Genomic DNA, 126,523 nt, shown 5'->3' with positions numbered 1-126,523 from the left:
CTGCAGGGGGCACAGGTTCAATCCCTGGTCAGGATCCTGCATGCCGCAAGGCATGGTCAAAAATTTTTTTAAAATAAATAGATACATGCGTAGAAATTTCATGCTTTGGGTTGGAACATTCAATATTGTTAAAATGGCAATTCTCCCCAGACTGCTCTATAGAGTCAATGTAATCCCTATCAATAGGCGCTTTTGTAGAAATTGAGAACAGATTTTTAAGATTTATATGGAAATTCAAAGGACCTAGAATAGCCAAAACAATTCTGAAAAGAATAATAAAGTTGGAGAATCTACACTACCAAATTTCAAAACTTACTACAAAGCTACAGCAATCAAGAGGTTGTGGCATATAGATTAAGGAACAGAACTGAGTCTATAAATAAACCCTTAAGTTTATGGTGAATAAAATTTCAACAAGGGCTTCCCTGGTGGCGCAGTGGTTAAGAGTCCGCCTGCCAGTGCGGGGGACACGGGTTCGAGCCCTGGTCTGGGGGGATCCCACATGCCGCGGAGCAACTAAGCCCGTGTGCCACAACTACTGAGCCTGCGCATCTGGAGCCTGTGCTCCGCAAGGGGAGAGGCCGTGACAGTGAGAGGCCCGCGCACCGTGATGAAGAGTGGCCCCCACTCGCCACAACTGGAGAAAGCCCTTGCACAGAAACGAAGACCCAACACAGCCAAAAAGAAATAATAAATAAATAAATGAATAAATTTATAAAAAAAAAAAAAAAAAAAAAAAAATTTCAACAAAAGTGCAAAGACAGTTCAGTGGGGAAAATTATTAGTCTTCTCAATTCTTGACTCGTGTTATACACAAAAATTAACTCAAAATGGAGTGCAGACCTAAATGGAAGCTGAAATTATACACATAACAGAAGAAAATATAGGAGAAAATCTTTACAACTTTGGCTTAGGCAAAGAGCTCTTAGACACAACATCAAAAGCATGAGCCATGAAAAAAAAAATTGATGTTAGAATTCACTTAAAAGGTTTTGCCCTTCAAAAGACATCATTAAGAAAAACAAAGTCACAGAAAATATATCTGGCAAAGGACTACCATCCAGGATCCATCAATAGTCTTACAACTGAATAGAACAACCAAACTTAAAAATGGACAAAAAACTTGAATACAGGCTTCCCTGGTGGCACAGTGGTTGGGAATCTGCCTGCCAATGCAGGGGACACGGGTTCGAGCCCTAGTCTGGGAGGATCCCACATGCCGCGGAGCAACTGGGCCCGTGAGCCACAATTACTGAGCCTGCGCTTCTGGAGCCTGTGCTCCGCAACAAGAGAGGCCACGATAATGAGAGGCCCGCGCACCGCGATGAAGAGTGGCCCCCACTTGCCGCAACTAGAGAAAGCCCTCGCACAGAAACGAAGACTCAACACAGCCATAAATATTTAAATAAATTAATAAATAATAAAAATTAAAAAAAAAAAACAAAAACTTGAATAGATGTTTTACCAAAGAAGACTCTTCAACAGGGAAATGCAAATCAAAGCCACAAAGAGACACCATGTCACATCCACTAGGACAGCTTTAATCAAAAAGACAGGGACTTCCCTGGTGGCGCAGTGGCTAAGAATCCGCCTGCCAATGCAGGGGACACAGGTTCGAGCCCTGGTCCGGGAAGATCCCACATGCCGCGGAGCAACTAAGCCCATGCACCACAACTACTGAGCCTATGCTCTAGAGCCCGTGAGCCACAACTACTGAGCCCATGTGCCACAACTACTGAAGTCTGCACGCCTAGAGCCCGTGCTCCGCAACAAGAGAGGCCACCGCAATGAAAAGCCCACCTGCCGCAACGAAGATTAGCCGCCGCTCACCGCAAATAGAGAAAGCCCGCGTGCAGCAATGAAGACTCAGTGTAGCCAAAAAAAAAAGACAGTGCCAAATGTTGGCAGGGTGTGCCCAACTGAAACCTTTTCACATTGCTGAAATGTGAAAAGGTACATCCCCACCTTGGAAAACATGGGGAATTTCACACTTGGCAATCTACCCAAGACAAATGAACAAACGTTCATGCAAAGACAGCAAATGTTCACAACAGACAAAAAGGAAACCAAAAGTGCATCAACTGACAAGTGAATACAAACAGAATATGCTATACTTATACAATAAACAGGACAAAATGTGCATTCTACGCTGTAGATGGACTGCAAAACATTAGGTGAAATCACAAGAAACCAGAAACTACATATTGTGTGATTCCACTTACAAGAAATGTCCAAGAAAGACAAATTTACAGATGCACAAAGCAGGACAGTGGTTGCCAGGGTCTGGGGGGGAAGGGGGGCTAGAGTGGGCATCAACTACAAATAGCTCAAGGGAAACTTTCTTGGCGTGAGGATTATGCACCTCTACAAATTTACTAAAAAATTATTGAATTGTAAACTTTCAATGGGTGGATTTTGTAAATTATACCTCAGTAAAGCTGCCTTTCTATGTCATTAAATATTTTTATTTGAATAATGTAAAAAGTTTTAATTACAGGGTTTTTAAGTTAATATATATTAATATTTACTACAGTGTAGATGTTCTGGGGCTGCTCAACGATCTGCTCTGCTTTTCAGATCCCTGTTATGAAAACGTTTGATATTGTAAAAGTGCCGAAATAAATGTCCTTGCAACTAAACCTTTGCACACAGCCATGGTTCTTTCCTCAGAACACTGTTAAGGTTCAAGGTGTACTTTCATAGCCCTCCCCAGCCCCGCTGGGCGTTCCGGGTGTGGCCATGCTTGTCACATCTCTTAGGTTCTTTGCTAATTTGATAAAAGGTTCAAAACAGTGTCATTCCTCCCTTGTGATGGTGCAGAAACACGTCACATTCCAAGGGGTCCAGCTCCTGCAGGTCCAACCTGCACCTATGGAAAGGATGAAGGGCAGGGACACAATGTCAGCACTGGGTATGGTGTTGCCAGCCAATCCCAGTTGTGGGAGACTCTAAGGACCAGTGATCCTGGTCCTTCAACAGGACACTGCACAGAGCAGAGAGGATGATCCTATTAAAGAAGACCCTAACACAACTAATGCAATGTATGAAGCTCTAACAAAAAGTAAAAGAACTCAGTACAATCAAGGAAAATATTGGTTAGATCTTGATATTTAAGAATTTATTATATTTTCTTGGTTGGTATTCCAGGTACCTACTACTCCTTAAATTACTCCAAAACGTGGTGTGAAACAAACACATTTTACTATGGTCACAGATTCTGAAGGTCAGGGAGTGAGACAATCTTTTCATCTGGTGCCACAAAGCAGGTCTTCTGGGTCTTCAGCCCCAATTTTCAGATTAAGAGAAGCCACACCCCCCAACCTCACCCTCACCAGAGTCTTGACCAGAAGCTACGATGGGATGAGACTTCTGGGGGTCCTGGGAGGCAGAGAGTGTGTTTTACACAAGAGGGTCACACATCCTTTGCTTCTATTCCCGTTGAGAGGTGGAATCTAACTCTGTTATGATGTGATTTCTTTTCTGTTATGATTCCTATTCATCTTGTGTGAAACTTGTAGGATTTGAGCTATGTTAAGACAAGTTATGTAGTTCAAAGTGGAGTCACACTGGCCAACGTGAACCTCCATGTTAGTTGTTTTGAAATGTCTGTTGTAGCACTGCGAGTATCTTAAGTGATAAACTAAGAGTGTTACTTTAGATAAGAAGTTTGATGGATGATGTATGTCACTGGAAGAGAAGGAACAACTGACAGAGTGAAGACCCCTCCCCCAGGGGGTGGGTAACTGTTGCTCCTTAAGAAGAGACCACTAAGCCCAGTGACTTGAAGACTCTTCCCTGAAGGACCCGACTCCACATTGTTGAGAGCTGTTCCAGCTTTTTGAACGTTGCCAGAGGCCCTGTCAGAGCAGAAGGCAACTTCCCACTCACACTTGTCTCAAGACCTGTGGCCAGACCAGAGATGCTGCTCGTGCTGAGACGCCTCCTTCTCAGACTTCTCCTTGGAGTGGTTCATTACCCCCTTTTCCCTACTTTGTAACTGTGTGTAATAAACTGAGTGATTTGTGAATTGAACGTTGGCTACTGTTCCCTACATCTCCATTCCTGATTCTCACCTGCCCTTACTGCTAGGTCGTGCCCTTCCTTCACAGTAGACAGGCCTCTTGGAACATTTGCTCTTGGAGTCCAGCGGCCAAAATCCCATGGGAGTTGTGTGGGCGGTCCTCGGGCCAACAGCCCAGGCTGTTGAAATGGGGCCATCTTGACGGCCAGTCTTCATGGCCAGTCTTTGTGGCTGCAGCACGACCGAGCTGATTACAGCTGCACGAAAGCCCAGCCCTCAGCCCACAGAATAGGAGAGAACCATAAACCGCTGCTCCAGGCCACTGCGTCTGGAGTGGTTTGTTTTTAGGCTGCGCCACGCGGCATGTAGAAATATGGGATCTTAGTTCCCCGACCAGGGATCGAACCCATGTCCCATGCAGTGGAAGTGCGAAGTCTTAACCACTGGACCTCCAGGGAAGTCCTGGAGTGGTTTGTGGGATGACTGTACTGCTATTATTTACTCCCAAAGGATCCTTTTCTTTTTTTAATTTTTTAAAATTTATTTATTTATTTATTTATTTTGGCTGCGTTGGGTCTTCGTTGCTGCGCGTGAGCTTTCTCTAGTTGCCGCGAGCAGGGGCTACTCTTCGTCGCGGTGTGCGGACTTCTCACCGCGTCATAGGCTTCTTTTGTTGCAGAGCATGGGCTCTAGGAGCACAGGCTCAGTAGTTGTGGCGCACGGGCTTAGTTGCTCTGCAGCATGTGGGATCTTCCCGGATCAGGGATCGAACCCGTGTTCCCTGCATTGGCAGGCAGATTCTTAACCACTGTGCCACCAGGGAAGTCTGGATCCTTTTCCTTAGAAATAAATACACGCTGAAATATTTATGACATTTGACGTTTGCTTCAAACTTGCTGCATGTGTTAAGGAAATGAGGGCACACACGACACAGGATTGGACACGAGCTGGTGGGTACCTGTTGAAGCTGGTGATAGGTCCACTGGCCTTCATAATCCCATTCTTTCTACCTTGGTCCATGTGGTGGGCCGCCTCCTTGTCCTCATGTTCCTGTGCTCTCCTCTGGTGCTGTACTGGGGAAGGTCCGTGTGACCAGCAGAAGAGAGCAGAAGCGATGGCACTTCTGACACTAGGCTGTGAGAGACACTGCAGCTTTGTTTTTGGCACTTGCTGTTTCCCTGGCTTGCGTTCTCTTGCTGCACGCAGGATCTTCATTGCTGCATGCGGACTCTTAGTTGTGGCATGCAGGATCTAGTTCCCCAACCAGGGATTGAACCCTGGCCCCCTGCATTGGGAGTGCAGTCTTGCCCACTGGACCACCAGGGAAGTCCCTCTGTTTCTGTTTCTGAGGCCTCACTTGGGGGACGCCAACTGCCTTATAGAGAGGCCAGAAGCTGTGGGCAGCGGGGAACTAAACCCTCCAGCCAACAGCCCGCTGCAGATCCTTGAGACCAGGTCCCAGGCTCACAGTTGACCACAACCTCACAAGACTGGAGACGAATCACCCCGCAGATAGTAAATGCTGGTCGTTTTAAGCTGCTAAATTCCAGGGTACGTTTTTACCCAGCAATAGGTGACTAACATAACAAGTTCGGTATTTTTCAAAAAGCACTTGGGTTATGGGAAAGCAAACTTTTGCTCAACCAGCGATTCAGCAGTGCAGCAGGACGGCTGGCTCTAGCATCGCGGTTTTCAGTGGCAGGAAGCCTCAGAAGCACACACCGAATAAATACCATACTGGAATGCTCTGTCTTTGGCCAACTCAACTTCCTACACATAAAGGGGACAGTGAGACTCTTAGATACAGAAAACTCGCAAACACCCCTCAAAAGTTAAGACATTTCTAAAAGATACCAAGGTCAGTATTTCGCATTAAGTTCTATGGCCTAAAAGGCCCTCCTACGCGCAATCTAGGGGTGTGTGTTTGTGATGATTCTGGTGTTGAGCATTTGGGGGCTCAGACCCCGCGAGGAGGAGGAGGAAGCGGGGTGCTCGGCGGGCACTGGCAGCACGGGCTCCGCCAGACCCGCCACATTGGTCACAAATCATGGGCCCCACCTGGAGCTGCAAAATGCTCCCGGGTTGAGCGCATGGGCAAGTGTCCGATACTCGCCACGCGGCTGAAGAACCCGGGTCGGCCGTGGCGTCTGGGCCAGGAGCTCCGGGCAGAGCGACCACATGCTGACTTGGTCTGGAAGGAGCAAAAGGTTCGGCAGGCGCACCAATCCCTCTCCTGGAAGGGAGCGCTAGGCCGACACCCGCGGATGAACGTCCGGCGGTAACTTCCGGGAGGCCAGAGAGCGGCGACTGGCGCGAAGGCCGCCTCGGGCTGGACGGCGGCCATCCGCTGACCCCGGCTCCTAGAGGGGACCGGCAGGGCCCGCTTGTCCTCGCAGAATGACGGCTGCGTACCCACAGAGGGAGGCGTGGCCGTGGAGGGAGACGCGCACGTTGACTGACAGACGCGCGTTCCAGCACCTCGCGGAAATGCCACGCCGCGCCCACGTTCTGCGTGGGGCTCAGCGAGACTGTGACACTGCCCCGCCCCTTCAGCTTGCGGGCTGACCCCTGGGGATGCCCGGGTCCAAAAAATGCCTGGGGCAAAGGGCGCAGAACCCCCAACGGGATAGGCCTCCGCAGACGTCCCCACCGTCGCACCACCCACACGGGACGCGCCCACGAGGCCGTGCTCGCAAGATGGCGGCGGCGCGGTGACGCCAGCCCCCGCGCGCATGCGCTCTCAGCAGCCCGCCCGTCGCGAGCGGAAGTCGCGTGACCCCGGAAGTGGCCGGCCGGGCGCGCGCGGGCGGGGCGGCAAGGTTCGTCATTCTGTGTGGGAGGGAGCGCGAGAGCGGCGAGGACGATCCTCCGGTGAGTGCGGGCAGCGGGGCTGGCGAGCGCGGTGGGCGCGGCAGGCGGGGCGGCGGCGGGGGAGGAGGCCGGGCCCGCGCCTTTGTTCTCGCCGCCCGCCCCGCCCGCCAGCCCCGCCGAGGGGTCGGCGCCGGGCGGGGGCGGCATTGACAGCGGGCGGTGGCCCGGGCGTAGGGCGGGCCCACGTGCGGGTCGGGGGCGCTGGGATCCGGAGGCGGGGGCTTGGGTGCTGGGGGCGGGATCCGGGGGCTGAGCAGGTCTCTTTTGTGGTCGCCGCTCGTGCCCAGGGCCCCCTCCCCGCTGGTGCGCGCGGGCCTGGGCCAGGCCGGACGCCCCTTCCCTTGGGCGGTTAGGTCCACGCGCCCCACCCCACGCGCCGGGCCGCGCCCGGCCCAGATTGCAGGCCCTGCGGAAGTGCGGGCTGCGCCATCGCACTTAAAGGATTTTGTCGCCTGCGGCCGCGATTGAGTCGCGTTAGGGCGTGAGTCTTCTAGAGGAATTCCAGAGGAAGCAGCAGGGAGGTCTGCAAAAGCGGGCCGGCCCCACCCCGCCTGCGGCGGCCGGGCGGTTCCGGGTCCCTAGCGGCCCTTTGTAAGATCTGATCCTCGCGCGGGTCCCGGTCTTGGCTATCTTTATTGGCAACTGGTGGCCCTGACCCACCTTCTGCACCGCCAGGTCAGATCTGAGCGGGTTTCAGATACTCCACAGGGATTCTAGGGGGTGCGACGGTCATCATTAGCGAAGGAAGCCCAGTGGCTGCCCCATCGCTGCTCCTCGCTTTGTCAGCACTGCTGCGGGCTCTTCTGGGGCAGGGTCCGGAAGGAGGGTCCTGAGACTACCACATGTTTGCAGCGGTTCGCAAATTCTAGGTCTCAGACCCTCACAATTGGAGATGTGGTTAGCAGATACTTAGGGTCTCTCATGCCATTTTAGGACTTACCTGTGAGACTGAGGTTGGCCCTGTCATGTGAACTTTAGGAGGGTCCTGTGTTTGAAGGGTGAGACAGAACTGACCCGTATCTTGCACAGAGGCTTTGGTTTGCAGCTAGGACGTGTCCGAAGGAACCCTCTGGTTAGAGAGGACCCAGCAGGAGGGGTCCCTTGAGGCAAGGGCCTGGGCAGTTCAGAATAAGCAGCAGGACTTCGTCCTGATGTTGCCTGGTGGGACCAGGGTGCTGCTGCTTCCTGGGCAGCAGGGGAGCTGTGCCTGGTCTCCCCTAGGAGCAGGCTGCAGGTTCCATTTAGCTCTGGGTGCTGGACCGGGGGTGGGGTCCCCTGAGGTGGGCAGGGCAAGGAGGTGAGTGTGGCCCCTCTGGGCCTCAGGAGCCAGTGTCTGGACCCTTTTCAAAGTTCTGGCTGTCGTTGCTTTCCTGTTACAGAAGGTGCACCTCTCCTTGGGCTCAGGTGGGGGCTTGGCCACCTGCAGAGATCTGACGCAGATCACTTGGGGGACCTGCAGAGGGGCAGGAGGGGAAACACTGTGGGTCCCTCGGAGATGCCACAGCCCATGTTACCCTGCCCACAGGTGTCCCAGACCTAGCTAGAGGTGAGGATGGCTGAGCAGGAGCCCACAGCCGAGCAGCTGGCGCAGATTGCGGCTGAGAACGAGGAGGATGAGCACTCGGTCAACTACAAGCCCCCGGCCCAGAAGAGCATCCAGGAGATCCAGGAGCTGGATAAGGACGACGAGAGTCTGCGCAAGTACAAGGAGGCCCTGCTGGGCCGTGTGGCCGTGTCCGCCGGTGAGTGGGCCCTGGTGGGTGTGTGTGGACACCTGTCGCTTTTCTGGGTGTTTGTTACTATTTCCCCCACTGGTGAAACTCCAACTTGCTGTTACTTTGCAGACCCCAACGTCCCCAATGTTGTGGTGACCCGACTGATCCTGGTTTGTAGCACCGCCCCGGGCCCCTTGGAGCTGGACCTGACAGGTGAGTGGCATCTCTGAGGTTCCTGGCTGGGGCTGCCTGGCAGCCTGCTGCTTCCCGTAAAAATAGTTTCTTGGGGTGCTGGCGCCCTCTTGTGGGGAGCACAAGAACTGTAGCCAAGTGGTCTTAAAAGGCTCTGGGTTTGGTGTGGTCTAGGTCTGGGTTGCCAAGGGTTATGTGGGGGGGGGCGGGTGGAAGGAGCACCCCACCAGGGCCAGAGGCTGCCCCTGGCTGAACCTCCTAGTGTGGCGTTCCTCTCAAATGCAGGTGATCTGGAGAGCTTTAAGAAGCAGTCCTTTGTGCTGAAGGAGGGTGTGGAATACAGGATAAAAATCTCCTTCCGGGTAAGGAGGAGGCTCAGGGAGGTGCCAGGGGCTGGGGCTGGGGATCCTGGCTGAGCCCTGCTTGGGGTGCCTCCTTGCAGGTGAACCGAGAGATCGTGTCCGGCATGAAGTACATCCAGCACACGTACAGGAAAGGCGTTAAGAGTGAGTGAGGGTGGGCGCCAGGCCCGAGCCCCCAGGAGGGAGGTGGCCACCCAGGGGCTCAGGGATCAGGAGGGAGAGAGGAAACGCCCAGCTCTGCTTCCTGACGGCCTTTTCTGCATCGCAGTTGACAAGACCGACTACATGGTGGGGAGCTATGGGCCTCGGGCAGAGGAATACGAGTTCCTGACCCCCATGGAGGAGGCCCCCAAGGGCATGCTGGCTCGAGGCAGCTACAACATCAAGTCCCGCTTCACAGATGACGACAGGACTGACCACCTGTCCTGGGAGTGGAACCTCACCATCAAGAAGGAGTGGAAGGACTGAGCTGTGGCTGGGAGGTGGGCAGGGCGGGCGGACGGAAGGACGAACATGCCCCTCCCCACCCCTCCCGACCCCAGACCAAAGTGCTGACAGGGCCCGCCCACGCTGCCGCCATTCCCCCTGGTCTGCCTCCTGGCCGGCCTGTCTGTCCCTCCTCCACCCTTCCAGCCTGCTGGCCCCAGCCTCCTCGGTGGTCTAGTGTTGTTGCTGCTTCCGCCTGTGCTGTGGGGAGGGAGGTCTACACCTCCCCTTCTGTATCCCTTGAGGTTCCCCCACCGTCCTAACCCGACCTGAGGTCCTGGCAAGGGAGCCAGGCATTGCAGAGGGGCTCACGTCCCCTGGGCCTTCTCTGTTGCCCCACCTCGTGTTCTAGCACGCCCTCCTGGTGGGGTGTACCACGTGGGGCCTCGTTGGGCCGGTCGTCCTCCAGCTTTCACTTCTCCCCGGTCAGTCTATCCATCGCTGTCAGTAACCGTCTAACCATGATGCCTTAACATGTGGAACGTGTGCTGAGGGGGCGTCACTAATCTCCTAACCCCGTGTCTGCATGAGCATGTGGTCTCCCCCAGTCCCTGCCCCGTCTGTGATCCCCGTGGCCCGAGAAGGTGTGTGGGATGTGCTGCTGCTGCTCCCCGGTCTGCCTGGGCCTGGCCAGTCCCCCTCCCCCTGGCCAGGGCTGCGGGGACGGCTCCAGGGGCTTGGGAAAGCCAAATGCCAAACCTTGAGCGGCCTCCAGTCCCATCTGGGAGGCTGGGTGTCCTCACACCTCTGCCTTCTCTGTCCCAGTGGGCAGTGCCTAGAGCCCACGGCCCCAAAAGAGAGCCCTCAGCAGACAAAACCAGTGGCCAAGCCTTACCTGTCCCGCCTGGGCCTGCCGGCCTGGAGTCATGTGCCTGGCCGGTCAGTATTTATTGCCTCCATATGTGCCGTCCTCTGGGCCCACTGGCCTGCTGCCTCTGCCCCCAGGCTCGGTGCCATCATCCCCAGCAGGCCAACCAGGACCCAGCCAGGACAACTGTGGGACCAAGCTTGCACAGCTGGAGCCGTCCCCTGTGCCCCCCACCCCACCCTGCCCCTCCCCGGTCAGGCCTGGGCCTAGAACGCACAAGAGCCTGTCCTGCTTCTCTTCTGACCGGGAAATAAACTCCCCCTAAGGAGCCAGGGTGTCTGCTGGTCGTCTCCTGGTGGGAAAGGGGAAGTGGGGCCCCATTCCTCTGCTACCCCAGGGCACCCAGAGGCCGGCCAGGGGCCAGGTGCAGTCGCCACTGCTCCTGTGGCTATTGAAGGAGAATGGGTTTAAAGCCCTTTCTTAGTCATGTCAGCCCGTGAGGCCAGTGCTACCCTTTCGGCTCTGTGGGTCCTGCAGGGAAAGGGCGGGGCACAGTCAGGCCCTGGGCCCGGTGGGGTGTCCAGAGTGGCTCCCACACCCCACTCATGGGCCCTGTGTGAGCCTCTGGGAGGGAACGCTTTCAGCCTCAGAGAAGAGGAATCTTGCTGAAGACTTGGGAACAAATGGGATGACTGGGTCGCAAGGGACCTGGGATAAGGACTCCAAGCTAGGTAGGAGGGTGGAGAAGTTGGCACCATGGGCAGCAGGGCCAATGGAGGGTGACATGGAAGGCTGGTCAAGCCGTTGTGCCCTGTAGGGCCAGGCAGGGCCAGAGGTCCAAAGGTGGGATTGGTGAGGTGGGGTGAACAGGAAGAGATGGGGATCCTCACTGCATGGAGGTACAAAAGAGCACCTAGGGAGCCCTGATGCACTGCCAAGGGCCATGCATACTCCACAGCCAGTCCCGCTGACCATCAGGGTCTCTTCAGGACCTTGGGGTAGCAGGGACTGCTGCCTCAGAGCATCACCCGCAAGGGCACCCAGTACCTAAGACGCCCTTTCCCAGCCCTGAGGCAGGAAAGGGCAGTTAGGAATCCCCAGCTCCAGAGTGTCAGTTCCAGAAACTTCTTTTTATGGCTCATTGCTGGTTGCAAAATCTCCCTTTGTGCTCTGAGCTGGTGAGAAAAGTGGTATGTGTCACACCTAAGCAGCCGCTTCCCTGAGCCCGCCTTGGCTGCACCTCCCAGAGCTTGCCGCTCTTCCCAGTGCTTATCAGTAGGGTGAGCCCTCCCAGGACCTTATCACCAGCTGGGGTGGACTCGGAGGTACTCTTTCACCCCCACCCGCAGGTCAGTGACCACATGTCATGGCAGGATGGCACCCACAGGGCTGGTTATCTCCTGGCCTTCCTTACCAGGGCCCTGGTGGGATTCTGGAGTCTGGGCGCTGGGCTGGGTAATGGGATAAAATGCCACTTCGTGCAGCAGCTGGCCCAGACGTAAATCCAAGAGCCATAGCCCCCAGCTCTGGAATCCACAGGGGTTAAGGACCCTAACCAGCCTCTTCCAGGACTGCCTGCCAGAGGCAGGGGGAGGCAGTGAAACTGCACAGCTCTGGGATCCGAGGCCCAAGGCCTTTCCCACTAAACTCAGACACAGCTACCTCTGAAACAGCTCTACCTTTGGAGGGGAAAGGCTCCCAGGTGGTGGCTACAAGTTTCAGTCTGCAGGAGCCCCGGGGCCAGCCACAGCTGCTCTAACTCTCCCTGTCCACCTCCTAAGTGGTCCAGTGAAAATCTTCAAACCTAGGGTCAGCCTGTGCTAGCAGCAGTTTGGTTTATTGGGCAAGGGCCTTCCGAGGCTCCAGCAAGCCAGAGGGCCTACTATTTTTGCTCTTGGATTTTCCAAGCTTTGGTTTGATGTGTGAACTCAGACCCCAAGTGCCAAGTAGTACAGACACGCTGCCAACAGCCAGGACTTTGTTCTGGTTCCTCTGGTGAAGGATTACATGAGGTGGCACCTGCAGGACCTGCATGACGTGTCTCTCAGGTCCCAAGTCTAACCTGATCCTTCTGGTTCCACCCCAAACCCAAACCTGTCTGTACAGCTCAGTGCTGCTGGGCCTGGGCTCCCCGCCCTAGTGAGCCAGTGCCTGTGACCCTTCCTCTCCACTCCCTCCCTCTGTCCATGGCCCTAGTCATCCCCAAGCTTCTGCCTCCTCAGCCATCCCCTAGATGGACCCTTCTTCCACTGAGGAGAGTGGCAGTGGACACCAGGTCAGCACCTTTATTGTGACTACTCACCAGTTATTGTAGTTTGCTAGAATCTTTTCCATGGCCAGCACTGTCATACTTTACTATCAGGGTCCACTTCAGTCCACCAGGGCCACGCTCACCACTGCACCTTCTTCCTATGTCCCAGCTCACCCATGTGTAGGGCTGTGTGGCCCATGGCACAGCCTTTGCCCCCCTGCTGCTGCTCCACAGTGGAAACCTGCAGTCAGGAGGACTTCCTGGGTGTCCACGAGCCTGCTGTCAACTCCCTCAATGCCTCCAGTCGGGTTGAAAGGGAGTTGTTTTATTCTGATAACTTTTTTTGTTTTGTTAATTTTTGGCCACACCAGGCGGGATGCAGGATCTTAATTCCCTGACCAGGGATCAAACCCGCGTCCCCTGCTGTGGAAGTGTGGAATCTTTTTTTTTTTTTTAATTTATTTAATTAATTTATTTTTTTGGCTGCATTGGGTCTTCGTTGCTGCAGCGCAGGCTTTGTTGAGTTGCTGCGAGCGGCAGCTACTCTTCATTGCAGTGCGCGGGCTTCTCATTGGGTGGCTCCTCTTGTTGCAGAGCACACGGGCTCTAGGCGCACGGGCTTCAGTAGTTGTGGCTCGCGGGCTGTAGAGCGCAGGCTCAGTAGTAGTGGCGCACGGGCTTAGTTGCTCCGCGGCATGTGGGGTCTTCCTGGACCAGGGCTCGAACCCGTGTTCCCTGCATTGGCAGGCGGATTCTTAACCACTGCACCACCAGGGAAGTCCCCAAGAACTCTATTTTTGAGAGTAGTCTTTATCAAAATGTTTTATCACTCGGTTGTTCAACCAGTGTTTAATGAGCACCTTCTCTGGGCGTGAGAGACCCCTGGAGGACATCCTGAAGCAGCTGTGCTGTGTTCATAGAGATGCCAGAGCCACAGCCACTGGGGCTCTGCCCTCCAAAGGTGCACTCCAGTTCAGGGCACTGGTATGAGAGTGAACACGGCTCCATCGCCTCTTCCTAGAATTGCTCATGAAAGGCATGTGAGTGGCCTTAGGAAAAAGACAGATGCTGGCCCTCCCCTCAGGGCCAAGGCCTGCAGAGGCGTACAGTGAACCTGGCCTGTGTCCTGGGGGAAGGATGCACCCCTGCACCTCACCCAACTACTGACCAACCCCAGAGACTGGAGACCTGGTGCATCCCCAAACCTGGCCTCCCTCCAGCTTTCTGGGAACCCCACTTCCCTGCGGACGTGCTTTGAGAAGGTGCATCAATGCAGGAAAGGCATGAAAATACCATGCCCTGCCCAGGCCAGAGCCCTGGTTTTCACAGAACAATGACTTGGCTGGGTCCACCTGGGCTGCAGAACAGTGGCCTGTCATCACCTGCATCAAGGTGTGTCCCAATTACCCTTGGCTTTGGCCATGGAGGCCCAGACTGAACCAGAGAGAGTCAACCACAGCCAGCAACTCAGATCCTTGCTGTTCTGCGTCTGGTCTGTTCTCTCCTTGGTCCCAGTATTCTCATCTTTTGTAACTACTTTACCGTATGCTGTGAGGCTAAGCTGCCTCCAAACCATCACAAACTAATCAACATCTTGGTATCTCTTCACTCTGTCCCTATCAGATGAAAAAACTAAAGTCCAAAAATTTAGGCATCTAAACTCTGATTTCAAGAGTGCCTCTGAAATCTAGACGCGGTACAAATGTCCCTTGTCTCAGACCCAAATTGTGGTCTGTAAATCGGGGTCATGGCAATCACGAAAATGTTGGGAGATAGGGCAGGAGATATGAGGCAATTCCCACCCCTTCCCAGAGAGCAGAGGGTGCCTGTGATGACTTATTTTGAAGCCCTGCTGCTCAGCGGGCCAGCACCCAGGCCAGGACCCCACTGAACTGGGGTGGAGGCCGCAGCTGCAGAGACACATGTTCATAGCCTTTCGTTGCCTGAGGCCCAGCTCCTGTACACTGCCTGCTGTGAGGTAGACAGGCATCCCAGGAGCTACAACCACCTCTCCCAGACTCTTGTTCTACTGGCCCTGGGGGAGGGGCACAGAGAACCTGGTCTTGACCTTCAGGAATTCATATTCTAGGTGAGGAACTACCACAAAAGAGATGAGAAGACAGGCCCTCAGGAGCTACGTGTCAATAAATGCAAACTCTCAGAAGTACAAAAACATCTTTTTTTCTCTGTTTTACCATTTCTGAAATCAGGATGTTATTATATAGCCAACGTGTACGTTTAACGTGGGAATGTCCTCCTTTTTCCTGTCAAGTTATTAAATCGATGATGAGTCAAAATCAGTGGGGTTGGCATTTCACAACCGAGGAAGTGAACACAAATGAAGAAGAGAGTGTAGAGACGGGGGTGGGGTGGGGTCAGGGTTAGGCTTTGAGCTGTGAAGGAAAAGGAGCTGCTCCGTCCAGAGCCGCGCCGCCCGACAGGAGCAACATTTGGGCCACGTACGTTATTTTAAATGTTCTAAAGCCACGTTAAAGAAAAAAACTGGAAAAAAAAAAGCTTTAATACTTTTACTTAAGTCATCGTATACAAAATATCCCAACATGTCAATATAAAAAGTCATCAAGGGAATATCGTACACTTCACACCCGTCCTCAGTCTTGACGTCCGGTGCGTGTTACGCTCACTCCCAGTCACGCTGCCCCGCCGCATTTTAAAGCTCGGTGGCCGCTAGCGACCCCCCTGGTGGACGGCGCGGGTCTACCCGGGCGCCTGAAAGCGACCCAGGGGCTGCTTCGTGGGACTGGCAGCCGGTGGGAGGAAGGGAAGGTGCCGCAGGAGACGGTGCCGGCCCTGACCCTCTCACCAGGCGGGCGGCCCCATTCCGGGCCCAGCCGAGTCTTGCCGTCCCCATCGCGTCCTGCCTCGGTCCTCCCCGCGCCCCCCGCGCGCTGCTCTTGCGCCTCGTTACGCCGCCACCGGGAGCGCCCTGACCGCCCGCCGAGGCCCCCAGGGCGACGCCCGTGCCGGAGCCCCGCCGCCACTGCAGGGGCCGCACGGGCCTCACGCGCGCCGGAAGCGCGTCAGCTCAGTTTCCAGCCTGCAGAGCTGGGGGGCGGTGTCAACTGGGGATACGCGGTCCAGTCAGAAAGCAACACGAGGGGTTTCGGAGGCGCAAGCGCGGCTCCGCCCCTCAGCTGGGAACTCCGCCCCACTGCCACGTTCGACGAAGGATCGCGCGTGGTGCGCGCATGTCTCGGCCAATCAGGAGTCGCAGAGCCCAGGCCCCCGAAGGTAGCAGCCATTCCAGACCCGCTGAAGGTGTAGGAGAAAGCCACCAGTCACAAGGCCAGGGAGAGAAAGTTCGCCGCCAGGAGCCAATGAGAGGCCGGGAAAGAGCGCGAGCGCGAGCTCCTCGGCCAATCCTGGGCGAGGGTGAGGGAGGTGCCCGTAGGGATTCCGAATCCGGGGCCGTGGCCTGTGTGGACGCCCAATGCAAGAGCGGCGGAGGCGGGCCCCGGAGCCCACCGGCCAATCGGAGGTGGGCGCGGGCGGGCGCGCGCTTGGCGGCCTGAGTTATAAGGGCGGGGCGGGCAGCGCGCGCTCTCGTGGCCTGCTGTCCTGGCGGCGCCAACAGGAGCGCCCAGTTCGTTCCGACATGCTACGCTGTGTTCTGCTCTGCCTGGCCCTGGCCGCGCTAGTTCGCGCGGGCGCCGGCGCCCCCGACGAGGAGGACCACGTCCTGGTGCTCCATAAGGGCAACTTCGACGAGGCGCTGGCGGCCCACAAGTACCTGCTGGTGGAGTTCTGTGAGTGCCGCCCGCTTGTCCGTCCGTCCGTCCGGGCCGGGCCTCGCCGTCACCGCGGCGTGGGGACGGAGCGGGGACAGAGGAGGGGCCAGGGGTGCAGGAGCACCGGGGGGACAGAGGGACGGAGGGGGGCTGGAGGGTGGGGGGGCGCGGCGGTCCTGGGCTCCCCTCCCCACCCTCCCTCTCCCGGCCCCGCCAGAGGTGGGCTGGGGTCTAAAGGGTTGTCAGCTTTCCGGCCACCCCATGGACGCGCTGACTCCTAGCCCCTGGAGAGGCGCATCCTTAAGCGGAAACAGCTCACAGACCTGCTGTCAGCGTCCCTGCACTGCCTGTGTTCTGGGGGCATCCCTTCTGCCCAGCTGGACCCTGAGGGTGACCAAGGGCAGACAGCTTGGATGTGCTTTTATGCCTGAGGGCCACATGGCATGGTGTCTCTGTTAGCCGAAGTAAAATAGCGTCGACTGTGTAAGCTTCTACAAATACGAAGGACCACGCAGGGTCCAGTCCCCTAATTGCTCACCTGGACCAGTTCCCAGAGAACACTGCCCCTGCCCACAGCACTTTCCACCAGGAACAGCTGTCTTCTGATTAACAGTGTTGCCAACCAGCATCCAAAACCTTTGTTTGTGTCCATAAGTGTCTGAGCCCTGACTATCTCAGGGGGAAATCTTAGGGCCAACACAGCTGCTAACCTGAGTTCAGAGAGAGTCTAAAGAACTCGTGTTAGATGTGAGTCTCACTCATGATTAGTCTCACTGAGTATACGGTTGCTGTGGCTTTAGCTGCCTAATTTCTTTGGTTCCTAAAGGGAAATTCCAGGGACTCAACTGCCCTGATCGCCTGCAGGTAGTAGGAAGTTACTAATCATTGAAGACAAAGCAGAGTGGGGCTGGTGGTTTGTCATTCATGGCCCTTATCCGATATTGCCCAAGAGAACCAAGCTATCAGCTCAACCTGTGCGTTCAGAGGGGTTATCTTGGTGCAAAGATAAGGATTTTATGGAGGGAAGTACCAAAGGAGAAGGGAAGGGAAGGGAGGCAGTGGAGTGGGTCGGTGCTGCCTTCTAGGTCTTGCTTTCTCTCCCAGATGCCCCATGGTGTGGCCACTGCAAGGCTCTGGCCCCAGAGTATGCCAAAGCAGCTGGGAAGCTGAAGGCAGAAGGTTCCGAGATAAGACTGGCCAAGGTGGATGCCACTGAAGAGTCTGACTTGGCCCAGCAGTATGGCGTCCGTGGCTACCCTACCATCAAGTTCTTCAAGAACGGAGACACGGCGTCTCCCAAAGAGTACACAGGTGTGACCGCGGCACTGTCCTTTCATTGCCTGCAGTTCTGGAAGATAACAGAGGTGTGGAGGAGAACCCATTCTTGGACTGGGTTCTAGGTCTAGTTCAGACTCTGAGGGTTGTGTGAGGAACATTCTCTCATTCCTGAACCTCTCAGGTGGAGAGGGTCATCCCAGGGGGTGGCTAGTAGGCTGAGGCTTGTGCTAAGGTTGACCAGTAAGGGGAGGGAGGCTGAGCAAATGGAGCAACACGTCAGCCTTTGCTGGCTCTCTGGTGTGCCTGCCACCAAGGCGGGCGCAAGGGCCTTTCACAGAGGAGGGGCAAGCGGAGATCAGGGGGTACCAGTCTGGGGCTCGTGCCGGTTGTGGCAGAGCTTGAATCCATGCCCACTTTGTCTGCTGCACAGGCCCTCAGTCGCTGCTCGGCCGCCTCCCCTGTGTAGCCTGGTCGGTACCAGTGACAGCGGAGAATCTTTGTCTGTAAAACAGGTTCCGTGGCTTATGTGCTAGAATCCTTTAGAGCAGCCCATCTTGTTAGTTCTGATGTCAGCAGCTCTGGTCTTCTCAGTAGGCTGCTGTTTTATTGCTCCCACTTTTACTTATGTTCCATTTTGGAATGGAAGTGCCTTATGCAGAGTTACCATGATCCCGTCACTAACACTAAGGCTTTGTAGATGAGACAACTCTTCCTGATTCCACCTGTAACTGATAGCACAGCTTTCACTAACTCTGCAGAATGCTTTTTTTTTTTAAAGCTATTTTTTAAAGATTTATCTTAAGTGTTTTATTTTTGTTTGTTTTTTTTTAATATTTATTTATTTGTGGCTGCATTGGGTCTTCGTTGCTGCGTGCGGGCCTTTTCTAGTTGCAGCAAGCGGGGGCTACTCTTCGTTGCGGTGCACAGGCTTCTCATTGTGGTGGCTTCTCTTGTTGCGGAGCACGGGCTCTAGGCACGCAGTCTTTAGTAGTTGTGGCTTGTGGGCTTAGTGGCTCCACGGCATGTGGGATCTTCCCGGACCAGGGATCAAGCCCGTGTCCCCTGCATTGGCAGGCAGATTCTTAACCACTGCGCCACCAGGGAAGTCCTAAAGCTATTTTTTACAAAATATTTATCTATTTTGGCCGTGCTGGGTCTTAGTTGCGGCACGCGGTATCTTCGTTGTGGCACGCGGGAACTAGTTCCCTGACCCGGGGTCAAACTCGGGCCCCCTGCGTTAGGAGCGTGGAGTCTTACCCATTGGACCACCAGAGAAGTCCCTAAGGCAGAGTCCTTTTAAACATGAGATTTGGCAGCCCTTTCCAGGTTGGACTAGGTAGTCGCACCCTATGAGGGGAAAAAGGGTAACTAGCCTCAGTCTCAGGAGGAGCAGTTTTCTTCCTTTTCGTTTTATCTGCTTGGGTGGCGTGCATGGGCTGATCTCTTCCTCTTGCCAGTCCAGGAGGCATGTAGGGCGAGGACACCTGACCAGCCTTGGCGCGCGAGGCGGTAGAGCCCAGCCTGCTTTCGCAGGGGAAAGCTGGCCTTGAGGCTGACTTGCTAACCAGCCCTTTCTTCCAATCCTGCCACATCTCTGATGAAGACGAAGCCTAGTGTGAGACCACTGGGGGGAAAGTGCGTGTGTGTTTAATGAATTTAAATGTCAAAGAAAATTTACAAGATGCAAAGGTATTAATGGGAAAAAAATGACTTGTAATTTATTACCCAGAGGTAATCACTGCCTTTTCCTCTTTTAAACACAACCACAGTCTCCCATATACCCAGAAAAGCCTTTTTAGCCCTGGAATTTGGGCAGGTATGTAGACAAGATGCCTTTTCTGTGGCAAGAGGATGTTTTGCTCTGGTTTTGGCAGAGAGGTCGGATAAAGATGGGCAGGGAGGGTGGGCGCATCCCTGGTTTCAAGTGGACCCTGCATGTGTTTGGGTGCAGCTGGCAGAGAAGCCGACGATATTGTGAACTGGCTGAAGAAGCGCACAGGTCCTGCCGCCAGCACGCTGCCTGACGGGGCTGCCGCGGAGGCCTTGATGGAGTCCAGCGAGGTGGCAGTCATCGGCTTCTTCAAGGTAGAGGCTTTGGAACTTCATCCCGGGTCTTCCTTCCTCCTGCCGTGGCCTGGGCACCACAGTCTGCCCTGCTGCTGACCAGGGCAGGGTTTCTCGGTGTTACACGGCGGCAGCCACCTCTGATTCTCCTCTCCAGGACGTGGAGTCGGACTCTGCCAAGCAGTTCTTGCTGGCGGCAGAGGACACTGATGACATCCCCTTCGGGATCACGTCCAACAGTGACATGTTCTCCAAATACCAGCTGGACAAGGACGGGGTTGTCCTCTTTAAGAAGGTGAGTGGCCCTTGGGCAGCCCCTCCCCCCCCACCGGGTGGGTAGTTGCGGTGCTGTGCCGCAGGACTGGTGTTGCCTTCGAGGACCTTGCCCGGGCGGCGCTGGCTGCTGGACTGAGGCCCACCTGTTATCAGGGCCCATTTTGCAACGTCAGGTTGTAGGAGCCTCTTAGACAGTGGCCTTCAGCCCTTCAGCTGTGGGCCCTTTGTTCCAGCTTCTGTGGTGGCCCCGGTGCAGTGTTCATTGGAAGCCAGGCGGCTTCAGTGTGTTAGCTTGTTAAAGGAAAGCTGTGGTGAGACATGTAACAAAGTTTGGCGTTTTAACCACTTTTAAGTATAGGATTCAGTGGCATTAATTACATTTGCGATGTTGTGCAGCTGTCACTCCTATTTGTTTCCACTCTGGAGTATTAGTGGCATGTGTTCCCACCCTGTTGGTAGAGCCTGGCCCCAGGGCTCCCTCGGGCTCCTCCAGGCTCCCCCAGCCCCGTGTCTGTTATTCCTTCCATGTGTCTTTTAACCACTCTGCGCTCTTGCTAGGACACAGCTGAGATTGGTGTGTGCATGGCATTACCCGAGTGGGCGATGGGGGTCTCTCTTTTATCTTAGCCACCAGACAGTGGGCCTGGGGCCGGCTGAGCACCCATGCTCTTGGGACCCAGCTGTCCCTGGATTGGGTGCTGAGTGGAGGAGGAGGGAAGGCTGTGGGGGAGGGGCTGGGACTGGAGGCATGTTTTCAGCGGGTGGGGCTGGGCCTTTGACTCCTGTCCTGTTTTGTCCCCAGGGTTAGGAGGTAGTTAGAAGTAGTGTTACGGCAAAGTTGTAAATTGAGTGGTCAGAAAGGACGCAGTGTTTGGGGGCCCGATCCCCCCACTGTGTGTGCACTCCCGGTGGGGCACTGCTGAGCCTCCAGCACCTGGGGGTGGGGAGCATGTGGCGAGGGTAGGCCTCCCAGCTGCACAGGGTTTTGGGGCAGCTTGCTTTCAGCTCTTTCTGAAGCCCCTTCTTCAAAAGAACTCAAGGCATTATATATGCTCTCTTTTCTCAGTAGACATCCTCATGATGTCCCCTAAAGGGAATAGAATTGGGAAATTAGCCAATTGTCTTCCCAAAAGTGCCCAGGAAACTGTAATTAACAGCTGATTAGGAAAAAACCCTGCCGAGTTGAATGGAATTGAGTGGAACGAAGGTCCTGGGCTCACCCTGCAGTTCTGGGTGAGGGACTGGGAGACTCAGGCCTGTGGAGCTTGCAAATCCCCTTTCATCAGCTTGGTCCACACCATTCTTTTCCATTATCCTTGAGATCTGGAGTGGCATTTGTCACACTGGATCGATGGTTTTGGTGATCATATGTCCTTGAAGGTTAGCACGATTGTTCCTTGTTCTGCAAAGACTGTAGTCACGGTAGCTCATCTGTTCTTGGCCTCAAGTCTTTGGTGTTCACGCAGGCTGGGCACAGCCGACCCCCTCAGGTCTGGTGCCAGTGGGCGGGGCCTCCCCTCTTCCACTCGTTTGCTTCCAGTGACTGTGCTGGAACGGCATGGCTTTCTTGGGCAGCTGTGAGCAAGAGCCTGGCAGAGCCCACAGGCTTTGTGTTGGGGGGTCACTAGGGGTCACAACTGCAGTCAGACAGACAGCTCCACGGATGAGAGGAAGAAGATGCAGATTCCTGCCCGGCCTGTGGTCCCCATTATCTGCCTTTACTTGTTCCCCTTCCTTCAGGCTGTTCGCTTAGTTCCTTAAAGTTAGCTGGGTCTTCCAGTGGGCAGCCTCGAGAGTGGGACGGGGCTCCCAGGAATGGCCAGCTGCCACTTGAGAGGGAGGATGGTGAGGGTGGGGCTCCAGCAGAACTTGAGCCCGAGAGTCCCAGCTTGGGTCCCAGGTCAGCTGGGTTCCAGGTCGTTGGAACTTGGACCACTGGTTTGAGAGCTGATCATCCTGTATCTTTGTTTGGTGTTTACTTTGTTTTTCATCTTTGAAGCTGGGGGCTTAAGAGTGGGTGTGGGACCTTTTTGTGACATTCTCATTGTGGTCTGGAGGGGTGGCCTTTGCCCAGGACCCCAGGCCTCCTGCAGCTGTCCCCACATAAACGAGGCTGGCTGTTTGGTTTTTACCAAAGCAGACACCGAACGTAGTGTAACATGGTAATATTACCTCGAAGACTGCATCCCAACAGAGGCACGGCAGTTTTGGAGGAGTGGGGATGGCGGCCTATTTGCCTCTAATGGGGGCTCCACTTTGTGCCTGATGGAGCCCAGCCATGGCCAGGCCAGCCTCTCGCCTCCATTTCCTTCCTGTTTCTCTGTACCTTCCCTTTGTGGGTGTGGGGAAGGCTGAGGAGGCTTCAGCTCCCTGGGCCTGGCCCTCCGTGTGGTCCTGCTTAGCAGCACGTGTTGTGGTCAAGCCACGTGTCAGGCTCTACATAAGTGCGGTGGGAGTGGGAAGTGGCCACCTGCTTTTCTGGAAGTTACTTTAGGAGAATGCAGAGGGAAATGACCAGGAAGGGAAGGTAAGTGGTTTTTCTCTCCCAGTCCCATTTGAGTTCACAGGGGTGATGGGAGGCTCCCTGACCTGCTGGACAGGCCAAGGCACAGCTCAGCCTTCCTCACGAGGAGCTGTGTCCGCCATCCCCATCCAGAGCAGGTCTGCACCTCTTGGCTCTGCGGCGGCAGCCCTCGCCCTTCGTGGCCCCAGGACTTTGAAACTCTTAACAGGTTACTGGAGTCCCAAAGAGCTTTTGTTTGTGTGGATTACACCTATCCATTTTTATTGTTAGAAGTTAGAACTGAGAAATTAAAAAAAAAAACAGATAACTTGTTTATTCTGAAATAACAATAATAAATGTTACATGTTATCAAAGATGACATTTTGGGGGAATTCTCTGGCGGTCTAGTGGTTAGGAATCCGCACTTTTACTGCAGAGGGCCTGGGTTCAATCTCTGGTTGGGGAACTAAGATCCCACAAGCTAGATGGTGCGCCCAAAAAAACAAAGATATTTTTGTGAAAATTAATTTTTCCCAGAAAACAACATTTTAGGGGTAAGAGTGGTATTTTAGATTTCTGCTGGTATCTAATGTCTGCCCAAACAGAAGACAGCTGGGTTCTCCTGGTTGCCTTTAGTCTGACATAATGTCACACCGTACTGCACACTCCGGGGGGAAAGGGTGACAAGGCACCTGCCGTCTGAGCATGATTGTGAAAATCACTCTGACCTTGCATCCACCCTGGGAGGGCCTTGGACCCACAGGGGTGAGGCCCGCACTTGGAGAGCTGCAGTTTTAGGGACTTGGCAATGAGGAAGTCCCTTGGCACCCAGGACGTGGGGTTCTCATGGCTTGTCAGGAACATGTCAGGGCAGGGTCTGGGTCAGCTGCTGCCATCCTGGCACGTGGGAGGCTGCCTGCCGGTGTTCGTGGGGAGCCTGCATGCGCTCCTAGTGACCTCACTGTTGCCTGGTGCCCAGAGGATATGTCCCTGCAGCCGTCACCTGGTTTTGCTTTGGACGGAGGCACGTGGGTCCTGCCCCCGACTGCGCACAAAACCCAGACAGGAAAATGCTGCAGACTGCGTTCCTGGCCAAGTCCGGCCGGCCAGGGCCATAGGGGGCTTTGTGGAGAACCTCGGCATCCACACCTTTCTCTCTCCACAGTTTGATGAAGGCCGGAACAACTTTGAGGGGGAGGTCACCAAGGAGAAACTTCTGGACTTCATCAAGCACAACCAGTTACCCCTGGTCATCGAGTTTACTGAGCAGGTGTGGCTCTGTGCTGCTGGTCCTGCCCCTGGTGGGGGGAGGTTCGGGGGGTCATGATGTTCGGTCGTGGGGACCCCCACTTGCAGAGCCCCTGCTGTTGTCCAGGCATGTGGTGGCATTGGGGCCATTGAGAGAGTAGCCTGTGTCAACAGTTTGGTTTGTGACTCAGACCAAGTAACTTGCGTTTCTAACACAGACAGCCCCGAAGATCTTCGGAGGGGAAATCAAGACTCACATCCTGCTGTTCCTGCCGAAGAGCGTGTCTGACTACGAGGGCAAGCTGAGCAACTTCAAAAAAGCTGCCGAGAGCTTCAAGGGCAAGGTGAGCGCTCCCGGTGGCCTGCGGGCAGCTCGGCCCCAGGTTGAAGGCTGGTCCAGAGTGTTCCTCCTGCCTCAGGACAGCCTGTTTAGTTTCGGGGTCCCAGCTGTTGGGAGTGGGCAGCAGGGAGGCAGAGGGAGCCCTTGTCCTGCAGTGCCGTCAACGTGCCTTTTCTCCCCCAAGATCCTGTTTATCTTCATCGACAGCGACCACGCCGACAACCAGCGCATCCTGGAGTTCTTCGGCCTGAAGAAGGAGGAGTGCCCGGCCGTGCGCCTCATCACGCTGGAGGAGGAGATGACCAAGTACAAGCCAGAGTCGGATGAGCTGACGGCAGAGAAGATCACCGAGTTCTGCCACCGCTTCTTGGAGGGCAAGATCAAGGTACAGGCCATGTCTGGGGGTGGGTTAGGAATACTGCTGAGGGTCCTGGTGGCGCACGGAGCAGCCCGGCCTCACACGCTCACCTCCTCCTGAGGCTCTGGAAGCAGCTAGGCAGCGGAGGGGTCCCTGGGTGACCGCGCATGCCTGACCCTGCTCTACCTGCCCTCTAGCCCCACCTGATGAGCCAGGAGCTGCCTGATGACTGGGACAAGCAGCCTGTCAAAGTGCTCGTCGGGAAGAACTTCGAAGAGGTCGCTTTTGATGAGAAAAAGAACGTCTTTGTGGAGTTCTGTAAGTGAGGCCCTCCAGCTCCTCAGGGCTCGGTGGGGCAGGGCACTTTCCGGCCGAGCAAGACTCAGAACGGCTCCCTTTACAGACGCCCCGTGGTGTGGTCACTGCAAGCAGCTGGCCCCCATCTGGGATAAGCTGGGAGAGACGTATAAGGACCACGAGAACGTCGTCATTGCCAAGATGGACTCCACAGCCAACGAGGTGGAGGCGGTGAAAGTGCACAGCTTCCCCACGCTCAAGTTCTTCCCCGCCAGCGCCGACAGGATGGTGCGCCCGCCATCGAGGGCTGGGGGGGGAGGGTGTGCAGGGGCAGCGGGGGGCTGTCAGGTAGGACCGCTTCCCGCATCTCATCCCCCTCCCCACAGGTCATCGATTACAATGGGGAGCGGACACTGGACGGTTTTAAGAAGTTCCTGGAGAGCGGCGGCCAGGACGGAGCCGGGGATGACGATGTAAGTGGTCACTGGACCCCGCGGCCCATGGGACATGCTTTCTCAGTGCTGCCGGGCAGCGCTACACGGGGGAGTTGGAAGGGTTTTTAGGTGCCGGTGTTTGCTCAGGAATCTTCTCAGGCTCGTCTGGCACATTCCCTGTCAAGCTGAGGTGCTCTGCTGGGTGTGAGCTCAGGCCTGTCCACGTCAGCTAGGGTCAGCTGGGGGTAGTGGAGGGGATGTCAGAAGTGCTGGGCCAAGAGGGTGTGGCAGGGTGGGGGTGGTGGAGGGAATGGTCAGCTGAGGCCGCAGTGCCCGCCCGGAAGCGCAGGGATGTGGGACAAGGGGGCAGACCTGCTGAGGCGGGGCAGGTGAGGAGTGCCAGGGCCGTTTGTGCTGCTGTGGTTGATGGGCTGTCACTGGCCTCTCAAACTCCAGGGCTACAGGGGTGGATGTTACACACCAGCAGTTCCCTGCTTGGTCTTCACACTGGGGCGGCCCCTGCGCTCACCTCCTGGATGGCGTGGGCTGGGCTCCCACAGCACCAGCTCTGCTTCCACCCTGTCTTGTGGGCAGAAGTCCCCATGCCTCACTCTCCTCGGGAAGCCCACCCCACATATACGCACATCTGCTCACAGAGACCGAAGTTGGCTGCTCGTGTCCGAGTGGCCAGCTGGTCCCTGGCGTGCTTGGCATGGGTGTGGGGGCCTCAGCATGCCAGCTTGGCCTGGACATCTCATTTCCCTTCCTTTTCATCCTCCGTCCCAGGATCTAGAAGATCTCGAAGAAGCAGAAGAGCCTGATCTGGAGGAAGACGATGATCAAAAAGCTGTGAAAGATGAACTGTAACACAGAAAACCAGACCTGGGCACCCAAACCTGGCACCTCCCAGTGGGCTGCACACCCAGCAGCACAGCCTACGGACGCCCGCAGACCCTCCCGGAGAGGGAGCGTCGATCGGAAATGCAGGGAACTTTTTTGAAGCCACACTTCACTCTAACACACGTGTAAATCCGAACCCGTCTTCCTTTGCTTTTCAACTTTTGGAAAGGGGTTTATTTCCAGGCCAGCCCAGCCCATCTTGGTGGGCCTTTTTTTTTAATTGTGATGTACTTTTTTGTACATGGTTCTGTCCAGAGTGCTCGCTAAAATGTTTTGGAATCTCACGCTGGCAATGTCTCATTCCTGTTAGGTTTATACTATCACTTTAAAAAAAAATTCCATCTGTGGGATTTTTAGATATTTTTGGAAGTCAGGGTGTCTGTTCCACCTTGGCCAGGCCTCCCTGGGACTCCTGTCCCCTGTGTGGGGCGGGACCAGGCCGGTCTGGACAGGTCCCTCACCTCATGTGGTGTTGCCATGGTGGAGCGTGGCTCCTGCATCGTTTGGTTAAATGGTGACTTCAGGTTTCTGTCACAGGGGCCCCCATGACTGGAGGGTGCAGCTGCGGCCCCCTCCTTCCCCAAGCCAGGGTCCTTGTTGCTCTGTGACATCCAGGGTGGCCTGAGGCCTGCACCAGGCAGAACCAGGACCCTCCGTTTCCAGGCTGGGAGACGGCCAAGGATGCTTGCTTGAGCCAAATCACATGTTGACAGTTCTTCAGGCATTTCTACCACAATATTGGAATTGGACACATTGGCCAAATAAAGTTGAAATTTTCTGCCTGTTGTTGCCTCTGCCTTACAGTCTCTAGGCACGGGGAGTGGGGCTGGAATTCCAAGTTTCTCGGGAGAGGAGGTGGGCTTGGTGGGGGCCGCTCTTGTTGAGACACCTCTTTCTTGGAACGCAGCAGAGACGCAGAAGCATGCACAAATCCTGTGGGCACAGTGTGCGGGGCTGTCACCATCGTGACTGGGGGTGAGGGGTGCCTCTTGGCCCTGTTCCTGTGCCGTCAGGCTGGCTTACCTGTGATGCGGTTTGGCAGCTTTACCCGCCGTGGGCATCCAGTGGTCACAACATGGATTCTGCCTATGTGCCATGTCAGGATATGATGGTCAGGGATGCGTGGCTCTAACCTTAACCCTAGGTTGGGGAGTGGCCCCTCCCCACCACTGCCTGGAACCACTGCAGCTTCTGATGAGAAATCAGGGGCGTTCAGATTTCAAGAATGCTGTGCTCATCACCAAACCTTCATGTAAAAAAGAATCTGGAGTTAAGGTAGAAAATCTCTAGTTTTTAAAATGTAATTTGACTTCTAGAACCTCTGCTTACTCATAGTTTACATAGGGAAGGGTATTTCGATTGATTTTTTTTTCCCCACAAACTCAAAGCTGCCAGTCTGGCTGCAGTGTTGGGCTGATGGCACCTGAGCCTGGATTGGTGACACCTCTTGGGCCTTGGGGAGAGCTCTGAGTGGGAGACCCACAGGGGGCCAGCCGGGCTCAGGTGGGTATCCGTCCCTGGCCAAGACAGCCCTGCCCAGCCCGGGGCTTCCCGTCTGTTGCTCTGTGCACACATCTGAAGCCACAGGTAGGACAGCAGGGCTGTTGATGACGTTATTGGAGGGAACAGGTGGAGATCCAGTCCACTTTGGGAGGTCAAAGCCAAACGTGGCTAGGTCTCCGAGGAGCCCGGCCTGTCACTCCACGTGCTCCCATCAGTCCCTCCGACTTGCTGCCTGGAGTAGGAAGTGTGCATGCATTACCTGATTCCCAGCCCCCAGCTCTGATGCTGCTGGGACCTTGGAGGTGGCAGGGGCAGGTCCAGCAGACGTGACCATGAAACTTGCTGTGAATGCGGTTCCCTTGGTGGTCTCGGCCCATGGGGAGCTGGGTGTGTCATTTCCCCCATGACCACAGCTATGCTCCAGCCAGAGGCCCAGGTGTCTCCTCTTGCCCTCACAAACCCCAGGACTGCTCCTGCCTCTCACCTGGGCGTGTGTTATACAGCTGGTGTCCGGGGAAAACCTGGTGTTAGCACCCTAGGCAGCACCAACCAAGCCCTGGCTTGTCCACATGCTCTGGCATCCAGGTACCGCTCCCCAGCTCAGCCCATGGCTGGACTCCCTTCCCTGGTTCTCAGGTGGTCTGTGCCAGGGTTGCTCCAGGGTCTGTGTGTGTTGTGCCTCGGCTGTGCTGACACAATGAGACATGTATCCATGAAAGAGTGAGCTCGGGCACTTGGAGGTTCTGTGGGAGATCGCTGGGGAGATGTTAGCTCTGCCCTCCTAAACGTGAGCGGGTTCCCCAGGGTATGCATGTGGTTTCCAGAGGAGGGAACCCAGGGTGGGCTGAGAGCAGGGCTGTCAGGAGTCACAGCTGCGAGGGGTGGGCTATGCCCCGTGACAGGCGTGGGTGACCCTGCAGACCAGCTGTGTGGAGCCTGGCCCTCTGCATAGAAAGCTTGGGACCAGGTGTCGCTGCCCGGAACAGGGCCGTCATGTGCTCCTGGGAGGGGGAGTGAGTCACCGATACCTTTCCCCTTTTGCCCAGGCAGCTGATTAGCACATTCCTGGGTCTGGGTTTGCTGGGACGTGGTGGTTGGAGTCCCAAACCCGGCAGCGCCGGTGGATTAGCGAAGTAACTTTGCAGGCTATGGGGTAGGCAGTCAAGGCTTAACAGCCTGGGGTGTCCCAATCTCTCTCTTCCTCTGTCCAGCTGGTAGGAAGCTATTGGCCTGGAACTAAAAAGCAACCGCTGGGCCTGTGTACCGGACCCTCGAGGTCTGGCTTCTGCACCTGCCAGGAGGCAGCTGAGTGGGCCCTGCACAGACTCCCCTCCAGGCCCCTGGCTTGTTTTCTGCTGGATGCAAAGCTTTGCTAGTTGAGTTTCCTTGGACTTTTCAAAGTAAGAGTTTTGCCCTGAATGTTTCATTTGCTTTAGTTCTCCAGAAGGCAGAATCTTAAAATTGTGCAAACCAGGTCACTTGACAAGTTCACACGGGCAGAGGCTCAGGGGCAAAGCTGTGTAAATACAGGTTTGGTGCTGGTGTGGTTGTGTGAAGAGCAGGTTAGACTGCTCACGGCTGGCTTCTGCCGAAAGGCTTCTGAGTGAGTTGCTGTAGGCCGTGTCCATGGCTTTGAGGACGTGCTGCCCGTGTCCTGAACAGAATGACTTTCAGGCATCTGTCCCTTCTTTGATCCAAATATCCAAACAGAAACCCCAAAGCCCAGATCCTGAGCTCTCTCAGCTTGCCTCTAGCAGGATAGAGCGGGAGGGTCGCTCTTGGGGTCACCAATAGACCCACCCTGACGGTTTGCCCCGCCTGGCCTGAGGCCTGTCACTGGTGGGAAAAACCATGCTGTTGGTGGCAGCTTCATCGGAGTTCTTTCATTTGATCCTCTGAGCAGGGCAGGCAGACAGAACTTTCCACAACATCAGAAAAGGCAATCTTCACATCAAAGGAAAGTTCTGTCTCTGTGTACAGCATAGGACTTTGTTTCTGGGCTTCGTGTAAACAAGCCGGAAGAAACTGTACCCAGTTCCTCCCAAGTGACCAAGAGTTAGGACCACCCAGCACCATACTCTGTGCCCGAAATGCAGGAGCACTGGGAACCACCCCTCCCTCGGGGCCCCTGCAGGGCCTGAGTCAGGTGGAGTTTCCCATGGAACATTAGTGGCAACAAGGCAGGCAGAGAAACCCTGTCAGGGCAGGGAGCCCACCGTGGACAGTGGCCTATCCTCTGCAGCATTTGGCCCAAGGCTTTGCACCTAGGGTGCTGATGCATTTGTTGATTTGATTTTGTTGGAGCAAGATCAGCCTGGTGATACAAGGACTTCTGGTGCCCAAGTTCCTGCCCCCCCTACAGAGCGCTGACTAACCGTGGTTCTGTCAGCATCCAGGCCTTCAGTGACTGCCCGGAGGATCTTGCCAACGTTAGGGGCTGAACCGCACCCCCCAATATTCATGTTTTGAAGTGTTAACCCCCAATACCCCAGCGTGTGACCTTACTTGGAAGTGGAGTTGTTGCAGATGTAACTGCTTAAGATGAGGTCATACTACAGTAGAGGGGGCCCTAATCCAATGGCTGATCTCCTTATTAAAAGGGGAAATTTGGACACAGACACCTACTCAGGGACAACACCATGTGAACACGAAGGTGGAGATGGGTGATACATCTACAGGCCAGTGAACATCAAGGACTTGCCACCAGAAGCCAGGAGATGGGCCTGGAGCAGATTCTCCCTGGGAAGGAAACAGCCCTGCCAGCACCTTGATCTTGATCTTCAGAACTGTTGTTTGAGACCCTCAGTCTGGTACTTCGTTACAGCAGCCCTGGAAGAGCAATACAGCCAGCTTCAGATGCTGCGGGGACTGTGTGGACCCCACAGGCCCAGCTCTGCTCCCAGGGCGTGTCCCCTGTGCGCGTCCATCCATTGGCTCTTGTCTCGCACTGAAGCCTAAGCCCCACCTCGGACCTTGGCCGCCGCACTGAAGGCAGCCAGTGCTGGCCCAGCCTGCTGGGATATCTCACAATTCCACTGGTTGTACTCCTACAGGTAAGTATGCTCTAGGTCAGGTGCAGAGGGCACACACCCCCCAGGAGGTGACAGCTATGGCGCCACAGTCCTTGGGTAGCAGACTAGATACCATGTTAAGTGTGAGCACATGTGTTCTTGGCAGGAAGCAGCAGGAACCTGGAACCAGGAGGAATGTAGGGGAATGGGAAGGAGGGGAATGAGGGCCTGGGGGTGGAGGGGGCTGGGGGGGGGTCCCAAAGTAAGGTCGGTTGGGTTGAGTGGGAGCTGAGGCATTTAGATTCTAACCTGGGAGGTTTCCAAGCAGAAGGGCAGTGCCACTGAAGCCCACGTTTTGGGAAAACTGCCCTGAGAGTGATACGAGCCATGATGGAAGGTGACAAGTGACAGGGAGATGAGTAGGGATGCGCCTTCTTCTCCACAGCAGGACCCTGTCCTGTGCTTCCTCAGGTGTGGGTGGCCCCCTTGCCTTCCCAGGAGGCAGAGGCAGCTGTGCTCACCACTCATCATGCCCTTCTCCCCAAGTTCCCGGGACTGTAGGAGACCCTGACCTTGGCACCTGTTTGCCTTCCCTGCCCTTCTAGCACCTCTCCTGCCCTCTGTCAGGCACCTTCGAGGTCCAGCTGAGGGGCAGGGAGCAGTGGCCAGGAAGGATCTGACCCCTTTGGCCAGGAACAGTGACAGGTGGGCTGAAAGATGAACCACTAAACATGATCCTGAGGGCACGGCTGGAGCGGCTCAGTTTCAGCCCCTCGGGTGTAAGCATGACTGCGCAGCTTTATATAGCTCTGCGGGCCCTATATAAGCAGGAGGTGCCCTGGCCAGCGGGAGCACGGAGAGCACTGAGGTGGCTGCGCTGGAGGTTATCATCAGCCAGAAGAGCCTGCAAGCCACTCTGGTCTGGGCACCTTCCTCCCCAAAGCAGTAGGGTCCCCACAGGGGTGGCCCACACCATAGCTGCCAGGATGCCCAGCAGAACAGCCCGCTATGCCCGCTACAGCCCGAGGCAGCGGCGCCGGAGGCTACTGGCTGATCGCAGTGTGCACTTCCCTAACGATGTCCTGTTCTTGGACCACATCCGCCAAGGCGACCTGGAGCAGGTGGGGCGCTTCATCCGGGCTCGGAAAGTCTCCCTGGACACCATCCACCCCTCAGGTGAGTGCCTGTGGGGCCAGTGAGGGTCTGTGGGGCGGCAGGGGAAGGCCTGAGCCTTGACCCCTCCTGTCCTGTCCAGGTCTGGCTGCCCTTCACGAAGCAGTGCTTTCTGGAAACCTGGAGTGCGTGAAGCTGCTAGTCAAATACGGCGCGGACATTCATCAGCGAGATGAGACAGGCTGGACACCCCTGCACATCGCTTGCAGCGATGGATACCCTGACATAGCCAGGTGAGAGGGTGGCCTCCAGGATGTGGTCCCTCAAAAGGTGGCTCTGCTGGTGTAGCTAAGAACCCTAAGGGCTTCTGGAATCTCCTTTCTGCCCTGTTGCCCTCCCAAGAGAAAACTGCAAAAGTCAGCCGTAGTTTCCAAAAGGTCTGGTTTCTTCCTCCTCACCTCACCTGGAAAAATAAAAAACAGGTGGACCTCGGAACCCCAGCCTGCTACCCTGGGGCAGGGGTGAGCATCCTGTAGGCCACCTCCCTTCCTCAACCAGGGCTGCCCTTTGCACCCCAGGTACCTCATTTCCCTGGGGGCAGACAGAGAAGCAGCCAACGACGATGGTGATCTGCCCTCGGACCTCATTGACCCTGACTTCAAGGACTTGGTGGAGTTATTCAAAGGGACTAAGATGGACTGAGCCCAGCCCCGCCCTCCTAGGGCTCTAGCCTTCCCTGGAGACGTCAGGTGCCCACCTCCCCCAGGTGCCAGGAGTGCCCCACCAGCCGGGCTGGGGGCCGCCCAGGCTGGCCAGGACCCCATACTTGGGCACAACCCTCGCCCCCCGACCCCGGCCTGGCTTTTCAACTCCAGGTGAATTTTTTATTGCGAAACTTTCTACTTTTTCAATAAACCTGATTCCCAAGCCCGTGGTGATGGCCTGATTACTGGGGACCGACCCGTCCCAGTCCTTCGGCTCCGGTGGTCAGCGGACCCCGCCCTCCACTCTGGTCTAGGGGTCCGGCAGCGCCGGAGCAAGGAGCCAGAGCCCCGCGGCTCCCGACCGCCAGTCCCTGCAGTTCGTCGACCCCGCTGCCCCCCGGCCCTGTCTGTCCCAGGACCCTGACCCCGCCGGCCTGGACCCCCAGAACCCCGCTGCCTCGAGAGCCCGTCCCCGCCATCCCCCGTTCCCCGGGGCCGCCAACTCCACAAACCTCACGGACACCAGACCCTCAGCCCCAGCCCTCGGTCTCCGCCCCTACCCTGCGCGCCGGCGGTCACGTGGCCGGCGCCCTCGTGCGTGCGCGTGCGCGGCGGCGCGCGTCACTTCCGGCCGGGCCCCTGGCAGCTGTGGCGGCGGCCGAGAGGGCGAGGTGAGGCGGCGGCGGCGGCGGCGGCGGCGGCGGCGGCGGCGGCGGGGGCGGGGCGGGCGCGGCCGGGACCCGCCCTGGCGCGGCGGCCGCGAGGGGAGGGCCCCGGGCGGGGTCGTGGGGCGCCCGGCCCGCCGCGGCGGAGGATAGGGAGGGGCGCGGCGGGGCAGGGAGGGCCTGCCGGGCACGGGGCTCAGAGAGGGCAGCGGGCCGCCCTTTCCGCCCCTGAAGCTGCAGCCGCCCCGTCGTCCGGGGAGCAGCCCTGATGATGCTTCCTGACCCCTGAGCGCGGCCGGCCGGGCTCCCGCGGTTCGCCTTCCGCCGCCGTCCAGCCTGTCCCAAGCTCCTGGCCTCTGAGCCAGGCGGGGCGGTGCCGGGTGCGGGGTGGTAAGGGGGTAAGAGGCTGCCCGCCGTCCGGGAGCTCACCGAGCCCCGGGGGCTGCCGGGGTGGGCGGGAGCCGCAGCGGGGAGGCCGCAGACATCAGATTTCCAATTACAGAAGCAGCCCAGGTTGTGAGAAACTTCAGGTAACGTGGAGGCGCTCAAGTCATGTCCCCGACCTGTCCCAGGGAGACTTCCCAGAGAAGGTGGTCGTTAGCCGGGCCCCTAGGGACCAGCGCGATAGTTTTGGGTAGACAGGACATTTTGAGCAAAGGCCCTGAGATGTCAGTGGGGAGTGTCTAGAGCTTTTAGAGAGGAGTGCAGGTGAGGAGGGAAGGGGGCAGGAGCTGAGTCCTGAAGGAGGAGGCTTGATTTGGGGTGAGTGGAAGGGCTAGTGAGATTTCCACATGAGGAGGGAGGGGGGTGCATACGCTGGGGTTTGTTGCTCGGGAGGGGAGCCGCTGTTGACACCCAGGAAAGTGGGGGAGGGGTGGTGCAATGCTTAGAGGCTTTGCCTGGGGGACTTCAAGAGACTGCCAGGCCCATTTGGCATTTCATATGACAGTATCCTGCTGGCACTTGCTTGGGTGGTAGATCGTTTTCTAGAAGTCTCATTGGTAGAAACTGGGCTGTTGAGAGCCCCAAAGACACAGAATATGAAGGGGAAGTGGAGTCTGAGAAAATTTGAGTACCTATCAAAAATTCTAAAGGAACACAGAGTGGCTGCAATTGCATCATTGATTCTAACTCCAGAATATCCACTGTCACTTTCCCAGACCACAGAGTGTCATCTTGCCCCGTCCTTAGGCAGATGGTTGTGTGTGGGGAAAGAGTTCAAGACTGGGGGCCTGGAGACTGGGCTTTGGCGCCCCCTCCCCCCATGCCTCCTCCCAGGAGGTCTCTGTAGCCCTTTGTTCCCATGGAAGAGCAAGGTGCTACATAGATCCATCCAGGAGGACTCCCTCCCTGTCTCTGAGCGGAACCACATCAGTGCCAGGGGTCAGGAACCTGCCAGGAGTACAGGCAGGGGTGGGGGCAGGCTCTCGGGTGCTCAAGCCAGCTGAGCTATCTTGACCTAGCCCTGACTGCTGTGGCCCTGGAGGCCCAGAGGTTGGGAGGCCCTTGGGGTCCAGACCCCATTCTGCTGGGTGGAAGGTTGCTTCACCTGTCAAGCCTCCAAAATGGGGGTTATCGGGGTCCTACCTGGCTCAGTGCAGTGGCCGCCCTACAATCGGCCCTTGGCAAATGTTTGCTGTGGCCGGCAGTGCTGCTGCCCCTTCACAGTGTGCTCTACGTTTGTGGGTCTCCACCACACCTGAGTGGGCTGTCTCTGCATTCGGTTTGCCCAGGGCTCTCCTGGCTCACGCTTCGTAATCAACAGCAGCCCTTTTACTCTCAGAAGTGCCCAGCTGGACGATACATTCCTTCTGTGATTGCCCTGTCCACCATCATATTGGATAAGCAGCCACGGAGATCTTGTTTGAGATGGTGACTTCATGTGGCTATACTTGGGTCCCTGTTGAGCAGGAAGGCCTGGTGAACATTCTTGGGGAATGTTTTGGCTCAGATGGGGATTCTGAGGCCCATAGAGGGAAGAGACTTGCCCAGGGGCAACAGAGCAGGGATGGACAACCGCCACTCACAGAGTGGTCTGGACCCTGCCAGGTGCTGAGCATGCAGCCCGCTGGCCACTATGGGCTAGTCAGCCGTGGACAACAGTCAAGGCCTGCAGAGCACACTGGGAGGCAGTGTATGGTTCTCCGTGGCGCCGGCAGCAGCAGAGGTGGCTCTGAGGCACAGACTGTGTTTGAGTGGGGGGCCCAGTAGCTGGTGACACCTGATGAGATAGACTGTGGCCAGACTGAGGGCTTGATGGCAGTAGAAGACCCTGGTAGTGTCTGGGTGGGCAGTGACTTGGCAGGGTGGGTCTTGGGAAGATCATGCTGGCATGACGTATACCGGTGATGGAGAAGGATAGTGCAAGATACTGTCCCGACACAGGGGTTGGAGGGTGAGCGGTGGATGTTGGACCAGGGGTGGGTGGGAATGGGAAGAAGTAACTGAAGAGCACATGGGTGGAGGCTTGGGATCTGTGGGCTGAGGGGAGACTCGTTGCATCATCAGATCTAAGATCTCAGTGGTGTGAGCTGGGCCTCCGTGGTCCACTGAGAATGGAAAAATGCTGCCAACTTTTGTGCTGGCGATTGCCAGATGCAGCCCAATTTCAAAGCTATTAAAATAGGAGAAAAGTTTCTCAGAGTTGATGGGATATAGGAAATGTGATGAGGATTTGAGCTCCAGTCTTGAGGAAATAATTGTGCCTGATAATCACTGTGAGCAAAAGTCAGAAAGAAAACAAAGGGAGGGAGATGTTTGCGGAAGTGGATGCTCCCTCGCTGCTGGCCAGATGGACTTGAGGCTCCAACCTCAGTGGGACTCTTGTGACCTGCTGGGCCTTTTTAGGTGTCCCTGGCACTTTTCCAGGCATGCCATTCTCCCCAGCCTGCTGGTCACCTGGCCCCTCCACACCGGCCTCTGTAGTGGCCCTGCTCAGCACTTTCCCTGGGCAGTAAATGTGCTTGGGTTTCCCTCCACTTCACCCCACACGCCACTGTCAGCCCAGGCCTCGCACCTCCCTTCACAGCCAGGGACAGGCAGTCTTGGCTGATGGTCCCGCTTCCTCCCCTCGCTCCACTGAGACCCTTTGTGCTAGGTCGATGGAGATTTTGTCTTGCTGGTCCAGCAGTCACCTCTTCGTCTAGGTCTTCCTTGAGTCCAGCTGCCCCCTTGGTCATCTCTTCACTGACCTTGTTCTCCCTCCCCCATGCATGCCTTTGCGGCTCGGCCCTCTCTGCTGGAGCAGCCGTGTGTCCCCAGGCTTCTGTCTTTAACATCAGTCGTATGATTTGCCCACTGTTGCTGTGGCTCGTGCCCGTGGCTGTCACCTTCTGTAGTGGAAACAGGCCCTGTGTATATGGGTTCCTTTCAGTGGCTCTTCCCTCTGGGCGCTGACAAGTACTGCTTCTCTGGTCACTCCGGTGCACCTCGCAGTGGCCACGTGGCCCTTTCCCTTGGATACACACCTAGGACTGGAATAGCTGTCATGGGGCGTGCATATTTGTTAGGTTTTTCATGGAAGTTTCTTTTGGGGTCAGCATGGGGGCCCGGCTCCCTGGAGGAGCCCCAGGAGGTGATGAAGGTGAGTGAGCGCAGCTCACTGTCCCTCTGTCTTCAGGGGAGCAGCAGGGACCTGGCTTCTCGGGAAGCTGCTGGTACACTCGGGAGAAGCCTTGGTGTCCTTGCGTCCCGCCAGGTGGCAGGATCTCAGCAGGGGCAGGGCAGGGCCAGCACAAGGTTCTGAGGAGGAAGGCCCCTGGAGGGAGGCTGAGCTGCTGGGAGAAGACGGAGGACTCAGGGGTTCCTCACATCTAGGAAGGCCAGCTGGTAGGACACAGGCCATTAAAGATGGACCTGGTTAGGTGTGACCTCCCGCATCGAGAGGAGGCAGACGGTGACTCCTTTTTAAAAAGTCATTTTACTCGCCCTTCAAGTCCCAAGGACGTGAGAGCCTGCGGGTGTCCAGCACCTGGCCAAGGTGCTTCCCGGCCACTCTGTCCAGGGCACCAGAAACCTTGTAACTCAAGTAGCAAATCTGTGTGGGCAGGCGCCCAGTGACAGGTGCACAGCTCCACGGTTTATGGGAGACACTAGCCTCTGGTCGGGAAGCGCAGCCGGTGAGGGCAGCGAGGGGTGGGTGCCCACTGTGGAGACTGAATGCTCCAGGGGTCCGGGGCACAGGCCTCGGGACTTCAGTGACCAAGGGGAGCAGGTAGGTGCCCAGAGAACCCCAGAGCCACGTGTGCACGTGCATGTGTGCAGGCAGGGCGATGGGAGCTGTGAGGGTCTGGCACCTGAGTTAGGCCTGAGACTGAGCAGGGGGCCCTAAGCCAAAGGCACGTGCCCATAAAGGCCAGGCAGCCCCCAGAAGCTGTGACCAGAAGAGGCCGAGGCTGCCCTGGAAGGAGAGGCCCCAGGGATGGGCAAGGCTGGGAAGGCAGGTACCCTGAAGAAGTGGCCACTCAGGTCCGAGAGGACAGACTGCAGGAGGGCTGAGGGGGCCTGGGCAGGAGGGGCCAGCCTAGAGTGGTCAGGGGCTGGCTCATCCTCCAGGCACCTCCCTCCTCTTGCATAATTGGAGCCTCCCACCTCATCCTGCTGCCGACAGCCCCTTGGGACTTGAGCGTTCTTGAGCCCTTTGAGTGTCCCCACGGCACCCTCAGGCCAGAGAGGGCTTTCCCTCTGTGCTTTGGTGTTCGTGGGGCTGGCGCCTGGGCAGGAGACCCATGGGCAGTGAGATCTCCCGAGTCTAGGAAAGAAGTCACTTTGTGAGGAGCTGGGCCTCTCCCCTGGGAGGGCACAGGGTTCCACGTGCCCCCCCAGGAAACTGGCTTTATGCTTTTTTGTTGTTGTTGCTGCCTCAACCTGTGGACTGTGTTTACCTGTGCAGGTTTTTTTTTTTTTTTTTTTTTTCCGGCCGCGCTGTGCAGCCTGTGTGATCTTAGTTCCCCGACCAGGAATTGAACCCGAGGCCCCTGCACGGTGTCTTAACCACTGGACTGCTAGGGAAGTCCCCCTGTGCGGGTGTTTAAAGGCCAAGGGAGCCAGAGAAGAGGTACCCACTGTGTCTCATCCTCCTGGCCCTTCAGGAGGGGCTGTGGCTACCTGCTCTAAGTATTCTGGGGCCCCTCGGCTCCAGGGGTGGGTGGGGGAGGCACTTGTGCTCAAAGGCCCTTCCCAGGCTTCCCCCCACACCCCCAGCACCTGGGGTTGCCCTGCTCTGGAGCAAGGCCAGGCCTAGGACTGGCCCTGTGCAACCAGCTTCCTCACCCTGCGGTGTGTGTCCTCAGCCAGAGAGAGCACATTGTCCAACTGGCCAGTTTGAGAGTGAGCCTAAAAATAGACCCCCATCCAGGGCTGTATAGTCCCTTGGGCTGAGAGAGAGGCTGTAAACAGCACACACCCCAGGGTCTCGGTCACTAGGTTGGGCCTGGGGATTTCCTCCGGGCTCACAGCCCTCCCCCAGCCCTTCCGTCACACCCCGGGGACCAGGAAGCTGGGCAGGCTCTGCTGGGCTTCTCACCATTGGGAAGCACATCCCCATTTTAGAGATGGGAAACTGAGGCTCAGGAGAAATGACACACTAGGCCCTGCAGGCAGTGAGGGCCCTGGGACGACCGCAGGCCTTCCCCACAGACCCACGCTCTGCCGGCATTGGTGTTCTGAGACTTGAACTGGGAATGTCAACAGAGCTGCCTGACTCTGGGGAAGGTGCTCCTAGGCAGCAGTGGTCCAAGTGCAGGGGCCACTCGGAGCTCATGTGGCTCTGACTCGTGCATGTCGCCGGCCCAGCCCCATCTGGCTGACCCTGCCGCACCCTTAGCCAGCTGGATTGTGGCTAGACCCTGTCTCCTGGAAGGCAGGGAGGCCACAGCTAAAGGGAGGAGGCAGATGCACCCTACGCCCTTCCCATCTCTGGAGCCCTTCTGGAGAGGGTGGTCTCCGTCCCATTCCTGTGTCGTGGGCTTCCCTTCCAGAGGCCGAGGGGATCCGGCAGCGGAGTGCGAGGACCAGACGCCCCAGCGATGACCAGGTGGGTCTTGGGCAGTGGAGTGGCCTCCAGGTGGGATGGGCCTGCCCCCAGCCCCTCCTCACTGGCTGGGCTCCCCCAGTTCCCCTGTCTCCAGAGTCGTCTACAACGGCAAGAGGAACAGTAGCCCCCGCTCTCCCCCCAACAGCAGCGAGATCTTCACCCCGGCCCACGAGGAGAATGTGCGCTTCATTTACGAAGGTACATGGGGTGCCCCCAGCCAGGCCCCTTGAGCCCCTCCTGCCCCTGTACCCTCACTCCGCCCCAGGCAGGTGGGGGGACCCAGCTCTAGTCACGGCAGGCGGTCAACGCTATGGTGTTCCTGACAGGCAGCACCCCAGAAGAGGCAGTATTTGGAGCCAGTGGTGTTTGCTCGGGGAGAGGGGGGCCGTGGAAGACAGTGCACCCTGGGGAACCTGGGGCATCCTGCAAGTGGTGTGGCTGGCGTGTGTGAGCATGTGTGCACAACATTTGTGCCAGGAGGTGGGGGATGGAGGAGGCGGGAAAGATGGGGGGCCTGCCTGGAGGAAGTGCTGTACCCCAGTGGGTCTCATATGCCTCTGTGACTGCAGCTCTGGTCATGGTACCATGAGGCTGAAAGGGGCATGGTCTGGGCAGGGCTCCCCGAGGGAATGGGGGTGTGTTGGGGACAACTTCAAGTCAAGAACGGGCTAGGCCAGGGGGCCAAAAGCTGTGAAGCGGGAGTTGGGGGCAGGGGGCTTGCGGGGCCACTCTGGTTGGGGGGGAAAGGTCAGGAGAGGGTGTCCTCCAGCTTGGACACTGACTGGGCCGGACTGCCTGATGCTGCAGGCCTGGGGGTCTAGAGCCCCTGACCACCCCTGCTTCCTGCAGCCTGGCAGGGCGTGGAGCGGGACCTGCGCAGCCAGATGTCGGGCAGCGAGCGGGGCCTGGTGGAGGAGTATGTGGAGAAGGTCCCTAACCCCAGCCTGAAGAGTGAGTGGGGCTGGCCTGGGAGGGAGGGGCCGGCCAGGGGGTTGAGCTGGGGGCAGGAAGGCCCACCTGCTTCCTGCTTCCAAGACAGCCTGGCAGGGTGGGCTGGGTCCCAGGGCTTTCAGAGGCAGGGGCAGGACGAGGGACAGACCCTGCCTCTCCACCTGCGCCCACCGCTGACCGCTCTGTCCCCTGGCAGCCTTCAAGCCCATCGACCTGAGCGACCTGAAACGCCGGAACACGCAGGACGCCAAGAAGTCCTAAGGCGCGCCGGTGCGCCTCCCCTGGCCTCTGGGAGATCTGGGTGCTGGCCTCCTCCTCTCCTGTGGGCCCACCTCCTGGGAGGGGGAGGGGGCCTTGCTCCCAGTGGGCTGAAAACCCCAGGAACAGGACATGATTGATGGCCGAGGCCTGCCCCTCCTCCCTGAGTCCCCTCCTTTCCTCTTGGGGGATCTCAAGCTACCCCCGACACTAGGGGGGCTTGGGCCCAGCCAGCCCCTGCCCTCCCGTGGGCCTAGGTGGCTCTTTTGAGCTGCCTGGCCCTGCCTGCCCCCCAGGGCCTTGACCCTGACTCCCTTCACCTTCCCCTGCCCCCACCCCCCTACCCCTGGCCACTTCCAGGATCAGGAGGGAAACGAGGGGGCCTTTGTTGTCTCCTGTGCTGGTGGGATTGGGCTGGATTAGCTCCTGAGGTGGCCAGGAGGCAGGACAAGGGTGATCCCACCCATGCCTAGCATGGGTCCCCCACCGACCCCTGCTGTGTCTCTGGCCTGGACACAGGGAGTGTCTGACCCCTCACCCCACTCTCCAACCTGGCCCCTTCCTTCTCTGTGTCAGCTTCAGGATGGCACCAGCTGTCTGGGCCTGGGACACTGCTGGGTGCCCCCTCCAAGGGTCTTGGGCAGCCAGGCCTGGCCCCCCCTGGGGAAGGGGCATGGGGCTGGCCTGAGCTGGTGAGGCTGCCCAGTGGGTCCTGCCCTGTGCGGTGAGTTGGGAGGGTCTTCAGGGCCATTTTTTCTTCCTGTGCCCTCCAAATCCAAGTGTCTGACTGGAACCTGAGGACGAGTGAATAAAGGCGGGGTGGCATTGGCTTGGCCACTTGGTCTGTGAGACCCCTGTCTCGGCTGCCCACACAGGGCTGGAAATCCAAGGTCATGATCCAGGCCCAGAAGTTCCGTCTGATCCCTGGGCTCCACCAGGGGGCTTGGGCCTCCTGAGGGGCAGTGGGAGGTGGAGGTGGGGGCCCTGGAAGGTAACACATCCCACATCCCTCTGCAGCACTGGGTCCTTGGGGAGTGGCTCCTCTGCTGTCCGGATGGAGGAGTGGCTGCTGGGCTCAGAGAGCCCCAAGTGCACTCAACCTTCAAACCTGGACATAGCCCTGGCAGACAAGCCAAACCGGAATTTATTTCGGGAACACCCTTTCCTGTTAGAGTATTCTGGGGCTCCAGCAGCCCCACAGGTGGCTCTGGGAGGTGTCTTTTCCTGGGGGGAATTCCCCAGGGATGGGGGTGCAGGAAGGATTGTTCATGGAATAAGCAGCAGCCATGGCTTGCTGCCAGTGGGTGCTGGCTGGTGCCAGGCCCTGAGCCAAGTTCCTGTAACCACACAGGCCTGTTTGCTCCCCAGGGACCTGTGGGGCATCCTGCCAAGGGTTTGAGTGCCTGCTGGGCTGGGTCACCCAAGCAGCCCCCCGTCTGTGGCTGGAAGGGGGTGGGCGTGGCCTGGCTGGGGTGCAGGGACCTGTGGCCAGAGGCTGAGTGGGCACACAGGCACACATGCCCTCCACCCAGCGTGTCCTAGACCACTAAGGATGGGGTGATGTCCAGCCAGGCCACTGCTGCACTTGTGGCATTGAGCAAGTTGCTGAGTCTCCAAGCATTGGTTTCCTCAAGGGGAGGTCAGCACCTGCCTCCTGGGTGGCTGCCCAGTGCTAGTGCCTGCTGCCACTGTTAGTCACCTTGTGGATGCCCTTGACAGGGCACTCAGCCACAAGGCTTCAGTGGGGCCTGGACATCTGCATTCTGGCGACCGCAGTCATGGCCTTGCTGTGAGCCCTGGGGCATGTCACTCTCCTGTCCCACCTCAGTTTCCCCATGTAAAGTGAGGGTATGGGCTGTGGTGGTTCAAAGGCCTCTCTCCGAAGGGGTGCTGGAGCCCCCTGGCAGCACACCGGGGAGTGTCTAATATCTTGCTGCGTTGGTTAAAAATTGACTTAACTTTGCTCCCAGCTCTCTCTAGGTCATTCCTCCCTCCTGTGGGGCTGGAAGGTGGGAATGGGGCCACACTGGGCCCCAGCATCTGGGTCTCCCCTGCCCAGAGCCACCCTCCCGCTAGCAGTGGTTCCTTGCCCCTGTGTGGGTGGGCCCATGGGACACCCCGCAAGGCATTTTCATTCCCGCTTTCCCTGCCAACTTAGATTTTCTGGAATAGAGGCCCTGGACCTGGAGTCTTTGCCGAGAACACCTTGGAGGTGGGAATGTGGTTAACAGGCTGTGCTGGAGTGGGGGGTGAGGAACTCGGATGGGGGCACTGGAGACGGAACCCTCACCAGCACAGTGGGCTGCCTGGCTGACCATGAGTGGCTGGAGACACCTCTCTCCCCCTCAGACAGTGAAGGTAGAGGAGACGAGGGGAGCGTCCTGGTGGAACAGGAGTGCCCAGTCCTCCATCATGTTCTACCCTTGGTGGCGCTCATATCACTGTCTGCTTTCATTCAGTGCTGACAACTCGGGGGGCGGGGGGAAGATTTTATTACCCTGATGTTACATATGAGGAAATGGTGACCTCTTGTAGGAGACTGGTCTTAATCTGATTTTTAAGCTTTTACTGTTAATCAAAATCTGAATTTAGTAAGTACTTCCTGAGCATGTATCCTGAGCATGTTCATGTATATTGAGCATGAACAACAATTCCCTAATGTCATCTAACACCCAGTCCATAGTCCCCTAGTGTCTAAAATAATATATTCCACATGGGTTATAGACTCAGAATAGGAAGGCCAAGTGCATCGGCTGAATCTGCTTGATGCGTCCCTTAAGTCTTTCTTAGTCACAGTACCTCCTCCCACATTTCCCCTCCATTTATGAGTGAAGGTCCGCTGGGTACTTGATGTTGGAGTTTCCCAAACTCTGGTTTTCACTGGTTGCATCTTTGTAGCATTAACAGACTCCTTTGTCCCCTGCATTTCTGTAAACTGAAGTGAGATATGGATGCTTGATGGGATTCATTGGAGAAAACTTTGGATGTAAAGGGATCGCTCTGGTTGCTGTGTTGAGAATAGGCTGCAGGGTTCAGGGTGGAAGCGGGGAGACCTGTCAGGAGGGCTACCTCAAGTGAATCGTGGGAGGAAGAAGCTGGGTGAGGGGGCAGGTAAGGAGCTTGATATGGACTGTGGAATTTAAGTTGCCATTGGATGTCTGAGTGGAGGTGCCAAGAGGGAAGCTGAGTCTCGAGTGGATTTGGGAGGGCCACAGAGGTTGGAGATATAGTTTGGGAGTAATTTGAATATTGGTGCTTTTTTTTAAGGTTGATAAAGAAGGGAGGAGGGTGGGACCTGATCCCGGGGCACTGCACTCAGGGAGAGGAGGAGGAAGCAGGACCAGGGACTGAGAGCAAGGTCAGAGAAAGGGCAGGTGGGGGAGTACCTGGGGCTGAAGGCTGCCATAGTGTCCAGGAGGAGGCCGAGGCAGTCAGAGTTCGGCTAGTTGCAGCCCTCAGACTTCTCCTCCCACCCTCTCACCTAGAGGCAACCATTTTCAACTTTTCTGCTGATTCTTTGGTTTGTTTTTCTATTTCTAAATAGCATACATGAACTGTTACTTATTGGTTTTCCCATTTCATTCTGTCCCCCACTCCCACTACACACGTGCTCTTACCATCCACTATCCTCCCTAGATCTTTTTTTTCTCTCATAACTTTGGTTACATCAGTGTTGAGTATTTACATGATGATGTCTGTGTATTTAGAGATGAGCCTTGTGGTAAATTGTGATCTTTTTTTCTGCCCAGCTTTTTGTTTTCCTTGAAGTTATTAATTGCCTTTTTTTTTCATTTGCTCAGTTTTCTATGTACTAACACTAAGTCCTGAACTCTCCACCAGGTCATCTAAATCTCCTCTCAATGTGTTCAGTCACTTTGATCCCCTTGAGGGTGTCTCTCCTGTACTTTTGCCCTGCTTGAGGCTCCCTCCCCCCAGTGACCCACTCTGCCTGGCACACAGCTGCCATCCTGGGGATGCCCCTCAACTCTCCTAGGTTTGATCAGTGTTTATTGTAGTCCATGTTTTCCTCTTTCTTGGTCTCCACACTCATTTTAGTAGCATGCATGTGGAGAGACACACACACACAAGTACGTGCTGGGTGGTTCCCATGCATTCTTTTAGGGGAAGGGCCTGAGATTTGGACTGGGGTCGAGGTGGGAAGGGAAGTAGAGATGGCGAAGGGGCAGAGGGCCTGGAGTGTTCGTCTTCCTGAATGGAGGGTGATGCTCTGTGGGTGCTGGGCCCTGTGTTAGAAAGTCAGGTTCCCCCACCATCCCACCTGCAGGACGGCCTGGTCGGAGCCAATGTTTATTGGCTGGATGAGCCCAGCCCCTTCCAGGCCTCCACCTCCACTCCTGACTCCACCGGCCTGCTCCAGTTCCCTTGGGGACAGGGACAGGGTGAAGGAGGACAAGGGCAGAGGGAGTCAGGATGGGGAGGGCTGTCAGGAGGCCCCTAGGTGAGCAGCACACCCGCAGGGCAGTCACCAACCCTGAGCTCAGCTGGCGTGAAGGAGAACTTGTGCCCTCCCTGTGCTAGGCTTCTGGGCATGGAGGGCTGGCAGGGGTGCCCCTGTGGGCAGGGGCTCAAAGGAGCACTAGGGCCTGGGGAGCCTGGGGGGCCTGGGATGAGAGGTGACCTGAAGCCTCAAGGTCAGGGGTCTCAGGTCCTCAAAGGTGCAGCCAGCCACACTGCCTCCCTGCCCCGCAGTCCCCACCGATCATAGTAACATCGCTTCCCACCTGGGCCGCAGGAGAGCCCAATCTACCTTAACTCACCTCCTGCCCCTCCGTCCCTGCCATATCCGGTGGCACGAGGTGAGGGCCCCCTCAGGAGGGCCCCAGTGCCTGGAAGGTGAGTAATTCTATTTACCTTTCCTGAGAGGCCTCCTGTCCTTTCATTTGCTGCAATTAGCTCAGCTCTGCCTGAGCAGCTTCAGCCCACGTGGCCGGGCAGGGACTGTGGACACCCCCTCCCCCAGGTCCCAGCAGTCACCCCCCACCAGGTCCTAGGAGCAGGGCCGCCTGGCTGGCCCGTTTGGCTTGTGCTCTTGGCTTTTGTGGCCCCTTCCTCTTTTGACAGCGCCCCTGCTCCTCCCCCCCTCCACGCACACCCCCAACCAGGCATCACGGCACCGGACACAAGGGGCGCTCTTGAGGGGTGACTACAGTCCCCACACTGCTCCTGCACTTGCCTCCACCCTCTGCATCAGATGCACCGCGCCCCGGGGGGCAGCGTGGACTCAGGGCGCACCACTTGGCTCTTCCTGCGTGAGCGCCAGCCCTCGCTGACTGCCAAGCAGGGTGCCCACCCGCCAGGCAATGGGCAGCACCCTCGCGCACAGCTGCCCTTCCGCATGCGCCTGGAGCAGCAAGGACTGCAGTGATTCTCTGTGAAGTGGCTGTGTTGGGCTGTGCCGCAGTCTTTGGAAAACTGTGCTGCGCCTGCACTTGGACGGTCTCGATTTTGGGGGTCCATCTCTCCCCGCTTCAGTCGGCTACATGGGCTGTGGATTGCTGGGGTGGCTAGAGTTGGGATGAAGCAGAGGCCAGTAGAGGACATCCAGTTCTGGATTATCTAGTTCTGGATTAGCCAGTAATGCCCTTGCTGGGCCTGAGTCCAGCCCCGGCTTCGGCTCTAGCAGGGAGCCAGGGGTGTTCATGTGGGGTTGGTAGAAGGACTGTGATGTCGGTGGCTTCCCTCGGCCATTGACGCCCTTCATGCCCCTCTGCAGGTGAATGGTGACACTCCGGGGGTTGAGGGGCCAAGACTGAGTGGGGCCCGTCCACTCTGGCCCGGGGTGGGGGTGAGCCCACCTGAACTGGGCTGGGGACAGCACGTGCTGGTGGGGCACCACCACCCACCACTCACACCCTCAGTGGTTCCAGCTCCAATTCACCTGTATGATGGGGCAACAAGGAGAAGTCTAGAAGGAGCAAGCCAGCACGGGCCGTCCACGGCTGCTCCCTTCTCACGGGGAGGGCCTGGGCCCAGCCGGCCCCTCTCCTCCAGCCCAGCTCTCCACCCAGGGTGAGCACAGAGCTCTTTATTGTTGGAGGACACATGTCTTCTCTAACTCAGACACACTGACACACACGGGGACACACGGGCATGCATTCACAGAACAGCTTCCCCGCCACACCCCTCCCCCACCCCTCGGCACAGAGCAGGTGCCCCTCAGACCACCACACTGGGGAACATGTGGACAGCGGGGCGCTGTCTGGCTCCCACGCTCTCGCCTCCATTGGGCATTGGTTCTGGATTGTCCAGTGATGCCCTCTCTGGGCACCTGAGTCCAGCGACAGCTGGCGTTCCAGGGGGCTTCAGAAGGGGTTCTCAGCCAATCCAGGGAGGCCGCCAGCCAAGTGGGTCTCCGCAGAGGGGTCCTGGCTAGTCCTGTTGCTGCCACCGCCCCTCGAGAGCAGCAGCTTCTCACTGGGGGGGCCACCAGTGGGCCTGGCCGTGTGGCTGCTGACATGGCGCTCCTCCTGCAGTGCTTTGCCCTCGCGCCAGCGGTGCCAGCGCCGCAGCAACTCCGACTGCACCTGGGGTGGGCAGGCGGGTCGGGCCAGTCCCAGGGCCTGCCCATGCCACCCTCTCAGGATTCCCCAACCCCTTGGCCCTGGGTGTGGAGCCAGGCAGGCTCTGTCACCACAGAACGCTGGGGTCTGGGAACACCTGGGGGCCCCCTCACCCTCAGGTGCACTCCCTGAGGACGGGCTGAGGCGGACCCATCTCAGCAGGCCTGACACTCAGTGTCCTGGAAACTGAGCCCAGTAAGTGCAGGTGGACACGAAGGGCTCACACCCCTGAGGGGTGGGGCCAGGGTGTCTACACTCCCCCTGACCCCAACCCCAGGGCTGGTTCCAGACCCACTCCCCCACCTACCTCCTTGTTGAGGAAACAGTAGAGAACAGCCACCAGCAGGCCCTGGAGAGATGTGGGAGGTCAGGGCTGCACCCAGGCTGGCCTGGGGGTTGGGCGGTTGCTTAAGGGGCGGGCAGGCACCTGGAAGGAGCTGAAGAAGAGGTCGAAGAAGAGCTTGGCGGAGCGCAGGGTGCCCTGGGCATGCTCGTCGGTCACAAAGGCAAACACCACCTCGTGGACCCCCAACAGGGGGATGAGGGTCAGCGTGGATTTGGCCAGCCTGCGGGGGCAGAGACTGAGCCACCGGCCCAGCATGCCCCCAGGGGCTCTGGTGCCCCCACCCCCACCTACACTCCCTCTGGCCCCCGGGGGTGTGCAGGTCCGCAAGCCGCCTGGCGCCCTCCCACTCCCAACGCCCACACCCACCGGAATTTGTAGTCAGTATAGCGCATCTGATGGGCTCGCAGCTTGGCCACCAGGAGGTGAAGGATGCGGATGAAGATGAAGAAGTTGATCTGTGTGTGTGTGGGACACAGCTCAGGGCAGCTCCTGGCCCCCACCTGTCCCTCCTGGAGGTGGGCCTGGCAGCCAGGCAGACCCTGGCTCCTGGGGCCCTGGGGCTGTGGGCACCTAGTCAAGGATGGACAGCCTGGCCCAAGGCCCAGGGCGCCAGCCAGTGTCCTGGGTGGGTGCCAGGCCTCCCTCCCTGTCCACCCAGGCAGGATGCTGTCCGTCTCCTCGGGCTGCTGCAGGCTGATGAGGAAGGAAGGGGCTGGGGGGCCAAGTTCAGCAGCCTCCCGGCCCTCCCTGCGGTGCCAGCAGGTGCCTCATTTCCTCACCAGGATGGCCAGGAAGACGGGGAAGCGCAGGATCCACCAGAAGCCCATGTTGTCATTGCTGGTCCAGCACCTGCAGGGTGGGGCCTGCTCATGTCCTGGCAGCCTCACAGACCCCCGCCCCCTGATTCCTTGGGATCTAATTAGTGCCTCAGGAAAAGAAGGGAGATAATTACCAATGACCTCCACCCCCGGGGAACCAGGTTTGCTTAGTGCCCCCCACTGCCTCTGGCCAGAGACCCCTGAGCCACTCCCACACTCTGAGCCACATGGCCATTCCCCACGGGGCCAGCCTAGCACCTCCCAGCCAGGAGAGGTGAACCCCCCTGCTGGCCCACCCTCCAGTCAGATACTCACTGGATGTTCTCAAACAGACACTTGACCACCACCCAGGGGGTGACGAACAGCATGGGGGCACCTGTGGGGGAGAACAGCTGTGGTCCCGTGGCCCCGGCCAGCCCGCCGGCCCCCCGCACACCGGCCCACTCACCCCAGCCGATGCCCAGGTAGAGGGGGAAGCAGCTCCTTTCAGGGATGGTGGCGAAGCCCAGCAGGCTGTGCAAGTACACGCCCTCCACCAGCAGCCAGCAGTAGTTGGCCACGACGCCGTACTGCATGAACACCGCGGCCACCCGGCAGCCGGCCACTGCCTGGCCGCGGGGGGCAGCATGAGTGTGGGCCTCCCAGTTGCCTGCCACCCAGGGCCCAGAGGCCAAGAGGCCGGATCTGGGAGCTCACCCCATCACTCAGCCAGATGCTCACGCTGAGGTCGTCCCCAATCCTCTGGCTGTAGCGGGTCTTGAGCAGCGTGTCGATGACCAGCACAGAGCTGGCCTTGAGCACAAAGGACGCGAACAGGTTCACGTGGATGTAGTTTCGGGTGCAGTGCAGCTTGCTGTGGGGACAGCGAGTCAGTCCCCGCCCACCCTGCCCACTGGGGCCCCCCATGAGCAGGGCGGTGGGCATACCTGAGGCCTAGCAGGATGGCCAGGGCTAGGAGCAGGGCCCCCAGGGACAGGGAGTAGCCCACGGTGTACATCACCTGGAAGCTGCTGTACATCTTGGCCACCTCCTTCTGCAAATCGCAGTGGCCAGTCAGGGCTGGAGAGGGCCATCTCGCCCCTCCCCACAAGCCCCCACTGCACCTGCCGTGGGCTGACCTGGACCTCAAGCTCCTTGTCGTCCATCTGGCACTGGGAGGCATTTCGCCATGGCTGCCCCCGCGGCCCACGTACCCACTGCCCATCAGGCCCACATCTCTTGAAGACGAGGCGGTGCTGCACTGCGGGGGCAGGCTCTGGTCAGCGCCCCGCCCCTGGGCTGAGCCCCCTCTGCCAACCCCCCACATCCCTGCTGTGGTTACCTTTGTGGTGCCAGGGCAGGTACCAGGGGCAGGAGATGTTGGCTGTGGTGTTGGGAGGGGTGTCCGGCCAGCAGGAATATTTGTCAAAGGTTCTATTACAGACCAGCTCTGCAGAGGCGGGGACAGGGTTGCTCCTCAGCAGGGCCTGGCCCGCATAGCCCCCTGTTGCACGCTCTCTGCGCCCCAGGAAGCAGCCTCCCAGGTCTCCCTGACCATCCTGCCTGTCCTGACGCCCCTGTCCAGCCTGGTCCTGAGCTCCAGCGCTGCCCGGCCACCTCCCCTCAGATACTCCACATCTCCACCCAGGGTCTTCCGTCTTCCTAGTGCCCTTCTAGCAGCACTTCCATCTCTAGAGGCTGAACCCCAATTCTTTTGGCATCCTTCTGGGCCCAGCACCAGCCCCCTCCCTCCCCCAAACAATGGCTTGGCCTCCCAGGCAGCTCCTCCTGCCCCAATCTCTCTCTTTGCACCTGAGTGATCTTCAGAACTTGTCCAGAACGCTGTACCCCAGTCTACCTGAGCCCTCCAAATAATGGCCCATCTCCTTCCCCCTCACCAGGCCTGGTGCCCTCTGTCTGGCCCTCTCGGTCCACCTCCCCCACACACTGTCTGCCTCCTGGGCCACGAGGCTTTGCTCCATGGGAGGAAAGACGGTGTCCAGGCCCTGGGCCTGCAGGGTGCCCAGCAGCAGGGGAGGGTCACGAAACACCCCAGTTCTGGGGCAGTTCTACCATTTCTTAAATGTCCTGGTCTGTGGCCCTGGGCTAGTCACCAGCTTCTCTATGGCTCAATTTCCTCACCTGTAAATGGTGGGTGGGGTTGGGGGGACAGGACTCAGGCCGAAGGCGGGGCTCACCAGTTGGGGGGGGCAGAAGGCTCAGGTTGTGGAGACACTGGTCGCCATAGAGCTTCCACTTCTCAAACAGGAAGTCCATCACCTGAGCGGAGGGGGCCTGCGGCTGGGGGTACAGATGGACGGACAGAGGGGACAGACTGGCGTCAGCATGAGGGGCAGGCAGGCTGGTGGGACGGGGGCACTGGCAGCAGCGCTCACCTGGCAGGCCAGCAGCAGAAGCAGGAGGAGGTGGGGGCAGCGTGGCAGGATGGGGGGCATGCCTCTGGGCAGCTGCCCCCCACATCTGGCTGGGGTTGCACAGCTGGGGCAAAGAGGTCCTCGTGGGTGCACTCTCCTCTGGGGGCTGCTGAGTATCAGAGCAGCAGGGTCTGTGCAGGGACACCCAGGAGTGAAGAGGCCCAGCTGGTCTCCGTTGTGATCAGCAGGGTGTCCTGCTCCCCTAAAACCATCCCTCTGAGTCTCTGAATCCTACTGACGAAGTGGGAGCTGGGAGGGAGGGGATGCCAGAAGTGGTCACTCTGCCAGTGGCAGGTTGGGGGTCTGGCCCTGCGCCTGGGGGTTCTTCCCAGGGTCCTGGGGGCTGCTCCATCTCACAGCCCGTGGCTGTCTGTGTGGAGGCTCAGACAGTCCCAGAGCCCCTCTCCTACATGTTGGTTAAGCGGCCCCAGTCCTGCCTGGTACCAAAGATGTCAGAGGAGGGAGCAGCCTCCCTAGCTGCCCAACTCCTCCCTTCGGCCCTTGCTATTTTTCCCACCTATTCTTAGCTCCTGGGAAAGTCAGCATGGCAGGCTGGGGCAGGGTACCAGGACCATCCATCACTTGGTCCCCAGGGGCATGGTTATCGAGGTGGCCCTGGGCCAGCTCCCAGACTTGGCAGGGGCCAGGAGTGCCAAGCATATGCTTAGGGTGGTCCCTGTCACACCCATGCCCCCTTGCCCAGGACTGGGGTGTCTAGGTGCTCCCCTGGGCCCCGCCCAAGACTCCAGCCGGGCTTCCTGGGTCCCATGGGCCACAGCACGCAGGCAGCTGCAGCACATTCCTTTGAGATTAGCACTGCCAGCTGCCGGGGGCTCAGACACAGGACCCCTGCCCTCATGGTGCCTGCAGGGGGGACCTGAGGTGCCTGGTCCTGTCCGGATCCTGCATTTGGGGCATCAGCAGCCCCGTAAGTCATCGTGTCACTGCTTCCAGAGTCCATCTTCTGATCCACTGATTCCACAAGGGCAGTAGGGAGGGGCTTCCCTTGGGGCCTAGGGGTGGGGCCCCTAGGAACTACTCATGCAAGCCCCCTTAGGGCTGTGGATGGCATCCCGCCACAGAGTGAGCATGTGATGGACCGATGGATGGACAGATGGACGAAACTGGCTGGCTTGAAGGCAGTGCCTGGGAGAAGCCAGGGAGATGGTGGGGTCCAGGAGGGATGCAGGCTGTGACTGAAGGTGGAGGGCTCCTGAACAACCCTGAATCTCAGCCTCCTCCCCTCAGAGTCCAGATGGGGCCTCATGGGGCCAACTCACGTGGGCTCCTCTGTAATTCACTCCTCACCCCTAACGGGACCCTGAGATGCCACCACATGGGGTGGGCACCTGGACCATAGCCTGCTGTGGGGCTCCTCACCCTGGCCCTTGGGCCACAGCGCGGGTCAGGCCTGGTGAGGCAGGGCCCAGTAGTCGCTGGTCCCCAGGCCCTGGTCCAGGTGAGGAGCCAAGGCTTAGGGCTGCGGTGGAGGAGCCAGAGCGGAGGGCCTTCTCAGGGGAGTAGCCCCCAGGCAGGTGGAGGACAAGGGGCAGTTCAGGTGTCCCCAGCCCAAGGGGCCTTATCTCCTGATTCTTATCAAACAGCCCGGTCTTCTGCCCTGCCCTTGCCCACCGAGGCCACGGAGCCAGGTGGGTGAGGAGCACCGTGACCAGCTGCTGGAGGAGGGGAGGTGGCTGGGAAGGCTCAGGGAGACAGAGGCAGCCTGAATGGCTAGAGGCTCTGGGGGCAGGGCAAGGGGAGAGTGACAAGGGATGGCTGGGGTGGAGTAGACAGTGGAGATGCAGGCAGGGAACATGGGGAGGAAGGATACTGCCCCCTGCCCAGAGGCCCTGCGGCCGGTGGTGAAGGGAGGATGAAGCTGCGGGGACAGTCCAGTGAGGAGCTCCAAGGCAAAACGTCAGCCCCTCAGAGTCCAGCTGGGGTGTGGTGGCCGGGCTGTGTCTCAACTTTCCCATCTGAAAAGTGGGAGTTCACCTTGCTGACCTCCTAGGGCTGTTAGGAGAACCCAGGGTAAGCGGGGCCACACCCAGGCAGCCTGCCTTCCAGCTAGGGGTCAGTTAGTCTGGGAACCACAGAGAGAAGCTGAGCCCCGGGGTAGAGAGGAGAGAGGGATGGGCTGCCCTGGGGCCCCTTCTTCACTGCCCCTCCAATGGCAGCCAGAGCAGAGGAATAGGGAGGCCTTTCCATAACACCTACTCCCATCCCTGGTCTGGTATGTGGGGTTGGGAATCCTTGAAGATTCACCCCACACAGTTCAGCACCTACAGATCACAGGCTGGTACCTCAGCTCAGAGCACCTGTGGCCCCACGTCCCTAGGGATCAGGGCCTCAGCACCCCCCCCCCCACCAATACAAGAGGCAGAGGATGATACCTCTCACTAAGTCTCTGATATAAACACAAGAAGGGGCAGAAGTGGATGAGGCTCCCATGCCTGTTGGGGGAGGACGGGCAAGATATCTAGACACTTCTCTGAATGAGGACTGGGCAGAGTCTGGGGCTGTGGAACGACTTTCAGCTGTGCAAGGCTGAGGTTCTGAGGTCCCTGCCCTGAGCACCCAGGTGTGAGGCTGCCGCCACAGGAGAGGGTGACATTGCAAGGCCCAGTTTTGGTCCCGGGACCAAGGGTAAATAATTTAACTTCTCAGAGCCTCAGTTTCCCTACTTGAAAAGTCGCTGCCTCCTCAACACCGTGGAGGACAATGAGATTTGCCACTTGAAGGGAAGGACAGATTATCACGTGCAGGCCCCGCCCTTCCGTGGGGGACACTGCAACCCCAGAGGCAGCCTGCCAGCCCCAGGGATAAATATTTGTTGAATGAATGAGGACTGAGACCGGGACGTGGAGGTGCCGCTCCAAGCCTCCCATTGGCCTTGGCGTCAGGGCTGCTGTTTTCCACCTTATTACCCTCCTGGAACGGCACGGGAGCCGGTGGAGGCGGGGGACTACCGGCCAGGGACCAAGCCTTCTCCCTTCATGGACCGGGAGGCTTCGCTTCCTCTCTGGCCCTGGACTGCACCTGCCCAGCACAGATAGCTCAGGATCAGAGACTCTGGCGGAGTGGGAAGGAGGGCCAGCTTTCCCCCGGCCCCAGCTCACCCACTCCTCTCTTTCCCAGCCCCCTCTTTCCACCACGGGCTGACTGGCCCGTGTTCTGTCTCCCCGCCTGGTAGAACGCACCACTCCTGGGTGCTCAAAGCTCAGCTGTTTCCCCAGTTTCCCCTGGGGATGCCCCAGGACTCCCAGACCTGCAGCTGGGGGAGGGGCCCCCAGGATGGGTGGATCTCCATGGAGGAGAGTGGGGCGCTTGTCACCCCAGCTCCTCCCAGGATCTGAATGGGTGTGGTTGAGGCCTGCCAGCCTCTGATGGGTATGGGGGTGGGGGGTGTTTGTGAAACCAGAGCAAGTAGCGGAAGGTCATGGCCCCACGGCGGGATCGGGGCCACAGGTTGTTGACAAAGCCTGATTCCTGCGTCCTCCTCCCACTCCGTGGGGGTAGGGCGGGCCTGGATGTGGGCCAGGGTGCTACTCCCCCACCAACCCTCATCCCCCAGCACAGAAGGGCCGAAAACAGCCCGGACAGGTCCTCGGAGGATGCGGGCGCCCAGACCTCAGGAGTCAGTCCGTTTCTGGTGGGGGCAGAAATCCTGCGGCCCAGACGTGTGAGTGGGGGCCGCCGGAGAGGAAGGAGCAGGCAGGGCAGTGACCTGCCCTCCCTGCGGATCAAAGTGACAAGTGTAGGCTCCGCGGATGACGCCCCTCGGCCCCTGCGGGGAAACCCGGGTAACCAAGATACTGCTGGGGAGCTTTGGGAAGCAGGGACCCGCTGGAGGGAAGCAGGGCTGCCCCCCGCGCCTCTGGGGGTCTCCGAGGTTCTGTGTATGCGCGGGGCGGGGGGGGGGGCGGGGAAGCGGGGGTGCTGGAGGGAGGAGTCGGGAGCGGAGAGGGGCAGCAGGACAGCGCGCCTGGCGCTCACAGACACCCCACCCTTTTCCCCCGAGACGCGCTCCCCAGGGAGGAGAGGACGGGGGAAGCGCTGAGACCCCCAACCCTCTCGATAGTGCGGAACCAGGTTGACCGTACGAGCTGGAAGGGCGCATCCTGGGGTTGGGAACGGGGTGTCCGACGGGGATGAGGACGGCGACACCCGGGGCCCGAGACCGCCCACCTAAGATAGGGGTCCGCGCCGGCCAGTCCCGCGCTCCCGCCTTCGGCCCCTGGCCGGGAACGTGTCCTCGAGCCTGGCCCAGGTGCTCACCGCGCGCCGCTCCGGCCGCTCCGCGATCCCCGCAGTCCTCCGCGCGCACGGGTCAGGGGCCGGCCGCCGCTCGTCTCCACGGCGCTGCCAGATCAGGGTCGGCGCCGGCTCCGCGCCCGCGCCCCGCGCCAGCCGCGAGCAAACTTTCCGGCGGCTACGCTCGGCGGCGGCGGCGGAGGGAGAGGAGGAGGGGGCGGGGGCGGAGGCGGGGGCGGGAGCTGCCCGAGGGTCCCCGCCCGCGCCTCCGCCCTCCTGCCGCGCCTCGGGGAGCGACTGCGGGCCCGGGAGCCCCTGCCCGCAGACCCCTCCCCGCGCACCTGTGCCCGACTCCTGCCTTGCGGACTCCTACCCCATGGGGCCCTCCCCGCGGACCCCGCCCCGCAGAACCCCCAACCCAGAGCTCACTCGGCAGACCCCCGCCCGGGCGACCCGGACCGGCAGACGGCAGCTCCCCGCGGGGACAGCAGCGGTGGATAGACAGGTGCGGTGGGTGGCGGGCGCGCGGCCGGGGGTGGGGGCTGTGACTCCACGCCCCTTCCTCTCGTCTCCTCCGCGTTCCCGGGCCCTCACAGCTTCTTTCCCGGGTACTGATTGCCGGAAGGACTGACCCCCGACTTGCCCCGCACCGTGGCTCCTAGGCGACCCTCCCACCGCGCCTAGAGCAGGCTGGACTGGAGTGGGGAAGGGCGGCCCCTGGGGTGCCTCTTTAAGCCCAAGGGTCCCGTGCCATCTCCCTTAAGCACCCTCCAGCACAGTTCATCCAACAGCACAACCCCTCCCTCCGGGCCCCCCCCACACACCCCAGCAGTCAGCCCCCAGTGACCGCAGGGTCACCAAACCCCATGGACACTTTGGGGCCTCATCTTTCCTGGCCTTTCAGTATCTGGGGACATTGATGGTCATGCCCTCCTTCTGGAAAGTTCTCCCATGGCTCTGGCTTCCAGGCTGGCGTTCCCACCTCCTTCTCTCTGCATTCCCCTCCACTTTCCCTTGGACAGTTCCTAATGTTCCCACTGCCAGATGCCCAGGACCCCACCAGGACCCCTCTCCCCTGACCCGCTCCCATCTCCTGAATGTACTTCCTCTGCCCACCCACCTGCTGGACTCCTGGCAGGGATCCTGAGGTCTCCAGTGCATCACCAAATCCTGATTCTCCCTCTCGCATTTCTCTGGAATCTGTCTGGGCTGCCTCTCCACTGTCAGCCACTGTCTGGCCACCATCACCCTGGGACGCCCTCCCTGGCCCACTGGGTCAGCTCTTTTGTTAGATGCTGTCCTTTGTCTTTGGGGCCCTTCTCCCTACTTCTGTTTTGGGGGACATTGGAACCCGTGGTTCTCCCCTACCCATGGCTCCCCCCTCCCTCCAGCCCCCAGAGCAGAGCTGAAGCTGGTCCCAGCACCCTGTGACGTACCCACAGGTAGCTGGTGCTTGGTAACCTGACCTCCACACACCTGCCCTGCCACTGTCTGAAGGCTCAGGAGGAGGGGCATTTCTGGGGGTGCCCTCCAGACCCCCATTCTTACCAGCCCACCTAGAACCCTGTCCCCAGAGCAGCCTGTTTTGATTCAGGCAGTGGCCAGAAGGCAAAGGTCAGAAACAAAGGTCAGAAAGTCTGGCTCTGCTTGCATAGGGCTGAATGTGCAAGTGCTGGATGCAGGTGCTGGGGGAGGGAAGCTTTCCGAGATCGGTGCCCCCAAACCCCAACCCCCCATCCTCCTCTCCCCTTCCCTTGCACCCCTCTTCCAGCTCTCCTCCCACTTCTCTTGGGGCAGGGCACTCGTACGGGCAACAGAGATCTGCGTAGGTGCCCCCTACTCTCCCTACAGCTGTGAACTTGGGATCTTGCTTGTGATCTTGGTGGGTTCCTGCCTGTGAGCAGGGTCACTGGCACCACTCTGGGTGGCTGTGAGGCTCAGGGGAGAAGCTACAGGTTCTTCCTGGAGGTGGGATAAATCTGAGGAGCTGGGAAGGTCATCCCTGCTGTGTGACCTTCAGAGAGGCCCTTCCCTCTCTGGAACTTATTTTCCTGAGGAAATTCTGGTTGGGTGGAGGCCCAGCAGTCTGGGGGAGGGGCTGGGTGGCCCGAGTTGGGTTCTAGCAGGAAGAGATGTGAAAGAATAAATGTAGAGTTTATTCATAAATGTATGAAATGGGGGGGGGCATACCTGAAATGTGTGGACACAGTGGGGAGCAGAAGAGGGAGGGAGAGGGAGGAGAAGGGGGAGGGTGTGCCTTCCTGGGCTGGGCCACCTTTATTTACATAACTGAATTCATAAGACATAAATAGAGCAGAAACTGGGAATGAAGGGGGCTGGGCCTTCCCACAGAGCATTGGAGGCCTGGGGAGTGAGGAAGGGGTCTGTCCATCACTGAGTCCCTGAGGGTCCCGATGGGGGTGGCACCCTGGAGGTGTGCTGGCTCCTGTGTGCCAGGGCAGGCTGGGTTTGGGGGCTGCCCTCCACAGCCACAGGAGTCCTGTTCCGTCTGTCTGCGCTGTGGGCTCTGGAGAGTACACCAGCAGACCTCAATTCAGGCATTTGGCTGAGTGTTGTGAACTGGTACTGCCCACAAAGCCTGGCAGGGAGAACAAGACACCCCAGCATCGAGTTCTGGGTGGGAGATGATGATAAGTGGCCAAGAAAGAGGTGGCCAGACTGGGTGGTGCTGGGCAGAAACCCAGCGCAGAGGGACCCCCCAGCGCATCAGGACCCAGAAAATGTGGAGCTGCAGGAAAGGATGCAGGGGGAAAAGAGATGGTGCCCCCAGACAGAGCTGCTGTTAATGTCGCAGGGTGGTTCCTTTCAGGTCTCTTTACTGTTGCTTTTTAAAATTAATTAAATTAATTAATTGGTTTTGGCTGCGTTGGGTCTTCGTTGCTTTTTTTAAATAATTAATTAATTAATTGTTTTTGGCTGCGTTGGGTCTTCGTTGCTGCGTGCAGGCTTTCTCAAGTTGCAGTGAGTGGGGGCTACTCTTCGTTGTGGTGCACGGGCTTCTTATTTCGGTGGCTTCTCTTGTTGTGGAGCACAGGCTCTAGGTGCGAGGGCTTCAGTAGTTGTGGCACACGGGCTCAGTAGTTGTGGCGCATGGGCTTATTTGCTCCTCGGCATGTGGGATCTTCCCGGACCAGGGCTCGAACCCGTGTGCCCTGCACTGGCAGGCAGATTCTTTTTTTTTTTTTTTTATTCATTTATTTAGTTTGTGGCTGCATTGGGTCTTCGCTGCTGCATACAGGTTTTCTCTAGTTGCTGAAAGCTGGGGCTACTCTTTGTTGCGGTGCACGGGCTTCTCATTGCGGTAGCTTCTCTTGTTGGGGAGCACGGGCTCTAGGCGCACGGGCTGCAGTAGTTGTGGCTTGCGGGCTCTAGAGCGCAGGCTCAGTAGTTGTGGCACACGGGCTTAGTTGCTCCGCAGCCTGTGGGATCTTCCCGGACCAAGGCTCGAACCTGTGTCCCCTGCGTTGGCAGGTGGATTCTTAACCACTGCGCCACCAGGGAAGCCCGGCAGGCAGATTCTTAACCACTGTGCCACCAGGGAAGTCCCCTACTGTTGCTTTTGATAGAGTTTTGTATCCAGCTTTCCCAGCATAGCTGGTAACATAAGCATTTCCTCATCTTAATAAGAGGTTTTCTCAACACCATGGTACTTGGGCACTTAGTATTCTATTGTGTGGGTCTATCAGACTTTACTCAACCATTCACAGGCTATAGGAATCAGAAAAGGGAACAACCCAAAGCCCCAGCGAATGGGCACTAAGCTGCATCCTGGTGCCTCGCTCAGACATTCTTGAGAGACTGAGAACCAATGGAAAAGAGGACACTGGATGAAACAGAGCTAATGCAGAGACCAGAAGAAAACTTTAGGTGATCATCCTCAGATAGGAAAAGACAAGGCACCCCTGCGACTAGGACAGGGCACTTTGGAAAACAGGCAGAGAACAAGAAAGAGTCCTTGTGAAATTAAAAAAAAAATCTAAAAACTTAAAAATTTAATAGAAGGATTGAAAGAATGAGTTGAGGAAATCTCACAGAAGAAAGAACAAAAATCTGAGAAACAGAAACTAGGAAAGAGAAGATAAGAGATGGTGGAGGATCTGTGCAGAAAGTCTAGCACTTGAGGGACAGAGTTTCCAAAATGAGATCAGAGGAGGAGGAGACAACTGTGAACAGATAATAAAAAGCTCTTCCCAGAACCTCTGAAGTGGAAAAGCCGCCAAGTGACCAGCACAATAAAAACAGCAAACCAGCTAACGGATTCAAAAACTCCACCACGTTGCATCATCATGAAGTTTCAAAGTCATCAGAATAAAGAGAAGATATTGAAAGTTTCTAGAGTGTGAACGTAGGTCTCCCGGAGAGGGCACTGCTCAGCGTGGCATAAGACCTGTCACCAGCAGCCAAGAGAGCCACGTTCCCAGGGACAGGACTTCTCACCTCACATCCTCTCTCTAGGCCCACCATCCTCCAGGTCGTGCTGCAGGTGCTAGGGCAGAATAGGACATTTCCAGACACCAGAGGACTCTTACTTCCCACGCAGCTCTTCTTAAGAAGCTCCGAGGTTGAGCCACCCAGCATGGAGCGGGGTGCCATGCCAGTCAAGAAGACACTGGATTTTGAAGGCTTAGTACAAAAACAGAACATAAAGTGTCATGAATTGTGTGTGCTGGTCACATGTTGAAGGGATCCTCTTCCTGACAAATTGGTTTAAATAAAAGGTATTACTAAAGTTAATTTCACCTGTTCCTTTCCCTTTTTTAAAAAAAATTATGTATTTTATTTATTTATTTTTGGCAGCATTGGGTCTTCATTGCTGCACGCGGGCTTTCTCTAGTTGTGGCGAGCAGGGGCTACTCTTTGTTGCGGTGCACGGGCTTCTCACTGCGGTGGCTTCTCTTGTTGTGGAGCACGGGCTCTAGGCACGAGGGCTTCAGTAGTTGTGGCACATGGGCTCAGTAGTTGTGGCTCGCGGGCTCTAGAGTGCAGCCTCAGTAGTTGTGGAGCCTGGGCCTAGTTGCTCCGCGGCATGTGGGATCTTCCCGGGCCAGGGCTCAAACTCGTGTCCCCTGCATTGGCAGGTGGATTCTTAACCACTGTTCCACCAGAGAAGTCCTCTCTTTCCTTTTTAAATGTGGATACAAAATATTTGAAATGACTCATTGGTTCACAGTTGTGCTGCGTAATATTTCTGTTGGGCGGCGCCCTCTAAAAAGCCAAGAGACTGTAAAAAGAAGGAAATGTAATAATAGCCCCCATCCCCCCTTCCCCAGGCTGCCCACCGACCTTTCCACCAACAAAATTTACACAATTACGGTGTGAATGCTGCAGATCATTATGCCTCTGGATTGAAGGGGGGCGGAAGGGGTCGGAAGCAGGTGGGAGGGCCCATCTCTGGTTGGGGTGCCAGGAAGTCGGGATAATGCTGAACAGTGCAAATCAAGACTGATTCAAACATCGACTGAGCCCCTTCAATGTGACAGGCACTGTTCTGGATGCTGGGAGACAGAGGGCAGCTGACATCTTAGCAGAAGGAGGCAGACGATACACAACCCAACAGATGGGTGTATTCCTACTGCAATGTGAGGTTCTGATAAGGGCTGTGAAGAAAATACAGCAGGTGAGGAGATAGAGTGAAGAATGTGGCTACTGTAGATATTTTCTTCTTAAAGTCCCGGGTGTTCCCAGACCTTGCCCAACCCTCCCCCCAAAACTCCCACTGCCCTGAATTGGGTATTTCTCTCTCAGTTTTTCATACTTCTGTTACACGAATATAGAAATGATTCATGATATCCATGGCATGTTCTTATTTTTTCTTTTTTTATTGAAGTATAGTTGATTTACAATTCCATGGCATGTTCTTAAAGCACCAGGTCTGATATATCTGCTCTTCTGCTCAGCAATATGCTTTCGGGCTGCGTTTATGCTGACCGAGGTGGCTCTGGTTTGTTGATTTAAAAAAAATATTTTTTTTGAGGTATAGTTGGTTTACAATGTTGTGCTAGTTTCAGGTGTACAGCAAAGTGATTCAGTTATATCTATATCTGTATTCTTTTTCAGATTCTTTTCCATTGTAGGTTATTACAAGATACTGAATATAGCTCCCTGTGCTATACAGTAGGTCCTCGTTGTTTATCTTTTTTATATATAGTATCTTTTCTATATGTAGTACTGTTGATCCCAAACTCCTAAATTTATCCCTTATCACCCTGATTCCTTGATTATTTAACTGCATGATATTCCAGCATCCAGGGAAAACCCACCTGCTTTGTTCATGTTTCTGTTGGAGGGCATTTGGCTTTCTTCCTCCCTGTCCCTCTTTTCCTTTCTTTTTTTGACCATGACAATAGAGCTGCAAGGAACATTGCGGGACAAGCCTTTGGTGCACGCAGGGGGCAGGGTCTCTCCCAGGGGTGGGGGGCTGTGAACTGCTGTGCTATCAGGGGGTGCACATCTTCACGTCTTCAGCCTCACTAGATATTGACCAATTGTTTTTGGAAATGATGAGCCCATTCACGGTCCCACCAGCAGGGTTTAAGAGTTCCCGTACATACACTCACTAACACCATATTTTATTTTCAAACACGCATATGTATTAATTTCATAGCATGTGTTAAAAGTCAGGTTTATTGAGGCATGATATACTCTTGAAAAATGTACAGTTGAATGAGTTTTGACAAATATATAGTCATGTAACCACCACAGTCAAGATATAGAACATTTTTGTTGCCCCCAAATTCCCTCAGGACCCCCTGTAGCCTGTTCTCCCCCCGCAGGCCCCTGGCCGTCACCCACCTGATTTCTCTGCCTATAGATCCGCCTTTCCAAGAATACATATAAATGGATTATGTAGACTTTTGTACCTGGCTTCTCACTTACTGCAAAGCTTCTGAGATCCATCCATGATGCAGCTTGTAATCATGGTTCCTTCTGTTTATTGCTGAGTCCTGCTCCACCGGATGGGTGGCCCGAGGTTTGGTTATTCGTCCAGTTGGTGGACATTTGGGTTGTTCCCAGTTTTTGGCATTGTGAATTCTGCTGCTCTGAATGGTTGTGTGCAGATCTTTGTGTGGACACGTGTTTTCCTTTCTCCTGAGGAAACACCTCGGAGTGGGACTGTGGTTCCCAGGCCCTTGACTAACTTTATAAGAAACTGCCAAGCTCTTGTTCTGAGAGGCTGCACCGTCCTGCGTCCCCCCTCCCCGCCCCGGCCCCTTGGCTGTCTCGGGATCTTCAGGATTTTGGGTTGTTGATTCTGATTTTTTAGCCATTCCACTGCGTATATAGTGGTATCTCATTGTGGTTTTGGTTTGCATTTCCCCAATAACTAATGATGGTCAACATCTCTTCATGTGATTCTTTGCTGTCTGTATGTCTTCTTTTATGAATCACCTGTTCAAATCTATTGCTGATTAAAAATTGGCTTTTTAAAAAATTACTTATACATTCGAATACAAGACCTTCACCAGATACATGTTTTGTAAATATTTTCTCCCGTTCAATGGCTTGCTCTCCTACTTTCTTTTTTGTTTTTATTTTATAAATGTATTTACTTATTTATATTTGGCTGCGGTGGGTCTTCGTTGCTGTGCGTGGGCTTTCTCTAGTTGCGGCGAGTGGGGGCTACTCATTGCAGTGCGCGGGCTTCTCACTGCGGTGGCTTCTCCTGTTGTGGAGTGCAGGCTCTAGGCACGCGGGCTCAGTAGTTGTGGCACGTGGGCTCAGTAGTTGTGGCTCATGGGCTCTAGAGCGCAGGCTCAGTAGTTGTGGTGCACGAGCTTAGTTGCTCCGTGGCATGTGGGATCTTCCTGGACCAGGACTCCAACCCGTGTGTCCCCTGCATTGGCAGCAGATTCTTAACCACTGCACCACCAGGGAAGTCACTCTCCTACTTTCTTATTAGTTTTTCAGAGATCAGAAGTTTTTAATTTTGATGAAATCCAAATATCACATTTTTGTTTCAGGACTTGTGCTTTTTGTGCCCCATCTGCGACATCTTTGCCTAATCCAAGGTGGCTAAGACTTTCTCCCAGGTTTTCTCTTCAAGTTTTGTCGTTTCAGCTCTTACACTTCGGTCTATGATTTACAAGGGGCTAATCTGGTGTGTGGCGCAATGTGAGTTTGTTTATTTGTTTGGCAGATACACCCAGTTGATCCAACACCATTTACTGAAAAGAGTATCCTTTCTTCACTGAGTTACCTCAGCATCTTTGTGGAGAATTTCTTGACCATTGTTGTGGGTCTCTTTCTGGACTCTCTTTTCTATTTCATTGATATGTATGTCCATGTTTATGTCAATACTACACTCTCTTCGTTTCCATAGCTTTGTAGCATGTCTTGAAACTGCGTACTGTGACTTCTCCAACTTTCTTTTTCAAAGATATTTTAGTAATACAGGTTCATTGCATTTTCATTTAATATTAAAATCAGGTTGTCGGGACTTCCCCGGTGGTCCCGTGGCTAAGACTCTGTGCTCCCAATGCAGGGGGCCCAGGTTCGATCCCTGGTCAGGGAACTAGATCCCACATGCCTCAACTAAGAGTTTGCGTGCTGCAACTAAAAGATCCTGCGTGCTGAAACTAAGACCCAGCATAGTCAAATAAATAAATAAATAAAAATAAGTATTAAAAAATAATAATAAATTAAAATCAGGTTGTCAGTTGCTACAAAAAAGCCTACTAAGATTTTGATTGAGATTCATTTGAATCTATACGTTAATTTGGGGAGAAAGGACATCTTAACACTGAATCTTCCCATCCATGAACAAGGTGTATCTCTTCATTTATTTGGGTCTTCTTTAACTTCTCTCAGCAATGTTTGGTCATTTCCAGTACACAGATCTTTTTTTTTTTTTTTTTTTTTTTTTTAATATTAATTAATTTATTTTATTTATTTTGGTTGTGTTGGGTCTTAATTTCTGTGCAAGGGCTTTCTCTAGTTGTGGCAAGTGGGGACCACTCTTCATCGCGGTGCACGGGCCTCTCACTATCGCGGCCTCTCTTGTTGCGGAGCACAGGCTCCAGACGCGCAGGCTCAGCAATTGTGGCTCACGGGCCCAGCCACTCCGCGGCATGTGGGATCTTCCCAGACCGGGGCACGAACCCGTGTCCTCCGCACTGGCAGGCAGACTCCCAACCACTGCGCCACCAGGGAAGCCCCACAGATCTTATATATATATTTTTTGTTAGGGAAGTATTTCATTATTTTTGATGCTATAGTCAATGGTGATTTTGTAAAATTTCCATTTCCAGTTGCTCATTGCTAGTATATAGAAATACAATTGATTTTTTGTGTGCTGATTTTGTATCCTGTGACCTTGCTAAACTCACTTATTAGTTCCACTGGTGTGTGTGGATTCCTTGGGTTTTTCTATGGAGATGACTGTGCAGTCTGTGAGAAAGGATGTTTTCTTCCTTTATAATCTGTGTGCCTTTCACTTATTTTTCGGTAACTTATTGTATGGGCCGTGACCTGTAGTACAACATTCAGTATAAGTGGCCAGACCTCATATTCTTGCCTTATTCCCAATCTTTGGGGGAAAAGCATTCAATTTCCCACCAGTAAGTATGATGTTATTCGCAGGTTTTTCAGAGTTGCTCTTTTTTTTTTTTTTTTAAATTTATTTATTTATTTATTTTTGGCTGTGTTGGGTCTTCGGTTCGTGCGAGGGCTTTCTCTAGTTGCGGCAAGCGGGGGCCACTCTTCATCGCGGTGCGGGGACCGCTCTTCATCGCGGTGCGCGGGCCTTTCACTATCACGGCCCCTCCCGTTGCGGGGCACAGGCTCCAGACGCGCAGGCTCAGTAGTTGTGGCTCACGGGCCCAGCTGCTCCGTGGCATGTGGGATCTTCCCAGACCAGGGCTCGAACCCGTGTCCCCTGCATTAGCAGGCAGATTCTCAACCACTGCGCCACCAGGGAAGCCCCAGAGTTGCTCTTTATCAATTTGAGAATGTTTCCATCCACTCCTAGTTTGCTGAGTCTTTATTTTTTTTTAATCGTGACTGGATGTTGAATTTTATCAGATATCTTTTCTTTTTTATGAGATTGTCTTTTGATTTGTCTTTCTTAGTCTATTGCTGTGCTGAATTATACTGATTTTCAAATGTTTACCAACCTTGCATTCCTGAGATATATTTCACTTGGTCAAAAATATTATCCTTTTTATATATTTCTGGGTTAGATTTGCTAACATTTTATTAAGGATTTTTTTTTTTTAATAGATAGCTATTTCTTTTAAAGTCAAACTACATCCAATTCATTTTTTTTTTTTTTTTAGAAATTCACGTTCTTTTATTTATTTATTTATTTATTTATGCTGTATTGGGTCTTCGTTTCTGTGCGAGGGCTTTCTCTAGTTGCGGCAAGTGGGGACCACTCTTCATCGCGGTGCGCGGGCCTCTCACCATCGCGGCCTCTCTTGTTGCAGAGCACAGACTCCAGACGCGCAGGCTCAGTAATTGTGGCTCACGGGCCCAGTTGCTCCGTGGCATGTGGGATCTTCCCAGACCAGGGCTCGAACCCGTGTCCCCTGCATTGGCAGGCAGATTCTCAACCACTGCGCCACCAGGGAAGCCCCAATTAAGGATTTTTGCATCTGTGTTTCTTAAGGATTTTAGTGTGTAATTTTATTTTCTTGTAATAAGAAAGTTGTCTGGCTTTGGTATCAGGATGATACTGGCCTCATAAAATGAGCTGGAAAGTACTCCTTCCTCTTCTGTTTTCTGGAAGTCTGTATAGAATTGGTGTCATTACTTCCTTAGATGTTGGTGGAATTCACTGGTGAAGCATCTGGGCCTGGAGCTGTCTTTTTGTAGGAAGGCTTTTAACTACACATTCAATTTTTAAAATAGACATAGTGCTATTTCCCTAGATATTGTCCCATTGCTATTTGAAATTATTATGCTGATTTTTTAGTACCACCAGCAGGATTTAAGGGTTTCTGCTGCGGGAATTCCCTGGTGGTCTAGTGGTTAGGACTCTACCCTTTCGGCATCTCAGTTCCCTGACCAGGGATTGAACCCAAGCCACAGCCATGAAAACCCGGTATCCGAACTACTAGGCCACCAGGGAACTCCCAGTATTTTCTTAAAGTAAAGCAAAAGGGTGCTGGGTCACAGCTGGTGGAAATGTGTCTGGGACCGGGTGGACCCTTCCTGCTGGGGCAGCTCAGAGCCGAGGTCCCTCCTCTTTGAGCCTCGTCCCAGGTGTTCATTGTCCTTCCTTCCTTCCTTCCTGACCTGCCTACTCCTCCTCCCCTGATCTTGATTTTTATTACAAAAGGAACTCCTGCAGGTGGCCTTCGCTAGCCCTGCTGCTCTCAGGCCTCAGCAGCCTTCCTGGGCTCCACTGCCACGGTCCTGGCTGGTCACTACTGAGCCCCCCTCCAAGCGCATCCGCTCCCACAACCATGAGCCCCCTATCCGGCTAAGACTGCCCGTCTTTGGCCTCCATGCGGGCCTCCTCTGCCTCTTGGACGCCATGGCCGCTCTCCTGCTGCCAGGGACCACCCCCCCCCCCACCGAACTCCCCTCCAGCCTCCATCTGTGTCTTCAAGATAAACTGAGGCTCTGGTGGCCACTGTGCATATGGGCCGTGCCCAGACCCCACCCCCAGAGGGCAGGTGGCATGCTCAAAGGTGTTGGGGAGCCGGGGACAGAGAGAGGCCAGGCCCCCATGACCAGCCACAGCCATCCCCAGGTCTAGACAGCCTCTGGGGCACCCAGGACCTGTCCCCACTCACTGCCCATCTCCTGGGAGCGTCAGCTCACCCGCCAGTGTGTACCTGGCTCCTCCGCAGATCAGGCTCCGGGCCAGCCCCACCCACACGCCCTCTGAATTCTCCCAACCAGTGGGTGGCGAGGGGGCATCTGGCCCCTTTCAGAGAAGGTAAATGGAAGAACTCAAGCCTGCCCAGGACCCTTAGCCGAGGGTGGGGGCGGTGGAAGCCCAGAGCCCACGTCTTGACCAAATGGGACACTGGGCCTGGAGACCAGTCTCTGTGGAGGGCTGGGGTCCCCACTTCCATTTTATAGATGGGGAGCCTGAGGCTCTGGAGGTGAAGTGGCCGGTCCAGGGCCTTCAGCCCCCTGGAGCCTGTCCTGGGGAGGGGCCCTGGTCCCGGCTCGCGCGAAGCAGGGCTGGACTGAGGGGCGCAGCCTCCTCCCCCTACGGCCATCGTTCTCTCCCCGAGTGACCCCCACCCTCTGAGTCCTGGCCTCTTGTCTCGCCAGCTGCCTCTCGCCCTGAGCCACCATCAATGTTGTTAGGCTGAGCAAAGTCACATTAGGTGGCATCCAGCATGGCTCAATCAAATCAAGCCGCTTAGAGGGATGGCAGCAGCAGGAAGGGGCCCTAGGGCCACCAGCTCTAGATGGGGCCAGGCTTGGGTCAGCGACAAAGCAGCGGGGTTGGGGGCCGGGCAGCATTGCCGGGGAGGCCAGGGGACAGGTGGACAGGTGGTGCTTGGGCACAGAGGGGCAGCATGGCAGGCAGCCCCTGACCCAGGAGCTCAGGATGATGGGGGCAGACAAGCCCAGACCCCCATCTGGGCCATCAGGGCGGGATGCGGAGCACAGGTGAGGTGGGAGCGGAAGAGGCACGGCCCCCGGGGCTCCTGCAGAATGAGCCAGGCCAGTTGGGACCAGGGGGTGGGGGTTTGTGACAAGGAGGCTGGGAAGGACGGGGAGGGGTCCCTCAAGGCTGGGGGCCAGGATGTAGGGAGTTAAGACTGGAATTTTGCTTGAGTCGGACTCGCCCAGAAGCACAAGCACATATGGGTTGTTCTCACTTCTTCCCACCATATCGTGTCCTTACAACCTTCGATGGCTCCCCTGTGCCCCCAGAACTGAGTCTTCTCCCAGTGATGCATAGATGGCCCACAGGCTGGCCTGGCTGACTTTCGTCAACTGGCTTGCCCTGTTCTTTGTTTTTTTTTTTTTCCCTGTTCTTGTGTCACCCACTCCTCCAGCCGGCCCCAGAGCTCACTTGCGCCTGCCCATCTGTGTCACGGACTTCCTGCAGAAAAATCTGATGGCTTCTCTGAGTGACGGATTCAACCCCTGAGAAGTGGGAATTGGTGGAACCCTGGGGCAAAGAAGCTGGGGTTTATCCACAATTCCCATCCCTCAAGGGCCGCTGGTGATAGGGTTGTGACAGCTGCTCGCCTGGAGTGGACTGGCCTAGGCAAGCTTTGTCTCCAGCGTTGGAGAGATACGGGGTCAATGGAAATTTTAAGGAGCAGACATTGACCAGCCTGAAGCCTTGAAGAAAGTTCAGGTCATCCAGTAGTAATTCAGGGCTGCAGTGAGATCCAGGGGCCCCTGTTACCAGCTGAACTGCATCCCTCCTAAAATGTGTATGTTGAAGTCCTAAACCCTAGCACCTTGGGATGAGACTGTATTTAGAGATAGGGCTTTTACAGAGGTAATTACGGTAAAATGAGGCCATCAGAGTGGGCGCTAATCCAATCTGACTGGTGTCCTTATAAGAAGAGGAGATTAGGACACAGACACACACAGAGGGACGACCGTGTAAGGACACAGGGAGAAGGCGGCGTCTACACACCCAGGAGAGTCCTCAGCAGGAACCAGCCTGCTGACGCTTTGATCTCAGGCATCCAGCGTCCGGACTGTGAGTTGATAAAACTCTGTAGTTTAAGCCACCCTGGCTGTGTACCCGCTGTGGCAGCCCCAAGACCCTCATACAGCCACCATGCAGCACGTAGAGTCACAGCCCCTAAAGCCGGAGGGCAGGTTTGCTGGAAGTTGGGCCAGAGACTTGATCCTGGGGTGGTGGGGAAAAGGAAAGGATGGTTGTGCTTCGCCATCTCCTGGGCCAATGTCAAGATCCACAGTAGAGGGCGGACCCCATGACCCAGACGGGGTATCAGGGTGGAAGCCCCCAGCCCCAGAACTCGGATCCCCCCGAAACTGCTGGCAGCAGAAGTGGCCACAAACCTGGTTGGAGGAGACCAGCCTCCCGCTGCCCGGGCTGTGCAGACCTCACCTGAGGCAGATGTCCTTTCCCAGCTGCCCGCCTCCCCTCCAGGCCCCTGACAAGTCATGACGGGTGACTCTCATGTGACCTGACTATGGGCAGAGATGGCTTATTCTCCAGGGAGCTGTGACCAAGCAGGCTTGCACCCGCAGGACCCCGGAGAAGGGAAAGTGGATATTGAGGATCTGGAGTGGGGGGTAGAACTGGGCTGGGGAAGGGGGAGTTATTGATATGGGGCGTTTTCCAAATCCTGGCAAGGATGCCTGAAATCTGTCCTCACATGCTGCTGGAATGGCTCCTGGGAGTTTGGGGATGACAGGGGCTGGGGAAACGAGGAGGGCTACGGGGTGTATTTGCAAGAGAACCTGCAGCTGATGGAGAAAGCACTGGGAGGGAGCTTCCAGGCCCCCGTGGCTGTCACATCCTTAGGTCCTTGCTGGCTGCTGAGTGGACACAGTGGCTCCTTCCTTGGGGCCTGAGCAAGATGGCAGCCACAGTCTTTAATCTCCAATCTCACAAGGGACGTTCTGTCACTTTGTCACCTTCTATTTGTCAGAGGCAAGTCACTGAGTCCAGTCTGCGCTCAGGGGAGAGGACTTCATGAGGGCGTGGATGCCGGGGGAGGGTCCTGGGGCAGCTTAGAGGAGCCCCCTCAGGGAGTGGGGGTGGGCAGCCGGTGATGACATTGCTTCACTTTTATCCCCTAAAAAGGTCAAGGGTGGGTGACCCCTCCCTGACACTCCAGACCGAGCCTGGACTCAGGAGAGAGGAGACCACTCAGATCTCTCCAGCGCTGCAGATGAGGGTCTGAGCTGACCCTGAGACCAAGACACCAAGGTACTATGAGGCCTCTCTGTTAGGTGGGGGATTCCAGAGTCTTAAAGACTTAAGACACAGGCGCCTCAAAAAGTTAGACATGGAATCACCATGTGATCCAGCAAGTCCACTCCTGGGTATATTCCCAAAAGAACTGAATACAGGGGCTCGAACAGATATTTGTACGTTCACGTTCATAGCATCTCTATTCACAACAGCCAAAAGGTGGAAACAACCCAAGTGTCCGTGGATGGATGAATGGATAAACAAAATGTGGTCCATCCAGGTAATGAAATATTATTCAGTCTTAAAAAGGAAGGCAATTCGGATACCTGCTTCAGCATGGATGAACCTTGAGGACATGATGTTCAGTGAAACCAGCCAGTCACTAAAGAACAATCCTGTAGGATCCACTAGTATGAGGGGCCCAGAGTAGTCGGATTCATAAAGACAGAAAGTGGAACGGAGGTTTCCAGGGGCTGGGGAAGGGGCTGATGGGGAGCTAGTGTTTAAGGGGGACAGAGTTTCACCTGAGGAAGATGAAAAGCGTCATCTGGAGATGGTGGTGATGGCTGCACAACCATATGAATATGCTTAATACCACTGAACTGTACACCTAAAGTGGTAAATTTTATTATACATAATTTATTACATTTACTATATATTTATATTATTTGTTATATCTTACTGTATTTTACCGCAATGAAAAATTTTTTAAGTCTTAAGATGCAGGGGGTGGTGCCCATCATACCACTGTTTAATTCCGGGGCACGACCGCTGCCAGCAGCAGCGGAATCACGGATGAACAGGAGCTCCACCAAGCGGGAGCCTGAGCACAGCAGCCGAGCAGGCTTGCTCCTTCCTCAGCCTCCGCTGCGTCTTGCAGACACCGCCTGGGGAGCACGCTCCCCTGTGTGTCCTCATCAGAGGGGAAGTGGCGCGTTGCCCTGAAGCAGGCTCACCGCTGCCCCACGGCCCTGTCTCTGCTCCTGCTGCTGCCGACTCTAATACTTGGAAACGGGGAAGATGTTTCTGGTTGTGAGTCGCTGGAAACTCAACTAACTGGCTGGAAGGATAAATGGATGGGAAGACAAAATGCTTTAGGGTCCAACCTGACCCTGACCCTGACCCTGACCGGGGCCTGGTGGACCCCCTGGAGGGGACGGCCTGCAGAGCCCACAGTGACCAGGCCTCCAGGGGTGACGGGTTCTGGGGCTGAGCCTGGACACCAGGACCTGTTGTGGGAAGTGGTCCCCCCCAGGGTCAGGGTGTCCCTAGAGAACTAATCACTGCTGCCAGGCGTGACCCCTGCAGTGGCCCTGGGTGGCAGTGTGGGCAATGATGGCTGGTCCTCCAATTCCCCTCACTGGGGGCTCTCAGTGTTGGGTGCTGGGAGAGAGGGAGCCCCACAGGGGTCCTGGGCTTCCTGGTCACCCTCATAGGGTCTGGAAAATAAAGCTGGGCCCAGTTGGCTTGTGTGAGGAAGGACCTGGTCACCCGCAGGGCAGGAGATGGGGGTTGGAGGCTGAAGGGCAGGGTGCAAAGACCTGGGGGGGCCACACTGGAAACTTGACCAGGCCCCTCTCAGCACCCTTCCACTGCACCCTGCGTCCAGTGCCCTCAGGGCCTGCGGTAACGGCTTCCCTCTGCAGCACCCTCTCCTTCCAGCCTTCCCATGTCCCACCTGAACCCCACCATCACACCCCCAAAATTATTCACCAAAGGCAGCCAGAACCTTCTTTCTACACTCTGCCCCACAACCAGCTGGGGTCCTGCCCCTGCTGCAGAATCCCTACTGTCCCTAGCAGGAATGAGAACAGACACTCCTGGTGGGACACACTGGCCACATGGTCTGGCCTCGCCCCCCTCCATCTTCCCCAGCGAGCTCTCAGAGCACACTGAACGGCTCTGCGCTCTCCCCGCAGTCACCCAGCTGGCCCTTCCAGGCCCGATCGCAGGTCCGATCACAGCATGCTGGGAGCCCTCCTGGGTTGCCCCTGCACCCTGCCTGCCCGCCACGCCCCCATCGTGGGTCAGGCTCTGGTGTCTGCATCCTCTCTCCCATCAGCCCAGTAGCCTGCACTGGGTGCTGGCGATGCTGGTGGACCGTCTGGCCCTGGACCTGGGTCACACCCCTTTCCCCAAGGCTGGCTGAGTTCCGGGAAGGCCACGGGTATGCAGGAAACGTTGCCCCGAAGCCTGAGTTCTCCTACCACCTGGGCCCAGCCGCCCTCTCTCTGAAGCCCCTGGGTTCCACCCTGTGCAAGTGGCTTAGATGGGATCTGGACCCTGGCATTTTGGAGTTTTGTACTTTCCAGACCATTCTTGTTCCTGGAAAACATTCCAGCCGACTTACCCTTTGGTTGCTCCCTTTCCCCCTGGAAGGCAGCCTGGCATAGGGGAGCCCCGCCTGGTGGCGGCCAGGCAGCCTCCCTGTCACTGGGCCACACCCGTTTCTGTCACCACCTCACCCAGCCCAGCCTGCCTGCACCTCTGGCTCCCAGCCCTCCTGGCTGTCAGTGTCACCAGGCTGCCAACCAGCGGCCACTTGGGGAATGTCCAGCTTTCCCTTTGGCAACTGGCCTACTTGGTGGACCCACCCAGGCCCAGCTGCTTCTCCCACCCCTTTCCTCTCTCACTCGCTCACTCATTTGTTCACTCATTCATTCATTTAGCAAACCACAGGGAGTTCAGCTGAGCCAGACTCAGACGGGCTTCATGGTTGGAGGGACGTGGCCAGAGAAAACACTCAGCCCTCCTCCCTTTGGGGCCGACTTTCTAGCAGGGACACAGACACAGTGCATATAATTTAAAACAACTGAGCAGGGCTTCCCTGGTGACGCAGTGGTTAAGAATCTGCCTGCCAATACAGGGGACACGGGTTCAAGCCCTGGTCTGGGAAGATCCCACATGCCGCGGAGCAACTAAGCCCACGCGCCACAACAACTGAGCCTGCGCTCTAGAACCCGTGAGCCACAACTACTGAAGCCTGAGTGCCACAACTACTGAACACCACGCGCCTAGAGCCCATGCTCCCAACAAGAGAAGCCACCGCAGTGAGAAGCCCGCGCACCGCAACGAAGAATAGCCCCCACTTGCCACAACTAGAGAAAGCCCGCACACAGCAACAAAGACCCAACGCAGCCAAAAAAAATAAATTAATAAATTAATTAATTAAAAAAAATAAAATCCAAAAAAAAATGTACAGTTCAGTGGTTTTTAGTATGTTCATAGCCATGCAATCATGACCACAGTTAATTTTTGGAACATTTCATCACTTCAAAAGGAAACCTCCTGGGACTTCCCTGGTGGTCCAGTGGTTAAGACTCTGCACTTCCACTGCAAGGGGCATGGGTTTGATCCCTGGTTGGGCAACTAAGATCCCACATGCCGCGAGGCGCAGCCAAAGACTTAAAAAAAAAAAAAAAAGAAAAAGAAAACCTCCTGGCTTCTAGCCCCCAGCCCTCCAGCCCTCCCTCCCCAGCCCTAAACAAGCGCTAATACACTTTCTGTCTCTATGAGTTTGCCTGTTCTAGAGAACCTCAGGTAGTGGAATCATGCATTATTTGTCCTTCTGTGTCTGGCTCTTTTCACTGAGCTTAATGTCTTCAAGGTGCATCCGTGTTGTAGCAGGTGTGAGGCCCTCATTCCTTTTAAAGGCTGAGTAGGAGACCATTGAATGGTGGATCACAATTTGTTTATCCCTTCATACACAGATGGACATTTGGGTTGTTTCCACCTTTTGGGGACTGAGTAAGGCTGCTGTGAACACCCGTGGACAGCTTTTCATGTGGACACATATTTTCATTTCTCTTGGGAATAAACCTAGGCGAAGAATTGCTAGGTCATATGGTAACTCTATGTTTAATTGTTTGATGAACTGCCAGCCCAAGGAATCCTTTAATATCCACACCTGACCCAGTCATTGCCTTGATCAAGGCCCTCTAACTGCTCCTGACCGCATAGCCCAGGCCCTGTCAGCCCGCCCTCCGCCCTCCGCCCTCCGCCCTCCGCCCTCCACCCACAGGCTTCCATCCTGGGACTCAGGCCCTGAGCTCCCGCCCACCGCAGGGGTTTGGCGAGCGGCCGGTTCTCCGCCTGGAGCTCTCCTGCCTCCCTCCTGCCTTTCTTCAGGTCTCAGACCCAGGCAGGCTCCCAGAACTCCTTTCTTGTTTTGCTTCCATGGTGTTTGTGCAATTAGTTAATTAGAATCCAGGTCTGGACGCTCCAGGAGGGCAAGTACTCTGTGTGTGTTTTTTTTTTGTTGTTGTTGTTTTTAATTTATTTGGCTACGCTGGGTCTTAGTTGTGGCATGCAGGATCTTCAGTTGCGACATGTGGGATCTAGTTCCTTGACCAGGGATCAAACCCGGGCCTCCTGCACTGGGAGCATGGGGTCTTAGCCACTGGACCACCAGGGAAGTCCCACTACTCTGTGTTTTAAAGCACGTAATAGATGTTCCAAATCATTTGGTGGAAGAAGAAATTCTCTGAGCAGAAGGGGATCCAGAGCTGTTTTAATTTCTAAACGGGGTTGCGATGGGCCCACTCTCTTTTGCCTACACAACAGTCTCTAGTCTCTCCCCACTTTTCTGGTAAGAGTATCTTGGTTTCCCTTTGGGGATTCTCTCCCCACTCAGTCTGGGGGAAGCTGGAAACCCAGGCTTGGCTGGCCAGCCTGTCCTTGGCAGCTGAGGTTGATTCGGGCAGGCAAATGGCTGAGGTGGGGGCAGTGAGAGGTCATCCGGGTCTTCGCTGTCCCCTTCTCCATGGGGAATCCAAGCTGGCAGAATGTGGACAGGATTTGAGGAGAGGCTGCCTGGGAATGAAGCCATGTGGAGGAAAGCAGGACTGAGACAGGAAAAGAGAAATGGATGAAGCACCTGGATTGAGCCACGCCGGAAGCCCAGGTGAGCCAATACATTCCCTCACGCGCAAGTCAGTTTGAACTGGGTTTCTGTACCATGTAATCAAAAGATTCCTGATTAATGCAGGGTCTACAGCCCAGAAAGGGTTTGCAATGTTAGCCCATTTTCCTATCAGGTGGTTTTTTCTTAGTACAGTAATTTGTAAGAGCAATTAGTATATTAGGAACTTTTTATTGTATACTTTGCAAATGTTTTCTCTGGTCTGTTGTGTGCATGTTTGTGTGTGTATTTCTTGTATATATATATATTTTTGGCCACACTACGTGGCCTGTGGGAACCCAGTTCCCCTACCAGGGATTGAACCCACGTCTGCACAGTGGAAGCATGAAGTCTCAACCACTGGACCGCCAGGGAAGTCCTGTGTGTGTGTGTTTCTTTATAGAATCTTTTGCCATGCATAATTCCAAAATTTGTTATATAATCAAATGTCTATCTCTCCTCCTATAATTGATGGGTCTTAATTTTACTATATCTTTTGAAGACAATGCCCTTTATCAGATCAAGAAGTTGTTCTTCTACTCCTAGGTTGCTAGGCGATTTTTTAAAAATCAAAAATGAGTATTAGATTGTCTCAGGTCCTCCTTCTGCAGCTATTGAGGTGATCATGGATTTTTTTTCTCCTTTAATCTGTATCGGGAAGTACATTCATCAGTTTCCTGACATTGAAATCCTGCTCTAAGCCCAGCATGATCAGAGGTCTAACATTTTTGATATACAGCTGACTTGAGTTTATTAACAGTTTCTTTAGGCTTGCTGCATTTATGGTCAGAAATTAGATTGGTCTTTTCATTTTCATTTTGGAGTTGAGATCATGCTAGCCATCTTTGAAGTTTTTAAGATAACGATTTTTCTGTTCCATGAACGCTTAGTAAAAATTCACCTGTGAAACCAGCTAGATCTGGTGTGCCTGTGTGAATTTTGGTAATACATATTGTGGTTATAACCAAAGACCACGCAAATGAGAACAAGCGGGGCTGTGTACTCAGCTTGCTCTAGCAGGGAGACAGCCCCGTCACTTGCATGTTGGCAGAGACTCAAAGGCAGGCAGAGGAGGGGACAGCTTCATAGTGAAAGGGGGGCTCAGGTGCGCCCCGAGTGGGCTTGGGGAAGCTGTGGGCAGCCAACTGGAGGTGCTGCAACCTGTGTGGTTGCTTAGGGGAGCCTACTTGGCTTTCTCTGGTTGGTCCTGAGCTGGAAGCGGAGGCAGAAATTAGGGAAGCTGGCAGGTGTTGGCCAAGTCCTGGCCGTTTGGGGCCGGCCAAGTTCTGTTGGCATATCTAGTAGCCATCGTCCCAGTGTACATTCAGCCTCTGTGTTTTTCTAGAGCCTTACCCATTTCTTCTTCCCTTTCAAATGTACTGGTATCAAGTTGTTTGTAGGATTCACTAATAATTTCAATCTCTAATATTTCTTTCGTATGTTTTCTCTCGTTGCAGATTTGTGTCTTTTCTCATTGTCCTTGTTGGACGTGTTAGTGATGTGATGATTTGACACATCTTTTTAAAGTACCAGTTTTGAGTTTTTGTTAGTCAATTTCTATTTCATTCGTTTCTGTTCTTATCTTTGGTACTTCCTTCTGCTCTCTCTGGGATTTACTCTGTTCTTTGTTTAATTGCTTAAGTTGAATGCTTAGATACTTTTTTTTTTTAACACAGTTTTGTGATAAATGCATTTAAGGCTATAAGCTTCCCTTTAGTGTTGCAACTTTCGATGTGTCATATTTTCGTTGTTGGGCAATTCTAAATTTTTCACAATTTCTGTTGTGATTGTCTCTTCAGCAGCTGTTATTTGGGAGTGCACATTTTAGTTTCTAAGAATATGGCATTCTTAAAAAAAACCAAAAAACAACTCTCTTTTTACACTAAAAAGAAAATTGTTCTAGGAGGTTTTTTGTTTTGTTTTGTTTTTTTCTTTTGTAGCATCCTTGGGATTTCCTACATAGATAGTCATATCATCTGAAATAGGGGCAGTTTTATTTCTTCCTTCTCATGTATGGATGCCTTTTATTTTATTTTCTTGCCTTCATGCACTGGCTAGAACCTCCGGTACTACACTGCATAAAGGTGGTGAGAGTGGACAACCTTGCCTTGTTCTGATTTACAGGGAAAGCATTCAGTCTTTCATTGTTAAGTATAATGTTAGCTGTAGGTTTTTTGCATCTATATCACGAGAAGTGTTTGTCTCTCGTTTTCTTATTTTGTATTGTCTTTGTTTAGTTATGGTATCTGGGTAATACTAGCTTCATAAAATGAATTTAGAGGTATCTCCTCTTCTATTTTCTGGACGAGATTGTGTAAAATTTTTCTTTAAATGTTTGGTAGAATTCTCCATGAAACCATCTGGGCTGGAGAGTTCTTTCTTTGGGATTTTTAAAATTATGAGTTCAATGTCCATAATAGTTATGGGGCTATTCCCATGATCCATTTCAAATTGGGTAAGTTGTGGTAGTTTATGCTTTTCTAGGATTTGTTCCATTTCATCTAAATTGTCAAATTATGTTTTATAGTTGTTTGTAATATTCCCTTACTTTCCTTTTGGTGTCTGCAAGATCTGTAGTGATGTCCCCATTTATCAGTCTTTCTAGAAGTTGTCAATTTGATTGATCTTGTCAAAGAAATGCTTTTTGTTTCATTGATTTTCTCTATTATTTGTCCATTTATATTTTAACTGATTTCTGCTGCCTTTAGAATTTCCTTTCCTTCTGCTTGCTTTCGGTTTATTTTTGCTCTTCTTTTTCTAGTTCATAAGGTGGAAGCTTACATTTTTTTCATATGAAAAATACATTCTTATATAGTCTTTTCTAATATAAACATTTAATGCTATGAATTTCCCTCTAAACCCTATTTGTTGCTGCCCACACATTTTTATATGTTGTATTTTCATTTTTATTCAGTTCAACTTATTTTGTAGTTTCCCCTGAGATGTCCTCTTTTGATCCACTAATGATTTTGAAGTGTGTTGTTTAGTTTCCAAGTGTTTGGATTTTCTTGTTATCTTTCTGTTGAAGACTCCTAGTTTGAGTCCACTGTGGTCAGAGACATAATTTGTGTGATTTCAACTCATTTAAATCTGTTGAGGCGTTTCAACAGGATGTGTGTCCAAGTGACTCCTGGTGGCTTGCCATGATCGTGATTGTAGGGTGGCTAGTACGCTGTGTTGTGAAAAGAAGTTGTGTCCTGCTGTTGTGGGTGGAATGTCCGAGCAATGCCGATTAGATCCTGTTGGTTGATGATGCCGAGGTCTTTTACATCCCGGGTGATTTTCTATCTAATTTTCTATCAACGACTGAGAGAGAGGTGGTGAAGTCTCCAGCTATAATTATGGATTTGTCTTATTTTAAAAAATAAGAGTCTTCAGATAACTAACTCTTGAGTAAAAGAGCAAATTAAAAATTTTAAATGACAAATAATGAGAGAACACTATTGGTCAAAAACTTGTGGAATAGAGCCCAAGTCAGTCTCAGAGGACAAACTTTATAGCCTTAAATGCATAACTTAGAAAACATGAATAATTAGTAATCAATAGTGATTAAAAGAATAATAAGGTAATATTATGAACAGCTCTATGCCAATACCTTTGACAAATTCCTTGAAAAACACAAACTACCAAAGCTCACCAATGAAGAAGATAACCTGAATAGCCCTATATCTATTAAAGAAATGGAACTGTTAGTTTAAAATCTTCCCTTGGGAATTCCCTGGTGGTCCAGTGGTTAGGACTCTGTGCTTTCACTGCCGAGGGCGAGCGTTGGATCCCTGGTTGGGGAACTAAGATTCCACGTGCCGTGTGGCCAAAAAAAAAAGGAACTAAAATAAAATAAAATAAAATCTTCCAACAAGGAAAATTGAAATAGCTTGGTGGGGTTATGTTTTTCAAAATTCAATAAAAAGAAAACAATTTAATTGTAAAAAAATGGTCAAAGCATTTGAACAGATACCTCACCAAAGAAGATACATAGATGACAAATAAGTGAGCCCGTGAAAGATACTCCACATCTTTAGTCATTAGGAAAATGTAAATTAGAACCGCAGTGAGACCCCACCACACACTATGAAAATGGCTAAAGTTAAAAAGACTGACTCTACCAAGTGCTGGTGGGAGTTGAAACTCCTCTGCTACCAGTGGATGAAAATGGTACAACCACTTTGGAAAACAATTTGTCACTTTCTTAGTGGTTTTTACCAAGGGAAACAAAAGTGCATATATGTCCATACAAACATTGTACACGAATTTTCATAGCTGCTTTATTTGTAATATCCCCAAACTGGAGACAGCCCTAATGTCCATCAGGGAGTGAGTGTACAAGCACACTGAGGTATCTCCATCCACACAATGGGATGGTACCCAGCGTAAAATGTCGTGAGCAACTTGGATGGACCTCAGAGTACTTATGCTGAGCCAGGAAGTCAGACAAAAAGAGAGAACGTTATGTGTTTCCATTATATGAAAGTATAGAGTATAGAAATCCATAAGAAATCCATAGGAATCTACAGCCTGTCAGTGATTGTCCGAGAATAGGGAGAATGAAGAGGGGCAGGAGGAAACTTTGCGGGGGTGATGTTTGCCATCTTGCCTGGGGTGATGCTTTCAGGGTGTATTGTCTGCACAAACTTCTAAAATTGTGCACTGTGATTGTGTGCAGTTCATCGTGTGTTAGGATGAATGACACCATCAGTGAAACTATTTTTTTTTTTTTGGTTGCGCTGGGTCTTAGTTGTGGCAGGTGGGCTCCTTAGTTGAGGCATGTAAACTTTTAGTTGTGGCATGCATGTGGGATCTAGTTCCCTGACCAGGGATCAAACCCAGGCCCCCTGCATTGGGAGCACGGAGTCTTTTAAAAAAATTTTTTTTATAGATCTTTATTGGAGTATAATTGCTTCACAATACTGTGTTAGTTTTTGTTGTACAACAAAGTGAATCAGCCATAAGCATACGTATATCCCCATATCCCCTCTCTCTTGAGCCTCCCTCCCACCCTCCCTACACCACCCCTCTAGGTTGTCGCAGAGCACCGAGCTGATCTCCCTGGGGAGGATGGGGTCTTAACCACTGCACCACCAGGGAAGTCCCCTCAGGGAAACTATTAGAACCTCTCAAGTGGTCTTCTGGAACACTGGCTCTGGGAAGGTCCCTCTGGAACCCAGTGGCCGTGCTGTGAGAGCCACAAGCCACAGGGAGGCCACTCGGCCTGTGGTCAGCGGCCGGCCTCCCTTCAGCCCCTTCGTGGGAGCCACGTCCCGGTTCTGTCACCGCAGGCCCTGACCCAGCAGCTAGAGCACCTTGGCCAGAGAGACCGGCGCACGGAGGGCGGGGAGGCCTCTGCTCCTGGTCGCCCTGAGCACCGGCCCTGGGACTGGGCGGCCAGGTAGCAACCCCTCTGGCTCCACCCTCTTGGGGCAGGTCCCCCGGGAGGCCCTGGGCCCTGGGCCAGGGTGGAGGGAGGGCAGCCGCCGAGGAGCCCGGGGACTGAACTGCTTCAGGGCAGGGGGGCCAGAAACGAGGCAGGCTCAGATAAGGGGCAGAGTGACCTGCAAGTGGGGTGCCAGAAACAGAGGAAGGAAAGGGGGGCAGAAAAAGAAAGTCCACAGCCTGCACGGAGACACGCCAAACACCCAATCAGGGAGAGTTAACCCAATCGGGGGCCAAGGGCATCAGAAAGAACTAGAGGAATCGCTCCAATTAACCGTCTGCTCTCAGAGAGGAGGGGACACGGCCATGGTGAGGGGGTGGCGGCTGAGGGAGCGAAGGGCTGGAGGGCGTGGGATGTGACAGCAGGACACAGGCTAGAAACGCCAGGACAGACACTCAGGAAGGTCGAGGGCAGAGAAGTGGTCAGAGGTGACCCTGCAACTCAGGCAGAAAATGTTCTCGAAGACACAGCAGAGGCCAAGCAGGGACGGGGAGGAGCTGACGTACAGACCAAGGGCAGCCCTGGCTCCGGGAGCTTTACCAAGACGACCCTGAGACAAATAGATCCTGGTTGTTACTGACATTAAGGGCTAGAGAGTCATTTAGGCCTCAACTCAGAACAAGCCTGTCACCCTGAGAGGGTGGGGAATCGGGTCAGTGTTTACAGGGGAGGTGGAATCTGGAAGCTTGCAGAAGCCAAGCTGTGGTTCAGGCCCAAAGGTGACAGGCAGACCCCAGACCTCCGACCCCGCCCAGCCTTTCTGGGAAAGACCACCCACAAATGAAACTCGGGCAGGCGAGAAGATTGCTGGAGAGGCCAGGGTGGGGGCAGGACCGCCAACCGCCTCCTCCCAGGAGGCCGGGACAGGCCCACTCGGTCCTGGACACTGGATGGCCCTCCAGGCCCCCAGGGAGGCCGGAGGTGGGGGGACTTGGGCGTCCTCGAGCAGAATCAAGACCAGAGCTCAGCTTTTACAAACGGGACGGAGGCAAAACCTCTGTGCAACAAAGATACACAAAACACAGCATTTAGTGTTTAGATTTCGATGATGTAAAGCTATGGCGTGTTACCAAGTCTAAGCTCATACTGCTTGCCGCATGACAGGCCAGTAATCGAGAGACAAATTGTTGGGGCAAGGAATAACGGCTTTATTTGGAAAGCCCGGAAACTGAGAAGATGGTGGGCTTGTGCTCCAAAGAACTACCTTACCTGAGTTAGAATTCAGGCTTCTTTTATACTAAAAAGGGAGGGAGTCAAAGTCAAGCATTTCCTGGTTCAGGTCAGCCTCTGGAGGGTATGTGTTAATTTCTTCCTCCCTGCAGTCATTCACAGGTGGGCCTGGTCAGGATGTTTCTTGTGAGCTAAACAAAGGTATTTTAGCTTAATGCTCATTACCTGGGAGGCAGGATTCCCAGAGATGGGCCATTATGTATAATTTAAGCTTATAGGCAACATCTCTTTAGTGATTAACTTGTAATAGAATACAAAAGTTCTTCCCTATTACAGTGTGGCTGTGAGGACAGACACAATGGGATGGGCGTCCTTAAGGGTCACAGGTGTGGGCAAGGAGAGGGCAGGATCCCCACTCCCATCAGCCCTGAGAAGGGGTCCTCCTGGCCACCGAGCATGGATCTGAGCTCCAGGGACAGACCCCCAGCTTGTAGCACCAGCAGGACAGCAACTTGGCCATGAGGACAAGCTGCACACCCCCCCAGCCCCTGCCACTGCCAGACAGTTGGATGGTCTGGGAAGGCCGCTGCCCAGCCCCCAGAGATGGGGAGGGCAGCTGTGGGAGCCGAGCTCAGAGCAACCTCCCAGAGGTGGTACTGGGCCCCTGGGTGCTGTGTTGGGTGCCCCTTCCACTGCCTTCTGGTCCCTCCAGCTTGTCAGCAGTTAGGAGGTGGGGGAGAGGGTGGTGTCAGAAGGAGGGGAGGGGAACAAAACCAAGTGACTCCTCTTTCCCGGTGTTTCCATCATCTTTTGGGAACTAATATCTCTTGTAAAAAATAAATACTTTCCAATGACTGGAGATTCTTCCACCTCACTTCTGTTTTTCTTTTTTTCTGTTAAATTTAAGCAACGTGGGGAAAATATCTGGTGGCCTGGTTGTTCTTCTGGGGAGGGGTCAGGGCCCCAGAAAACCCTGCTGTGTGTGCAAATTTGTATTGTGGTGAACCAACTTGAACCAAATATTTATAAACACCATAGACTGACCATTGGCAGTAACAAGGGAGCAAGGCAGGGAAGACCTGGATGGCCCAGCCATGTCCCTGGGTCGGCTGGTGGAGGCCAGCTCCCTTCCCAGGCTACCCGCCCTTACCTGCTCCATCTGGCCCTCTGTGCTCCTTTGGGCTGATTTCAAGATTCACACCTCGTCCCCAGCTGTCCCAAATGCCAGCGGCCTCATTCCAGGATCCAAAATTCTATGAAGGGCTGGTTCAAAGGGCTGGAGCAGGGACTTTCCTGGTGGCGCAGTGGATAAGACTCCGAGCTCCCAATGCAGGGGACCTGGGTTCTATCCCTGGTCAGGGAACCAGATCCCACATGCATGCCGCAACTAGGGAGCCCGCAAGCTGGAACTAAGACCCGGAGCAACCAAATAAATAAATATATTTTTAAAAAAGGGTGTGGGCTTGAGCAGGATAGGCACTTGTGAGGAGTGTGTACATCAAAAAGATGTCCTCACGTCCCCGCATGTCCCCAAAGTCCCCAGGGTCCATCACATCAGTGTGGCTCTCTGACCACCTCTGGCTCTGTGGGCACGGCACCTGCATCCCTCATTTAATGTGTTCCTTGCATCAACCCAATTCTTTTTTCCAAGTTAAATATACTCATCTCCCTTCTAAGCAAAACATGTAATGAATACGAGATTTAACATTTTTATGAAACATTATAAATGATGACATATGTTGTGATCCCATCTTTTTTTTAATAAATTGATTGATTGATGGATTGATTGATTGATTGATTGGCTGTGTTGGGTCTTCGTTGCTGTGTGTGGGCTTTCTCCAGTTGTGGAGACCGGGGCTACTCTTTTTTGCGGTGCGCGGGCTTCTCATTGCGGTGGCTTCTCTTTTTTGCAGAGCACAGGGTCTAGGTATGCGGGCTGCAGTAGTTGTGCCTCGCAGGCTGTAAAGCGCTGGCTTAGTAGTTGTGGCTCAAGGGCTTAGCTGCTCCGCGGCATGTGGGATCTTCCCAGACAAGGGCTCAAACCTGTGTCCTCTCCATTGGCAGGCGGATTCTTAACCACTGCACCACCAGGGAAGTCCCGGTATGATCCCATCTTAACGAGAAGTTTTCTTTCTGTGTCACCTACACCCACACCAGCTGACGAGGCATGGATAGATGTGGAAGGATATTTTTATTTGTTTTGCTCTCTTCTCTCCACCATTCTGTATTGCTTGAATTTTTTTTTAAATTGAAAAAATACGGACTGATTCACAAATCTGCGTGTCACCCTTGCACAGGGTCATGCTAATCTCTGTATCATTCCAATTTCGTATATGTGCTGCCAGAGGGAGCACCAGACAGCATCACTGAGACACAGTCTGATGTCAGAGATAAACACAGCTAGATGGGAACTGCAAAGGGCAGCTTCTAATCAGCACTATACTCGCAGTGGGGACAATTCCACGATGAATTGAACTCAATTTCGATTTGTGTGGCGGTGACGTGTTTTAAAGTGAGAATGTGGGAATTGGGAGGGGTAGCTTAGTGGAGTCAGGCAGCAGACAGTTAAAGCATGCAAGGGCCTGGACCATGAGACCCCCATCTGGTTCATTAACAGCGCTTGTCCAAGGTAAGCCTCTGTTTTCCCAGAGACCCGAGATGCCCGTCCTCAGGTAGCAGCTGGAGTCTTCTCAGGTGGGCACTTTAAGGGGGGCTGGAGTCATCCCGGGGATGCGGCTTGAGCTGTCGGAAACCAAGGCTTTCTAGGCCTGATGCCGAAGCAGGCTCAGAGGAACCTGGCTAGAATTTGGTCAAGGAGTGAAAACCTTGGTTACCACATACCATACAATCCCTCCATTCAAAGTGCACAATTTGGGCTTCCCTGGTGGTGCAGTGGTTAAGAATCTTCCTGCCAATGCAGGGGGCACGGGTTCAAGCCCTGGTCTGGGAAGATCCCACATGCCGCCGAGCAACTGAGCCCGTGAGCTACAACTACTGAGCCCGCGTGCCACAACTACTGAAGCCCATGTACCTAGAGCCCGTGCTCCGCAACAAGAGAAGCCACCACAATGAGAAGCCTGTGCACCACAACGAAGAGTAGCCCCTGCTCACTGCAACTAGAGAAAGCCCGCGCACAGCAACAAAGACCCAACGCAGCCAAAAATAAATAAATAAAATACATAAATTTATTTTAAAAAAATAAAGTGCACAATTCAATGATTTTTAGTATATTCATAGAATTGTGCAACCATCACTAAACTACATTTGGAACATTTTCATGACTCCAAAAAGAAACCAGCCTCCTTCAGTAGTCACTCCCCACTTCCTCACACCCCATCCCGGCTCCTGGCAACCACTGATCTACTTCCTGTCTCTGGATTTGCCTGATCTGGACACTTCATACAAATGGAATCACATAATAATATGTGGTCTTTAGTGACTGGCTTCTTCCACTCAGCGTAATGTTTTCAAGGTTTGTCTATGCTGTAGTGTGTCAGTGCTTCATTCCTTTTTATGACCAAATAGTATTGCATTGTACAAAATATACCACATTTTACTTATCTGTCAGGGAATGGACATTTGGGTTGTTTCCGCCTTTTTGGTGTTATGAGTAACGCTGTCCTGAAGATTCCTGTGCAAGTTTCTGTGTGGATGTGTGTTTCTAAGCCCCTGTAGCAACCGGCCCAAACTTGGCCAATAACTGCCAGCTTCCCTAATTTCTGCCTCTGCTTCCAGCTCAGGACCAACCAGAGAAAGCCAAGTAGGCTCCCCTAAGCAACCACACAGGTTGCAGCACCTCCAGTTGGCTGCCCACAGCTTCCCCAAGCCCACTCGGGGCGCACCTGAGCCCCCCTTTCACTATGAAGCTGTCCCCTCCTCTGCCTGCCTTTGAGTCTCTGCCAACATGCAAGTGACGGGGCTGTCTCCCTGCTAGAGCAAGCTGAGTACACAGCCCCGCTTGTTCTCATTTGTGTGGTCTTCGTTCATTTCTACAAGTTTTATAGTTTCAGCTCTGTGATCCATTTGCAGGCGGTTTGTGCATGTGTGTGGGAGGGTCCAAGCTCATTCTCCACGTGGATGTCCAAAACCATTTGTTGAAAAGACTGTCTTTCCCTGCTGCCTTGTCTTGGCACCCTTGTTGAAACTTCTTGACAACGGATGCTCATTGTGTAACTTTTTGTAAACGATCGTCTTTCTTTAAGGAAGAAAGGTGGAGATTGAGTCATGAAATGCTGAGCTTGCTTCCCTGCCAGAGTGTAAAATCCATCGCTTCCTTACCTGGGGTCAGGTGACCTGCAGGTGGGGCCGGCCCACTGCTTAGCTCACCTTCTCAGGCTGGTTCTGAGCCCACACAAGTGGAGAACTCCCCGGGGAAGGGCCTTGCCCCTGACCTGCCCCAACCTTCCTGCTGCCCCGGGTCTGCCTCGTTTTCCCTCCTCTGTGCCCCTGTCCAGGAAGCTGGGCCTCTGCAGGGCGGGTGGGCAGGCACTGTGCCCGAAGCCCACCCCAACAGCCCACCTGGAAACCTAGCGTCCCTTCACTACCCTCTGCACCCCGCCCTGCAGTGCCCCACCCCAAACCAGACGGGGCTCCTCCCCCCCCCCACACACACTGGTCCAGGGAGTGCCACGTAAACTGGTTGGGCTGGAAGGAGGCTGGTGAAATGCCAACTTCCCGGCTTGCCCGGGCACTTTCGCAGGCAAGGAAAGAGGATCCCAATGCTCCAAATCAAAGCAACTTTTAAGGACCGAGAATGTGGCCCTGCGTGGTCATTTCTGAAATATGCTGCCTTTTCAACTTGCCAGGCGTCCGAGAGAAGCAGCAGCCTGCCCCCCGCACAGTCACGTGCCCTCGCCCCTCCCGCTTTACAGCGTGGGCTCTGGGTTCCAACCGCTTCAGCGGGGCTCCAGCCTGAGCGCAGGGGCAGCATCAGGCCAGACCCAGGGCGAGGCTCCTTGTGGCCCCCCGCCCACCCACATGCCCAGGGCCCAGGAAGTCTGGGCCACACCCCAGCCCCCCACAGCGACCATGCATTTCCAGGCCAGTAGCTGCATCACGCCCAAATGCTGAGGCGGGACATGCACTCCATACCCTGTACAGTCGCCCAGAAATGTGACCCTAATCCAGATCTATCTGCCAGTTTTAGGAAATTCATAGATGGAGGAAGGAGCCAAATGTGACAGGAGAGGCAGCCGGATCAAGGACCTGGCTTATCCCGTGAAGAAAGGACGGGGAGGGGACGCCGGCAATAGAGAGATGTGAGTAGGAGACCTCAGCTGGACTGGATTCAAACAAAACCAACTTCTTAACATCATGCATGTGGCAACCGGGAAATCTGATGATGGTAACATGGGACACTTTGTTTCTTACCTATTAGTTACTATTGTAGTTACGTTAGATTTTCTTAAAGACCCTTTTCAGAGACTTGTGAAGTATTTATCTATAAATGACAGGACGTCTGGGATTTGCTTCCAAATAATCCGGGGTGGGGAAGGGTCTGTGGGGTGTGAACACCTCAATGTGAGCCTGGTGAGAGCTCACCGCTGAGGCTGGGGTGGGCATGTGGGTAGTTTGTTGTTTTTTAAAATAACAGCTTTGTTGAGATATAGTGCTTATCAGGTTACAGAGCTATGCAACTATCACCACGACCTAAAATTCTTTTTATCTGCTTGAAATGCTCCACAATTCTCCTTGCTTCACGGCTAGGGTGTCAGGGGCATTGATGTCTGAACGAACTGCCCAGGACATCTGTCCTGTCCCCTGGCTGGGGCAGCTTCCACCTGTCCTGGGACATCAAAAGGCCTCAGGATGGTACTCACACCAGCTCCTGCCCCAGCCTGTCTGAAGGTCTGCAGCCCACAGAACCAGGGTCTCCCAGGCCCATCTGGGTTTGCTGGACAATAGGCCAGTGTCCAAAAGCCCAGGGCTCTGACTCAAGGGGGCACCTCTAGGGAGACCAGCCAGTCCTACTGGGAACTCTCATCCCCAGGGGGCTTGTAGCACCAGGTGCTTGCTGGGAAGGGGCAGCCCTGTGGGATCCACAGTGACCTGGATCCAGGACCTCAACGCTGACCACCCCTAAATGTGCAGGCCCTGCTCTCCCCGCAGCCGTCTGTCCACAGGCGATCCAAGTGTATCCAGGCAGGGCTGCAGCTTCTCCCCTGCTCTGGGCCCTACTCCTCCGTAAACCCAAGAGCCCTCCTTCGAGGGTGCAGAGGATGGTCTTGTAGCCCGCGACAGCGAGGCAGACTAGTTAGTGGCCTGGACACAGAAACCAGACCCAGCACTTCACCGTCCTTTATTAACACCCCTGTGGGGCGACGTGGAAGCGCTGGCCACTTGCTGGGGGGCGGGGTGTGTGGCACAGTGGCCAGGTGACTGGGGGAGGCAGACAGATGCAGCTCCCAGCCCATCTGCAGGCTGCTGTGGCAGCGGAAACTGGGCGGTGGCGTTTTGGCTGACCAGCTGCTGGGGACCTTGCAAGTGACCGCTGTGTAGACAGGAGCCCCTGTGGACATGCCACTCCTGCCCAGGGAGCCAGGAGGGGACACTGCACGCTCCATGAAGACAGCAGCCGCCTGCTGGCACTGAGAGGTTTTGGTGAAACTGATTGTTAAAGCAACTGGGGATGGGCTGGACCGGGGGAGCAGGGGTGTGGGGCACCTGCGGGTCACACCCAGACCCTCCCTCCTGGGTACTCATTCTGCCCTGGCCTGGCAGCTGTGGGTGCGCAGCTACCTTTGAGAACATCATAAAAGCTATGGTCCCTCTCCTGGGATGAAAGTGCAGGTGCACGTGTCATTCGGTGAGTGATGCTGGGGGTCCACACCCCCACTCTATCACCCAGGTCCTCAGTGGAAGCTGCTGGAAGACAGTGCTGGGGGCCCTGGGCTTAGTGAAAGGAAGAGACTTCAGGGGCTGGAGACCCCAGACCCCAGAAAGCCTGGACAGCCTGCCCCTCCCAACTCCAGGGTTAACTGCCTACTTGGGGAGAGAGAAAACTGAACCTGGGGCCTAGGCACCTCCCTCCGAGGGAGTCACTGGTGTGCAGAGGAGGCCGCTGGACATCAGGTGGGGAGAGCCTGGGGTGGGCAGCAGGGGGTGGAGGTGTGGGCAGCAGCTCAGGAGGGGACGACGGTTACTGGGCTGGCCAGGCAGGCTGGGGCGGGGGTCCTGAGCCAGGGAGGAGGGGGCCGGAGCACGACGGGCAGGTGCTGGGCTCAGGGCAGCGCTCAGCTGCTGACCCTCCAGGACTCTGAAAAAAACTGAGGCAGGGGGCTGGGCATGACCCAGCTGCTCCCACGGCCACATCAGGACGGCACTTTGATGCCAAAGTGTTTGCGAAGCTGCTCCAGAAACACAAACGTGAGCACGGTGTGGGGCATGAGGCGGATGCCGGCAGGCACGAGGCCCTGAGGGAGAGAGGAGGGGGGATGTGAAGACAGCCCTGGAGGGAACCCCCCTGCCCTGACCCCTGCCCCAGCCACGCCCCTGCTTAACCTTGTAAAAGGCCAGCGGCCCAAGCTTCGCTGTCTCCATGGCACAGTGCAGAACACCCTGCAAAAAATGCAAGATAATGCAATAAGATGGAAAGCTGCTTCTCGAAAGGCACGCCAACGCCCCCCCCCCCCCCCCCCCCCCCCCCCCCCCCCCCCCCCGCACCGAGCATGAGTGTGCAAAACAGCCTGGAAGTTAAAAGGTAAACATGGGAGGTGGGGTCGGCAGGCACAAAGGTCAAGGGCTGCCCTGCCCACTAACCAGACAAAACTAGAATCTGAAAGCACACCCAGGGCCAGGCTGACCTGCCAGGCACCTACAGTGCTTGAGCGGCTGCCATAAAGACACAGAAGACACCGTGCGTGATGGAGGGAGCCTCGGACAGGTGCTAGGCCCCAGGCGCTGGACCTGCCGACATGCACCGTGCTGAGTTTCACTGACTGCAGTCACCCAACTGCCTCTGTTAACGTGTCAAAGAATCTGATTTAAAAACACACACGGGTGGCTTCCCTGGTGGCGCAGTGGTTAAGAATCCACCTGCCAATGTAGGGAACACGGGTTCGAGCCCTGGTCTGAGAAGATCCCACATGCCGTGGAGCAACTAAGTCCGTGCGCCACAACTACTGAGCCTGTGCTCTAGAGCCCATGTGCCACAACTACTGAAGCCCGCACGCCTAGAGCCCATGCTCTGCAACAAGAGAAGCCACGGCAATGAGAAGCCCGCGCACCGGAACGAAGAGTAGCCCCCGCTCGCCACAACTAGAGAAAGCCCGCGCTCAGCAACGAAGACCCAACGCAGCCAAAGATAAATATATAAATAAATAAATTTATTTTAAAAAACCAAAAACACACACAGGGCCCAGGCTGCTGCAGGCCTGACGGCAACTGGGAGGGATGCAGTCGTGGGTGGAGGAGCAGAGCCTCGTCCACACCCTGGCACAAGGACACAGGCTCACCCAGCAGCAGCAGCAGGGCGGGGCCCCCACTCACCTGATACTCGCCCTTGGCGTTCATCAGCCGGGTCTTCAGCACGTCCAGGGGCTGGCACAGGAATGTGGCGCATCCACCCTGGAAGGCAGGTCGTCACCAATGGGTCTGCCAGGCAGGGCGGGTGGGCACCCCTCACCCGCCTCACCACAGACCTATCCTGGACCCCCAGGAGTTGTCCCCAGGGCCATGGGGGACAACAGGAACAGTCTCGGCCTGGGCTCTGGGGGATCCATGGACTCCTCCCCAGGACCCTGACGCCTCCTAATGCAGCCTGAGAGGGGCAGCCACCAGACTTGCCAAAGCCTCCTGCCGTTCTGAGCCCTTGCTCATCCCAAGCGCCCTCAGCTCCCAAGGCTGGTCAGGGCCCCACCTCCGCCACTCACCGCAATGAAGCTGGCGATAAAGTGAGTGAAGATGCTGTCGGACAAGTACCCCGTGCTGAGAACCAGCTGCTTGGCTTGGTCATAGCAGGACAGCTGTCGGGGGAGGAGGGATGGTCAGGGCCCAAGGGACAGCCCACAGCTCGGGGGAAGACAGATGGGGCCCACAGTGACACCAGCTGGACTGACCAAGTACGTGCTCTGTGGGTCACCTACCGTCACCACACCTGGGTGGACAGATGAGGCCCAGACCGGCCTGAGCCCACTTCCCTGGCCCCATGTGTGTTCGTGCCCACTGCCTTCCTATGGGACCTCTCAGAGGGCTGAGGCCAGGCCCCCCAGATGCTGCCCGAGTCCCACCCCAAGCGGAAGCCCTACCTGGCCCACGGTGACCAACATCCCTCGACTGGACGCCATAGTTGCGCCCGAGAACAGCTTCTTCAGACCCTCTGTCGGGGAAAGGGAAGAGGTTGGGTGCCCGGCCCAAACCCCTCCGGCCTCCCCCCAAGTCCTTAACAGCGCTCTCCCTAGGCCCGCTCCTGGGTCCCAGACGGAGGCTGCCCCAGCCCCCACCGTGCAAAGGACCTCCCCTCTCACCTTCTCGGGCCACGCGGTACAGGCCGTCCAGGGCGTGGGCGTAGCTGCCGGGGGACAGAGAGTGGGCCCATGTGAAGCTCTCCCTGACCACTGGCTCCCTTGGGAAGGTCCTCCCCATCACAGGCCACGCCCCCATCACAGGCCAGGGGGAACTCAAAGTGCCATAGGGGCCAGAGAACAATGGCCTTTTCTGACAGCTCAGAGCAGTCTCCCTGCTCAGTGGACCTCAGGGCCTGAAGATCCCGAGTTCCACAGGAAAACACCCTCTCTGGGGGGCGATGCCAGCTCTGAAGCTAGTCCTGTCTGCAGGCCGTTACCAAGGGCAGGAGGATGGGACGCCCTGCCGGGCCCCCTTCCCAACCCCGTCACTTGGTCCACCTTCCCCACAGCCTATGCTCTGGCCAGTGAGTGGCCAATGGGATCACCTGGAGCCACACTTCTCCCTGAACTGGCTGATACCAACGCCCAGTGTTTGACTACAGCATCGGTCCATAAACAGGGCCTCAGAATCCCCCGTGTCTTAGGTTTCACGCAAAACGGTGTTTTTACCACGAAAACAACCACCCAGCTCCCAAACCCTTTTGAAGACCAAACCCACTTAAACTTCTAAACCACACTTCATGCAAACGTGCACAGGTGCAAGAGGGAGTAGAGAGTGACCAACCCCTGCCCACCTCCCAGTCCAGCCCCCAACCCCGGGGTCCTCCTACAGGGGAAGAAGAACCCAGAGGTCCTGGAAGTCCCCTCAGGATTCCAGAACAGACGCTCACAATGTATGTTTCCAAAGGCCGTCAGCCGCCCGACCTGCTCCATGTGACCCCACAGGAGCGGTGCCCTGCTGGAGTCCCCACCGGGTCCCGGCAGAGCTGCTCAGGGGTCTTCTCAGCCCCGTCCCCAAAACCCCCAGGGCACACCATGCTACTCACTTTCGGCGCTGATTCTGGGGCAGCTTCACGTCGTTCTGCATCCTGAAACAAGCAGAGGGTTCAGGGGGCGGCAGGGCCAGACGCCCCACAGACCCCAGCAGGCGGCAGGGGCTCCCTCTGGCAGTGAGCAGCCGGCCCCGCCCAGGGCTGCCCCGCCACAGGCTCAGCGCCATCCCCCAGCGTCCCAGACCCTGAGGTCTGAGTGGCTTGTTCCAGGCAGAACACACTGAGACCCCAGCGAGTGAGGCCAGCCCCACCAGGGGACAGCAAGACCCCAGCCTCGGGGACCGCACTGACCTGACGTTGACCATGTCCGCGGGGGTCCCCACGAAGCCGCCGATACAACCTGTCACAACAGCCAACATGTGACCATTGGCAAGGCCCCCCGCCCCACCTGCCCCGCCGCTGCCCACCCGGCTGCTCACCACTGATGGAGCCCAGCAGGACCTTCTTGTAGAAGGGCAGGGGGCCCTCGCTGCCCTTGGTTACGTGGTCCCGCACGGTCTCGTAGATGGCAAACCGAGTCAGGGAGTAGGTCATCTGGGGAGAAAGGGCCCAGCTCAGAGGGTGCGGGTGGAGGGACGGCACTGGGCACCCCCCACACCCCTGGCCCTCCAGGGCATGGTCATCACCACGTGGACCACAGGGACACCCAGGGACCTCTCGGCCAGCAAGCAGCTGAGCCAATTCGTGAACCCGGGGCTGGCTGAGTCCAGGCCCCGCACCCTCCTCTTCTCCCGCCTCGCCCCTGCCAGCGTCAGTATCCCCATCTGTAGGCGGCGGTCTTGGGCCGGCTGTGAGAGCATGGCCGACTCTGTGCAAGGCAGAAGCACATCTCACACTGCTACGCCCTGCACCCACCCGGGGGCTGCTGGCTCCCCAGGCCTTGCGGTTCCTTCCTCATAAGCAGCCTTGAAAAGGAGAAAGTAGCTTCCATGCCCATAGGGCATCCACGGTGGGCAAGAGGCGTGACTGGCCTGGGGGAGGCCAGCGAACCCTCTGCCTCCTTGGGCTGAGTGTGGGCTCTGGAATCAAGACCTAAGGGACCCCTGGCCGAGAGTCCCACCCACCCACTACCCCGGGAGGTGGGGAGCCCCCCAGAGGTACCTGTCTGCAGAGGGAGGCGCTCAGCCCGTTGTAGAGCGCCAGGACGCCGTCGGAGCGCACCACCTGCAGCGCCATACCCGTCATGCGCAGCTTCACCTCCTGCTGCGTCTGCAGATGCACCTGTGGGGAAGCGGGTCGCACCTGCTCAGAGCCGTGGCCCATCTGGAGCCCACCAGGGCCAGCTCTGCTCTAAGCCCTTTTCCACAATCTTCCACCTTTACATGCTGAGCCTGTGGGCCAAGTGCTACCAGCACCCGCATTTAAGAGACAGGAAACTGAAGCCTCCTAAGGGCACCAGCCGGGGAGTGGAGCCGGAACTCAGTGTCCACGTCTGGCGCCAACCTCTTTTTCACACTATCATCTCACAAGAGAAAATACCAGCCAACATGTGAGCCCAATTCCACCTGCCATGGGGTGGAGTCGTCAGCTCCACCCTTTAGATGAAGATACTGGGCAACTCCAGGGGCCCACTTTGTAGCCTCGCCTGCCTCTCGAGAGAGACAGAGTTAGGGGGGCTCAGAGTTGACCTGAAGAAACATGGGAGACTCGGAAGAGGTGGGTGAGAATCCAGGGGGCGCACAGGGGGAAGGGCGCCTCGGAGTCCATCCCTGCAGCACACTCTCCAGCCAAGTCAGGTCCTGGCTGGACCCGCTGAGGCAAGTTACTGATTCTTCTGCCTCAGTTTCTCTCAGTGTGCTGTGAGCCGGGAACAGAGGGCCCTGAGCCTGGGGGCAGGGTGGCCACACAGCAGCCTCCGTGAAGGCGAGAAGCCACTGTGAGGGTTCAGCCAAGACGTGGGGCAAACGGAGAGATCAAGGAGCTTTAAGATACTTTTTCCAAAGACGATGCCGAGAAGTAAAAACCCTGGCAGGGCCTCCCCTGCCGGAGGCCTCCATGGCTGCCGGCACTGCCCGCTTCACCCCATCACAGGACCGTGTGCTCCCTGGGCCAGAGGGCAGCCACATTCCTGTGTCTGCCGGCCTCCCAGGCTCCCACCCCCGCCCCAAGCGCTCTGCAGCAAAACAGCACCTGGGTGGAAGGGAGGGGGCAAGGGGCAGTGATGCCCCAAGGAGCCTTGGACAAGTGACTCTAGGCTGGCCCAGGGCCAGGGAGGGCTCCAAGAGCCCCTGGAGGCTGTGTCCACATCCAGGCAGAGACAGTGAGCTTGATCCTCCCGAGCCAGCGATGGGGGAGGGAGGAGGGCAAAGGGACCTGTACGGGCATCCAGAAAGTAAAACAAAACAGGCATGAGAAGGAGTTCCTCTCTCCACAAACCAAAAAGCACCTTCCTACCTGGCCCTGCTCTGCCAGGCCACGTCATGGGCCCTGGGGGCTACCAGGAGCCATGCAGGCCTCTCCCAGGTCTCTGAAATGCCAGAGGGGCTACCAGCTTCAGCCCCACCCCCAACATCTGCTAATCCTGCCTTTCCTGGTGGCCAGGCTTGAGGGATGGCTGGGTCAGCCCAGGACACAGGTGCCAATCCCTCCCAGGGGGCCAATGTGGGGTGCAGGCTGCTCTGGGTGGGGATAAGGAAGGGAGGAGGTGACCAGGAGGCTCTGCCCTTGCCAACAGGCCCCACAAGACCACAGCCCAGGTTCCCTGGCCCAGGGCCCACTGGCCAAAATATGCTTTGTGCCTCTGGCCCTTCTTTGTTGTTTGTGGTGACAAAAGGGCAGAAAATTGGCCTGCCTCAGGGACAAGGGAATCTCTGTCTTGTTCTGACCCATAAGGATTTTTTCAAAAAAACGTAGAAACAGTGTGATTGCTTCTTGCTGAGAGAAACAATCACCTTCACTGGGCAGCACCTGCATGCAGCCTTGGGATCATGGCTTCCAGGTGCCCACCTCCCAGGAAGAAGCAGCCCAAAGCAGGGTTGCCGGCCACATCCTTTCTCCGTCTCTGTGTGTGTGTGCTTGGCACCCAGTAGGCAGAGGGAGCGCGTGGTCCTGCCCGGGTGCCTCCAGCTGCGCTCAGAGAACCACTCCCTCAACATGTCAGCCGGGAGAACGAGTGTCCTCAAAAGTGCGGGGGAAAGTGCCTCAGAGAGGCCAAGGGACCAGTCCAAGGTCACACAGGTAGCAGAGTGGGGAGCGAGGGGCACCTCCGCCGCCCGCTCCACGCAGAGCTTCTCGGCGGGCCCTCCCAGCACCGCACTCACCTTGACCAGGTCCAGCGGGTGCGTGCAGCAGGCGGCCCCGCACGACGCCAGCCCACCGAAGTACCAGCGCGACACGCGCGCCTCGGCCGCCATGGCCCGGATGCCGCCACCACCGCCGTCGAGGAGCGCAGGTGTCCGGCCCCGACACGGCCCTTGAAGCCCGGACACAGGCCCCGCCCCAGCCCCGCCCCAGCCGCGACCCGGCCCGACCCGACCCGGTCCGCGCCGCCTTCCGTTCAAAGGGCCGCCGGCCACCCGCGCCCCGCACAGCCAATGCGCCCGCGCGGCCCGGGGAGGGGCCTGAAGGGCGTGGCCTGTAAGACCCCGCCCCGAGCCCGGGGGCGGGTCCCGCGCCTTAAAGCGGCCGCGGCCCGGCAGGTCAACCTAGTGGGCCCCACCGAGCCGCTTAGGGGACCCCCACTGGTGCGGGCCGCGCGAACCGCAGGGAGCTAGCGGGTGAACCTCCCTCACTCCCCCCAGGGACCTGCGTCCTCCCCCATCCTGCGCCGGCCAGCCCGCGGGGCCGCCCTGGAGCCTAGGGCACGTCTGCTAGGGTCAAGGCCCGAGTGGCCTGGGCGCTCTGCCAGCCCCCACCCCTCCTAGAGGCCTGCTTCCCGCAAGTGCCCGCCCCCTGCCGCGGCCCTGGACTTGCACCCAGTGTCCCACCCCGCGGCGCAGGCTCCGGGACGCGTAGAGCTGCTTAGAGGTTGCGGCAAACCTCCTTAGGACCAACCTGGGGATTACAGGAAAACTAGGGACAAAGGCAATTCGGAGAGACTAGCCGCCCCGCCTACCCACCCCTCCCAGAACGCCCAGCCGAGTCCAGCCTTAGGCCTGCTCTGACCACACGGCCCCAGGCAGCTACCCTGAGGCGGCTCAGGAGAGGGGTTCTGGGCATGGGGGCTCAGGCTCCTGGGAGGCGGCAATCAGCAAACTGCCTGCTCCGGCCGGCCTGGCCCCAGCAGGAGATGCACACCTCCCAGCAAACCGGAAGTGCAGGTGTGCAGCTAGCCCAAAGGCGCACCTGTCAGGCAGAGAAATCTGAGTCCCCAGGGCCGCTTTTGGGTGGGGCCACATGGATCTCGGGGGAGGCAGCGCCAGAGACCCCTGCACTAGTAAGGACCTATGTCCTGCTGTCCTAGCTTGGCCACTGCAGCCCCCACCCCAAGGGAGAAGGGTGACGGGCATCGGGGAAACAACTCCTGGCCCCCTGGGCCCACCGAGCACCCTGAATAACAAGTCCAGCCTGGTCTCTGAGCACCCAGGGATTCTCTGTGAGAGGCATTAGGTGCCTGAGCAAACCCTGCTGTCTATTTGCTTAAAGCAGCCACCTGGAGACTAAGGAAACTGTGTCTTCCAGAACCCCAGGAGGCCTCTGACCCCTGTCATCAGTTGGGAACATGAACAGCTGGCTCCAGGAGATTTCCAGCCCAGAAATGCCAAGGAGCCCGGGGTGGGGCAAGGGATAGTGCTATGCTGAAAGGGCAGTTGGAAATGTGGGAGGAATCCTGGAAAACGGGAAGTGCCCCAAGACTGGAGCACCCTTTTTAGAAAAAGGTGGATTGTGCAAACTATAGGTCAAGGAACTCAAAAAGATCCCAGTCTAATTTTCAAATGGATCCTAAAGACTTGTGCAGAAGTCTGAGAGAGTGATGGGGAGGTCAGGCAAGGGCTTAAGGACAGGGCTGCCAGGCCAGGCCTCTTTGGGATCTGGTGTCTGTGCTGCGGCATTTACACATTTCCTCTTGGTGCCTGGGCAGGGAGGATGGAGCTACGTGGGTGGCCTGGCAGACGCCAGGGTCCCTGGAATTGGCGGGGAGGGGGGTGGGGGTGTCTATGGGGGTGAGAAGCACGTGAGTCAGCTCTGGATCTCCCACTGCTGTGTCCTCTGTGACCATTTCATGAGCCTGGACGAAGGCCAAATCCTACCAGGCTTCAATGGAATCTTGTAAGGTCTTGCATGGGTGTCAGCAGGGCAACTCAGGATACCCAGCAGACCCACCTCCCAACGCCAAGCCTAAGGGCCAAGTGGGCTCCAGGGACCCAGGGCGATCCCCAGTGGCACACTCCACCTATTTCCAGGTCTGAGACACTTTAAGCCACCAACAGGCTGGAGCAGATCAGGGGGAGGTGGAAGGGCCAGGACCCCCAACAGGAGGCCTGGGCCAGGGAGCTGCCTGGGAAGGGAAGGCCCGGGATCTTCAAAGAGCCTTCAGGTAGGACTTCGAGGTCAGGTGGGAGCACCATGGCAGCATCCCATCTGTTGTATGCAAGGCAGGAGGAGTCGGGCCTGATGGTCCCAGAAGTGCAGTCACCCTCAGCATGGAACAGAGGGCCCCATCCTTGGGGGGGGGGGGTGAGGGGAGCCCCAGTCGTCACACCAGCTGCCCTGGAAAGATGGAGGAGCTCAGAGCACAAGCGGCCTTTCCAGGTCGCTGGCGGGGGTGGGGGAGGCCCCGTGACCACGCACGTCTGGGCTGGGGGGCGTCCCTGAGCCCGGAACCACTCCCTGCCCCTAGGAAAAGGCAGCAGGATCAGCAGGCCACACCCAGCCCCAGGTGACCAACAGTCCCCTCTGCTAAGCAAAGGCCCACCCAGAGATCTGCTGCTGGCCAATCAGTAACCTCATGGGCCACAGGCTTGGCCAGTGGGGCTCTCTGGTCAGGGGGCTGCCCACCCTGTCCCCGGACCCTTCCTACAATGAGGGCCAGCAGGGGGCACGTCCTCAGGGAGGACACCTAGGTGGCGTGGGGGATGCTGGGCACACCCACCTGGGAGCCTGGCAGCTCCCAGGCCTGTCCAGAGCCGTCCCGCCCAGAGGGTGGCATTCCCAGACCTAGTGTCCCCTTCTGGTCCCTCAGAGCCAAGGGAGGGGGATCCAGGTGGGACCTGGAGACCAAGGCCAGAAGGGGTGGGCCCCCGTGGGTCACAGGAACTATGTGCCTTCCCAGAGTGGACACTCAAAAAGCCCTGCAGCCACCCGCCCTCCCGCTCTGCCCAAAGCCCCAGGGGCCTCCTGCCATGGGCCAGTGAGGAAGGAATCTACCGCCCCCTCCCGGGCCCTGCTGAGATGGAGCTTCCCCAAGAGAAGGAAGACAAGGGTCCTTGGAGCAAGAGGGCACTAGGCAGGGCCTGCAAGCTCGGGCGGCCACTGCCATCTGTAAACGCCACTCTGGCACCAGGCCACCTCTCTCACCTCACCCCTGGCTCCATGACACAGCTCCCTGAGCCCCCTCTAAGGGAGCAGCTGACACCCCCAACTGCTGCAGGTTGCAAAACACATCCTCCTGCCTGCTGGGCAGCCTCTCACAGGGCTGCTATGCCCACTTACGGTACACACCTCACTCCCACCTGCCCAGGCCAGGGGCTGCATGTGCTGTTGAAGACCGCCGAAGTTTAAGGGCAAGGAGTTCCACAGGCGCCCCACACCAGCTCCTAGGTGAAGATCTGGTACCAGCCACGCAGCAGCTGCTGCCCCTGCAAGCAGGACAGGCAATGCCCAGAGCCCCCTGTGCTGCCTCTGGGCTGCTGTCTGCAGTGGGATCTCAGAGGACAGCCCCCTGCATATAGTGCCCACCTGACAAACACCTCCACACACAGGGCCTGGACAATGCATTTTTCCCAGCAGCCACAGCGGGGCATGTACACTTTCGGTAGTTTCTAGAGTCCTCCCTGGGGCTGCACGGGCAGTGGCTGCCCCTCCCTCCCCATCTCAGCAGGTCCATCCACATCTGTCCCAGAACGGAGCTGGCCATGTGGTGCGGGTGCCCAGTTCTGCTCTGAGGCCACTCTGTCCGCTGAGCCTGGGTGCTTCGCGAGGAGCAGGTAGAGCCCCACTCGGGGCCCGGGACCCCTGTCCACAGTCCTCGGGGCGGCTACTCCAGAACCACGGTACCGCCCACTGCCTCTAGGGCTGCCTTGATCTTCTCGGCCTCGGCCTTGGCCACGTTGGCTTTGATTTCCTGAGGCAGGGATTCCACCAGCTTCTTTGCCTGCCAGAGAGCAAAGTCAGAACCTGGCCTGGGCCTGGGCAGGCCTGAGAGCTGTCAGTGACGGCGGAAGAGGGCTGTGCATTGCACGGAGCCTCACCTGGACGAGGTTGATGCCCTGGATGAAGTTCTTGATTTCCTTGATCAGCTTCACCTTGTCCACGGGTTTTGCCTCTGTCAGGCGGACAGTGAAATGCGTCCGTTCTTTTTGTTTGGGGATGTCTTCTTCTGCTGCCTGGCGGGGGGAGGGAGGGAGGGAGAAAGCGGGTGGCAAGATGAGAAAGGACGGAGTGAAGCAAGCAGATTCACTCCCGGGCCACCCTGTTCTGTAACCCCAAAGGCAAGGCCCAGGCCGGCTGCCCAGAAAAGCCTACGATTCCAGTGGGAGGCCACAGCAGGCCAGGGAGACCCAGGCTGCCCAACTGGGTGCTCTTCCTCCCTCATCCACTCCGCTCCATCTCTCCAGAGGCTGTTCGAAAACTGCCTTCTGTCCCTACCACCCAGCTCTCTAGTTTCCTTATCCTTTAAAAATTGTAACTTACGGGCTTCCCTGGTGGCGCAGTGGTTGAGAATCTGCCTGCTAATGCAGGGGACACAGGTTCGAGCCCTGGTCTGGGAAGATCCCACATGCCGCGGAGCAACTAGGCCCGTGAGCCACAATTACTGAGCCTGTGCGTCTGGAGCCTGTGCTCCGCAACAAGAGAGGCCACGATAGTGAGAGGCCCGCACACCGCGATGAAGAGTGGCCCCCGCTTGCCGCAACTAGAGAAAGCCCTCGCACAGAAACGAAGACCCAACGCAGCCAAAAATAAATAAATAAATAAAATTAAAAAAAAAAAAATTGTAACATACGAGACAAGGAAGAGTGACACCAAAAGTGCTCTGCACATAAAATAACGCTACAGAAAAGCAGTGCTGGTGCAGTGGTCAGCCAAGCCCAAGGTTACATACTGATGACAAATGTACAGCCAGCTTCAGCTCCACCAAGTGACCAACAATGGGACGACTGGGCGTGACAGAGCTCCTACTGTCACGAGTGAAGACTGCAGCGCCCCTAGAGCAGGGACCACATGACCCAACAGCCTGGGGCAGTCCTGGTTTGGGTCTGCTGCCTAATTATTAACAGCACCCCTTTATTCTTAAAAGCGCTCCAGTTTAGACAAGTTACACAGTAATTCTCTCTCCTTGCTCCAAATGTTCAGACTGTAAAGCCACCTTCCAGTTCATGGTGGGGGGAGGAGCGTGGATGACGCTGGTGGAACCATCAGACACATCTGGGATGTGGGACGCTCCACAGGACCCCTGACCTGGTTTCCTTAGTAGGTGATGGCCGGGGGGAGGGGGTTGAGGGCAGCAACCCAGATTTAAGAGGCTTGAGAAACCCAACAACCAAATGCAACACACAGACCTTGTTTGGATTTGAGTAAACCGACTGTTTTAAAGAAAGTCTAGAACTATGAGCAAAACTTGAAAGGGCTGGGATAGAAAACCCTGCTAATTGCATTTGTTGTGCAAAAAAGCTCACGGCAACATAAGGAAACACCTGTGCTTTCAGCGATGGATGCTGGTCAGAATGGATGCTGCAGCACACGAGGCAAAACAGGTCCGAAATCTGCCTCAAGCTTCAAGAGACGGGAGAAGCGAATATGGCAAAACCTTTATGATTATTGAGGCTGGGAGATGGATATATGGGTAATTGTATTATTATTCCTCCTTTCGTATATAAGTTCGAGACTTGTAACAAAACAAGCAAAAAAACAAGCAAAAGCTAAGAGAATTCAGCACCACCAAACCAGCTCTACAACAAATGCTAAAGGAACTTCTCTAAGTGGGAAACACAAGAGAAGAAAAGGACCTACAAAAACAAACCCAAAACAATTAAGAAAATGGTCATAGGAACATACATATCAATAAATACCTTAAACGTGAATGGATTAAATGCTCCAACCAAAAGACACAGGCTTGCTGAATGGATACAAAAACAAGACCCATATATATGCTGTCGACAAGAGACCCACTTTAGACCTAGGGACACATACAGACTGAAAGTGAGGGGATGGAAAAAGATATTCCATGCAAATGGAAATCAAAAGAAAGCTGGAGTAGCTATACTCATATCAGATAAAATAGACTTTAAAATAAAGAATGTTACAAGAGACAAGGAAGGACACTACATAATGATCAAGGGATCAATCCAAGAAGAAGATATAACAATTATATATATGTACCCAACATAGGAGCACCTCAATACATAAGGCAACTGCTAAAAGCTATAAAAGAGGAAATTGACAGTAACACAATAATAGTGGGGGACTTTAACACCTCACTTACACCAATGGACAGATCATCCAAAATGAAAATAAATAAGGAAACAGAAGCTTTAAATGACACAATAGACCAGATAGATTTAATTGATATTTATAGGACATTCCATCCAAAAACAGCAGACTACACGTTCTTCTCAAGTGCGCACAGAACATTCTCCAGGATAGATCACATCTTGGGTCACAAATCAAGCCTCAGTAAATTTAAGAAAATTGAAATCATATCAAGCATCTTTTCGGACCACAACGCTATGAGATTAGAAATGAATTACAGGGGAAAAAACGTAAAAAACACAAACACATGGAGGCTAAACAATATGTTACTAAATAACCAAAAGATCACTGAAGAAATCAAAAAATACATAGAGACAAACGACAATGAAACACGACGACCCAAAACCTATGGGATGCAGCAAAAGCAGTTCTAAGAGGGAAGTTTATAGCTATACAAGCCTACCTAAAGAAACAAGAAAAATCTCAAGTAAACAATTTAACCTTACACCTAAAGAAACTAGAGAAAGAAGAACAAACAAAACCCAAAGTTAGCAGAAGGAAAGAAATCATAAAGATCAGAGCGGAAATAAATGAAATAGAAACAAAGAAAACAATAGCAAAGATCAATAAAACTAAAAGCTGGTTCTTTGAGAAGATAAACAAAATTGATAAGCCATTAGCCAGACTCATCAAGAAAAAGAGGGAGAGGACTCAAATCAATAAAATCAGAAATGAAAAAGGAGAAGTTACAACAGACACTGCAGAAATACAAAGCATCCTAAGAGACTACTACAAGCAACTTTATGCCAATAAAATGGACAACCTGGATGAAATGGACAAATTCTTAGAAAGGTATAACCTTCCAAGACTGAACCAGGAAGAAACAGAAAATATGAACAGACCAATCACAAGTAATGAAATTGAAACTGTGATTAAAAATCTTCCAACAAACAAAAGTCCAGGACCAGATGGCTTCACAGGTGAATTCTATCAAACATTTAGAGAAGAGCTAACACCTATCCTTCTCAAAATCTTCCAAAAAATTGCAGAGGAAGGAACACTCCCAAACTCATTCTATGAGGCCACCATCACCCTGATACCAAAACCAGACAAAGATACTACAAAAAAAGAAAATTACAGACCAATATCACTGATGAAAATAGATGCAAAAATCCTCAACAAAATACTAGCAAACAGAATCCAACAACACATTAAATACACCACGATCAAGTGGGATTTATCCCAGGGATGCAAGGATTCTTCAATATACGCAAATCAATCAATGTGATACACCATATTAACAAATTGAAAAAGAAAAACCATGTGATCATCTCAATAGATGCAGAAAAAGCTTTTGACAAAATTCAACACCCATTTATGATAAACACTCTCCAGAAAGTGGGCATAGAGGGAACCTACCTCAACATAATAAAGGCCATATATGACAAACCCACAGCAAACATCATTCTCAACAGTGAAAAACTGAAAGCATTTCCTCTAAGATCAGGAACAAGACAAGGATGTCCACTCTCACCACTATTATTCAACATAGTTCTGGAAGTCCTAGCCACGGCAATCAGAGAAGAAAAGGAAATAAAAGGAATACAAAGTGGAAAAGAAGAAGTAAAACTGTCACTGTTTGCAGATGACATGATACTATACATAGAGAATCCTAAAACTGCCACCAGAAAACTGCTAGAGCTAATTAATGAATATGGTAAAGTTGCAGGATACAAAATTAATGCACAGAAATCTCTTGCATTCCTATACACTAATGATAACAAATCTGAAAGAGAAATTATGGAAACACTCCCATTTACCATTGCAACAAAAAGAATAAAATACCTAGGAATAAACCTGCCTAGGGAGACAAAAGACCTGTATGCAGAAAACTGTAAGACACTGATGAAAGAAATTAAAGATGATACCAACAGATGGAGAGAGATACCATGTTCTTGGATTGGAAGAATCAACATTGTGAAAATGAGTATACTACCCAAAGCAATCTACAGATTCAATGCAATCCCTATCAAATTACCAATGGCATTTTTTACGGAGCTAGAACAAATCATCTTAAAATTTGTATGGAGACACAAAAGACCCCGAATAGCCAAAGCGGTCTTGAGGGAAAAAAACGGAGCTGGAGGAATCAGACTCCCTGACTTCAGACTATACTAAAAAGCTACAGTAATCAAGACAATATGGTACTGGCACAAAAACAGAAACATAGATCAATGGAACAAGATAGAAAGCTCAGAGATAAACCCACGCATCTATGGTCAACTAATCTATGACAAAGGAGGCAAAGATATACAATGGAGAAAAGACAGTCTCTTCAATAAGTGGTGCTGGGAAAACTGGACAGCTACATGTAAAAGAATGAAATTAGAATACTCCCTAACACCATACACAAAAATAAACTCAAAATGGATTAGAGACCTAAATGTAAGACTGGACACTATAAAACTCTTAGAGGAAAACATAGGAAGAACACTCTTTGACATAAATCACAGCAAGATCTTATTTGATCCACCTCCTAGAGTAATGGAAATAAAAACAAAAATAAACAAATGGGACCTAATGAAACTTCAAAGCTTTTGCACAGCAAAGGAAACCATAAACAAGACGAAAAGACAACCCTCAGAATGGGAGAAAATATTTGCAAACGAATCAACGGACAAAGGATTAATCTCCAAAATATATAAACAGCTCATTCAGCTCAATATTAAAGAAACAAACACCCCAATCCAAAAATGGGCAGAAGACCTAAATAGACATTTCTCCAAAGAAGACATACAGATGGCCACGAAGCACATGAAAAGATGCTCAACATCACTAATTATTAGAGAAATGCAAATCAAAACTACAATGAGGTATCACCTCACACCAGTTAGAATGGGCATCATCAGAAAATCTACAAACAACAAATGCTGGAGAGGGTGTGGAGGAAAGGGAACCCTCTTGCACTGTTGGTGGGAATGTAAATTGATACAGCCACTATGGAGAACAATATGGAGGTTCCTTAAAAAACTAAAAATAGAATTACCATATGACCCAGCAATCCCACTACTGGGCATATACCCAGAGAAAACCGTAATTCAAAAAGACACATGCACCCGAATGTTCATTGCAGCACTATTTACAATAGCCAGGTCATGGAAGCAACCTAAATGCCCATCAACAGACGAAGGGATAAAGAAGTTGTGGTACATATATACAATGGAATATTACTCGGCCATAAAAAGGAACGAAATTGAGTCATTTGTTGAGACGTGGATGGATCTAGAGACTGTCATACAGAGTGAAGTAAGTCAGAAAGAGAAAAACAAATATCGTATATTAACACATGTATGTGGAACCTAGAAAAATGGTACAGATGAGCCAGTTTGCAGGGCAGAAGTTGAGACACAGATGTAGATAACAGGCATATGGACACCAAAGGGGGAAAACTGCGGTGGGGGGGGGGGGATGGTGGTGTGCTGAATTGGGCAATTGGGATTGACATGTATACACTGATGTGTATAAAATTGATGACTAATAAGAACCTGCAGTATATAAAAAAAGAAACAAACAAAACAACTAATACTAAACTTTCATTGGGTTATTTGTATGGAAATATGTTAATATAAATGTTTCAGACATTACATGACATTAAAAAAAAAAAAACAAAAAAAAACCAAAAAACCCAAACCAAACCATACCCAAAATTAGTTTGTGGACTCAAGTCTTCTGGTTTCCACAAAGAGACCCAAACTTGCCCCAGCTATCCAGAGGATGGGGCTGCCCCTCACCTCCCCCACTCTCTGCTCCAGACCGACATGCTCCATGGCCCACGTGCCTGCCATCCCTCTGCCTCACTGTCGTCCTCAATTCCTCAAGTTTTCCCTCAGGGTCACCTCCTCATTGCAGCCTTCTTTGAAACTGTAACCCTCCCCGTCTCTTAAGTTTCTTCCTTTTTCTTTTCCCCATTCTGTTTGATACAATTTCTTTTTTTTTTCGTTTCCTCTCCTTTGGCTGTTCCCCTTCTACTAGGAACATGGTCTTCATGTGGGCAGGGACCTGCACATCCTTGGCAAGGAGGAGGTCCCAGGGAGGCTGCAGGGGCACCCACAGCCAGAAAGCGCACACAGACCCGCAGGGTGTGTTTGGTTGACACAGGAGCCAGATTAGGGACGAGGAGAGAAACCTGGCTACGTGAGGTGAGGCAAGATGGCAGCTGGACACCAGAGAAACACCTCTTTGTGCATGGGACACCAGCCTGATCTCACCTCGGGGGCTGCTGCGGCAGGGGCAGCACCAGGCACCATGCCACCCATCGGCATGAACCCCACATCCTGGATCTTCAACGTTTTCTGCAGGAACAGAGAAAGGCAGTTTCAGGAGCTGGCCATCACACCCAGACACGCTCAGGGACACGCCTGGCAAGGTCCTTGCATTCATGGAGCACGCTTTGGACAATTTACCAAACTCCCAAATACCCCAGGAAAGGGCCCCAGACCTCCCTACCCGGCCTGAGCCATGATACCTTCAGGAGCTCGTTGAGGTCTGAGATCTCCAGCAGCGTGAGGCTGGCAATGTCCTGGACCAGCTGCTGGATCTTGGGGGGGTACTCCTTGGGGGTGTTATCCAAGGGGGCACCAGCAAGGGCCTCCCCCCCTCGCTGGCTGCTGCATCTCATCAGGCGCACGGAGCAGACACGAGGTACCTGTTGCCTAACCCCCATTCAAACAGTCATCAGCCTGGCACAAGCAGGTGACACGGACCAGGCAGGTAGGTGCCATGAGCTCAGAAGACCTAGCTCCTTAGTCCTGACTCAGGTTCTCAGACTCCAGGGTCCACGTGGATAACAAAGGGATTTCCCAGCTACTTTATGTCCTTCAAAGGGCCTTAGAAACCCACATAACTGTATGCAGACACGCTACCCACGACGTTGTTTCCGGCTTGGATGAACTACACCAACCCACAAAGGTAAGGCAATTACTTGAATGCATTTTGCGGCACAAAGCCTTTCAGAACCTAGGGCCCCTGGCGATAGAACGCCAGATCCACTCATGGAAGTCCTACCACGTCACTGTGCTGCCGGGGAAACTGAGGCTCGGAAAAAATCAGGGACCGGTCCAAGGTCATCCAGGGCCACCCCGGAACTATCGGCGGCCCCCGCGGTTAGGGGATCGTCAGGAGGGAGCCCCGCGCCCACCACCCCCGTAGGGACCCACCGAGTCCGGGGTGGTCCCCCGCCCGCGGACGCCGCCCCGACCTGCACCCTCAGTGCCCGCCTGCCCGGCCAGCGGCGGCCTGCGGTACCTGGCGAGGCGGAGGGCGGCGGCTCGAATCCTAAGACACGGCCCCCATAGGAGGCTTGCGGCCGCCGGCAGCATCGCTCCGTAAGCGAGAAGGTCACACGCGGCTCCCAGTAGGAGGGACGCTCTAGCTGCCCGGACCGCCGAGCATACGCACTGGGGGAGGACGCTCTAGCCGCCAGGGCCGTCGAGCATACGCTGTGGGGAGGGCGCTCTAGCCGCCAGGACCGCCGAGCATACGAGCTGGGTGTTGGGGGAGGACGCTCTAGCCGTCCGGGCCATTGGGCTTAGGACCTGGGGGATGACGCTCTAGCCGCCCGGGCCATCGGGCATAGGAGCTTGGGGAGGACGCTCTAGCCGCCCGGGCCATCGGGCACAGGAGCTGGGGAGGACGCCCTAGCCGCCAGGGGCGCGGAGCAGACGAGCTGGAGGAGGACGCTCTCACCTCGACTTGCCTCCTCTCGCTCCCAGATTACCCCGAAGGCGGCGGACGGGACAGGCGCAGAGCCTCGTTGGCGGCGGCCGGACAGCGGCTGGCTTGGGCTCTCCGCCCCGCGGGGCGAATGAAGCCCAGAGAAGACTGAGCCCCGGCGTGGGGTCCGTCCGAGTCGGGGAGGCGGGCTGGACCCCCCGGGCAGTCCCACTAGGGACGACCGGCCGGGACCGAGCCCTGTTGGACGGCGCAGTGATGCCTGCACCCGAGCCCGGGTTCGTGAAGTTTGCGCTGCCGCAGGGCGGGGTCGAGGGTCCCCAGTTCCCTTTCTGGGTAGCTCCGCCCCGGGGGCCCGGCCGTTCGTGGCCTGTGGTCACCTGGCGGCAGGAGCGCCCCTGCTCTCTGGGCCGCCTTCTCCTCGGTTTCCTCCTGTACCTAAACGGCTGCCTTTCCGGCCAGCACGGGAGCACGTTTTGTCCTTCCGTCTTGGCCGCCCTGGGAGCGAGGCCGCCGCCCTCCGCCTGGACCAGACCCGCAGGGAGCTCGGGACTCGGCTTACAGCGTCTGCTAAGGGTTGTGATTGAGCCCGGAAGGGGTCAAAGATGGGGTCCTGGGAGAAGAGAATTTGTAAGCCTGGGCTCTGTCTCCACCTGCCAGAATCCTCTGCACTCCTTAGTCCAGCTCCTAAACATCTAGCATATGGGGTATCCCCAGCCCTTCGGGTCCTGAGGCCTTTGCTCTTTAGATGCAACAGAGAGCATTCCCCCTCGCTGCTGTCCCAGACGCCACAGATGATTTCCTAAGAGCCCAGGCAGAACAGCCCTGACTTTAGGTCAGAGCAAGGAGGCAGGGCTGCCCTCTGCCCAGCACCTCTGTGATTCTGGCCATTCCTTGGACCTGAGCTCTGTGCCTATTAAACTAGTCCATTCCTTCACAGACAAGCTAACACGGGGGTCACCCAAGAGGTTTGCCCAAAGTCTGTGAAATGTTCTGAATCCTGAATGCAAGAGGCTGTGAGTCTGCGTTGTCTTAAATGTTTTCTTCTAGGCTACAACTCTTAACTGGCATCCCAGACTCAGACTGGAGTCAGGGCAGCACAGGGCTGGGTGGAGAGAGGACAGCTCCTCAGTGCTCAGTCTCAGGGAGGAGGACAGCAGATCTCAAGGCCGAGCAGCATCCACCAGCTGAGACTCCTGTGGAGCTGGGCCTGGGGCGAGGGGCAGCTGGCCTGTGGGGAGGCACCTTATACACCCCTGTCCACAGCTGTACCAGCTGCCCAGCACCTTCTCTCTGTGCAGACACCCGAATACTTGTTGAAAGACATTTTATTATCACTGTTCCATTCTGTCTACTCAGGGCACTGGATGAGATGACGGCTCAGAAGCAGAAAAGCTGGAGACAGGCCCCACCCTTCCTGTGAGGGCCAGAAGCACCCCTGCTGACAGCCTGCAGGGGAGGACTCTGGGGAGCACTCACGCTAGTCACAGGCCACAGGCCCTAAGGTCTCCTGGGTGGGAACGGGAAGGCATGAGCTGTGTGGGGCAGAGACCCCACTCCACCTGGCCCTCTCGGGACCCGACGTGCTGGGCTGGGGGCTTCCTCTCAGAGAAAGTCCTTCCCTTCCACCCTCCCCCCTGAGGCCCAGCCCTGGGGAGAGGAGTCAGACACCAACTCAAGAAGACAGGGACAAGGATGGGGCCTGGGGGGACAAGGAGCCAGCAGGCGAGGACAAAGACAGAGAAGGGCCAGGGTGAAGGGCCACCCCGCCCGCGCAGAGCAGGGACACTACACGCAGAGGGAAGAGAGCGAGGCAGGAGGATGACGCTAGTTAGAGACGGAGGCGGTGGTTTTGGAGAACCGTAGTGTTACTCTGGATGGGGAGCTCCCAGCCGGGGTCAGTCAAACGAGATGAGCTGGGTTTCACTGCCCTGTGGCGGCGGCCCCTGTGGCGGCGGCTGCTGGGCCACTGGGGGCTGCTGCTGGGGAGGGCCGCTAGAGGGTGCCATCTGTGGGGGGGGACACACATGGACCATGGGTCTGTCCTCCCTCCCCAGGCCCCAGCCTCCCCACCCTATACTGGCTCCTCTCCAGAACACGCCACATCCCAGCCTTGCCCTGGTACTCAGGCCCCTCGAGCCCACCCTCCCGACTCCCTGCCCTCTTCCTGTCCCCAGCAGAGCCCAGACCCCAGGTGTTCCCGATTCATGTCTGTGGACCTGAGATGACGTGACCTTGGGCTTTTAAGTAAATGCGTGGTTTGGCACCCGTAGGTGTTGCTAAGTGTCTGTCCTGGTCCTGCCCGCAGAGCAGCCATCCTGCCCCGCACTGGCTGCACTTCCCAGGGCAGCCCCGCTGCCGAGGGGGGTCCAGAGCAAAACCTGTCCCCTGTCATGACCCACGGTGGTGGCCCCGGGAGAGGCTCACCTGCGGGTACACGGGCTGCTGCCCTGAGATGTAGGGCTGCTGCGGGGGCGGCAGAGGTGCGTCTTGGCCGGGGAGGGTGGGCATGAGATTCTGTGGAGGATAAAACAACCCCACACTGAGAAAGGAGCTCTGTAACCAGATAAACGCCAACCAGCGAGGAGAGCGCAGTGGAGGGGACGTGGGGCGGTGAGCGGAGGGTGGAGCCTGCCCAGCACTGCCCCCCCCCGCCCCTCCTATCCGAAGCCCCCACGGCCTCTCACCTGCATGCCGTAAGGCTGGTAGCCCATGGACACTGACTGGCTCCCCATGTAGCCCATGGTGCTGGACTGCGGAGGCTGGGAGATGGCCGGGAGGCTCTGTGGGGCCTGGGAAGCCACGTTCTGTGGAGGGGAGGAGGCAATGGGAGAAGGCTGAGCCCAGGTGCCCCAGCGGCCTTGTGGGGGAGGGGGTGGCCTCCCCTCCTACCTGATAGCCCTGCGTGGGAGTGGGCTGGTAGGATGAGTAGGCCGGGCTGGTAGTGGGCCCGGCGGGGCCCTGAGGGGCTGCCTGCGTGCCAGCGGCCCCTGCTGGGTACATGTAAGCGCTCACCATGCTGGGATCTGGAGGAAAAGAGGAAAGAGCTCACCACCCCGATGCGGGGAGGACAGCGGGGGCCCTCCTCTGACTTTTCCTTCTCTTTATGACTTTTGGAGCCATGTCTGTGTTTCACATTCTCACAAAACGACAGTAAGTGAAATCAACAAAGATAGGAAAGGACCCCCGGAATGTCACGCTCTCCGAAGACCAGTCACACATAAACTGAGGGATTTTCTGCAAGACGACGGGCCAGTGCTCTTTGGGAAGTCAGTGTTACAGAATGCCAGGGCAGACCAAGGAACATTCTAGATTAAAGGAGGTGAGAGAAGCAGGACAGCTAAACACATGATGGGTTTCCTGTTGGCACAAACGGGATACTGGGACTGTGTGGGAGCTGAGCCGGCTATGGACACAGTCACAACACGGCCTCAGAGCCCTTGGTCCGACATCTGTACCCAGGCCGTGGGGAGCATCCTGGTTTAGCAAATGCACCGAGGCCTCTAGGAGTAAAGGGCGTCATGCCTGCCATGCACCCTAAATCGGGTCAGAAGAGAGTGTGTGGAGAGAGGGCAAGTGCTGACAAGGAAATGTCTGGACATCTGAAAAATTCTTTGTACCATTCTGCCAACTGTTTTGTAACTCTGAAATCACACTAAAATAATAAAAGAAGAAAGAGGTAGTGGTCTGGGGCTCATCCGGGCTGTTGGCCCTCCGCCCGCCCCCCTGCCCCCGTTACCTGCTGCGGCCCCGGGCATGCTGGGGTAGGGGCCGCTGGTGGCTGGGGCCGGCTGGCTCATGTACATGGTGTGCATGGGAGAGCCCTCCACTGAGCCTGCCGGGCTGAAGGTCCCCGCAAAGCTTGCCGGGCCAGAGGGCTGGTACAGCACGCCCCCTGCTGCGGGCATGGCCTGGAGCTGGGGATAGAGACGGCTTTCAGGGCAGTTCTCGGTCACCAGGGTGCCCGGAGGGAGTGGGACGTATGGTGGGCACATGCCTGGGCGTAGGGCAGGGAGAAGGCTGGCATCTGGGCCCGCATCTGGATGGTCTGCTTCTGCTGCTCCAGGCGCATCTGCCGCTCCTTCTCCTGCTCCTGCAGGCGCTGGATGGCCAGCTGCCGCTGCACCTCCAGGTACTCCTGTGGGCCGTGAGGCAGCCGTCAGGGCTGGCTTTGCCCCCCACACCCGCAGGGCTGGGCCGCCGCTACCGCACCTGCTTCTTCTGCCGCATGATCTCCAGCTTCTGGGCCAGCTGGATCTGGCGCTGGCGCTCGGCCTCCTCAGCTGCGCGGCGCAGCTTCTCCCGGTGCTCCTCCCGCAGGGCACTGAGTGCCCCCCGGGCATCACGGATCTGCGCCAGCTTGTCCTGCAGCCCCTCGTAGTACACTGTGGGGAGGGGGCAGAGCGGGGGCCTTGGCAATGGCTCCCCAGCTGAGCGCTTGTCAACAGGGCGCAGCTGGCATAAGGGCTCCAGGGTGGGAGGGCGCGCACGCACACGCGCATGCACGCATGCACACACTTCCTCCACCTGACTGTCCGGCGCTCAGTGGGACGTTTCCTGCCACTGGGACTATGTCTTGTAGAACCCAAGGTCCCTCAGGGCAGCCTTGCCCACACGACCCCAGGCCTGATGACGCCTGGCAGAGGGCACCCACTGCCCCGAGGGGATGTGGCCAGCCCCTGACGGGAGCCCCCGTGGCCCCGGAGGGACGCCCGGGAGGGTGTGTGCGGCACCTACGCCTGCGCTCATCCAGCTGGTTGAGCAGCTCGAGCAGCTGGGGGTGCATGCTGTTGATTGACTGGAAAAGGGACAGCACGGCCGAGTCGTTGGTGATGCTGCGGCCCCGCACGTGGTTGCTCTTCATGCGGTTGACAAAGGTGGTGACGGCATTCTGCAGGGCTTTCAGGAACTGCGTGTGGCTCTCCTCCGACTCCCCATTCTGGTATTGCTGCCGGGGCACAGGGGGTCTGGCTGAGTGCCTCCTTCGCCCCCAGGCCCCCGAGCAGGGGCAGGGACCCACCATCTGGCTATGCTGGCCGCTGAGCTCCGAGACTGCTGCACATCTGACTTGGTCCTCCCGGTGGGTCTGCAAGGGGCACCCTCAGCACCCGGTTCACACGTGAGGAAACTAAGGCCCAGGGAGACTTGGGTTTTGCCCAGAGGTGCAGTGTGGCCGAGACCAGGCTGTCCTGGCCCTAGCCTCTTACTCCACTGGGCACCAAAGTGCAGAGCCCCAGAATATTCCAATCCATTCAGGGTAGGCCGCGAGTAGCCAGCGGGTAGCCGAGCTCTGGCCCACAGCCAGCCCAGGGAGGTTCAACGGAGAGCCATGAGCCGCAATGGCCTGCCTCCAGGAAGTCACTGCGGGCACAGCTCGGCCCTCCTGACAGGTGCCTGGGCGGGGCCTAGCACACTGCGCTCCGGGAGGCCAAGTATGCCCCCAGCCTGAGGAGGGAGCCATGGCTTACCTCACTAAACGGGCCTCCGGCCGGATTTACAGGCTGAGGGTCTGTCTCCGGGAGGGAAGTCTGGAAGACACCAGAGAGTGACTGGGACTCCACCCCTGGCCTGTCCTGGCGGCCCCCTCCCAAGGGACCATGGCCAGGAGCCTGAGAGCAGCCCCCTTACCTCCACACTGGCAGGGACTGTGTGTCCCTCCCCGGGCTGGGCGGCGGGCTCCGTCAGAGGCACCGGTGCAGATGGCGTGGGGCTCTTCCGAGCCTCCTCCTGCTTCTTCTCCCAGTAGTTCCGGTTGAGGTACCGGGCGAGCTGCACAGGCAAGAGGCGGTCACTCCCGAGGGCCAGGAGGCAGCAAGGGGAAAGCGCCACACACAGGGTGTCCTCACCTCAGGGTCAATGTCTTCAGCCAGAGGCGCCGATGAGTTCTGGGGAGACGTGGGGGGTGTGAGGCGTCATAGGCCGGAGCAGCATCAACCCTAGCCATCGCTCAGGAGGCCTGGATGACGCAGCCATGACAGTGGACCCTAAAGGCTGGCCAAACCCAGTCCGAGCCCCAAGGGGCTCCAAAACCGTAGACAGGGTGCAGCGTGGTGCCCCACCAGCCCTCCCACAAACCACAGGAACAGGTGGGCAGGTGGCATGGCTGCTCTCAGCCCCACCCACAGAGCCCTGCGGAGTTTGCAAGTGACTTTCTAAACCTTTTCTCCCACCTGCCACCCACCCTCTTTTTACAAAGAGAACTGAGGCCAAAGAGAGGCTGGGTCCATCCCCAAAAAGCAGACCTGTGACGGCCCCACTGAAAGCTAGAAAAACGCAGAGCACCTTTGATCCCAGGGGTTCTCACCTCCTCCTGCTCTGGGGGGCATGGAAGAGACCAGGGTCTAGACAGTGAGAACTCCAGCCTTTACAGTGCCCTCTATCCCACAGGGGTCCCGACCAGGGAGCTGAGACCCGCGGGCGCCAGGCCACACCCTGCCCCTGCCCATGAGACATGTGCCTCCGGGTTGGGGCACCACCCCCCCCGCCTCCCCACCCCACCATGGGAAGGGGGTCTAAGCCAGTGGGGCCAAGCCGGAGGGCGGGCTCACCACGGGCGAAGAGTACAGGCTGCTGGCGGGGGGCGCTGACGAGGCCACAGGTGTGGGCTCCGCTTTGGGGTACGCGGCATAGGCCGACTTCTGTCTCTGCAGGAGAACCAGGAGGAGAGTGTTGCGAGGGTGCCCCTGGACTCCCCTGGCACCCCCAGACTCAGCAAGGCCACCCCCGGCTCACCATCCTCTCCTTCTCCTCGGCCTCGGACTGTGACAGGGCCAGGGCCAGCTGCAGCTCCTCCTCCTCCTGCAGGGCCGTCTCATCCCTCTTGGGGGGCAGCTGAGGATGACAGGGCAGGGTGAGCCGGGCCCACGGGCGAGGCGCCCCCACAGGCCCGGGCAGTACCTGGGACTGCTGCGACAAGGGGCTGGTCAGGTACTCCGGGGGCAGCTCCGTCGTCGAGGCAGCCTTTCCCTCCGCTTTCCTGGAGGAGACAGGATGCTGTACGTCATCGGGCACTGTGCCCCTGGCCCCCCACAAGTTCTCAGGACACAGCCTGGGGCTTCCCTCCGACATCCCCACAGAAGGAAGACGGGGGTTCCACAGACCATGTTCCAGAGAAAAGCTGGACCCTCAAACCAGCTGTCACCTCTGGGCTATGGAGCCCTGGGCAGGTCACCGGCCTAAGCTACAGCTCCCCCTCCTGCAAATGGGGCTCAAACACCCACCAGCCTGTGGCTTTCCACAGAAAAGGACCTCCCGGTGGAGCAGCCTGCAGACACCACTTCACCAAGGGATCAGATTCCGTCACTGATGCTGGGACAGACGGACAGCACAGGCTCCCAGGCCAGCCGCACAGAACCTGTCTCTAACCACGAGGAAACCTTGGACCCAAACCCAGAGACGTGCCACAACAGCCTAGACCCCTTAGCGACGTCCTCGTCACAAAAAATGAAGCAGCTGAAACATGCCGGGTTAGGGAGCTGATGGGGTGGCCGGGTCCTGACAGGACAAAACCGCCACAGGACGTTACTGGGACACGGGAACCCTGGACAGGGACTGGGGAGTAGGTGTCAGAACCACACCGATGCCAAATGCCCCAACTCGACCCGGCAGCAGTCACACGGGGCAAGTTCCTCCCGGGAAGCGCACGTAGGAGGTCGAGGCGAGGAGGACAGGGTGCCTGCAGCTCGGTCTCAACTGGTCCAGGACACAACGTGCATGCATGTGGACACGCAGGCAGATGCGGGGAGGGCAGGTGTGATGGAGTCAATGGGGCCGAAGGACCCAGGCTGTGGGAGGGGCAGGGTGTGTGGTCTCCAGACTGTTCCTGCATCTCCTCTCTAAGTGTCACTCCCAAACTAAGACGTTACAAAAACAAACCTGAGCAATTGGCCAGCAGGTCTCAGAGCCGGGGGCCCTGCCGGGCTCTGTCCAAGTCTGCCGCTCCCCCACCACCCCCCTGCCCCCTGATTACCAAGGTAGAAGCTGGCTCCGCTCAGTGTCCGAGGGGACTTACTTGTTGAGCTGCTCGTAGCAGGGCTCGCACACACGCACCTCCTTCTCGATGCCAAACTTGGGGATGGTGGAATACTTGGAGGAGCATTTGCCGCAGAAGATCTGGCCGCATGCCCGGCAGTGGTGCTGCGACACGGGACAGGTCAGGGCAGCCTGGCCGGCCACCCCTCACGCCCACCCCCCGCCCAGCACCGCCCACTGCAGGACGCGCCAGACCGGGTCTCCCAGGCCAGGGTGGGCAGAAGGCGAGCCCAGGAGGCCACAAAGGCCCTGGGGGAACAGGGTGCACTTGCAAGCTCTCAACTGTAGCCTCCACTTTGAGGAAAAGAAGTCAAATTAAGAAGAAAAATTCACAAAAAACATGCATGAATTGTCCTGATAAACGAGTTTTGCTGGACGGTGAGTCCGGTGAGTCTGCTCAGATGCCCCAGGCCCCAGCCTTTGCCACGGCCAGCCTGGGCTTCGGTGGGAAGAGGGAGGGTCCAAGCTGCACAGGCCAAGTCAGCTGAAGAGACTCGGCCAAGGGGCTATTGGCCGAGGCAATGCAGACCGAAACCCCCAGCCCCGGGCGTGGGGTATACTCCTGTTCCCAGAGGGGTGCAGCCTCGCCCGAACTTCACCTGACAGCACTGACCATCAGATACCAACCCTAGGTGACCACACTCCCCACACCGCCCAGGTCCCAGCCAAGAGAGAAAGGCCCGTGCGTGGGTGCAGTGGCCTTGTGATGACAGCAGGTGGCCTGGGGTCTGCCCCGGCCAGGCGTGGAGCCAGGTCCCTCCCCAAGGCGGGCGCACTCACCTTGCGGGTCATGACTCCGAACTGCACCCGGCACCGGTGGCACTCCTCAGCATCCACCCAGTCAGGGGCCTGGGGACAGGCAGAGTCGGATCACATAGTCCCTGCCCTCCCTGCCGATCCCCGCTTCCCACAGGTGTGCGCAGGGGACTGGGGCCAACTCACTGCAGACACGACTCGAGGAAGGATCCCCCTCCAAAACAGTCTTTCTTTCTTTCTAAAAACCTGACAGCAAGACTTCCCACAGCTTTGGGGATATATAAGTATTTGTCTTCATGGCTGTGGGAACCACAGCCCTAAGGCACCTTGAACTGGGTTCCTGTCTCAACCTGCAGACACAGCTGCATATTCTACTGAAAAAAGTCAAGCTTTCTCGTTTTCCAGACAGATCAGCAGCTCACCTGCTGCCAACAAGCCCAGATCCCAGGGCTTCCCTGCTGCCTTCTCAAAGCAGCCTAACTCCTAGACCTCCAGCACCCCGTGAACTCACTCTCTCCGCTGCAAACATGGCATCGCTCTCCTTGAACTCTGGGAAGACGTGTCCTGGAGAAAGAAGGCCGCTGTTACTGCCAAGTGCTGCCCTAGTGGGCAAGGCCCACAGCCTCACCTGCCCGAACCCATCTGCCCTGAGGCCTCCAGAGCCACATCCTAGCTCTTGGCATCTGCCTCCCCAAACAGACAGAAGAGGCCCAGAGCCCCCGGGCAGCAGGCACGGTGACCCCACACTGGGCAAGGGCGCCTTGGGGCACAGCTCAGCCGGCCCGCCCCCCAGCTGGGGTGGCTCCCCACAGGCCGCTCTGTCCTGGGGACCACACACAGAGCCAGGCGTTGCTCCCACCTCATCAAGGCCTCACAGACACTCCCCAGTCCATCTGGCTCCTGGTCCTGCACCCCAGCCAAGCATGCTTCCCAGAGCTCTTAAAGTTGGAGTTCCTAAGCTGTTTTTTGAGACATGGACCCCTTGGGAATCCCATAAAAGCTTTGTTTTTTTGTTTTTGGCCATGCCGTGTGGCTTATGGGGATCTTAGTTCCCCAACCAGGAATCTACCCAGGCCCCCAGCAGTGAAAGCCTGGAATCTTAACCACTGAATCGGCAGGGAATTCCCCCCCGTAAAGCTTTGGACATTCTCTCCCGTGTATAACGTCCAGGGATTGAGAGCTTGAGGCCAGCTCACCAACCTCATCACAGTGTCTGCACGGTCCTGCCCACCCCGCGGCCAGCAGGCCCTGCCTCTGCTCCCACTCCATGCCTCATCTTCAGGGCCAGAGGACCTGCCCTCCTCCCCCTCAGCACAGGTGAGAGAGGCCCCAGCCCAGCCCTCTCATTCCATGCCTGGCGAGAGCACCAGCAAATCCTCCAAACAAGGCCTGAATCCACCGCCCTCCTTGCCAAAGCCCACCACCTCTCCACTGGCACCGCAACAGCCAGGAGGAACGCACAGTGGGCCTTAAGAAGCACACCTCGGCTGCCAGACCCTCACTTACAACTCTCCAGGGGTTTCCACTGTGCCCAGAGCACAGTGCTACCCCCACCGCGCAAGGGGTGGGCACAGCCGCCCTTGGGCCCCCCTTGTGCAGGGCAGCCCCTCAACTCCTGGTGGCATGTCCCAAGCCTGGCACTGGACCCTCCTGCTCCCCACTACCCTGACTCACCTTCCACCTTCATGATCTGGTACGTGTCCTGAACGACCTTGTATTTGGGCTCGTTCCGGAACGCATGTGCCCAGGCCTGAATCAGGTATAGGATCTTGTTTCGGACGTTTACTTCCACCTGCCTCTGTGGAGAAGGGAGGAAAGAAGATAAGAACCTTGGGAGAGGCAGCTGCCAAAGAGACATCTCAGCATGAAAAAGCAGCTGGCAAGACCCCAACACTCCGAGCAACTGGGACTGGCAGAGGTGGGGCGGGTCCCCCAAGTGGGGCACCAGGGCCATGTAGTGACCCAGGCCTCCTTTAGGGAGCGCTACCCCCAAGGACAAATCCATTGCACCTGTCTGCCCACTCAGGACCTGGACTTATCTTTAACCGCCTAGGTGAAGCTGTGCATCCCTCAGGTGGAGGCTCTCCAACCCCTACTGCCCCATAACTACCTGTCTCTCCCCACCCCATCCCCGTGCCCTACAGGACCCTGACCGCCTAGCGAGCTCCTCAGCCTGTAACCCACTCTGGTGCCGGCTAAGGCCAGCCTCTAACAGGCAAAGCCAATCAGGCCTGGGCTGAGGAAGTAGATGCACGGTCGGCTGGCCCCCTCCTTCCAGTCATAGGCAGCGCGGGCAGGCAGGGGAGTGGCTCCAGAAAGTTCCCCACATACAGAGCCACCACCACCACCAAGCTAAAGCACAGACAATCACATTTCTAGAGCTCTCTCAGGATCCTATCCACACACAATGCTCAGGACGGTGGGTCAAGAAAGCTGCTTCAAGACACCAAGCACAGCTCACGTGCCAGGGTTCCCGCTCTTCCCTGTAATGGGGGTCCAGTCAGTGGACCCCTTTCCAAGTAGCCCTGCCCCTGTGAGGACTCAGACCATGTGCAGTGTGAACAGGACACAACTGTGCCAGGACAAGGAGGGCGGGTTCTAACTCCTCTGCCGCCACCCAGGCCAGAGCAGAGGCTGGACAAGTCACCAGTCAGGGCTTTGGAGAAGCCCCACCGTCAGCTCAGCCCCAGACGGGCTCCTGGCTGTGAGGCCCACAGGCGCCCAAAGGGCCCAGGCCACAGTGGCGGCGGAGTCAGTGCTGGGGCTTCACTCCTTGGTTGCCACCCAGGGCAGCCTCAGCTCCGTGGGATGCCCCTCACCCATGGGGGGGCCGGGGGCCGTAAAACCCATGGCCCTGGCGTCCCTGCTCTGCTGTTGCTGTTCCCCAACTCTCCCTCCACACTCATGTGCCTCCCTGCTCAGAATTCTACCCAAGCCCTTTGGGGACCCCAGGCCTCCACTTACATCCTCTGCCCATGGCACACAGCTCCCTCCCCACCTTCTCTACTGCTTAGTGAGCATCCCCTGCCCTTCAAGACTCAGCTCCTGCCCCCCAGGAAGCCTTCCCAACTTTGCAGGAGGAGTGGGGTCTCCTCCACACCCCCAGACGCAGCCCCGCTGACTTCTGGGAAGGCCTGACCTCACCAGGCAGGGACCACGAACACTCGCCTTCCAGCCCTCCAGCACCTGGCACTGTTCCCACCAGCAAAGCCCCAAGAAGCCCGTGGGGTGGCACACCCCAGTCTGGGCCTCTCTGCTCCCCGCAGAGTACCCACCTTCAGCAGCTCCTTCAGCTCCTCCATGGTCTGCTTGTTCGCCACCTCATCATGAACTGTCTGGCCACAGTTCTTCACCACGGACTCCATGACCTGCAGACCCCAAGGAGGGGTAGACTTGAGTCTCAGGTCAGGGCAGGAACTCCCCGTCCTGGACGGGCCCACCTCCCCATAAGAAGGCGGGCCTCAACAGGGCCCTCAGGCCACCTAGCCGGACAAGAAAGCCCGCGTTCCAGCCTCTGAGGCAGGAAGCAGCCAGGGCTACAGCTGCTTCTTCTAACTCTGTGTTTTATCACCAAGGACAGATACTGGAGTCAACCTCAGGGCCCACACGTGTCAACCTCAGGTGGAACAGCTGAGGCATTGCTCCCAGCCCTGCCCCACGGCCCCAGTGCCTCCACTTCTGGCGGTACGCCCATCCCTGCCATCCCCACCAGTGCCACCTGGAGTACAGGGTCTGATTACCTCTAGGGCATACAAGGCCACGTGGGGATTCTTGTCGTTGACTTTCTTCTTGATGGAGCTCACTGCATATTTTGCTCTAACAGAAAAAGGCATTGATAAAAGCAGAAAGAGAAGATGAGAAAGAAAACAGCCTCTAAAACTGAGAAAAGCCCAGCCACCATCTGGTCCCTGAGATACCCCCCAGGCAAATGTCCAGGTAACTGTGCCCTCCCAAGCTGTACACAGAAAGTCCTTTAATCGTCCCAAGATCTCAAAAACCCCAGCACACAGACCACACAGTCCTTCACCAGGGCCTAACATGGCCAGCTTCCAACCGGGCAGGATCTTGGAAGATGAGCGGGCACCAAGCAACCCTAGTCCACTGGGTGGCCACCCCATTGCTTTTGAGGGAGCACTTACTGTGTGTCCCCCTGGCGGATCAGGTCACAGATCTGGAGGATGGACTCCCAGTCGGTCTCCAGAAGAAGCTGGCTGGTCGCTTTGTCTAAGGCAGAAACGCAGGGGCTCATCCTGCTCTGTGATTCCCCAGGTGGCCCCCCAGCTCAGCAACAGGCAGGAGGGACTGCCCCCTTCCCATTTTAGACATTTGGACCAAACAGAAAACTACTGAAAATGCTCCTGACACCTGACAATAACCATGAAAGCACTGTCCTTCCTGAAAGACAGACAAACAGCTCGGAAAATAACAATGGAGAACGCTGTTGTGAGCTTTTTACATGCCAAGTGCTGTTCCAAACACTTTACGTGAACTCACTCAATTCTCACACAACCTTAAGAGTTAGGCGGTATTTCCACCCCCTCTGCAGAGAAACTGAAACAGAGAGGTGAAGTCACTGCCTGAAGTCACACAGCTTGTTGGCGCAGAGCCAGAATTCAACACTATGCTCAGCTGCTTCTCAACAAAGAGAAATCTGCTGCCTCATCCCTCAGAGTCCCTAGTTTTTCAGCTTAACCTATTTGATTAGCTCTCAGCTGAGGCATGGCTGGAGAGACATGCAGCAGAGACCCCAGTCCTCTGTTTCAAGTGTTTTGTGGGGCGCAGACAGGATTCACCCGCCAAGGATTCTCCAACTACCACCTCTAGTCTATGTTGCTGTGGCCTCAGACAGATGTGCTGCTCAGGGGCTGCTCTCCAGCCCAGCCAGCACCATCTTCCTTGGAGTTGTACAAATGGTCAACATGGATCTGGGAGTAACTTCTGGACTGACCACTGAAGGGCTGAACAACCTCATAAGCTGAGTTCCTCGGCCTGTATGTTCAATGAGCAAGGAAGGCACCTCATCTGAGGTCCCTCCGAAACCATATTCAAGGAATAAGGAGGGCAGGCTCCGGCTGACCATTCCAGTACCCAGAGCACCGATCCCAAACACAGAGCACACATGGTTTCATGGAGGGGTGGGGGCTCGCCCATAAAAATCGATTTTCCTTTCTAAAATCTGTGACCTCCAGGAGGCTCAGAAGGATCAGCTATCCACCCCAGAAAACAGAGTAAACGCCTTCCTACCCCTGGGCGCTTCCGGGAGCCCAGTGGGGACACAGGGCGCAGGTCTGGGTCCCTGGGGAAGCAGCGCTCCAAAGAGCTTGGCAGGTCCTACAGAGGACATTGCTGGCTCCACCCTCTGGGGCCCATGTATGGGTCAGAACTCCCAAATCCCACGCAACCTAGGTTTTGGTGGGGAGAGTCTACTGAGATTTTACTATTTCACTGAGTCACCCGTTTTCGTGACTCAGGACGTGAGGCCTGCTCGGCCAGACGCTGGTGGTCGTTTCCCCAAGGCTCCTGGCCCGTCTCCTGCGCGGACCCTCATTCACTCGGCCGGCTCCGGGCCCGCGCCCCGGACCGCCGGCCCTGCGTCGCCTGCGCGCCCGCCCAGGGCCCGGGTGGCGCGGCGGTCGCCCCGGAGCGCTGGGGCCGGGGGGCTTTCGCTCCGGGGGGCGGGGGCCGCGTTACCTAGGAGACGCTCGAAGGTGCCGCTGCCGCGCCCCATGGCGACCCAGGAACCCGACCTGACGCCGCGGCTCTCTCCACTGCGAGCCGGCGCGCCCCCGACTTCCGCTTCCGCCTGCCGCCTCGGGTGCGCGCACGCGCACGTTCGCTGGCCTGCCCGCGAGCCGCGGGGAGGCGGGCCTTTCCGCTTGCCCCAGACGCTGGGCGCAGACTGGGCCGCGCCCACTGAGACGGTAAGCGCCGAGAACCAATGAGCAGCCCGGGGGTGAGGCCTGGCGTCGCCAGGACGCCGAGCCACGGGTGTAGAGTGGAGCGGGGAGTGGGATGTGTCTCCTGCTCGGGGCCACGGGTGTGGGGAAGACGCTGTTGGTGAAACGCTTGCAGACTATCCTTCCGCGCCGGGTGGAGGGGATGGGGGTCCGGAGGGGCCTGGGGGTCCGGGGTGCGCTGGTGGCGAGCGGGGTGGGGGGCGCCCGGGCGGGGGGCGGGGTGCCCGGGGCGGGGTCTGGCCTGCGCTCCCTCCTCGGCCCCGCTCGGAGACCTTGACTACCTCGCACAGCTGAGCTCCCGGGATGGGAAGGGCGACCTGGGCGATCTTCCCCCTACGCGGCCCACGGTAGGCGTCCGGCCTCTTGCAGGTTTAGGAGAGGCGGGTCTCCTTGTGGTTAGCAGAGCAATTTGGGTTCCTTTTTTTTTTTTTTTTTTTTTTTGGGTAATATTTATTTATTTGGTTGCGGCAGGCGGGCTCCTTAGTTGCGGCATGCATGTGGGATCTAGTTCCCTGACCAGGGATTGAACCCAGGCCTCCTGCATTGGGAGCCCGGAGTCTTCACCACTGTGCCCCCAGGGAAGTCCCTGGGTTCCTTTAAATGGAGGCTGGGGTCTGGCGGGTCAGTGTGTTCAGTACAGACTTCAGGAGGTGGTGTCGCCGTGGGGAGCCCCCGGACAGAGTCCCAGGGGATCCGGAGCCTCCCGCCCCTCACCACTGGTCGGACTGCATTTGCTGCTCTCTGCACAGGGCGAATCCCTCTGGTGGGCATTGGTGCCCTGGCCACAGCCAGCCCTGAGGGTTCTGGACGCCTGGGAGCATCTTCAGGCCTTCTCCCTTACGGGTTCCGCCTTAGGGCCTAAACACTTGAGAAGACCTATGCTGGGGGTTAGGTTGCAGTGTAAAGGGCTGGGCACGTTGCTATCCAGGAGTTCCGTGTGGGAAAGCACTTGTGGTGGTCTCTGTGCATCCTGGTTTTTTCCACAGGTGGGTACCAACCTAACGGACATCGTGGCTCAGAGAAGGATCACCATCCGGGAGCTGGGGGGGTGCATGGGCCCCATCTGGTCCAGTTACTATGGAAACTGTCATTCTCTCCTGGTAGGTCGTAGTCTTTTGAACTTCCTTTGGGGAAGTATGTCCCTATTCCAGTGTTGTCTAGTCCCCAGTTTCACTTTGTGTGGGATAGAGTTTGGTTTCCTGGGCAACTGTGCGAGTCAAGGAAACAGGGTCCAGACTAGAGTTGCTTCCTTCTGGGACCCCAGCCTGATCCCTAGGGCTCCTGAGCCCAGGCTAATGTGAAAACTCACAGAAGGCTTGCTGAGGGCAGTGTTCCTTTTCTGCAGGTAACTATGCCATCCACTCACTGCCTTATTGCCCTGGGTGTGTTTTTACGTTTTATGTTTGAATTCTATATCCCCTGGTTCGTCCCATCCTGGCAAGGCCTGTGCCCCAAATTCTAGGACCCGTCCTTGGAAAAGTAATGGCCACACAAGTAGAGACTTCTGCGTAGGTGGAAACAGATAACACCGGTCCTTCTTGCACAGCTCGCTCCCCTCTGCTCCTGTCTTTCTGGAAACTTTTCTTGCTCTTCCTGAGCCAGGCGCGTGATGCGAGGAGAGGAGGTTTGGCAGGGATGGTGTTCCATCGCAGGGGGGTCCTAATTTCCATTTACTTCTTTCTAGTTCATGGTGGATGCCTCTAACCCCACCCAGCTCTCTGCATCCTGTGTGCAGCTCCTGGGTCTCCTTTCGGCAGAACAACTTGCAGAAGCATCGGTTCTGATTCTCTTCAATAAAATGTACGTGTCCGTGAGCTGAGAGGGAACGTGGGGGTGCCCCAGGGCGGAGCTCCTGTGGAGTGTAGCCAGGAGGGTGGCTCGTTGGGGTGGGGGTGGGGGGCGGTGCAGCAATGGCAGCCCAGTCTGACAGGTATTGCTTTCACTCCAGTGACCTGCCCTGTTACATGACCATAGAAGAGATAAAGTCGTTAATCAGGCTCCCGGACCTCATTGCTTGTGCCAAGCAGAACATCACCACGGTAGAAATCAGTGCCTGGAAAGGCACTGGCTTGTCAGAAGTGCTGCGCTGGCTCGAGGACACCCACAGAACGAATGGTTGACTGCAGGGCGGAGAAGCATGGCTGGCCCGCTCTGTGGCAAGAAGGCAGAAGCAGCACTGCTTGGCCTCTGGCCATCTGCTGCTTTTATAAGGGCAGGATAAGCCCTAGAAGATGGGGTTCTGTGCTGAGTTGCAGTGATGGGTAAACTGAGGCACCCAGGTTATAGAATTCCTGACATCTGCCCTCTGGCTCCAGCACTGGGAGAGGAGGACAGGCCTGCCAGGTGGCTTGTGTCCTACGCCATCCTGAGATGGTTCTAGGGGATTTGTTCCCCTCCCCCCAGGAGAGCTGCTCTCTCAACTCTGACACAAGCTCCAACCTGTTGAGTTTCTGATACCTTGACAATATAAGGAAGCTTGTGGGAAAACACCTATTGCTTGGTGCATTTGTTTCCTAGGGCCTCTGTAACAAATCGCCACAAATGGCTTGCAGCAGCATAAACTTACGTTCACGGTGCTGGAAGCCAGAAGTGTGGAGGCTCTGAGGGAGAATCCGTTCCCTGCTTCTAGTGGCTGCTGGTGCCGCTTGGTGTTGTTGGCTTGTGTCTCGCAGAACTTGAATCTCTGCCTCTGTCTTCACGTGGTGTTCTCTCCTCTTTTTATAAGGAGGATGTAGGGCCCACCCTAAATCCAAGGTGATTTCATCTCAAGATCCACAGTTACATGTGCAAAGATCCTTTTTCCAGAGGTCACCTTTGCACGTTCCGGGGGTTACAACTTGGACGTATCTTTTGGGGCCACTATTAAACCTACTGCAGTCTGGTAAGAAACCCTCTGCTTCTGCGTGTGGTTGTGAATTTCCTACAACAGCTTCCTCTGTCTCAGCTGGTGGTCTAGCTCATTGGGCCATCAGCCCAGGCCCTCAGCCTCCTCGCGGTTTCCAGTTGGTCACTCTGCAGGGGTGAGGGGAGCTCTGTTCTACAGAGGCTGTAAATGGCGCCCCGAGAAAGCTCTGTATGGCCTGCAGGGCAGTGCGGTCTCAAGTCTTCCTTTCCCTGCTGAAACGATAGGCCTCCCAGTTCAGTGCTGCCGCTCCCTGGGAAGGTTCTCAATTGGCTCTTGGATGTACAGGGCCAGTACCACCTTCTTAGGCAGACCACGTAGATGCCAGTGGTCCCCCTCCGTGGTGGGCCTGTGGAGATTTCACAGGACCCACAGTGACTGGCTGGCAGATGTCCCCCAATCTCAGGGTACCGAGGAGAGCGTCGCCAGACCTTGAAGTGTCAACCATTCATGGGCCACGTGCCTAGTTCACCTTTTGGCTTGATGCAGGTGTGTTTTAACAAAGCATTTTAGTATTTTCCAAATGAGGCTGGTACAGGTGGCACTGTTGATGCCCTCCGAGGGCTTTTGGAAGGCCAGCATGGCCCCCATTGGTCTCATGGGGACCCAGGGCCCCAGCACCCCTGGGTCTCTCTAGGGCGGGAACAGTTCACTCCAGCCTGCGTCGGCCACCCCTGTGGTTGTGGCTTTTCCCCAGCCACTCTGACCCCAGGGCCAGACATCCAGGCCCAGAGGGGACAGGCAGGGCCACATCTGTACTCCAGGAGATTGGCCTGAGGGGTCTGGGCTCCCGTTGCCCTGTGTCCTCGACCCGCTCCTATTTCCCTAATTGCTCTGAGAAGCGACTCTCGGTTGGAGTAAATGTCCTCCGTGAAGAGATCCTGGAGCTGGGCAGGTGATCCTGAAGAGCCCTGAAAACAGTTTTCCCAAGACCTGCAGGACAGAGCAGCCGGTTTTTGGAGGGGGTGACTGGCTGGACGGCTCAGTCTGAGGCCATGGAATGGTGCTCTGCGGTGCCCATAACAGCTGAACATGGGTGCAGCGGTGGTTTGGAGCCCCGGTGGGGACCGCTCTGTGACTGTGACCCTGGAGGGGGTGCTGGCCACCTGGAACCTGTCTTTTCCCTTCTGGGATGAAGCGAGGTTCTGAGCAGAGGCTGTCTGGGACCTGAGAATCTGGTGAGGGGTGGGGCACTCTCCCTGGAGAACGTGCCACCTGCACACACTCCCCATTCGCCCAGGTTACAGGGTGAGCTTCTGAATGCTGGGGTCCTGCTAGGCCCCCCAACACCACCCCCAAGGTGGCTATCGGAGGGGCCCATCCATCCTCAGTGTCCCCGTTCTCATAATTGCCTACAGAGCTTGGCAACATGGTGGCTGGACAGCCCCAGAGCTGCTGACGTGGCCTAGGTGCTGCTGGGGCCTTGCCACCCGCCCTGGTGGCTCCTGGACTCGGCCATGCTCTGGCTGCCCCCAGCCCTCCTTTCCTTCTGCCAAGCCTCCCACAGGGCCTCCTCTCCTCCCCTTCCGTGCCCTCCTGTCCCCACAAGCCCCTGCTCAGTGTTTCCATCAGGTTTTCCCCCACCCCCACTCTGGTCAGCTGTGGGTAGAGAGCTCCAGGTCAGCCAGGGCTTCAGTTCCCACCAAGCCTTGCTTCAAACTGCTAACGTGCCAGAAATGACACGTAAATTCCACCTTCCATGTCCTCCACTGAGGGTCCTGGGGATTGTGCCAGAGAGCAGGAAAAAACCAAAACGGCTCAGGAAGAGACACAGGTCGGGGGAGAGACGGACCTGGGATTTCCAGGTCCCTGCTACGAGCAAAGGCCACAAATTTCAGGAGAGACAGTTCTGAACGGCCCCATCCAGTGATGGAAATGCCCACTGGCGCTTGGAAAAGCCATTGAGCCTGCATCTCCGAGTTTCCAAGTGTGGACTCAAGCCACGGAGTGAGTGACACCTGGGAATAATGTGCTGCTCAGATCTGCTGGGTTTTATTACCAAGAAAAAAGGGTGTTTCAACTAGGGGAGGAGACTGCCTTGC

The 126,523-nt window shown here is 56.0% G+C and overlaps 9 protein-coding genes and 1 non-coding gene across 24 annotated transcripts; 5 read left to right on the top strand and 5 right to left on the bottom strand.

The window, feature by feature from the left end:
- The first annotated feature begins 6,780 nt into the window (after positions 1-6,780).
- ARHGDIA (Rho GDP dissociation inhibitor alpha) lies at positions 6,781-10,784 on the top strand. Of its 3 annotated transcripts, none has more exons than XM_036837374.1 (6): positions 6,781-6,892; positions 8,418-8,634; positions 8,737-8,820; positions 9,085-9,161; positions 9,242-9,305; positions 9,430-10,784. In XM_036837374.1, the coding sequence occupies exons 2-6, from the start codon at positions 8,445-8,447 to the stop codon at positions 9,627-9,629; spliced, it is 615 nt and encodes a 204-aa protein (XP_036693269.1). In that variant the 5' UTR covers positions 6,781-6,892; positions 8,418-8,444; the 3' UTR covers positions 9,630-10,784. The 3 variants fall into 3 exon arrangements, with proteins under 3 accessions (XP_036693269.1, XP_036693270.1, XP_036693271.1); XM_036837375.1 differs by lacking the exon at positions 6,781-6,892 and adding an exon at positions 7,174-7,373; XM_036837376.1 differs by lacking the exon at positions 6,781-6,892 and adding an exon at positions 7,421-7,567.
- A 5,473-nt stretch (positions 10,785-16,257) lies between these two features.
- On the top strand, positions 16,258-26,935 carry P4HB (prolyl 4-hydroxylase subunit beta). The gene is made up of 11 exons (XM_036836450.1): positions 16,258-16,473; positions 17,560-17,766; positions 19,685-19,818; positions 19,955-20,092; positions 23,742-23,846; positions 24,043-24,168; positions 24,349-24,549; positions 24,720-24,840; positions 24,926-25,107; positions 25,206-25,292; positions 26,040-26,935. The coding sequence occupies exons 1-11, from the start codon at positions 16,323-16,325 to the stop codon at positions 26,118-26,120; spliced, it is 1,533 nt and encodes a 510-aa protein (XP_036692345.1). The 5' UTR covers positions 16,258-16,322; the 3' UTR covers positions 26,121-26,935.
- A 4,564-nt stretch (positions 26,936-31,499) lies between these two features.
- On the top strand, positions 31,500-32,714 carry PPP1R27 (protein phosphatase 1 regulatory subunit 27). The gene is made up of 3 exons (XM_036837172.1): positions 31,500-31,843; positions 31,923-32,073; positions 32,359-32,714. Exons 1-3 carry the CDS (start codon positions 31,654-31,656, stop codon positions 32,480-32,482), a joined length of 465 nt encoding a protein of 154 aa, XP_036693067.1. The 5' UTR covers positions 31,500-31,653; the 3' UTR covers positions 32,483-32,714.
- Positions 32,715-33,098: 384 nt separating this feature from the next.
- MCRIP1 (MAPK regulated corepressor interacting protein 1) lies at positions 33,099-41,227 on the top strand. 3 transcript variants are annotated; one of them, XM_036836602.1, is made up of 5 exons: positions 33,099-33,155; positions 39,128-39,183; positions 39,263-39,381; positions 40,033-40,134; positions 40,331-41,227. In XM_036836602.1, the coding sequence occupies exons 2-5, from the start codon at positions 39,176-39,178 to the stop codon at positions 40,393-40,395; spliced, it is 294 nt and encodes a 97-aa protein (XP_036692497.1). In that variant the 5' UTR covers positions 33,099-33,155; positions 39,128-39,175; the 3' UTR covers positions 40,396-41,227. The 3 variants fall into 3 exon arrangements, with proteins under 3 accessions (XP_036692497.1, XP_036692495.1, XP_036692496.1); XM_036836600.1 differs by lacking the exon at positions 33,099-33,155 and adding an exon at positions 33,302-33,547; XM_036836601.1 differs by lacking the exon at positions 33,099-33,155 and adding an exon at positions 33,547-33,679.
- A 119-nt stretch (positions 41,228-41,346) lies between these two features.
- GCGR (glucagon receptor) lies at positions 41,347-54,914 on the bottom strand. Of its 6 annotated transcripts, XM_036836596.1 has the most exons (15): positions 54,830-54,899; positions 53,479-53,590; positions 50,513-50,682; positions 50,315-50,417; positions 49,459-49,566; positions 49,256-49,377; positions 49,064-49,170; positions 48,834-48,990; positions 48,586-48,745; positions 48,453-48,513; positions 48,099-48,168; positions 47,686-47,774; positions 47,401-47,539; positions 47,281-47,322; positions 41,347-46,973 (listed from the first exon to the last, which is right to left on the bottom strand). In XM_036836596.1, exons 3-15 carry the CDS (start codon positions 50,570-50,572, stop codon positions 46,716-46,718), a joined length of 1,476 nt encoding a protein of 491 aa, XP_036692491.1. In that variant the 5' UTR covers positions 50,573-50,682; positions 53,479-53,590; positions 54,830-54,899; the 3' UTR covers positions 41,347-46,715. The 6 variants fall into 6 exon arrangements, with proteins under 6 accessions (XP_036692491.1, XP_036692488.1, XP_036692492.1 ...); XM_036836593.1 differs by lacking the exon at positions 53,479-53,590 and having other exon boundaries at positions 54,830-54,914; XM_036836597.1 differs by lacking the exon at positions 53,479-53,590 and having other exon boundaries at positions 41,347-46,937; positions 54,830-54,914.
- Positions 54,915-83,394: 28,480 nt separating this feature from the next.
- Positions 83,395-83,496, bottom strand: LOC118887635. The gene has a single exon (XR_005018109.1). It is a non-coding gene; the product is annotated as a U6 spliceosomal RNA (small nuclear RNA).
- A 4,823-nt stretch (positions 83,497-88,319) lies between these two features.
- Positions 88,320-94,891, bottom strand: SLC25A10 (solute carrier family 25 member 10). Of its 2 annotated transcripts, none has more exons than XM_036837775.1 (11): positions 94,799-94,891; positions 92,640-92,759; positions 91,958-92,072; positions 91,830-91,878; positions 91,533-91,574; positions 90,607-90,650; positions 90,388-90,458; positions 90,013-90,105; positions 89,630-89,707; positions 88,643-88,699; positions 88,320-88,554 (listed from the first exon to the last, which is right to left on the bottom strand). In XM_036837775.1, the coding sequence occupies exons 1-11, from the start codon at positions 94,889-94,891 to the stop codon at positions 88,453-88,455; spliced, it is 864 nt and encodes a 287-aa protein (XP_036693670.1). In that variant the 3' UTR covers positions 88,320-88,452. The 2 variants fall into 2 exon arrangements, with proteins under 2 accessions (XP_036693670.1, XP_036693671.1); XM_036837776.1 differs by having other exon boundaries at positions 88,320-88,488.
- Positions 94,892-98,399: 3,508 nt separating this feature from the next.
- Positions 98,400-106,541, bottom strand: MRPL12 (mitochondrial ribosomal protein L12). Its single transcript, XM_036836878.1, has 5 exons — positions 106,410-106,541; positions 105,631-105,817; positions 105,374-105,457; positions 98,888-99,022; positions 98,400-98,790 (listed from the first exon to the last, which is right to left on the bottom strand). Exons 1-5 carry the CDS (start codon positions 106,481-106,483, stop codon positions 98,674-98,676), a joined length of 597 nt encoding a protein of 198 aa, XP_036692773.1. The 5' UTR covers positions 106,484-106,541; the 3' UTR covers positions 98,400-98,673.
- A 1,604-nt stretch (positions 106,542-108,145) lies between these two features.
- On the bottom strand, positions 108,146-121,420 carry HGS (hepatocyte growth factor-regulated tyrosine kinase substrate). Of its 3 annotated transcripts, none has more exons than XM_036836875.1 (22): positions 121,314-121,420; positions 119,762-119,846; positions 119,363-119,438; positions 118,898-118,990; positions 117,297-117,420; positions 116,134-116,186; positions 115,647-115,715; positions 114,847-114,971; positions 113,733-113,811; positions 113,568-113,666; positions 113,384-113,479; positions 112,682-112,720; positions 112,464-112,604; positions 112,304-112,363; positions 111,573-111,783; positions 111,048-111,220; positions 110,833-110,973; positions 110,575-110,752; positions 109,728-109,861; positions 109,523-109,642; positions 109,263-109,352; positions 108,146-108,844 (listed from the first exon to the last, which is right to left on the bottom strand). In XM_036836875.1, the coding sequence occupies exons 1-22, from the start codon at positions 121,348-121,350 to the stop codon at positions 108,734-108,736; spliced, it is 2,334 nt and encodes a 777-aa protein (XP_036692770.1). In that variant the 5' UTR covers positions 121,351-121,420; the 3' UTR covers positions 108,146-108,733. The 3 variants fall into 3 exon arrangements, with proteins under 3 accessions (XP_036692770.1, XP_036692772.1, XP_036692771.1); XM_036836877.1 differs by having other exon boundaries at positions 109,851-109,861; positions 121,314-121,418; XM_036836876.1 differs by lacking the exon at positions 112,304-112,363 and having other exon boundaries at positions 108,734-108,844; positions 121,314-121,418.
- Positions 121,421-121,464: 44 nt separating this feature from the next.
- ARL16 (ADP ribosylation factor like GTPase 16) lies at positions 121,465-124,457 on the top strand. 3 transcript variants are annotated; one of them, XM_036837008.1, is made up of 5 exons: positions 121,630-121,695; positions 121,868-121,926; positions 122,566-122,679; positions 123,264-123,379; positions 123,528-124,457. In XM_036837008.1, exons 1-5 carry the CDS (start codon positions 121,635-121,637, stop codon positions 123,697-123,699), a joined length of 522 nt encoding a protein of 173 aa, XP_036692903.1. In that variant the 5' UTR covers positions 121,630-121,634; the 3' UTR covers positions 123,700-124,457. The 3 variants fall into 3 exon arrangements, with proteins under 3 accessions (XP_036692905.1, XP_036692904.1, XP_036692903.1); XM_036837010.1 differs by lacking the exons at positions 121,630-121,695; positions 121,868-121,926 and adding an exon at positions 121,465-121,543; XM_036837009.1 differs by lacking the exon at positions 121,868-121,926 and having other exon boundaries at positions 121,594-121,675.
- Positions 124,458-126,523: the final 2,066 nt, after the last annotated feature.

Source organism: Balaenoptera musculus, chromosome 20 (assembly GCF_009873245.2).
Source record: "Balaenoptera musculus isolate JJ_BM4_2016_0621 chromosome 20, mBalMus1.pri.v3, whole genome shotgun sequence".
NCBI classification, from domain to species: domain Eukaryota; kingdom Metazoa; phylum Chordata; class Mammalia; order Artiodactyla; family Balaenopteridae; genus Balaenoptera; species Balaenoptera musculus.
The sequence above is the reverse complement of the archived record's forward strand: the minus strand, read 5'-3'. Positions and strand labels throughout refer to the sequence as shown.

What these genes read in the sequence shown, in the direction of transcription:
- SLC25A10 (XM_036837775.1), bottom strand. Translation starts at nt 94,891, where the DNA reads ATGGCGGCCGAGGCGCGCGTGTCGCGCTGGTACTTCGGTGGGCTGGCG. An exon ending in GCGCCTCCCTCTGCAGACAG is followed by an intron (nt 92,073 to 92,639) that starts GTACCTCTGGGG and finishes CTTTCTCCCCAG; the next exon opens with ATGACCTACTCCCTGACTCG. An exon ending in GTACCGCGTGGCCCGAGAAG is followed by an intron (nt 90,459 to 90,606) that starts GTGAGAGGGGAG and finishes TTTCCCCGACAG; the next exon opens with AGGGTCTGAAGAAGCTGTTC.
- GCGR (XM_036836593.1), bottom strand. Translation starts at nt 50,572, where the DNA reads ATGCCCCCCATCCTGCCACGCTGCCCCCACCTCCTCCTGCTTCTGCTG. An exon ending in CCTTCTGCCCCCCCCAACTG is followed by an intron (nt 49,567 to 50,314) that starts GTGAGCCCCGCC and finishes CCGCCTCTGCAG; the next exon opens with AGCTGGTCTGTAATAGAACC. An exon ending in GCCATCCTGCTAGGCCTCAG is followed by an intron (nt 48,991 to 49,063) that starts GTATGCCCACCG and finishes CTGTCCCCACAG; the next exon opens with CAAGCTGCACTGCACCCGAA.
- MRPL12 (XM_036836878.1), bottom strand. Translation starts at nt 106,483, where the DNA reads ATGCTGCCGGCGGCCGCAAGCCTCCTATGGGGGCCGTGTCTTAGGATT. An exon ending in ACCTCAACGAGCTCCTGAAG is followed by an intron (nt 105,458 to 105,630) that starts GTATCATGGCTC and finishes CTGTTCCTGCAG; the next exon opens with AAAACGTTGAAGATCCAGGA. An exon ending in CTGCCGCAGCAGCCCCCGAG is followed by an intron (nt 99,023 to 105,373) that starts GTGAGATCAGGC and finishes TCCCCCCGCCAG; the next exon opens with GCAGCAGAAGAAGACATCCC.
- PPP1R27 (XM_036837172.1), top strand. Translation starts at nt 31,654, where the DNA reads ATGCCCAGCAGAACAGCCCGCTATGCCCGCTACAGCCCGAGGCAGCGG. An exon ending in GGACACCATCCACCCCTCAG is followed by an intron (nt 31,844 to 31,922) that starts GTGAGTGCCTGT and finishes TGTCCTGTCCAG; the next exon opens with GTCTGGCTGCCCTTCACGAA. An exon ending in GGATACCCTGACATAGCCAG is followed by an intron (nt 32,074 to 32,358) that starts GTGAGAGGGTGG and finishes TTTGCACCCCAG; the next exon opens with GTACCTCATTTCCCTGGGGG.
- HGS (XM_036836875.1), bottom strand. Translation starts at nt 121,350, where the DNA reads ATGGGGCGCGGCAGCGGCACCTTCGAGCGTCTCCTAG. An exon ending in TCGGAGTCATGACCCGCAAG is followed by an intron (nt 114,972 to 115,646) that starts GTGAGTGCGCCC and finishes CCCGTGTCGCAG; the next exon opens with CACCACTGCCGGGCATGCGG. An exon ending in CCAGCTGGATGAGCGCAGGC is followed by an intron (nt 111,221 to 111,572) that starts GTAGGTGCCGCA and finishes CCCTCCCCACAG; the next exon opens with TGTACTACGAGGGGCTGCAG.
- ARL16 (XM_036837008.1), top strand. Translation starts at nt 121,635, where the DNA reads ATGTGTCTCCTGCTCGGGGCCACGGGTGTGGGGAAGACGCTGTTGGTG. An exon ending in GTTGGTGAAACGCTTGCAGA is followed by an intron (nt 121,696 to 121,867) that starts CTATCCTTCCGC and finishes ACTACCTCGCAC; the next exon opens with AGCTGAGCTCCCGGGATGGG. An exon ending in GAAACTGTCATTCTCTCCTG is followed by an intron (nt 122,680 to 123,263) that starts GTAGGTCGTAGT and finishes ACTTCTTTCTAG; the next exon opens with TTCATGGTGGATGCCTCTAA.
- MCRIP1 (XM_036836602.1), top strand. An exon ending in TGTGCGCTTCATTTACGAAG is followed by an intron (nt 39,382 to 40,032) that starts GTACATGGGGTG and finishes TGCTTCCTGCAG; the next exon opens with CCTGGCAGGGCGTGGAGCGG. An exon ending in CCCTAACCCCAGCCTGAAGA is followed by an intron (nt 40,135 to 40,330) that starts GTGAGTGGGGCT and finishes GTCCCCTGGCAG; the next exon opens with CCTTCAAGCCCATCGACCTG.
- P4HB (XM_036836450.1), top strand. Translation starts at nt 16,323, where the DNA reads ATGCTACGCTGTGTTCTGCTCTGCCTGGCCCTGGCCGCGCTAGTTCGC. An exon ending in GGGTTGTCCTCTTTAAGAAG is followed by an intron (nt 20,093 to 23,741) that starts GTGAGTGGCCCT and finishes CTCTCTCCACAG; the next exon opens with TTTGATGAAGGCCGGAACAA. An exon ending in CCGAGAGCTTCAAGGGCAAG is followed by an intron (nt 24,169 to 24,348) that starts GTGAGCGCTCCC and finishes TTCTCCCCCAAG; the next exon opens with ATCCTGTTTATCTTCATCGA.
- ARHGDIA (XM_036837374.1), top strand. Translation starts at nt 8,445, where the DNA reads ATGGCTGAGCAGGAGCCCACAGCCGAGCAGCTGGCGCAGATTGCGGCT. An exon ending in CCGTGTGGCCGTGTCCGCCG is followed by an intron (nt 8,635 to 8,736) that starts GTGAGTGGGCCC and finishes GTTACTTTGCAG; the next exon opens with ACCCCAACGTCCCCAATGTT. An exon ending in GTACAGGAAAGGCGTTAAGA is followed by an intron (nt 9,306 to 9,429) that starts GTGAGTGAGGGT and finishes TCTGCATCGCAG; the next exon opens with TTGACAAGACCGACTACATG.